This window comes from Salvelinus namaycush, chromosome 22 (assembly GCF_016432855.1).
Source record: "Salvelinus namaycush isolate Seneca chromosome 22, SaNama_1.0, whole genome shotgun sequence".
Classification (NCBI taxonomy): domain Eukaryota; kingdom Metazoa; phylum Chordata; class Actinopteri; order Salmoniformes; family Salmonidae; genus Salvelinus; species Salvelinus namaycush.
The window spans coordinates 8900493-9043153 of record NC_052328.1 but is presented as its reverse complement, the minus strand read 5'-3'; the positions used below and the strand labels follow the sequence as shown (position 1 = coordinate 9043153).

The 142661-nt window shown below is 41.8% G+C and overlaps 2 protein-coding genes and 1 long non-coding RNA gene across 6 annotated transcripts; 2 read left to right on the top strand and 1 right to left on the bottom strand.

Annotated features, from left to right (window-relative positions):
* Positions 1-40559: 40559 nt before the first annotated feature.
* On the bottom strand, positions 40560-76940 carry fam204a (family with sequence similarity 204 member A). Of its 2 annotated transcripts, XM_038960341.1 has the most exons (7): positions 76519-76938; positions 76013-76103; positions 75491-75533; positions 74975-75077; positions 56948-57037; positions 41149-41258; positions 40560-40699 (listed from the first exon to the last, which is right to left on the bottom strand). In XM_038960341.1, the coding sequence occupies exons 1-7, from the start codon at positions 76774-76776 to the stop codon at positions 40648-40650; spliced, it is 747 nt and encodes a 248-aa protein (XP_038816269.1). In that variant the 5' UTR covers positions 76777-76938; the 3' UTR covers positions 40560-40647. The 2 variants fall into 2 exon arrangements, with proteins under 2 accessions (XP_038816269.1, XP_038816270.1); XM_038960342.1 differs by lacking the exon at positions 56948-57037 and having other exon boundaries at positions 76519-76940.
* On the top strand, positions 53718-115282 carry LOC120017525. Its single transcript, XR_005472119.1, has 5 exons — positions 53718-53770; positions 85162-85345; positions 91159-91240; positions 103994-104063; positions 115244-115282. It is a non-coding gene; the product is annotated as an uncharacterized LOC120017525 (long non-coding RNA).
* Positions 115283-118813: 3531 nt separating this feature from the next.
* Positions 118814-135514, top strand: LOC120017523 (phosphoinositide 3-kinase adapter protein 1-like). Of its 3 annotated transcripts, none has more exons than XM_038960337.1 (17): positions 118814-119121; positions 121147-121572; positions 123613-123866; positions 124217-124361; positions 124579-124721; positions 125278-125410; positions 127391-127587; positions 127828-127981; positions 128089-128160; positions 128293-128541; positions 128648-128710; positions 128812-129011; positions 129160-129232; positions 131153-131320; positions 131804-131874; positions 132258-132349; positions 135222-135514. In XM_038960337.1, the coding sequence occupies exons 1-17, from the start codon at positions 119091-119093 to the stop codon at positions 135334-135336; spliced, it is 2586 nt and encodes an 861-aa protein (XP_038816265.1). In that variant the 5' UTR covers positions 118814-119090; the 3' UTR covers positions 135337-135514. The 3 variants fall into 3 exon arrangements, with proteins under 3 accessions (XP_038816265.1, XP_038816267.1, XP_038816266.1); XM_038960338.1 differs by lacking the exon at positions 118814-119121 and adding an exon at positions 120091-120300; XM_038960339.1 differs by lacking the exon at positions 121147-121572 and having other exon boundaries at positions 118817-119121.
* Positions 135515-142661: the final 7147 nt, after the last annotated feature.

The window sequence follows — 142661 nt, the reverse complement described above, 5'->3', positions numbered from 1 at the left end:
CACATTTGTCATTTAATTCACCACTGTGTTATTAGTTCCCCACTGGCGACCAACGTAATATACAGCTTTGATGCTTGTATATTTTAGTACCCATCATGCACAGAGAAGGTGGATAACGCCGAAGGTCTGCAGAGTTTTTTTTCTCATGTTCTCCACACACCCCATGCTCGATCCCAAAAGTTTGGGCCAGAGCTGGCCTGCTCTGCCTGCCGACCGACCACTCAGAGCCTGGGCACTGGATAATTGGAATCAGTTATTCAAAACATCTCTAAATGTGATTGAAATGGTGAGGATTTATGGTACGTAGAAGGAAACCATTAAAGCAGGAAGGCAAATTCCGATTTAGGAGCAGAAGACGACGAGGAACGAGGAACGAGAAAAGAGTTGAGGGGGGGGGAGGTGAAGTAAGCGGGAGAAAGCAATTACTCGATGTAAAGGCCACGAACAGAGCTCCTGCCGTCACTGAGAAATCAAATCTGTCAGCAATTAGGAGGATCTGAGGAGGCCAAGCTGCACTCGCCAGTGGACAATGGGGCAACGGGAGAGGGGGTTAGCAATTATGAGAGCTGATAGAATAGCTTTATTTATCTAAACAGCAGGTTAGTCGCCCAATCGCCTCTTTTGTCAGTTGCTGCACACATGGGAAAGGGGCACCACTTAATCCGAATGGTGTTCCTTGTCGCAGCCAATCGGTATTGTACGTGGGGGTAAGACCTGGAGAGGAGATGCTTTTTCCTTTCAACGCTGGGTCAGAGTAACCCATTGGGTTGATCTAATGCTCTTGCAATGCTTCCTTCACTCCCAAGAGCTGATCCGGGATCCTTTACATTTGAAGCTATTTATTAAAGGGTCGGGAAGAGGGGGCACACTCCTCTAAAACATGTACTCAGTATCAAAGACCGCTGCTCCTTGAAGAGGCCAAAAGCCTCACGTTGAGGACGAGTCTTGGGAGGGGTATTGAAGGTCTGCGGTGCTTACCTTGCACTTGAGACCCTACTGCAGACAGGGCACACTAATAACTACTCAGCACCTCGCAGTATATAGGATAAGCTCACAAGCTCGGGGAGATTTCCCTTTCTTTAGCACAACAAAGGCTTGCAAGAATCTTTGCACAAATGTAGCATCGTGCACGTAAAAGCATCAGCATAGCTATTTTAGGTCTAGATCATTTCCCCTCTTATGTTCTAATTTGGTAAGGAAGTCGGTGTCCATATATATACCAAGTTGTATTGGTATTGACAAAGGTAAAGGTCTAATAGTGTCAATAGTGGCAGATTCAATAGGACCCTCACTAGATTCCAAGATATTGGTATTTAAATACTAAATGCAGTGTACACTTCCTGACATTTACCATACACCATTGGTATGTTCAGTAAAGTATGGTCTTGTAATGAATAAAACGATTTCAAGTTATTTCTGGTAAGACGTACAGTATGCCTTTGGGTGTCATCTGTTGCTAATGGTTCAAAACTAAGAGGAGAACATCAGAATGATTGGGAAAAGTGAGAGGAGACCTACACCTGCACACATATGTCAAGGATCTTTTATAGTGACTCAAAATCAATGACACGTGCTTTCTTACAATGCCGGCTATCTGCTTTGACACAGGAGAAAAGAGAATGTGAGGGAACAAGTCTATAAAGTGTCCGGAGATTCGTTATGAAGTTTATGGAGAAAAAAAATTATTCTCTCAAATTAGTCCCAAAATGGAGAAATGTGTCATTTGCTGATGATGTGGGTTCATTTCAGTAATGACGTGCAATTGTAATTGAATCCAATTAATATTTCTCTGGTTTGAGCACGTCTGCATTGTCCAAAGAAAATGAAACATCTAGACTAATGCATACAATCGGGCGTCATGACTTCGTTATCCTGATGCTGACATAGGCACAATTCTAGAAATAGCCCCAGATAGAAGAAAATAAACTTTTCCTTTATGGAGCTCATATCAACATCATTCTTCAAGTGTTGCATTACACGAGGAGATTCATTAAAAGTCCAATTGGAATTCTATACATTTTAACTAAGTTTTATAAATATCAGGAATAATTAACATTTGTAACTTTGAAGTTTTAGTAAGGCGTTTCAGCTACTCGATTAATTTCTTAAAATTGGTCCAAATCAATCTATTCATTGATAATAACATCGTACTGCAATAAGTCCATGACAAATGCTTGACGCAGCACAGGCCTAATGCATTACATACAATCTATATTATTAAGTAAGTCTTCTGTGCCACGGATACTTACAAATACTTCACAAAGCAAACACATGTTCGACTGCTGCTTCTCCAGAGGAACCTGAACCTGCAAGTGAGGTCCGTTGAAAATAACTTCTTGATTACAGTACAAGACATTATCCTTTATTGCAATACCTAAAACAAACCAAATGGAAGAAGCATATGAACTCAACAGGGCCTCTTGGCAAGTGTGAATATCTCAAACGTACGTTTCTGGTTAAGTACATGCTTCACGGTGTATTTACCTAGTTGAAATTGACACCATATACTTCTTGAAGTTCACAACTGCATAAAACTTTATGATTTCACCATATACCAGCCTATTACTTCTGATATATTCAAGAAATCATTTTTATTACGTAATTACAAGGTACAATTTGTCATCCACGTGCTTGACTCTGCAGCACACCTTGCAATGATACAGTACAATTGTCAATAAAGTATATGGATGGTCCAGTACCGGAGCAGGCAATATCTTAAAATGGGATTCATAAATGGGAACCAGATGTCCAAAAATGAAATCCCATAAATTATCTAAGGTTGATTATCCTTCTTCATTTCTCAATTGAAAAATGTACCAGGACATCACTCATGGCTCTAAGCAGATTTCCAAAGATTACAGGGCTGCATATTTTCTAAATGGTGCAAGTTTTTACTGTGGTTTTAGAACAGAGAACTCCACGGAGCAGGCCTAATAAGCTGCAGAGACCAGTGTCCCATTCTTTAAGTAGACATTTAGGTATTTGCAAGTCTCTCACACATGCTCACATGTGTTCCCCAACTACACCGCTGTCATGGTGACATACAGGCCATCCGAGGGAGTATTCATTTGCGTTCGACCTTATGCATGATGGACTCCTTTTCTTATAAACAATATATTACAATGTTGTGTTGGTACACTGTTACGTGTTCTATTTATTTAGATATAGAATTGGAAAGAAAGAGTATCTATTCAGGCCTATTCAGAAACGTCATCATATGAAGTCATATGCTCCCTTTTCAAATGTACGCAAACAAAATACAATACTCTTTTCAGCATTTATGTCAAGAAAAATGTGTCTGATTGACAGGCTCGTCAGGGAGAAATAGTTGGGCAAGGAGAACACACAAAGAACGTTGTTACCTTTCTTCAACATGCTTTCACAGCTTAAACAAATTTAATAAGACTTTTGATTGACAGGAGCGAGGTCTCCCACAATGTCTTCTTTTTGCTCTCACATTCCTCCGCAGCAGCTGTGCCCTGTTGTGATCCGGCACAGCTCACGTACTAACGGAACCGTTAACTACGAACCATTTATTCATATGTGACTGTGCAGTTCAGTTGACTGCACGCTAGTCACGCCTTGTATTTGTGATGCAAGTGCTACTTGTACTGCATCAATTGTTTTTGGGGGTCTGCAATCTTTTATCAAAGTGCTCTTTTCTACAACAACGAAAGGAGTCCTCCAATTGAGAGGAAAAGATTTAGCGAATAAAAGTCCAAACCGAGTCATTTGCGTGTATCTTCGTGTTGATCAACATTTATCCAGGAGCTATCTAACCATGTATTTGGTGCTGTGTCAGACGGAGATTCCAGCTCTGTGCTGAAGCCAGGCTGAGTGAGTGTGAGTCAGAGGCACTGCGGAGGTCTGTGCAGGTGGCATAGCTGCAGAGCCCGCCGGGGCTTTCTCTGCTCCCTCTCCACAGGTGCTTATTAGCACATAGGAGCTGCCATATGTTCCTAGCCAAAACCTGAGGGGGCACAATCAGTCTTTGCCCATAACCTGACCAGGCTTTACTAACAGGGGCACATGGCGTAGCATTTATGTTAGCGAGGCAAAAATATAGCTCAAATATATATATATTTTTTTTTTTGAGGTACAGGACAACCTTTCTCTGCATCTCCCGTCTATTTCCATATTCACCCTGTTCGAGTTAAAAGTCAACTGTGTACCGAACAAACGAATAAAACAACACCTCACAGTACGCCTCGCCACTGTCTGACCTGAACAACTCTTAGGCGTATGTACTGTATATATACTGATGTGTGGGTAACTGTCAGTAATGTGGGTAACTTTTTTAGGTTCTATTCTTCTTATTTAAAATGTGTGTAGTTCAGCCCTTGAGCTCTTCTTGTCTATTGATGTCCTGTATTATGTCATGTTTTATGTTTTGTGTGGACCCCAGGAAGAGATCCGAATAAAATACTAAGAACATGTAAGAGATATCTATTCTCAGAGGCCAAAAATGATTCAGGTTCGGCACCAATCATTGCAAAATGTTCTTTTAACAGATATCAAACAGCTTTCGACTTGTCTCACACCTGGTCAGCATGACAGAAACCCATTGTCATCTTAACAGCCCCCCACTTTATGAAATGTGAATGGTTCCGCTGTTAATATGTGCGAGAGCAAGAGTGTGTGGGGAGGGGGTGTTGGGGAGGATGGGAGCTGTCCGTGTTTGAAGTGGGCATATGGTCGTCACATTTGCATTTAATGCCCTTCAGATTACTTGTTTTAACTCGTGCTAAACACCTCACTCGGTTGAGGCTAATTTGATGAGGTCATGGTGTGACCCGATGACCCCCCCCATCTCTCCATGTTCTCTAAGTGAAACCAGCTGAGCCAGAGAGAGAGAATTGAAGGCCTCTGCCCCACTGACCATGTGTGTATAGCCCAGGCTACCCCAATCCCCAACCCAACAATCTGGAGCTCTGTGCTCACTTAGCTGCACAGTGGACCGCTGTGCTGTGTCCCCATGGAGTAGACTTAGACCCTATTCCAACCCCCTAACAGCTATAGAGCTTCACAATCCTCTCGGCCAGCAAAAAAGAAAAGAGTAGTCAAGTGTAGTTAAAACACATACAATTGATTCTCGAAAAAAATCATAAAAGCCTCAGTTTCATATCACACACTTTCCACTTTGAAGATGTTTGCAAGAGAGGATTGAGGCTATATACTATATGAGGCTATATGAGAGGCTGAGAGGCTTGCAGACCTTGCGGAGGAAAATTAGTCATTTTGAATTGTTTCTAGTCGTAATTCTCAAAGCTGATAACTGTTTCAACAGTGACGTTGAAAATGAAAAGCAGTTAATGACTTGCTTGCTATTAGAAGTTGAGCGTGTTCAGGATGTAAAAAGTGTAGATTTTTGGGCATTTGTACAAAATGATTTGGCAGAACACTTGCATGACGTTTTGTTACAAAACACTAATGTCCTTTCAAAATAATAAATGCACTCATCAAGCAGAATTGACAATATAGTAATTATAATGTTAATTTAACTGTAGAAGTTAAAATAAACATGAATTACGATTTTCATTTTACTCTACTCGAAAGGTGTTTGACTGGTGCAGTATATCTAAAAAGAAACTTACAGTACAATAAAACTCTGCTTATGTATTTGCTTTAGATCACATCATCTAAAACGTCTCACATGTCATCTAAAACACAACACACACATACACTCGCATGAATGCACACGGACACACATACGAGTATGCACACTCACACACATACACGCCCACACGCGCGCGCGCCCGCGCACACACACACACACACACACACACACACACACACACACACACACACACACACACACACACACACACGCACACACACACACACGCCCGCAGGCACACACACGCGCACACCACAACATGAAAGTCCCCACATACAGTATAGACACATGAAAAGCCCTCTTATAGAATTTCAAGGTTGCTGAGGACACCGATATGCAGTGAGAGAGCGACTCCATGCTGCTGGAGAGTAGGCTCAACTGCTGTCCAGAGAACAGTCTGAGGGGCTACGTTTTCCTAACCTCCAAGGCCGCCGCCGCGAGGCCGCCTCAAGGGAGTCCCTCTCGTGTCAGAAGGGGAAAGCCGTGCAGTCTGAAGACGGCTTTAACCTTTTGATCAGTTCACAAGTTACAGGTTTGCTCAGACCTTTTTTTCATGCAAATGGGAGTTCATCAAACACAGTGCCGAAAAACATCTCTTTCTTCTGTGCCTTAATAGGACGTGCTCTTAACATGGGGAGTTTTCACAGCCAAGGACTTGCCTCAAGAGTGTACTCAGACTACTGAAAAATAGCCTCAACTTAGGCTACAGGTGTAGACTGGTCCCTTCTAAGAACTTTTTTTGGTCCAAAGTCCTCTCCAATCGTTTCCTTTGTGTCCTTAGCAGACCACATTGACTCTCAATTAAGGGATTAGGTCAGGATAAAGATGATTAGGACACACTGCGTTCAAAGACTTTCCCACAGTATCGATAATGATCATTAGGTCGAATTCTTTCCCTTTTGTAAACTTTTTTTTGTCAATGTTTAATAGTGCGGCTCTGTTACTGAGTATTCATTTTGTAACCAGTATTTCCTTCGTCTTTTTTTGTTGAATTTTTTACAATCAATTAATGTTATAGTTTGGGCAACAACTGCATTCTATTGGACGATCAGTTCCGGATTTTTATTGTGTGTGTATGTGTTTCATATCATGTGTTTCATTGGCTCTCCAAAGCTTTTAATTATGCCCCTCTTAAAGTTCATGGTGATGTAAATTGGGAAGGGGTGAGTCGAAACTCTTGTCAAGGTCATGTTCCGACGGAAAGCGCCAACAATGCCACAGCTAATCCCTCCCCCTCCAACGCGGTCTGACCCGGGTCCCTCCGCTTGGAGGACTCAGAGGCTGGTGACGCCTGGAGGACAAGAGACCCGGCTCGCTCCTAGTCATCTTCGCATTAGGCATCCGAGAGCCCCTGGATTATCTGACAATTAGCACCAATTGTGGTGGATGGTATTAACGTAATGTTCTATATTTTTTTATACTGTTTCATTTCTGCCCCTTTTTTCTTCCACTTCTTCTCTTCAGCACAATCGAGATTGTCAGCACTCTCCCTCTGTCTTTTCTCATTTAAAATAAAAGAGTTGGGCTTTAATTTGGTATTAAAGAGCGTAGAAAATGCCCTGCCAGTGCTTGTTGGAAAGAGAGAGAGAGAGTTTGCGTGGAAGGAGAGCGAGAGAAGGGAGTAAATCATTTTATGGGGGATACTGTGAAGGACTTGTTTGAACAGGCCCCAAGCCTACCAGTGTTCCCTAATATTGGTGGAAAAGCCTGCTTTGTGTTGGAAGAACGTGTTGCCTAACTATTGTGCCCCATATGGTGGTAGGGTTTGGTGAGTTTGGATTAGGAGACTCCATTAATTTACGCTAATAACTGGACCTCGTCTTGTGAAACTGATCCTCGCGTTTTAGTGCTCATGGCTCGTTAAGGCATTTCAGTAGTTGATCTGAGGACTGTTATTACAGAAAGGAAATGTTTGAAACCTACTGAGTTAGCTAGTCATTCTTTGTCTCTCTCTAATAGATGTTGACATATATTTTGTATTTTCCATATAAAGTTATGAGTCATATTTCGCCTTTACCCTTAACCTTTCATTTACAAAAAACGATGAATCTCAATATCTGTAACTTTTAACCTCCTCTGCATGCTAACACTCAAAACCACTATAAGAACACAATTCATGAACACACATGTACAGTAATTGTCATTTTCGAGACTACTGCAAGAGCATCTCAAGTCATTTTCAACATCCTAAAGTGAGATTGTGGTGCAAATTGACAGCCTTTTCCCCCACACACCTCCATGATTACTGTGGCAAAATGACAAGAATAGTCGGCTATGTGGGGATTTCCAGATGGGTTGGAACTCTATGTTGCAATTGACTTCATCCTAACTTTAGTGCTACCTCAGAGTATTTACAAAGGACATCACAGTCAAGTACCACCCTAATGCCTCGCTACCCAGATATTTTGGCAGCAGTGTGCTGTAAGAGGGAAAATCCCCATTATGTTTGCAAGTCTTTCTGTCTGAGTTTATGGGTCGTTACAGACAACTATAGTTTAGTCTAGTTAGCAAATATCCTTCTGTGTATACTTTTTGATTATGGAAAACTGTACATTTGTGCCACATTCATTCATTACCATATTAATGCTTGCACATTTAAATAGATCAGCGTATGATTTTTAAGCAGAATATATTTTTTCTATTTTAAATTAATATTTTAGTTTCTTGGATCACAATTGCATTTCCAGGACACAATACATAGGGAACTTAACAAGCTATGGTACATTTACAAAACTTATGCTATACACCATAGTGTTGTATCAAGCAAAATAGGTTTGGGTATCATTTAAATATGTCAAATCACATTTTATTGGTCACATACACATGGTTAGCAGATGTTAATGCGAGTGTAGCAAAATGCTTGTGCTTCTAGTTCCGACAGTGCAGTAATATCTAACAAGTGATCGATCAAATTCCCAACGACTACCTTATACACACAAATGTAAAGGGATGAATAAGAATATGTACATATATATATATATATATATATATATATATATATATATATATATATATATATATATATACTGTATATATATATATACTGTATATATATATATATATATATATATATATATATATATATATATATATATATGTACATATTCTTATTCATCCCTTTACATTTGTGTGTATAAGGTAGCATTTGTGTGTATAAGGTAGTATATACATATATAATACAGTATATACATATGAGATGAGTAATGTAGGATATGTAGACATTATTAAAGTGCCATTATTTAAAGTGAGTAGTAATAACTTAATTAAATCCATTTATTAAATGTCTTAAAGTGGCAAGAGATTTGAGTCGGTATGTTGGCAGCAGCCACTCTATGTTAGTGATGGATGTTTAACAGTCTGATGGCCTTGAGATAGAAGCTGTTTTTCAGTATCTCGGTCCCAGCTTTGATGCATCTGTGCTGACCTCACCTTCTGGATGATAGCGGGGTGAACAGGCAGTGGCTCAGGTGGTTGTTGTCCTTGATGATCTTTTTGGCCTTCCTGTGACATCGGGTGCTGTAGGTGTCCTGGAGGGCAAGTAGTTTGCCTACAGTGATGCGTTGTGCAGACCGCACTACCCTCTGGAGAGCCTTGCGGTTGTGGGCGGAGCAGTGGCCGTACCAGGCGGTGATACAACCTGACAGGATGCTCTCGATTGTGCATCTGTAAAGTTTGTGAGTGTTTTAGGTGACAAGCCAAATTTCTTCAGCCTCCTGAGGTTGAAGAGGCGCTGTTGCGCCTTCTCACCACACTGTCTGTGTGGGTGGACCATTTCAGTTTGTCCGTGATATGTACACCGAGGAACTTAAAACGTTCCACCTTCTCCACTACTGTCCCGTCGATGTGGATAGGGGGGTGCTCCCTCTGCTGTTTCCTGAAGTCCACGATCATCTCCTTTGTTTTGTTGACGTTGAGTGAGAGGTTATTTTCCTGACACCACACTCCGAGGGCCCTCACCTCCTCACTGTAGGCCGTCTCATTGTTGTTGGTAATCAAGCCTACCACTGTAGTGTCGTCTGCAAACTTGATGATTGAGTTGGAGGCGTGCATGGCCAAACAGTCATGGGTGAACAGGGACTACAGGAGAGGGCTGAGAATGCACCCTTGTGGGGCCCCAGTGTTGAGGATCAGCGGGGTGGAGATGTTGTTTCCTACCCTCACCACCTGGGGGCAGTCGGTCAGAAAGTCCAGGACCCAGTTGCACAGAACAGTCTCGAACTTAATGACGAGTTTGGAGGGTTCTATGGTGTTAAATGCTGAGCTGTAGTCAATGAACAGCTTTCCTACATAGGTATTCTTCTTGTCCAGATGGGATAGGGCATTGTGCAGTGTGATGGTGATTGCGTTGTCTGTGGACCTATTGGGGCGGTAGGCAAATTGGGTTGGGGGGGGGGGGGGCTATACACGGCTGTGACTATAATCGAAGAGAATTCTCTTTGGTAGATAATAGAGTCGGCATTTGATTGTAAGGAATTCTAGGTCATGTGAACAAAAGGACTTTAGTTCCTGTATGTTGTTATGATCACCCCATGAGTCGAATCATAAGGCATACACCCCCGCCCTTCTTCTTACCAGAGAGTAGTTTGTTTCTGTCGGCGCGATACGTGAAGAAACCAGGTGGCTGTACCAACTCTGACAACATATCCCGAGTGAGCCATGTTTCCGTGAAACAGAGAATGTTACAATCTCTGATGTCTCTCTGGAAGGCAACTCGTGCCCTAATTTCGTCCACCTTGTTGTCTAGAGATTCAACATTGGCAAGTAATATGCTCGGAAGCGGTGTATGGTGTGCTCGCCTTCTAAGTCCGACCAGTAGGCCGCTCCGTCTGCCTCTCATGCGGAGACCGTGTTGTTTTGGATCGGCCTCTGGGATAAGATCCCACGTCCAGGGCGGAGGTCCGAACGAAGGATCCGCTTCGGGAGAGTCGTATTCCTGGTCGTAATGTTGGTAATTTGACCTCACTTTTATATCCAATAGTTCTTTCCGGCTGTATGTAATAACACTTGAGATTTTGTTGGCTAACAATGTAAGAAATAATACATAAAAAAACAAATAACTGCATAGTTCCCTAAGGACCTGAAGCGAGGCGACCATCTCTGTCGGCACGATCTTGATGTCCTGGATATATGTAAAGTAATTGCTTTAGGGAAGGTCAAACGATTTGTTTCTATGCGTTATGGTGTTCTTCTAATGGTCCCAATTGCTTACAGTAGCAGTAATTCTACATAGCGTCAAATTAATATTTTCTGTGTGCACTGTATGTGTCTGTGTGTCTGTGTGTGGGGGTGGGTGGGTGTGGAGTAAAGGATTCTTATTAAAATGCTAAACTTAGTGCATCTACATCAAAGCAAATTGATGGAGAATGACCTTCATTACAATGTTTGAATATATATTTTTTAAATGGTCTGTATGAGAATGCGGTACAGGCATGCATGGATTACGTATAAGGCCCATCTCCTTTGATGTTAACTGTCCAGACCAATTAGGCCTGAGGACATCGGTGATTTCTGACTGTTTCAAGGTTTCAGGTTGCAGCGCGAGCTTTCACTGTGCGCATCTGCGCCGTAAAAACCAACCAATCTACTGAGGTTTGGCTGAAATCAAAGCAAATATCAATCACGTTTTTTTTTTATACAATTCACCTATTCAATGGAAATCTTGTAAAAGTTGCTATTACAGTAAATCAAATCAAATCACATTTTAATTGTCACATGCTTTGTAAACAACAGGTGTAGAGTAACAGTGAAATGCTTACTTACGGGCCTTTCCAAACAAAGCAGAATACAAAAAAAATAAAAAATAATAATAATTGAAAAAAATAAATGGAACACGAGGAATATGTACACAATGAGCAATGATAGCTTGACTATATACATGGGGTCAAAAAGAGTTAGTGAAAAAAGGGTAAATGCAGATAGTCTGGGTAGCTATTTGATTAACTATTTAGTGGTCTTGGGGGTAGAAGCTGTTTAGGAGCCTTTTGGTCACAGACATAGCGCTCCGGTACCGTTTGCAATGTGTCAGCAGAGAGATCAGTCTATGACTTGGGTGGCTGGAGTCTTTGACCCTTTTTAGGGGCTTCCTCTGACACCGCCTGGTATAGAGGTCCTGCATGTCAGGGAGTTCAACCCCAGTGATGTACTGGGCTGTACGCACTACCCTCTGTAGCATCTTGCGGTTAGGTGCCAAGCAGTTGCCATACCAAGCAGTGATGCAGACAGTCAAGATTCACTCAATGGTACAGGTGTAGAACTCTTTGAGGATGTGAGGGCCCATGATAAATCTTTTCAGCCTCTTGAGGTGGAAGAGGCATTGTTGTGCCCTCTTCACGACTGTTGGTGTGTTTGGACCATGATAGGTCCTTAGCGATGTGGACACCGAGGAACTTGAAGCTCTCGACCCCATCCACTACAGCCCCATAGATGTGAATGGGGGCATGAGCGGCCACGCAGTTGTGGGTGAACAGGGAGTACAGGAGGGGACTAAGCATGCACCCCTGAGGGGCCCCCATGTTTAGGGTCAGCATGGCTGATGTGTTGTTGCCTACCCTCACCACCTGGGTGGCGGTCCGTCAGGCAGTCCAGGATCCAGTTGCAGAGGGAGGTTTTCAGTCCCTGGGACATTAGCTTAGTGATGAGCTTGGATGGCACTATGGTGTTGAATGCTGAGCTGTAGTCTATGAACAGGATTCTCAATAGTGATTGCGTCATCTGTGGATCTGTTTGGGCGGTATACAAATTGGAGTGGGTCCAGGGTTTCTGGGATGATGGTGTGAGCCATGACCAGCATTTCATGGCTCAGATGTGAGTGCTATTTCGCGGTAGTCATTTAGACAGGTTACCTTCCCGTTCTTGGGCACAGGGACTATGGGGGTCTGCTTGAAACATGTAGGTATTGGTAGGATTAGTAGGATTAGTAGCTGTATTGACACTTTGCTGTTGGATGGTTCGTCAGCAGCCCATAAAACATTGGCTATGCATCCCAGTGCCTTTGTAACTTGTTTTCTGCTCCTATGTTTATGCAACAGATCATGTCTACAATGGAATAGCTCATAAATGTTCAAATAAAACTTGACTGTAAGCAGGTGTAAAGCAATAAAAACCTGACAATTAAGGGATATCACACTTTGCAAGTTGTACGGTCTAAAATGAATTGTACTATGTGCATCCACTTTACATCCCTGAGTTAAGTTTAAACTTTTGCTCTTTTTTTTGTGGCTCTTTCCCAAAGTTATTATTACCAACCTGTCGCTGTATGGCCGGGGTGTTTTGCTCAGGTGGGGCCAGAGGCTCATGGTGCTATGGGGCGGTAGTCATTTAGACAATCCAGCTTCCCTTTATAGTGTTAATATGGTGTCAGGCTGTGGGCTAAAAAGCCTTGACCACAGCTGGCACATGCAGTGTCTCCATGGCCGGTGTTTTCACTACGTGAGAGAAAACAATCCACCCGCTGTTCCCCCTGGTCCGCTGGTCGACCTTGCCCTTGGGCCACGCCACCATACCCAGCTGCTGTCGCTCTGTGGCAAGGGAAAACGGACCAGCGTGTCCCACTTGCAGGGACGTTCTCTTGTCTATGCTGTGGGCCCTTCCTGCAGGTGTGCTAGGGCCCTCTACCTCCCCTCTGTTTGATTACCTCGCAGGCCCAACGCTTAGGACATCTTAGGGCTTCCCTCCACCCCAATCCTCTGACTGATTCAGGACCTCCAAATACCTTTTAGAGCCCTAATCCCAAACACTTAAGCCCTTCCTGATGGGTTCGACTCCAGGCCCTGCTGGTTTAACCAATCCAAAGAAAGCACAGGGGATACGAGTTCTACCTACCTTAAACATTTTTGTATTATTATTTTCTCTCATAACTTAGTTCTGCTGGGAAACAACCTCTAGGTAGAGTTATTGTTATAGCACTTATAAAAGTGTGTGTGTGTGTGTGTGTGTGTGTGTGTGTGTGTGTGTGTGTGTGTGTGTGTGTGTGTGTGTGTGTGTGTGTGTGTGTGTGTGTGTGTGTGTGTGTGTGTGTGTGTGTGTGTGTGTGTGTGTGTGTGTGTGTGTGTATATATATATATGGGTGCACTTGTGTGTTTGTGTGTGTGTGTACAGAATGTGAATATACAGGTACATTCTGTACATGCTTGGACAGCACGGGTTTAAACATGCAAACATAAGAATACACACACAATACAAATGAACATTTGGCTACACCTGACATGTCTGCAGACAGGAACACCTCCCTGGAAATGTCAAGATGCCTTGGACTAAAAGTAAACCATATGTTTTGAACGAATAGTATGACAGTGTGGAGTTGCCGCATCTATACAAATGAAAATGTAATACAGCGTAACAGCTTTTATAACTTTTTTAAACATGCAAAGTAACCGTCATTTTTTTGGTTTCTTTACATATTTTCTTTACATGTGCATATTTTACCTGTAAGTGCTGCACTCACTGTTTCACACAAGAGATTCGAGAAATGTTACTGTTTCTTGTGTATACTTGTGTAAGGAGCACCCAAACTGCCACTATCTCATTGTTAAACACTATACAAGGGTGGTATTTCTTCAGCAGTGCTTCCACCTCCCTCATTTAGTTTGGGTAAATAGTGGTGTCCAGGCCTGCACCTGTTTTGGGCTGCTTGAGAAATTGACTTTCCTGAAAAGTCCCTCGACCTCTGATCTCTGAGGAGCAGGAAGGGGCTGCCAGCGAACCAGTGAGCCAGTGCCCTCCTGTGTGGCCAGCTGCCATTTAACCCCCTAATTGTTACAAGGCAGCTCCTGGCCCTCAAACTTGGTTTCCGGAAATCGCTCTTAAACAATCAAATAAACGCACATGCACGGAATTCGCTATGCCCAAGGCTTGAGAGAGAGAGAGAGTTTGTGTGGGCACATTTACTGATTTTCTCAGTGGTTTAACCAGAGAAACAACATATGACAAATTATGGGGGGATTTTCTAAAATCTCGAGGCCATTTTGGACAGAGTATACAAAATATATTTTGACAGATTAGTAAGCTTAGTATTGCCGTCCATTTGAAAAACAAATATACAGTTGTCGTGTTCACTAGGCATAGCAACCATCAAGAGTCAGGCTAAAAAAGATTAAGCATAGTTCAAGAATTCACTAGGTGGCACCCAATGTAATGGTCTACTCAGCGTTCAGTTGCCATTTCACACAAATCATGTCAAGGCTATGAAAACAGGGTCATTACAGTCCTAATGATACACAAATTCAAGGTCAAATAGGGTGCAGTAATATTAAGTTCAAACACGGTGCAGTAATAGAATTCCTACCTTAGGAAAGTGATCAGTTGAATGTTTATCTTCCTTTGTTTGCATTACACCGGAGAAGATGTCTCAAGATGTTGTTGTGCATTTAGTACTATTGACTCACACCAGGCATCAGAAAGTGTTGTCGATTTCCTCAGTACTTTTTATCATGCTATGTGCTGGGGCTCATCAGGCTCTCTATGTGGTTGGCTGCACTGGGCAATTTTTTTTCCATCCCTACACATTTGCTTTTTGCTTTGGCATTCACCTCCGGTGTCAGGCTTAGAGTGTTTCCCAGCAGCCTTTCTGATAGCAGTCCTCGTCGTGATTGCTTCCCAGGATCAGAGCAGCGAACGCCAAGAGCAGGCGGCTCAGCATACCACACATGCTGCGAGATCAAAGGTCATTCTTGGAAGCCTAGGATTATGGGGGAGGTAAAAAATTATTTTTTTATCCTTCTGCTTTGTTTTTGATCACCCTAACTGACCCACCTCAACCTGTACTCCCACGCCACCTCATCTTAGACCTTAGACTCAGGTGTTATTTCTCAAGAGGGGCTCCTGCGGGGCGTAGGGGTTGAGGTTCGGTAACGTAAACAACAGACAAATGCAACGCAACCTTGAGCACCGGCAAATGAGATTTGGAGAGAGTTCTAAAGAGACGCCAAGGTCAGTTGATGTGGGAACTGGTGTTCTGTCCCGAGTCTCCCGGAAATAGAGACCGAATCAAAGGCAGCTCATGACTGATACTTCCACGGAGGTCACATCTCTTCTATTACTGCAAGCAGAAAGTATCAAATATACATTACAGTAGCTAGCATATCCACATTGACAGATACTGTACATGATACCCTCCTCTTTATTTTGGTCTGTAAATTACTGGGTTATCATGCTAGTTACTGTGCAAGTAGCTACTAATGTTTCCACAATTGTTTCAGCAGAACGGTTATTGTAATGTAAAATGTTTCACTTTGTCCCACATTTTTTGATCCTAAAAAGTTTTAAAGAATTTACTGTGAAACGCTTGAATATAATGCAATAGCTTAAATCCTTCATAAAATCTATCCAGCCTTTAACTTTAAATGAAATGTTTGAAGCTAAAAACAGATACTGTTTTTATATTAAAACGCTATAAAGATAATTGCACGCTGGTAGGAACCCCAAAAGATAATACTTTTTTGTGCAAATTGCAAAATGACTTGTTCAAAATGATAAACAATACGATGAGACGTACTTACTGTAACTCAGCCTTTACATTTTTGCACATTAGAAATACCCATTATTACTTACAGTATTTACACTAACAATTACGTTGTAAAGTTGCATTATTATTATGAAGCCTGAATATTTATACAAAATACACTGTGAAAACAATGTCTGAAATGGTGGTGGATTAATGAAACGCCACAAACAACAGATCTAGTTGTTTTAACATATTAACACCCATCATATGACCTGCATTGATCAGTCATATAGGCTATCTTTAATTCAAAATGTGCAAGAAACTGTATTAAATGCATATGCAAATGGATGACATAGTATCGCCGTCATCACGATTTACAATTAATAACAATTATAAGTCATGAGCATGACAAGTGGTAAGTATAGAGTCACATTTTATGCTGACATAAGCCATTTTGAAATAGTTAGCCGTAGGTTTGGATAAGATTTTCTTTGTGTCTTCTTGATTAAAACAACCCTCACCAACCGACCACAACTGTCCGTAAATCTGTATTGACTAATATGTATTCAAACAGTATGATTGAGTTGTGAAAAGTTACATATGTGGTACATATCTTCATTTGCTGAATGAACATGTGCCGTTCAGTATGTACAGAGCATTCAGAAAGTATTTACACACCTTGACATTTTCCACATTTTGTTGTGTTACAGCCTGAATTTAAAATAGATTCAATTTAGATCTTTTTGCTCACTGGCCGACACACAATACCCCATAATGTCAAAGTGGAATGATGTTTTTCGGGATTTTTTACAAATTCATTGAAAATGAAAAGCTGAAAAGTATTGAGTCAGTAAGTATTCAACCCCTTTGTTATGGCAAGCCTAAATACATTCAGGAGTAAAAATGTGCTTAACAAGTCACATAATAAGTTGCATGGACTCACTCTGTGTGCAATAAGAATGTTTAACATGATTTCTGAATGACTACCTCATCTCTGTACCCCACACATACAACTATCTGTAAGGTCCCTCAGTTGAGCAGTGATTCAACCTCACAGATTCAACCTCAAAGACCAGGGAGGTTTTCCAATGCCTCACAAAGACGGGCACCTATTGGTAGATGGGTAAAAAAAAGCAGACATTGAATATCCCTTTGAGCATGGTGAAGTTATTCATTACAATGTGGATGGTGCATTAACACAACCAGTCACTACAAAGATACAGGCGTCCTTCCTAACTCAGTTTCCGGAGAGGAAGTAAACCGCTTAGGGATTTTACCATGAGGCCAATGGTGACTTTAAAACAGTTTGAGTTTAATGGCTGTGATAGGAGAAAACTGAGGATGGATGATCAACAACATTGCACTTACTCCACAGTACTAACCTAAATGACAGAGTGAAAAGAAGGAAGACTGTTCAGAATAAAAATATTCCAAAACATGCGTCCTGTTTGCAACAAGACACTAAAGTAAAAATACAAAACATTTGGGAAAACAATATACTTTTTGTCCTAAATAAAAAGTATTATGTTTGGGGGAAATCCAATACAACACATTACTGAGTACCACTCTATATTTTCAAGCATAGTGGTGGCTGCATTATGTTATGGGTATGCTTGTAATCATTAGGACTGGGGAGTTTTTCAGGATAAAAAAATAACGGAAAGGAGCCAAGCACAGGCAAAATCCTAGAGGAAAACCTTGTTCAGTCTGCTTTCCACCAGACACTGGGAGATTACTTCACCTTTCAGCAGGACAATAACCTAAAACACAAGGCCAAATCTACAGTGGAGTTGCTTACCAAGAAGACAGTGAATGTTCCTGAGTGGCCGAGTTAGAGTTTTGACTTAAATCTACTTGAAAATCTATGGCAAGACCTGAAAATGATTGTCTAGCAATTATCAACAACCTATTTGACAGAGTTGAATCATTTTTAAAAGAATAGTGGCAAATGTTGCACAATCCAGGTATGGAAAGCTCTTAGAGACTTACTCAGAAAGACTCAGAGCTGTAATCGTTGCCAAAGGTGTTTCTACAAAGTATTGACTCAGGGGTGTTAATACTTACAGTACCAGTCAACATTTTGGACACACCTACTCATTTTAGGGTTTTTCATTATTTTTACTATTTTCTACATTGTAGAATAATAGTGAAGACATCAAAACTATGCAATAACACATATGGAATCATGTAGTAACCAAAAAGGTGTTAAACAAATCTTCATATATTTTAGATTTTAGATTCTTCAAAGTAGCCACCCTTTGCCTTGATGACAGCTTTGTACACTCTTGGCATTCTCTCAACCAGCTTCATGAGGAATGCTTTTCCAACAGCCTTGAAGGAGTTCCCACTTGTTGGCTGCTTTTCCTTCACCCTGTGGTCCAACTTGAATCTCAAATATAAAATATATTTTGGTGTGTTTAACACTTTTTTGGTTACTACATGATTCCATATTTGTTATTTCATAGTTGTGATGTCTTCACTATTATCCTGCAATGTAGAAAATTAGGAAAATAAAGAAAACCCTTGAATGAGTAGGTATGTTCAAACGTTTGACTGGTACTGTATGTAGCAAGGCAGCAACACATGACAACACAGCATGGTAGCAACACAACATGACAACAACATGGTAGCAACACAACAAGGCACAAAACATGGTACAAACATTATTGGGCACAGACAACAGTGCAAAGGGCAAGAAGGTAGGAACAACAATACATCATGCAAAGCAGCCTCAACTGTCAGTAAGAGTGTCCATGATTGAGTCTTTGAATGAAGAGACTGAGATAAAACTGTCCAGTTTGAGTGTTTGTTGTAGCTCGTTCCAGTCGCTAGCTGCAGTGAACTGAAAACAGGAGTGAGAGTGTACTGTACTGGAGTGTACTGCACTAACTACATGTGTGCTACAGTGCTAAATCCGAATAGCTATGATGAGCCGGAGCGCAAAGTCATAAAAAGCTATTGTTTTAAAAGGTAAAAAATCCTCTTTGTACAGCTTTCAAAGTAACAAAGTAAAGTAAACATTTTCATGCCCATTTTATATTTCATAAGAAGATCATCTTCAATATTTCAAGAGAAGATAAGGAACCTTTCTGTCCTTTCTTCTCAAATTCATTGAAATAACAGTCTATATTTGAAAGACAAATAATGATTTTTCCTTATTGAAATTATTTTGACTATCACGCTGGTTAAGTCATCGCTGGTAACATATGATTTCCTGCTGTTTGTTAAGGTCAACAGGAGTAATGGTATAGAGAAGGGGAGGCTCTGGAGTCAGGACTGCGGTAGAAGACAGGCACTGTCCCAAAGAACGATGTGTTTCTCTCCCTCTCCTTCTCCATGGCCCCTGTGATTCCAATGCTATCTCAGCGTGCTAGAAGGGAGTTGTCAGGCCCGAGAGTGCTATTAAGTGGTGTGTTATTTACACATCATAAGCCATTCTATTACATTGACATCCAGAGGGCCCTTTTTACCACTGTTCTCAGTGTGCCAGGGCCTTGCTGCTCTCTGTTTGCTCTCGGCCCCGCATGCTGATTGGGTGATTTTGTGTTATGACATTCCAATACTGTGGACCATGCGTAAGGTCGTTCCTCTGATATAGTCTGAAAGCATTCATTATTTTTGGGAAAAAAATAGACAAAAGGTCAGTGATGGGGTGGGATGGGGTGGGGCGTTATGGAGTGGAGGTGGGATTTACAATTGGGTGGGGGATTAAGTTTTCTCTCTTATATCTCTTACTTACAATAAATCCACACGTTTCCATCCAAAAGATCTTGTTTAAACTGGGGAAGTGCATGAAGCAAATCTTTGACTTATTTCAAATGCATTGAGTCCAGCATAACATTGAGACTCTAAAGGTGACCAGTATAGGGAATATCTCTGATCCAAAATATTGGAATTGTCTTCTCATTGTTGTCCCCAAAAACCATCCTGCCGTTTACCGAAACGATCAAAATATTTGACGTCTTATAATAGGATCTGTAACTAGTGTTGACATAGGTGCACCCAGGAAAATAAATCTGGTTTAGCTATTGGTGTGAGTGACCCTTGACTGAACCCATAGAAAGCCTTAATGCAGGTGATGGGTTATTAAGTTCCCCCACTACATGTACTCTAGTTCCTGGCCACAGTTATATTAGTGTAGCACAAATCGGTATGACACAGTATGCAGCGGCGGCAGGTATCCTAGCGGTTAAAAGCGTTGGGCCAGTAACCAAAAGGTTGCTGGTTTGAATCCACAAACTGACCGGGTGACAAATCTGTCAATGTGCCCTTGAGCAAGGCACTTAACCCTAATTGCTCCTGTAAATTGTTCTGGAGGAGAACGTATGTAAAATGTATAACGAATGTCGATACATTCACGTTTATGTATGTGTTGAAAAGCTGCCGAATTTACTCAGCGACACAAGAAGCACGACAATACAAGAATGCACTCTCTCAATGAACTTGTACTGTATTACGCATTATGTATTTACCATTTAAAAAAATACTCCAGCATACACGGGACAGTATCTCCCAGCACCACCAAGGAGACACGCTTGGTAGTGTGCGTATTAACCCTCTTCTAAAGTACTATGTACGTATTTAGCCCATGTGATTTTGCATTATATTTTACAGGTTAATAATATTACTATTATTATTATTATTAATAATACAATTTCAACCTCAAAGCTTTGAGCATTCAGTGTAACTAAAAGTTACAGGTAATTAGAGGGTAATATGCTGTACAACATATGAGACAAAGCTGTCTATATAACTGTAAATGATACGTTTACAGTTCATTATGGGGAACACACAGTGGTCCCACAGAACCTTAACACCAAATGTGTCACTAGTGTGATGAAAGAGCTCACAGCTCAGACATAACGCAACAGTTGTGAGCCAAAATTAAAGGACGTGTCAAGTTCCTCTTCTACACCGAGAGTACAGTATGAGTCATTTGAAATCGATAGGCCACTCCAACAATCTGGTGTTAGGGACAGAAATGTGCACCAGCCATCATGTTGTTAAAGTAATTTACAACTGACTTTTATTGGTCCGTCCCTAACAATGACATTTCCCATCTGTAAAGACAGCCATAAAAATGATAACAGTGTACAGCAAGTGCAAAGTTTTCATTTGCGGGGAAAAAAAGAGACAATAAATCATGTACGGAACCATGTGAGAAGGGAGATTGGAATCTATCGTAAAGTCTCTAGATTGTTCTCCACTCCTGTCTCTCATCCCCAGGTCTCTCCTCTAGCGAGCAGTACCTCATCAGAGTCGGAGTCAGCCCCAGTGGGATGAGTCTCTGTGGTTATCATACACCATCTAGTGGCTACAGCGGGTTAAAGGAGATGCAGCAGGCCACTGTGACCAGCAACTCTCTGTCTTCACGTTGCAGTGTGGAGAGGAGCCTCCATTCATGGAAAAGGAATGAACAGAGCTGGTGAGGATGCACTGCCAAGCCCAACATTACAGCCAGTGCAGTGTTATGTTCTGTGTTCTAGTTCTACGTTAGTCAAGTGATAGCTAAGAAACAAGGTGGATGTGGTTGTAGAAAACAATTGTTTGGGAAATATTATAAATCACAATAATAGTTATTCACAATTAGGGTAAAAGTACAGTTAATCACCTAAACGATTCACAATTATTTATTCATTTTACAAATACATGATCAAATTTCTCATGCCATATGGCTATGCCATGCAGTACCATGTGCTATTGAGATTATGCTGAATTCCTTTAGGACTAAAATACAGACATGAAAGGCATAATTTGTTGCTATAGACAGAGTAATGATGTACATATAGGCACTCAGTGAGCATAACTCTCCTAACCCCTCAGCCTGATCACTGTAATCCTAATCTCAACATGGGTTTACAGAATCATAGGTCACCTTGAGTTCAAAGGGGCAAAGGTGATTGAGATACTGTATTAGTTGAGGAGACGAATACAACGATTCGGTATAGTGTAATGGCGTACGCAGAATGTTGCCCACAGGTTCAAGGGGAACGGTATAAACATGTCAAATGAATGTTATGTTTATCATTTTAGAGGTGTTGAGATATGAGATTCAGGTTGTCCCGTCTAGGTTGCTTTGAAGCATGATGTGTGAATTGAATGTGATCTCTAAAAAGGATACAGAGGAATTGAGATTTGAGCAGAATGTGGTTCACGTTACAGAGACACGTTACAGAGATATATAAGAATGTGTGAAAGCAATGCACTTGAAATCCCCTCATTTCACAAGCCTATTATCCAATTGAAAACTGATCCTCAGTGAACTCCCATTGTGTGCCTCTCTCAAAGAAGAAATGTACAAAATAGATCTCAGGTCTCAAAAGTGGAGGCTGTGGAGTTTGAGTTACAGATGTGACCATTTAAAAAAAGTTAAATTTACTAAGAGTTCTTGCACAGAGACCCTGTGAGCCAGAAGTGCTCCACCTGTTTCATAACCTTGTTGAAGCTGGAGCACCATTTTATCTGACTTCTCTGCCCTGATAGAAAATGTCTCAGTGTGACAATGTCAAACAGGGTATGCTAATGATTCATCCCTGTACAGTAAGCATGTCATGGTAAAAGAGCCCCCACGTGGTGGATCTCCTAATGGGTTGTGACTTCTGCTGTCAACGGCCCAGCTACGCGCTCTCTTCCTGTAATTTCCACCCATCTTCACTGTTCACTGATGTGCTTTCAAAAACGTGTTTACAATAGTGTATGTCAAACCAGGAAGGGGAAATCTACAGTGTTTGTAAAAGCAGCTTCATAGAGTTTATGGATACAATTTTATAGGAGAACCTCTGGCTGATAACTCAACAAACATATTCCCATTTTATGTCCCCATTTATGTCACATACTGGGAAGAGAAATAAAAAAGGTGTCACAGAACACCTCATTTTATAGCTGAGAAAAAGAAAACTCGGTTTAGGATTTATTTTAATCAGGCCGGAACCTCCATTCCATTTGTTCCTCTAACTGGTGATGCAATCCCTGCAGTCCAAAACCCTCCATTCATTAAATTGTTTTAATGTGACTGAAAGCACTTGTGCAAATAAACAGACAGTTACAGTGGATAGAAAGGTATCCCTGTGTCCACGCATGAACCAACAGTGACTAATTCCAAGTTGTGCCTTTTATCTTATTAATCCCATGCAACGCCGTTTGCAGGTCTTAGAAAATACTTGTGAATTACATCTAATAGGCTTCAAATCAAGTACTAATTAAAACTGCATTAACCTTAATGAATCTGAAAAATGGAGACCCCAATTTATTGGAGTTGTGTTTATACAACAGCTGGTTTCAATAATACATGACGCAACCTGCTCTTTGGGATGAACTCCTCTTCTTAATGTGAACCTCGTGTGTGTGTGTGTGTGTGTGTGTGTGTGTGTGTGTGTGTGTGTGTGTGTGTGTGTGTGTGTGTGTGTGTGTGTGTGTGTGTGTGTGTGTGTGCGTGTGCGTGTGTGCGTGTGTGTGTGTGACTACGGTGTGTTTGTCCCTCCTTGTTATTACAAGCCTCGTTAGAGGTTAACTTAGCAACATTAAGGCATCTTTAGAATCAGGAAAACAGACGAAGCAGCATTGTGCCAATCAGCGTCACAGGTGTTCATAATTGTCTGACTAATTGCTTCATTACTTATTTTAAGGCCTGAGCCCTGTCGAGCACCGTCTGTGGTTCCATCACATCTGCATTTTGTGAAGCCCACTTCAGCTTCCATGGGAAGTCTCTCCAGAGTTTTAACATGTATCTGCTTGTTACCTTGATTTCCCACGAGGACATCCTTTATTTATTCGCTGATTCCAACTCAAACGCCTTTAATGGAAATTCCCATGGTGGTATATGAGCTATGGGCAATGTGCTTATGACAATTTGTTGTCGGCTATCTCATTAGTAACTGAGAGAAGAGTGTTGTAAAAAGACCACGTAAATGACGCCATTCAAGTCATTGTTTTAGCCCTATTGTTTAGGGTGCAGTGTCCTAGCGGGCTGTAGGCTAATATTGGCAGATCTTCCATGACTGCTGTGAGTTACAGCCTCAGTCTGTTGCTGAGGGGACCCAGAAGAGACCTGCCATCCACTGAGACCTGCCATCCTAATGAATCAGGGACCACAAATGAGTGGAGGACCTGGGGAAACACTGATTTTCTATCACTGAGGCATCAGCATAACCGCCAGCTAATCAGGGATCTGATTTCAACCTATGATATTATATCGGTCATGTCAAGATGTGTGTAAATGACACAACAAAGCTACTAATTTGTCACCCTTTTGAACTAGAATGTCCATGGCCGTCAAAGTATGCTATTCCTTTATGGTCATTATATTTGGAAGTATGAACAGAGCAGAGGTCCTCAATATTAATGAGACACTGAACATACTATAAACAGGAAGTACAGTGAGAAATCCCATCTCCTAGACCAATAGGACCCCCCCCCCCTCCAGGCATATACTGTAGATACCCATGTGAAATTACTTGAAAAAAGACCCCTCCAACCCGAGCCACCTTTGCCCACCCACATAGGCAATGAGGTAGTTATGGATCCATGCTCATATCTTCAAGTCTGGACTTGTGCAGACCAATTATCTCCTAATCATCAATGGATGTGACATGTGGCTTATGGCAGATGTTTGTCAAAGCCCTCATGTATCTGTCTGTATTTCAAAGGGATTTGAAGTGATGGCGGGAATGTAAAATCTATACTACCCTCTGATGGATCAGTCTCTTCCCAGCATGAAATGCTTCTGGTCAAATGTCAATCATGTAATCTTTGTCTATGCTGGTTATCCCATTGAGATAACATCGATGTATCCCAAAATGGCAAAAATCTTCAAATTCAAAATGACAATAGCGGCACAATGGCAACGGGTACAATAATGTTCACTTGAAATTCAGTCCCATGAAATTACACAAATCACAATAAGTGTTCTTATATATCCTGCAAACCATCAAATAATGAACTACTGTGGATATTGCATATCTCTAGCCGTTTGCATGTCAATGTTACTATAGTATTAGACCTCTCATACAACAAGCCTCGTTCCTCTACGTATAGCCCCTTCTATCTATGGGTTATCAATAATAATGGCCTGTCATTTCTATGACTTTTTCTCAAGAGATTAAACTGGAAGTTCATGTTTCAAAAACAGGAAACACATTCATCAAGACCTGAACGCAACACTTGAAAAGTTATGCACATCGGGGCTCACAAAGACAGGCCCCGTCCATATTTACATAATCTACACCATCCTCTGAAATAGTCATTTCCAGAGGAAAGAGTTAATTCAATTACAAATCATTTTAAAGTAGAATATCTTTCTTCTCCTTGCCAGATGATGGTGGGCATGTCCAAACTTGATTCTCCCTGACAACACAGCTAATGGTTGTCTAGTCAGTCAGGCATGCTTAAGTCTTTAGAGAATTCAGGAGTGTCTCATGTAATGTCAACATTCTAGCCAAAACATGCTATACATGATTTAAATCAGGGATCAGATCATTACGATTATTGTTAGGTAGGGGATAAACGTTGGTAGAGTCGTAAAGGAACATCAGACAGATTAGACTGAGGCACTACGAAGTGGAGAGCAAGCGGATCGAAAAAAGAAAAAAAAAGTAGTTTGACTTTAAATATATTATATGAAATAATATGATGATCAGTGAGTCAAAGCATTGTCCGTGGTGCTCCTTCAACAATGGATATTTCAAAAACAAGTGGCGAAATATTTCATGTTCTTTGCAGCTTATGTGCAATAGACTTGGCATCAATACAATAGCTATGGGAAGTGATTTATTTTCTTCAAGCAATTAAATGCCTGCTTGATCATTTTTTGGGGAAAATATTATGAGAATGTGGCAAACAAATTAAAAGAGCACTCCATGACTAAACCTATCCCTAGGATTGGGTTGAAACATCGCATTTATATGGAAGCCAAACCTTTTCATCTACATTGGCGGGGGAGGGGGGGGGGGGGGGGGGGGTGAGAAAACAATTCTGAAATGTGCATTCTATTTATGTATGCAGACGATTATTAATTTCAATTTATGTAACCCCACTTACTCCCACAGTTTAATTAATGATGCTTGTTATCAGCTGTGTTTAAGAGGTAATGGACAATGTTGAATTTTGAGTGTTTACAGTGCTGGTGAAATATCCTGCTTTGCCTCCTTTGTAATGTATTGCCAGTGAGCAAGGAGATTAACAGTGTTTGTCATTCTTCCTGCAGCTATGTTATAATGCAAACCAAGGAGGGTGGGGGGGTGGGGGGGGGGGGGCAAGCGACGAGCGTACAACTTTGAAATGGTGACTAGAAATATCTACCATGGTCAGAAGAACAGGCATCCCACTCCATCACCTGATCCACACCGCAATTCCTGTTCTAATTGGAGGGAGGCTTTGCGCCAGATAGGGTCCCCGCAAAAACACAAGAGGAGGAATGGATTGTGAGAGGGGAGGAGGGAAAGAAGGAAGGGAAAGGAGAGGGTTTGAGGAAAACATGGCTGCGTCAAGGCCTTGCAAACAATCGCTGGGGACAAGCTCCGTGGCTGCTACATTGCTCTATCATCTTTACCATGGGAGATCCTCATGATTCATCTCATCTCACTGCAACTTCCACTCAGTGGACAGCTGGTGGACATGAAACCTGATTTCAATTGGCCTCTGTAGTACCACCATGTAGTCCCTTGACACCAACTTGCCTGTACCACTGCTATGGAGCTTATCATATACTGTACAAGTACATTTCAGAAGATTTCATCAGACAGCACAAAAGTTATGGAAGGCAAAGGAAATAGACAGACAACACAATAGTGTACATTTACCAAGCAATTTTATTCAACCATCATATACAGGAATGCAATAGATGCAGGATTGGAGGCCTATCAATCCGAGAATTAACATAATTCAAAGACAGTGCTGCTGGAATAAAGAGCAGCTGGCAAAACAGGATTATTGAATAATCATAAATCACTTCACCAGGGCATAATCATATTATGACCCACTTAGCTCTTGAGTCCTGTATTTTATGGGTACTTTACAAAGAATAACTAATCCTTTATATGACATTTTTCATTTATCCCGTCAAAAATGATTCTTTTAACATTAACATCAAACAGAGCAGACTATATCGATAACAACACGTCGTGAGAGTTGAGATCCTTTCAGTTTACGTCAGTTTACATCCTTTCAATTGACTGGATTGAGAGTATTTAGTCTATTTGGGGTTGAAAAGCATCTGAACAAAGGCAAAATAAGACAAACGTGCTTCCCCAATGATGCAACGACAAAACAATGGAACATTTTTATGACTGAATAAATCTGTAAGCAGTGTAACGTTTACATTGGATTTCTTCAGCAAAGAAAATCTAATCTAAAGTAATGTTCTTTAACAAATTAAATTAAGTAAGCAATTAGAATAATGTATTTTGATTTATACCCCCCTCCCCCCCTTATTCTTCAAAAAAGGCAAAAACACTACATATTAGAAGAGGTAAATGGAAGGTCTAAGAAGCTATGAATATAGATAGCTCTATTCTCATTTTTCATACTAAGAGATGGCAGTTTACCACTTTCATCCTTTCAGACCTATGTAAAACAAATACTATTACAAAGACTAGCCTTTCTTGGCTTCAAAGTGTCTGTCTACTAAAAAAGATCAGACAGGGGCACTTGCTGCAGGTGCTTTGTTAGAATGTGGATGCAACAAAGGACGAGGCTTGGTACATATCTATATAGAGGTATTTTCTAGCCATAACGTGTAGTCTAAGGAAGAAAGAGTCATAGGAACTTAGATTATAAGGTTAACAGTACACTCATTCATTAAAAATCAAAAGCAACAGTCAGTATATGGTGTGGCCACCAGCTGCATTAAGTACTGCAGTGCATCTCCTCCTCATGGACTGCACCAGATTTGCCAGTTCTTGCTGTGAGATGTTACCCCACTCTTTCACCAAGGCACCTGCAAGTTCCCGGACATTTCTGGGGGGATTGGCCCTAGCCCTCACCCTCCGATCCAACAGGTCCCAGACGTGCTCAATGAGATTGAGATCCGGGCTCTTCGCTGGCCATGGCAGAACACTGACATTCCTGTCTTGCAGGAAATCACTCACAGAACGAGCAGTATGGCTGGTGGCATTGTCATGCTGGAGGGTCGTGTCAGCATGAGCCTGCAGGAAGGGTACCACATGAGGGAGAAGGATGTCTTCCCTGTAACGCACAGCATTGAGATTGCCCGCAATGACAACAAGCTCAGTCCGATGATGCTGTGAAACACTGCCCCAGACCATGACGGACCCTCCACCTCTAAATCGATCCCGCTCCAGAGTACACGCCTCGGTGTAACGCTCATTCCTTCGGAGAAAAACGTGAATCTGACCATCACCCCTGGTGAGACAAAACCGCGACTCGTCAGTGAAGAGCAGTTTTTGCCAGTCCTGTCTGGTCCAGCAACGGTGGGTTTGTGCCCATAGGCAACGTTGTTGCCAGTGATGTCTGGTGAGGACCTACCTTACAACAGGCCTACAAGCCCTCAGTTCAGCCTCTCTCAGCCTATTGCGGACAGTCTGAGCACTGACGGAGGGATTGTGCATTCCTGGTGTAACTTGGGCAGTTGTTATTGCCATCCTGTACCTGTCCCGCAGGTGTGATGTTCGGATGTACTGATCCTGTGCAGGTGTTGTTACACGTGGTCTGCCACTGCGAGGACGATCAGCTGTCCGCCCTGTCTCCCTGTAGCGCTGTCTTTGGCGTCTCACAGTACGGATATTGCAATTTATTGCCCTGGCCACATCTGCAGTCCTCATGCCTCCTTGCAGCATGCCTAAGGCACATTCATGGAGATGAGCAGGGACCCTGGGCATCTTTTTTTGGGGTGTTTTTCAGAGTCAGTAGGAAGGCCTCTTTAGTGTCCTAAATTTTCATAACTGTGACCTTAATTGCCTACCATCTGTAAGCTGTTAGTGTCTTATCGACCGTTCCACAGGTGCATGTTCATTAATTGTTTATGGTTCATTGAACAAGCATAGGAAACAGTGTTTAAACTCTTTACAATGAAGATCTGTGAAGTTATTTGGATTTTTACAAATTATCTTGGAAAGACAGTGTCCTGAAAAAGGGACGTTTCTTTTTTTACTGAGTTTAGGTTGGCCAACCTTGTGCAAAATTCATCAATTCATCTAATCAGTTTTTTGTTTGTTTACTGAGTTACAATTCATACAAAATGTTTTTTCTTTCAAAGGAAGTTTATTACAATACTATTACGTATATATCATAAAAATAAAGGGCTATTTGCTAGTGGAATTGTTGCATAGAGCATTTTGATATATTGGACAGCTTATCATTTACAACAGGATCATTTGTGCATGCTAGCTGATCCTTTAAACTTCCAGTCATTGCGCTAAAGCTAGTTAGCAATGGCTCCAGAAACGACCTTCAACTTCTTTCAAACTGCATACAGAGACAAAAGGAGGGTATCAATGAAGTTATTGACAAAATGTCACACCATCCCTTTTATATAAACTAGAAATATTAGAGGTCCAAGAGTCAATCCCTGTGGAACATTTGATCTCGGAGGAAGTTTACTCTTTTGAAAGTGACAGCTTGCATTCTTCCTTTTAGATTGCTGGAGAACCACAACAAGGACACAGCAATAAATCACTTATGGTGTTAAGCTTTTGCAGTAAAATATCATAATAAATGGTGTCAAATTATATGGTAATACTATGTGTATTGTTAGTTATACAAATTTACACAAATTATTACATGGGACCTCCTCACTGGTTAGATCCAGTAAACTCCCTAGTGATAACTCCTTGCATTAACAATATAATACAGTACACTGATCCAGGAATAAGATAGACAATGCTTACCAAGGTCAAGGAAGCTCCCAAGCATAATTACTAATACGGCAAACACAAAGGCATTGTTATTGGACAAGTATAATGCCAGACATTACCAGAGCAAAACGGCAGTCTCTATCACGGAACAGCCTAGGAAGACATAGGGCGGGCATCAATTTAGCCTACTTATCTAAAGTCTCTAATTACTTGGTTTATTTGATAAACAGAACAAGAAAAATCCTTAAATGATTCCGCAAGATCCAAAGGGGATTAATTTCTCACTCCTTGAAAAAACAAATCACGGGTAGAATCCCTTATTTCACTCTTTAATCACGCATTAATTAGGAGCAATAGGGGCACCAGTTACACTTGGCATTTTGGAAGATTGGGGGAGAAAAAAAGCCTCTATTAGCCTCTCCAGAGGAAGAGGCAAACACATCAGGCTAAGACAAAGGCTCCACAATCATACAGAACAGCAGGAAGTGAGGCTTGGGGGAAAGAGGATCTGGGCTCATGAAAGTCCCACACAATGCTGATATTTCCTCAATGCAGAGACACAGTAGAAACCATCAATGACACGGTCTGTTCTATTAGAACACTGTTCTATTAAAAATGACGAGCCCAAACTCCAGCGGATTCTGCGCTGTCCAGCCATTATTAGAATGGTGAAGTTACGGCATGGCTTGGAATTTCATTTCCATGGCAATTTTCAACCGTCCACTAGGGTCAAAGTGAGTGCCTGGTACCATCCAGGGTGTTGGGGATGGGTTTGAGGATGAGCTTAAAACATGAACTACGGCTCTGGGCATTGCAGGTTCAATCCCAGTGCTAGGCATTGTTTTGTAAAAAAACTAAATAATGGTTTTAACCCTATCCCAAACCTCAACCCTAACCTCAACCCTAACCTCAACCCTAACCTCAACCCTAACCACTCCTAAACTTACGTTTCGGTTTCAGTTTGACTGACAGCTAACAGATAGCGAAACACTCCGTAGTTAAAGGGTCAACACACGCCGTAATCTCTTTTGCCTGCAGTTATGTCAAATGTCTCCATATGCCTTGAAGGTTGCGTTGAAAATATCTATTTGATTGTGTATATTATGGCCATTAAATTAAATGTATGAATTACTGACTTAATCAATTAATTGATTACCAAGTCACGGATTAGTGAAATGTCTACTCAAAACGTAATTTCTGGTGCAGGAAGGTACGTTATGTTTTCTTGTTCCCTTCACTGACTTCACCTTGTGCCTCAATCAGCAACATTTACTTCAATCATTGTAAATGTGCTCCTATTAGCAACTTGTACTGAAAAACCATGTGAGAGTCATCATCTACACCTCTGAAATTCACAAGAGCGTTACTAATATCTTCATTGTATATCGCGCTTGAATACCATATATCGTATACGATATATATGACTATCGTATAGTATATCGTGATATATTAATTTATCAACTGGGTGGTTCGAGCCCTGAATGCTGGCTGGCTGACAGCCGTGGTATATCAGACCGTATATCACGGGTATGACGTTTTTTAAAGTTTTTTTTTAATAATAGCAATAAGGCACCTCGGGGGTTTGTGGTATATGGCCAATATACCACGGCTAAGGGCTGTATCCAGGCACTCCGCGTTGCATCGTGCTTAAGAACAGTCCTTAGCCGTGGTATATTGGCCATATACCACACCTTCTTGTGCCTTATTGCTTCAGTATATCGCATTTAAGCACATATTGCACTAAACTAGTGTTGATAGAGTTTAGAATGGTGGCCACCCTTCTATTCAGCATTTACCCATCTTTTTTTTACCACCACATCCCTGAATATAGCGTTGTAGAGATGAATACCCAATCTAGACAGGGGAGAACAGTGGAACGCTTTCCCCCAACACCTGGCCAAGCTTCAAACGATAGATGGCTTAGTGATGTCTGTCGACTTGTCATTAGAATCTTTTAGTTTGTTCCTTTACAAAAGGAAAAATTGTAAGGGACAGAGCGAAAAAACAAGGCTCTTAAGTGTGTTTTGAAATCCTTATTTCACCAGCTTCAATAAAGAGGTAGCTTTACAAGCAATCGTGGCCTTGTTTGTTTAAGGTAATTACTACTTGTCTTCCCATCTTTCCAGCCCAGATGATGCAAGAAAATGACTATTCCTCTACTTCAATCAATGCCGAGAAAAGAAAAGGGAGAAAGGGGAACAGAAGCAGATGGGAGAGGGGTGTTACTGAGAGAGGGAAACTCTGTGAGACACACACAGCTCCCTCCCTGCATGACAAGAAAGGGCACTGTCTCTGATTAATTAGCTGGAGTTGGTAATCAATTTAATAAGTCTGAAGTTGATGGTGAGAGGTCCCGTTTGGCGGGGCCTGGCTAAGCTTAGCGCTCTGTTCGGGGCCCTCTCTTTCTTCCACTGAGTAAACAAACAGTCTCTATTTACCAAAAGAGTTGTTTCTTTTTGCCTGGGGTCTATTTTGCCAAAACTGCCCGAAAGCCTCACACCACTGCATAAGTCACTTCCAAACGAATTTAATTGCAGCCTTTTGAAATACGTATAGGGTGAAGGCACCTCTGGTCACTGGTCCTATAAAGGAAGTTTTAGCTTCTTAGTATTCAGTTCAGTTCTCTCCCAATCCAAACTCCAGATATGGTCAGTCTTTTTCACTCAGTCTGGATGGCAAATCTCATTAAAATACTTTTGTCAGCTGAACATTGTGGAAAGCATTACTTCAATGATCTGCCACAAAGTCTTACACTGCCGTGAGCATTGCATTACACTTGATAGAACATATTAGGACTGTTATTTTCTTGTTGTAAAAAAAATTGCCAATGTGTACTTTGGTATCTGCACTCATCATCATAGATGAGTGTGATGTGGGCATCAAACATGTTCAGAAAGTCTAAGACCACCCAGGACAGCATTATCTCGTCCTTTTGAAGATGATCCATCTTCTCTCACGCACGCTCGCTCTCTCCGTCTCTTTGTCTCTGCGCTGCATTTTCAAGCAGCAAACCTTGAAATGTCACAAAAGCAAGAGATGGGATGCAGGTCTCTACACCGTTTAAGGATGACAAATAAACAGTTTCTATAAATGTGACAACTTCTTCTAAATGAATGACTTTCAGATCAATCTTGTTCAGACAGGACATAATGCCGTAAATCTATCTTGCCTGCATACATTGAAATATTTTACAATCTAATTTGGGTTCTTGTCTTCATTTACAAAGTGTGTTGGTAGCGTACATTAACCCTACCAGGTCTACTATGCCATAGGCACTTGCCATAAACGGAAATCCGTTTAAATGACATGTTATGTCCTACCCCACGTGGTCTTATATGACAGTAATGTAGGCCTTATGATGGAGAGTTCAAACCATTTTATATTTTGAATTAAAAACATCCAAGAAAATCTAACAAAAAAGGATCAAGTGAAAGATATACTTATATTACTTGTACTACTTTGTGTTCGTTTGAAAAAGTTGTTTATGACATGGTACAGCAGTTGGTTCCAAATCAAACTCACAGCCCCTGATAAGGGACTGCCACATAACCCATGCAGTTAATGATAGTCCGTTGTTACAACACAAAGCCAGTCGAGTAGCTGATAGTGCACCGAAATTATTTAAGCAGTGTTAAGTGGCCTATTGTCATTCAAATGATAAATATGCTTGGCAGAGGTTTTAGAATGGCTTTTACAAAGCATGGCTATTGTTTGTGTCGAGACAAGGTTTTAGGAAGTCCGAATTGAGGGAATTACTTTGGAGAGTTTCACGAAGTTCCTTGGGGTTTGAAGACAAATTGGTTCCGCGCTCATTAGGCCTTCGCTAACAGTCAGATGAGCCTTAAACATCACAACCTCCTGCCTTGACTACAACAGCGAGGACAGGAGTGTCACAAAGCTGCAGACGAGAGTGACGAATGGTTCAATGAAACACTACATTTTGCACACATGTATTTTCTCCAAGCAGTTCAAGACTACCATAATAGGAACATTTACTTGTGTGCACATTACATCAATGCTAAGCTAACGTTTTAAGGTACACATGTTAGCCTCTAATTTGTAGGTTATACGTATGTATATGAGCAGCTTATAAGGCCTTTATGATGTCTTATTAACCATATATTAGGCCTTAACTAAGTAATTTGTTCGTCAAACATTAGTAGTCATGTAGTACTGGCCAATCCTTAATAACCTCATCATTAGCTATAATAAAAGGTATATTTATAGTTAATAAAGAGCTACTTAAACAAGAAACAGACTCTTAGTAAGCTTTTCTCAATGTGGGACTAATACGTAGGACCTCAATATGTGTTCCCTATTCTGAAGTGTGATCATATTTTTGCTTGCAGAAAAATTGTCCAGAAATGACCTCATTGGACAGAAAGGGGCACACCTCCCCTCATATATGCCTTTCAGACAACATTTAATAACAACATTTCATTACAACATTTGATGTGAACAACAAAAGTTCCATATATACTGTACTTCCATATGAATGTCGGCTGTGTAAGATTATATTATGAATAGCAAAGAGGCACACCTGCCCACCCCTTGAGCAACAGCAAATTATTGGCTGAAACTGAGGATGTGTGTAGTTTGATAAAATGATAAATGGATTCATACAGTATATACGTCATATAGCCAGCACTCAAATCTGATGTAAACAATTGATGCAAACACATAGAAGTAATACGCCCTTATTAGTTCCACATTGAGACAGCTTACGAAGAGTCTGTTTCTTGTGTAACTTGCTCTTTATTAATTATACACAAAGTGTACAAAACATTAAGAACACCTGCTCTTTCCATGACCTAGACTGACTAGGTGCACCAGGGGGTTGCAACTGAATATTAGGAAGGTGTTCCTAATGTTTTGTACACTCAGTGTAAATATACCTTTATTGTAGCTAATAATGAGTTTGTTAAGGATTGTCCAGCACTACATGACTTCTAATGTTTGACTAACAAATCACTTAATTAAGACCTAATATATGGTTAATAAGACATCATAAAGGCCTTATTATATACATACTTACAAACTACAAATTAGTGGCCAACATGTGTACCTTAAAATAAAGTGTTACCCAAATATTTGTCCATCCTTTTTGGTGATAATCTGCTTCATCCAATGTTACATTTTTTTCCAACGAAACAGTGAAAGACAATGCATAGTATTCTTTCAGCAGTGCTTGGACAACTCTTGACTATAGCTGGTTGTTTTCAATCAAGCAAAGTTCTATAATTACGCAGCTTGATGTAGGTGGTGATTCTTTCTTTAGGAAGTAGACAGACTCACTGTGCTCATTCACGAGACAAATCAAGGTAACGTTAATTGCGTCACTTACGTTAATTTGAGCAAATCCCCCTGGAGCGATTTCGGATCCCTTTTTGTTCATTTGTAAGACAAAAGAATACTTTTTGCTCTGTCAGTTGCTGCATTGACCTCAAGGTTAGGGTGACGCAGGTGTGTTTTTACTGTAAATGGCTCTTTCTAAAGCAATTTATTCTACTCAGCAACTCTGGCCCAATTTCCTGTATGCGTGGTCACTTTACTCTCCCGTTTCTAGTCACAGCATTTCACAGTAAAAGTCATGTTACATGTTTTTGGAGAACAGTTTTTCTAAAAGTGGCATATTAAAGTACATGGTTTCAGTAGAGGTACTAAACAGAACCAATGGGTAAAACATACACATGCATACACATTGCATTATGTTGCATACTACTGACTGTAAAACAAAGCGGGCAGGGAGATACATGTTTTTTTTTAAGCAGGTATTGCTCTGGTGTTGCTTATGACGTCATTACCTTTGTGTGCATTGTTAAATAGTTATTTAAAGAAAAATACAATATCCATACAGATAAAACGCAATATGCCGTTTGCTTAGTGAAGATGAATGCATAATGGCTGCGTGCTCAGCATATTTGTTCTTGAGCGTATTTTATTCCACTTCCAGATAGCAGAAAAAATTAATTGAAAGTTCATTTTTCATTTTGTGTTCTTCAAGTTATGTAAAATGATAATACATGATCTCAAATGCTTTTGCAATTTGCAGCTCATATAATGTACTAACTAACCCACATAATAACTAACCCACAGTCTTATTTTTAATTATTGTGAAATTGTATTTGTAAGCATTCCTTTTTTTAAATCAGATTATAAAACGTTATGTCGACTTGACCTCATTCCCATAGCTTGAAAAAGTTGCAGTTTGAAAAAAAAAACTTAGGAAAGTGTTAAATACAGCTAATCGAAGTATGATACAGTGGGCATATTTCTTGCTTGGTACTTGGCAGCTTGGGTATTGGAATTTATCCTGAGTTCCAAACTTCAATTAGTGAAAGAAATAACATGCCTTCATAATTTGATGTGAAGCTTTGTGGTCACCCAAGAGATCCATTTTTCTTGCTCTGGATTTGATTTGAAAACAGTCATATGAATCTGAGGTCCTCAATAATTACTCTGAGTGAGACAGATAGCATTAAAAAGATAACAGTTTGTATATTTGCAATGTTGTTGCAAGGTATGTACTGGTTTTCTCCATGTTACGTCCACCTCCTTATTATATAGACAGTAGACACAGTAAGTGCTAATATGGTCTATATAGACACTGTATAGACCATATTAACACTTACTAATTCCATTGTCTCTCTGATACAACCTGCAATGGTGTTAAATTCTTCGAGAATGATCTTGATTCTTCGAAAGTAAGCCATTGATTGCTGTTCAATACAGTTCTTTATAGCAGTTTTGAGATTACTATTCTCATGCAGTGAATGAGACATAATAACCTTATTGTAACATAGGTTAAAAGCTCATACAGACTAATAACACGTTAAAAAGCATTATACCTAGTCTTTAAATAAGACCACTCCATTGGACTGAAAAAGTATGAACAGTCAAACACAGTCAAACAAATCTTTTCAAAGGAAAAGGGGCTAATTTGGCTCAAAGACAAATCTATTTTGGTGTGATTATTAATTGTGACAGATCCATAATCATTTAATGATTGTTGCATTAGAATAAACGGCATGTCTTTTGTGTTATAATTCTGCGCATCTTGACAAACAAGACCCATTAAACAGCCCTATGGCCTTTTTCAAGAGTGATGATTACGCTAATTAAAACTGCAAAACATCTGTGAGGTGCCGTGGACGTGCCAGAATTAAACAGGTCATTAAATCAGCCGGGGGAAATGTCAACATCCACACCGCCTGTCGCTCCGAGACTAGTTTACATTCATCAGGAATGAACGTACTGAATATAAAACACAACCAAACTCCTTCAATAAGGAAGGGGCAGCATTGACACAAAACGCAACTAAATGTTTTTATTTGACTACAATTTGAGATTGTAGTCCAATTCAAAGCCAATGTTCTGTACATCCATCTATCTACGGATGTGCGTGAGCCTACGAGAGATTCTTCTGTTCTTAGAGACCAGTCTATGGTCAAGATATTTTGAATATTTCCCCTTATCTGTAGCATCTCAGTTGAGACACGGAGATATTTTCCTGGGGTTATATCCCGGAGCTTCTGGAGTTACGTCTGTTTTTGATATTTGTTTGTTTTTAATCTAGTGATACACCAGCTAGTGATCCCATTGATATGCTATTACAAGGTACACGTGTCCCTGTTCACGGCAGAACCTTCACAACAGTGCACGACGACTACTTTTCAACCATTTAATAGGATTGTTGTTGTTGTTATTCCACTCCTGACAACAACTGCTTTCCCCCCGTAAGTGTTTCAACATGTGCCCGAGGAATTTGTCGATGCATTTCACAACAAATCAACATAGGTCAGAGGCCAAGCTTGGCCTGCAGTAAAAACCCATTGAAAATGACTCCTTAACATGGAGAGAAGGAAACAGGATTTTCCTGCTTAAAAAACAGTATCTTCTCCGCTCAAGGCATTATGTTCAAAGAGATTAATAAACGGAGATGCTATTGATACGAGGCTGCGCCGCTCTAGGCTGTACGCTGGTCATGTTCAATGAAAACACTCGTCTTGCTAACATTTAAATGGCTATATGCAGGCTAAATATTATTTTTATTTTTTTTACATATAGCAAAAGCATTTTCACAGATGCGAATTGCTTCTAGCCATTGTTTTGAGTCCACTGGTTCAACAGCATTATGCCAAGGACACAGGATGAGATGATGTACATATAAAAGGGTCTTTCCAAGAGAAGTTAAACATAATCTGAGAACAGGCCAAATGGAATATCACCCTCATAAAAAGCAGTCATTTTCTCTGAGCGTTGGGGGGGGGGGTGCAACGTTTCAGAAATGATCCACAATTACCACATTGCTAGCAGTGCAAGTTCATTGTGAAACCATTTAAAATGACAGGAAGTAGTTTAAATTATGATCATCCAGAGTGTTTCGATGCTACTCCTGTGGAAACACTGGGTTGTCATGTCACCAACGCCCAGTGTCAGGCGAAAAACACTTATCTTGATTGAATGACTTGCTTTTAATAATGTATTTCCAACACCCACAGTGTTGTGAGCTCAACACTGCCAAGTGTTCTTGATTGAATGACTGTTAGTTTTAAAATACCAGTTTCCAAAAAACACAGTGTTGGAAGCCTAACACTGTAAAAAAAAGGGGTCAATTTAAGGGTCAACTTAAAATCATTTTTTGTTAAAGTGGGTGTTAAAATGCTAAGGAGATTTTGCTTAGTTTGCATCCAGACTTTTGAAACAGCTAGGCTTCAGTATTATTGGAAATCAACATAATTAACCATAGTAAATACTGCTTGATAAATTACAAATGTGACATGTTAAAGCAATGTTTTTAGAAGGATTTGTCCAATTTGATCTTAGTTTTAGGCACCAGAAATGAACGGTCTAATGTTTTGTGTATGAAAACCATTCCAATCTTTTGCTCTGTTCTCAATTAATATGCATTTTTGAAATAATCGCAATCAAAGTGAGGACAAAAACCCATATAGAGCACTTTGACGTGATTAACATTGTTAAACTCTGTCTCACTAAAGGACTGTTAAATAAATAAATTAGATCATCTTCATATCTGACAGCCTTTCACACACACAGAGTCCTATACTGTAGGCTCCAGCGTGGAAATTATTAGTAAGTCTTCGCTCATTCAGACAATCGTCATCTGATGGTCTCAGAAACTCAATGAAAACATATACTGTGAGCAAATGTATTTTTTTCCACAGCGAAATGTCCACCCACAAATAAACAATAGTATCATGTAAAAGTGATCCCCGAAAACTATTGCCAATGATAATGACACTTATACACTTAACACTAAAAGGCCCAGTGCAGTCAAAAACATGCATTTCCTGAGTTTTGTATATATTTCCACACTATGAGGTTGGAATAATACTGTGAAATTGTGAAAAGATGATGCCCTTTTAGTGTAAGAGCTGATTGAAAAGATCACCTGAAATGTCTGCTTGTTTTGTGGGACGGAGTTTAAGCCTGACATCACCAGGCGGTGAATTAGTTAATATACCATAAGAGACTTCCAAACCTCTCTGCCACTAACACTTTGTTTTCAGACCACTCCCAGACAGTCCAAGCTAAATTGTTGCTTGAGACATTTCTCTTTGCTATGAAGCTATTTTTGTTTCTTTCAGACAATTTTTGATGAAAAATAATCACAGTAAGGTAATTAATTGTTACTCAGAAATGAAAAACAGCTGCTTCTCTTGTCTGTGGAATTCATTGTAGTTCTCAACTTTTTAAGCTGCTTCGGTCAAGTAAGCTTTTTATGCTGATGTTCTGCCCATGTCGTCTTGCAGTGAGTGACTGATTCAGCAAGACTACGAGAATAGGATACAGCATTTGGGAGTGGGTGCACAAATGGGTGAAAAGCAAACAACTGAGGTGGATAAATCCAGATTGCCTTGGAGCAAAGCAATCATTTTGCATTGTTAACAAAATAATGTAAGGTTATGAATAACGGCAATTAACAGACTTGCTATTTTTCCCGCATGAAATCTGAAATGTCAATTATCGCAATCGGCATGGGGGGGGGGGGGGGGGGGCATTTGGGTTGGACCAGTTGGGAGAGGTCATTGCAGATCAAAATATGATCAAGGTGCAAAGAAACTATAAAAGACTGGCATCAAATCTACTGGGTACAACAACAACATTGTTAATCATCGCTCAGACTCTTCACAGCCGTAGAGTAGGCTTCTCAGAAATACCCTGTGCTTCTTGTTTAAGCCGAGGAACAATGGCATCTTTCTCAGCATGGGTGAAGGCCAACACCAAAGCCTCCGTTTCATGTCTCATACCCTCTCTGTTGACACAATTTACAGTTTATGACTGCTCAGAACAGTTTACAGCAGCCAAATTTCATTTTGCACTGGCAAATCCTATCGCACATTATCCTGTACATTGCATTAGGACCCTAATCTCTTCTTTCTCTACCTCCTCAGAAGAAAGGAGCGCCTTCATGATTAACCCACTTTACAGCAATAAATAAACGCATCATCCAGTAATGTACACCAGATTTAATTGGAAGGAAAAAGGCCCAGAAATGCTCAAATCACAGAAATGGAAATGGAAAATAGCACACACAGCAGCCACCATGGAGTGCTCAGAGAATTCATTTGAACATTCCATAATTCTCATCTTATACGGGCTTTGTTTTTTTATTGTTATTGTTTTGTAGAGTATCCTGACATTTCCTCTCAAAATTGCACTGGTACAAACATCTTTTCGAACAAACTTTATTAAATTAACAGAGAAATTACACAAATCTTGACAATTTTTTTTAATTTTATTTCTCTTCTGGGTTTATGTCACATATATCCCATGTTGCTTTTGGTTTCCCATCTTTGCTTGGCTTCAAACCTGAAACAATAATAAAATACTGATTTAGCAAAAACCTATTTTGAGTACTTGGAATAAAAATCCTGCAAAATGTATTCTCTTTTACAGAAAAGACAACAATTAATTTCTGTATGAAATATACATATTTCCAAGTTCTTGAGAGCTTGAAATGACAGTAAGTTGAGTGTAGTTCTTAAACATTGGCATAACACATTTTACACATATTCTAACCATGACATCCACTGTGACAGTTCAAAATGGCGTCTATCTAATTTTACGAGACGGCTACAGAACACGCTTTCTCTGTATAGGCGAAACTTAGCATGTACGCATACCTGTGCATGAAATAAGTGGGAAATAAGCTGGCAAGCTAGGCAAATATGCATAATAAAATGTATGTCACTAACAAACTGTGATGTAATGTAAATTAAGGCGATAATTGTGGGGAGGAGAGCAAAAAGACAACACACCCCCAAGCGATTTGCGTCTTCCTTTTCTGGGCTGCCCGAGAAGCCTCCGCTTCCTGTTTGCTTTGCACAAAGTCACGGCAATCGGCGGCTTGAGCGATTTTCACGGCCAGCTATTGAGAGGGAGACAAAGACAAGGCCCATTAGAGGATGTAAATCAGTCTCTCTGGCAAGCAGAGCTCTTCCAACTGATGTGTCAGGGTGGCTTCCCATGAGTGCCTCCGGTCCCCGTTTTGTCTCACCCCGACCATGATGCAATGACAGTCATGATGGCATAAAGATCCCTGGGTTGGTGAAGAAGAAAAACAAACATGGTACATACACACAGACAACTGCTTAACAGTAATAAGACAGTCAACCATTTACCACGAACGTGCAAAAATAAATGTCATGACCTTTCCTAAATGGTTTGAATGTACACTAAAGGAGACCGAAAAGTTAAAAGGAATGACTGTGACTGCAAGTGGCAAACACATTTTGTTCAAATCCCAGGGAGGAAGTGCATGTATTGTAGAGCAGAATAATCCCAATAACCCCAGCACGAGAAACAAAAGGAAAAATCCTGTCACTCCCGAGATAGGTTTATTATTCGACCGAATGAAAAGTTTGATAAACACTTGGAACAAATTACCCTTTCTAAAAATGCAGAGTACAATCAGGGGAAAGAGAAAAAAAGTCTTAAGGTAATGAAGAAATGGGCCGCCATTTCTTAACTGGAAGAAAAAAAACCTGCTGGTGATTTTTTTCCTTTCAATTATAATTAAGTGGGATAAACTTTATTAGAAAGACTAAAACTAAAATATCTCCTAATGCATGCTGGGATTAAGCAGGTCAGAGCGAGCAGCCAGGACAAATGTAACTCTAAAGGCTTTTTATCACCATATTTCAGGAACCAAGGGTGTAAAATGTTCTAATTTGGGATACATTAAAAGCCATAAAGGTCTTTCAAAAAGATTAATGGTACTTTGCTTGGATTTAAGATAAGGGCTTCAGCTGGCTGCAAGTACTGGGCTCTGGCTGGGCCCTCGAGGCATTAATCTATACAGTCACTTGGAAGATTTGTAAAAGCGTCTGCATAACCTGAAGCTAACATACTATGACAGTTTTCTAATTCCTTGCCATTTTTTATAGGTTTTATAGCCAATAAATTATGTTTTGTAGTCGGAATGCAGGAGAAAGGGAAAGTTACAATGGGTGTTCATTCTCATGTCGGGAGTAGATTTGCCAGCAGATAATTCTCATCAGGGCGTTTTGAGCACCATGTTTAAGTGGTGTAAGTACTAAATGCATTTGCGTGGCTGTGGCACACGCTGGGATTGTACATCTGAAGGTTTATTAAATTATTGACAAATCTCAGAAAGGCTCCTGTGTTCACACATTTTCCAAAAATAAAGTAAATTGGGTAAAAGGCATAGTTTTGAGAGAAAATAAATTGAAATCGGAGGATGCTAAATGGCTCCTTTTGAATTTTACACCCAGAGATGTATATTCTTTACAACACAAGGATTACCCACATTAACCTGCTCTCCTGTGTGGATCATTTGAAATGCAAAGGTCTAGAAACCACGCCTTCCTAAACATTCTTCCAAAACCAAAATTAAAACCCCTCACATTCCCCCCTATTCTCTTTCAAATGAAGCCACGGAGCGGTTATTATATTTAAAGCGTTAAAGGTCTTTAATTTTTTTATCAGTTCAGTCTACAATCCCTGATTGTCTTTACTGGGGCTCAACATTAATGTCAACCAAGTTACCTAGGCGACAGAACAGATCAAAGAGACAAAAAAAGCCCTCAAATGTCTGATTAATCAAGCCTGCAAACAGCTTATTTCTTTTAGCCTGCATGCAAGTATGAAAATGAGATTCCGAGAGCAGTACATTGTGCAGATTTGTTCATTCTTATCTGAACAAAGCCAGCGGCAGCTTATTTCATGGATCACTGGCACTGTCAGCGCTGTGGCGCCGAGCAGGTGACGGCTCCTCTTTCTGTGGCGAGAACAAAATTAGCAAAAAGTCGGCACAAATTAGCCTCTCATATTTTCAGTAATATGACATTATTTTTCATTTACTTTTTTGATCCACTTTTCAGGATTTTTTCCTCCCCCTCCTTCTTGCGTCTTAGTGCCAAATCCTTTCACATCACAAGCCGGCAGAAATGAAAAAAATGTGCTGCCAGAATAAAAAATACAAAGCTAGAAAAAAAGAGACATGAGCCTACACAACAGGAAAAAAAAACCCTCATGTGTTCTTTGTTTAAGGCAGTCACACAAGCCAATCCATGTTTCCTTAAAACCCATATTAAAAGAAGATTTAGTGTCCGATACCATCAGCCCCCCCCCCCCCAAAACCATTGTCTTTCCTTTAAAGTCCGTCCTGAGCACAGCCTCTGTTTAACACAAGGTTTATTCAAAGGATTAATACTGTGACCTTTGGAAGGTTTGCAGGCAGAATATTCATGGTGCATTATACCGCAGCAGCATCAGCAGCAGCAGCAGCACCTTAGGACCTAGGAGGGTTAAGACAATAGTAACGCTTTCTGTTGTCACTCATGTTTGGCTCATCGTAGACATTCAAGTGGACCTCCAAATATGGGGCCTTGTTATATTACATGTCACTTCAGCACAGACCATGTTAAAGATAAGGCTGTGATAAGACATGTCCATTGTATGGACACAAAATAGTACTGAGTAACACGAGGTATTGTCATAGTCGTCCCCCCCCTTCCAAACATCCCTTCCAAAAGAATCAAGACATTGGGGATCATGCCGGTAGTGCTACCAGTTTACCAACACGACTGCATACAGTCTTCAGAATGCGTCGTTGTCAGTAACTTCTGGATGCCTGGATATCCCAAGGTACACATTACAAACAACAGCAGCTTCAAAAGACAATGGTAGGGGAGAGACGATTCAACTTGAAAACGTGAGCGCTTTTCTATATGGATAAAATGTTCAAGCTGGTATTAAGAATATGAAATAAATGATGGCTTTAAGGGAGAAATGGCCTTAAACCCATTCATAAATGTCCTATCCAGGGAAGCCTCTTCCAATTAAAACGTGTGAGAGGTGGATTAACAGGGGCTAGGTGGCTTTGCCTCGCTAAATCACCACCCCGAGCTGCTCCGCTGCATTTGACGTGTAAACGATTAATGACCAGCCTAATTCCCTTATCACACTACCTTAATGCCTAAATAATGTGCCCTTAGTCAACTTTGGGAAGCAGGGCTATAGAAGAATGGAATGAATATCAGATTAGCAGCTCATATGTCATTTCAATCTAATTTCGAGGAATCGAGGTAGGGAGGAAAAATGGATTTCTAGTCTGAAAAGTCAGATTGTTTTACCTCAAATTGATCTTGTTTATGCCACGTAAAAGCATTACTGCGGCAATGAAGCACAAAGCAGTTTGTCCACTAAATTGCTTTGATGTCATTCAATCTATTTCCAATTATTGGTTGTCCTATCTGTGCAGGTTAAACAAAGAAATGCCTATGCTGATAAGAAGAATTAGGTCGAGTTCAACCCCCTGAAAAAGCCAGGGAGGAAACATGAAAGTTAATATTCTGTGTATCTGTGGAAAATATAACATTTGTGATCAAAGAGATAATGGATAACCGAAAGTCTTGACAATGATTTGAGTGAAGTCTTGCTCAAATGGAATGCCTAGGCCTAAAGCTTCACCTCTACGAGTGTTAGATTATGCTGACGTGCTCTTATTTCACTGTGAGCCCAATGGTGTGTAGGGCCATGCAATAGAATGTAGCTAGAAGCTACCTTAACCCAACACCTAGCTACGGTACACCATCAAGAGGTTCAGAGTTTTTCTCTCTCTGCATAACGGCTACAAAGGGTTGGGATGACAATCTCATGACCCAAGTCTGAGACCAGGTCAAGGCAACACATGAATTTGTGAATTGGTGTCAGAAGTGTGACGGCGCTACCGTGAGACCATCGAAAGTGTGCCCAGGCATTAGGAACTTGAGACGGAGAAGGAAAGGGTAGAAGAAGGGTAAGTGTAGCAACTTTAACCCAACACCTATTAACTTCGTCAAGAGGTTTGGATCCCTTGGTAAGCTACGGTGTTGGCCGCTGGAACCGTTTGAGTCCTGGACGGGGGTGAAACTTGGTCAATAGGAATGTAACGATTCACCGATACGCATCGGTCCCCGGTTCAAATGTTTACGATATGAGTGCATCATTTATTTAGTTATTTAACTAGGCAAGTCAGTTAAGAACAAATTCTTACTTACAATGACGGCCTACCAAAAGGCAAAAGACCTCCTGCGGGGACGGGGATTAAAAATACGAATAAATTAAATAAAAATATAGGACAAAACACACATCACGACAAGAGAGACAACACAACAGAGAGACCTAAGACAACAACATAGCATGGCAGCAACACATGAAAACACAGCATGGCAGCAACACAACATGACAACATGGTAGCAGCACAAAACAGGGTACAGACATCATTGGGCACAGACAACAGGGCAAGAAGGTAGAGACAACAATAAATCAAGCAAAGCAGCCAGAGCAAAAACAGCCATGTTTGTGAAATGGCTTGCACAATATTAGGCTTTATTAGTGGAGTCACAGCCAATGTAATTTGCTAGGTATTTTTTTTAATCAAATGCGCTGTTGAAAAATATGTTTTACCAGAAAGAAATGGCCTAAGCTACCGCCGGAGACACAACTCTCATCTGGCTATAGGTAGGATACATGCTGATCGGGGTCTAGCCTATATCCGTTTTATTTCGATTGTTCAGGTTCACCATCAGTAATAGTTTTGCTTGACATAATCAGTATATATGGTAATATTTTTGATATAAAGGGTAATCATTTCATAATGAGGACAACAATCACTTTTGCTACCCCGCACTGCATGGTCCAAACGCGGGAGAAGAAGAGTCCATCAAAAAAGGTCTAAACCACTTGATTATGAGATGGGGTGAAATTCAAAGTTGTGCTATACACTCAGGTCATTTTATTAGGTACACCCATCTAGTACCGGTTCGGATCCCCCCTTTGCCTCCAAAACAGCTTGAATTCCTAGGGGCATGGAAACATTGCTCAATTGGTATCAATGGACCTAAGGTGTTCCAGGAAAACAATCCCCACACCAACACACCACCAGCCTGTACCATTGACACCAGGAAGGATGGGGCCATGGACTCATGCTGCATACGCCAAATCCTGACTCTGCATGACACAATGTCCGGACCAGGCAATGTTCTTCCACTCCTCAATTGTTCAGTCTTGGTGATCTCGGTGCCCACTGAAGCCACTTCTTCTTGTTTTTAGCTAATAGAAATGGACCCCGAGGTGGTCGTCTGCTACAATAGCCCATCCGTGACAAGAACCGACAAGTTGTTGGTTCCCGAGATGCCGTTCTGCACACCACTGTTTTCAAGTAATCCTTGACCTAAAGCGGAAATTCTTGCTACGGTTCCAGCTCGAAGACTGACGCAGTCTGCTAATACATATTCAGGACTTGGGGGTGGGAACATTTTAGTGATTTCCACATGTAGCAGCGAAATAACAAATAGGGCACTGACTGAGCGCTCCAAGTGTAACTAGCTAGCATGCTAACCTTAGCTAGCTAATGAAAGTTTATGTGAAGGCATTTCAGTTAAGACAGGCAATACTGTAAGTCAGGTGAAAATAATTATTTCAGAAAAATAAATACCCGTCAAGAGATGAGTCTCAGCTAAACCGTGCCTAAACGAGCTATGGACATGTTTTCGGGTTGATGTTTGTCTGACTTTCCGTTTGATAACTCCAGTGCAACGGTGTCGGATTAACATAAACCTCTTACACGACTGCCCCCTGAACGACAATAATGATCATCTTTATTGAGAGAATATGACTCAGGAAATCCTTTTACTGAGGAGTGGCTTCTGTCTGGCCACTACCATAAAGGTCTGATTGGTGAAGTGCTGCAGAGATGGTTGTTCTTCTGGAAGGTTCTCCCATCTCCACAGAGGAATTCTGGCGCTCTGTCAGAGTGACCATCGGGTCCTTGGTCACCTTCCTGACCAAGGCCCTTCTCCCCTGATTGTTCAGTTTGGCCCGGCGACCAGCTCTAGGAAGAGTCTTGGTGGATCCAAACTTCTTCCATTTAAGAATGATGGAGGCCACTGTGTTCTTGGGGACTTTCAATGCTGCATAAATGTTTTGGTACCCTTCCCCAGATCTGTGCCTCGACACAATCCTGTTTCGGAGCACTACGGACAATTTCTTCGACCTCATGGCTTGGTTTTTGCTCTGACCTTATATAAAACAGGTGTGTGCCTTTCCAAATCATGTCCAATCAATTGAATTTACCACAAGTGGACTCCAATGAAGTTGTAGAAACATCTCAAGGATGATCAATGGAAACAGGATGCACCTGAGCTTGATTTCACACCGAATCGTTTCAAACTAAAAACGTATCGTTCCCGCATCGTATCGGAGCCCATGCATCTAGATATGTATCAAATCGTCTTGATAGGAAAAGATGCACATCTCTATTGGTCAATATACAATTTCAGTCAAATGTTTTGTGATGACGAATAGTCTTTATTCTGTAGGTGTAAAAAAAATAAAAATAAGTCCAAGTACATGAAAGCATTACTGGCATTGGTTGTCTGGCGAGACCATTTGACTGCTTATCTAATCAAATCCATGAGCTGTATATCCTCCCCATATTATTTTCTATTCAAGATGCATTGTCATATTCTCTCAGTAAAGAAGGGCAGTCGTGTAAGAGGTTTATGTAATCTTGCTGCCAATTTGACAAACAGCATTACATGACATGCAAAAAGAGAGCCACTCCTGGGAAGATGCTGCCGAACAGCCAGTGGTATAACACATGTCTCGATTTTTCTGTGCCCTAATAATCTGATGCTAGATACTGTCATCTTTAGGGACTGAAAAAGAGTCTGAAAGTTTGCCCGCTTTGTACATATTCCATTATCTTGCCTCTTCTGAGTAGGGAAGGCTTATTAGCAAGCTTTGAACTCACACTTACAATAATGTACCATCAACAGTTTTATAAGCTAATTAGAAAAACAGTTTAATTAATGACTGACTGGCAATAAAATGGCAATCATGAAAAAAGAAACCGAGGGTGCTAAGCTTCCACTACCACCAATTAAGGCCTAATTACAAACAAATTATATATGTGTTTTGCTGTGGGCTTTAATTTAAAAAATGGCTTTAATTAAAAGAGAAAACATGCTAATTAATTAAACAGCACAAAAAATCTACATTGAAAAGTATGCTTTGTCTATCAAGTAATTAATGAAATACAATAATCCAAATGAGATTCCCAAGCATTTGATAAAAGCTTAGTACCCATTTCAAAATTAATGGGTGAGAATTTAATGTGAGTCATACAGAGATACAATAAAAGTTCATTCTGTGATAAATTGCTTATGGTGCAGGGAAAACGAACAAAGAAAATACTTTCCTTAACTGTTTCTCAGTCGCCCGGGGACCTAGCATGGGTAGGCGAAGAGAGCCTCGTGTTCTGATGTGGGGCGGGGACAGCGGAAATCTGATAACGAGTGTTTTCCACAAAAGCCATGCTCATTACATTTTTTATTACAAACACGTGGCATCTTAGGCGAAGGCACTGAAAAGGGAGAACACACAAATAACATAAATAACATGAAAACACTGTGTTCAGCTCTTTGTCTCGCCTAACAAAGCCCGTTTGAGCCACTTTTGTTTCACAATACTTAAAGCAGTGCTTTCTAAAGGGATGCATGTCAAGGGTGGTTTGGCATTCTTTCGTATAGCTCTAGTTTCATTGAAATGGTAGAAGTAATGAGGGTTATAATAATCTCAAACCATTTTGAGTGGTATAAGAAGTAGTGATAACCCTATGCAAGTAAGCAACCACCATTTACATGGCTCTAGATCTATATCTCAGACCAACAATGATCTAATGTCAAGTGACTATTAAGTTGGTCCTTTACACCATATTTAGATATCCAGAGTTACTGTAAGAATCTGGATTGCCACGAGCCGCACCTGTAGATAATTTGGCTTGGATTCCTGTGTTCAACTATCTATGGTATATGTTTCAGAGTGTCATTTCTCTGGGATCTGTACATTAGTCTACCAGCGGTTAGCCAAGGGGTTATGATGAACCATGCAGGTGTTTTCTTTCCAGAATTGTCATATTCTTCCGCTTCTGGAATTCATGAAAAGGACATGCGCCTCCCCCCATTGTGTCAGACTAGAGAGTTTCTGTTTCGAAGTGGTAATGCTACGCTAATAGCTGTGATCAGTGCTAGGGGGAAACTGGAAGCACTAACATGGTGTGACATTTTTTTGTCTTGTATTATTCTCTCGTACTCTATAAAGTACTGCCGCGGAGTATTTCAAAGGGGAGCTTATTGCTTGGTTTGTACAGGAGAGGGAAATGAGCAAGTGTTGCAGGATGGATGTTCGCTGAAGAGGCAGTGATTTACAATAGGCATTGGATTAAGTAGCGCGTAGCTATTTAACCTACCTACATCTATGGTTGGGGGTAATCTGTTAAACTCTTTACACCACGTGTGTAACGCATTGTGAATGAATCATAGGCATTTATGAACTTGTGCAGGCCGTTATAAGGAGCCACGAGCTGTTATGAGCAGTTGCTGTACTACTGAATTACAGTCTTAACCCGAATACAGCCTTCGTTTCATTTTCAGGAATGCTTTCTGGAATTCATCTTTCAAATAGAGCTGCTGGATCCTATTAACTCTCTTGACAAAAGGGTGTGCGAGTTATATATAGCACTTAATATTATGCTAATTGCGGAAATTAATTACACTATATGTAACCTACAGCTGGGTAAAATAATGTTCAATAATCAAAGGATGGAGTCGCAAGTGCCCTTATTGGAAGACATGCACCACTTAATATACTATATTAATATTAAGAAGTACTTTAGGGACCAGAAGCTATTCCTAGTATTTTGTGACTTCTATGGCGGCCTTTGAGAAACAAGAAAAGAACGGCTCGGCAAAAGATCAACAAACAAAACTGCACGTGAGAAAAGAAGAAACACTGCCAATCCTATCTGCAAACAATGGTTTTCTAAAATGTAAAAGGTATTAGGGATGAAAACTGAATGCTTCCTTCAAAACAGTCTCAGTAAGGTACCAGTTAATAGTATGAACAGATACCTCTGAAGGAAAGTGATTGCTTTGTATCACCTTTTTTTTGGACTTAATACTTAACTTCCAACTTTAAAGAAGAACATAGCTTTAAAAAAAAAAGTGCTAAAAACAAAGAATTGCAGCCTCTGGAGAATATATTTAAATATATACTTTAATGAGAACACAATCTCAAAGTAACCGGACAGATGAAAGCGCATGTATCAGAGAATTTTGTAAGGAGCCTTAAAAAAAAAAAAAAAAAAAGGTTTTACCAAATTGTTTTCATATTCAGATTAAAAAGAAGAAAGCAAAGGCAACAAAAAAAAACATTAATTGATTGCGCAAGCTCAAAACACAGCAGAAACAAACATTTCCTTTATTGGGAGGAACCTTATGACAGGCTTTCTTTCAATCTTCAGCCATTTCACTGTGGTTCAAAGAGATACGTGCAATGCTGGTAGATTGAGTATGAAAATGCTGTGATACATAGTTGTTCACAGTGTACTAGGTTCTTTACAAATAATGCCTTGGGGGACAGACACACCCTCTTGAGTACTTCACAGCTGTCTATTCCTTTTCCGTTCTTTCCGTGTTAAAGACCTATTCCTGCACTGAAAAGCCTGCCATAATGTCTCTCAAGTGTTATGACCGTAAACAAATTAAACATATAAGCCATTACATACAGTATCAAATGAGACTCTTCAATAATAACCTTGAAATTGATTCTGGCCCCAGTTGAGAATATTGACGCTCTAAATGTTTTTCACCCTAGGACTGTCCTGAATCAACGCTTGTGACTCAAACGTCATTGCAATGATGTTGAACTCAAAACAGATTAGACATGTGGGTGTAGAATTCTCCACTTAGATGCACTTTTCTCCAGAGCATGTTTCATACACCACATGCCATTACTTATCAATAATAAGGCCACGTAGCCACCACTTTTAGCCAAAGTGATTTACATTTAGACTTTCGATTCGAATGCAGGAATTTAAGCTGCAACCTAGGTGCTTCCAGCAGCCACTTGAGCCATTTGTAGCAAACTACACTACTCTCAAGTTTATCCACTCTTTAGATACAGTATATTTGGTCCAACATCCACTACTGAGACTGAGCAAAACATCTTTGAAAAGGGACATTGCAGCATTAACACATAAGTAGGGTTGGAAAACTACCGGTAATTAACAGGTAATCTATGGCAACTTTGGTCATTTATACTTGAATAACTTCAATATATTCATAAATAGTACTTTTTTTTTTTTTATATCGGTGTCCATATTGTCCATGAGTTTCTAGTGGATAGATCATATGGTTCAAGAGAAAATATCCTAATGAATTAAAAACATCTAGACAACACTGGCATTATTTTGAATTAACTCCGCAACTCTTCCAACTATTGACTTTTTTTCACAACTGCCACCAGCTTGGCACCAAAACAACAAAAATATCCTTCACATAAAAAAAATATATAAAATATATTTTATGCTGAAAGTCATATTAAACACCGGTGGTATTCATTAAGTTGATGGTTTACATTTAGGACAATGTTTTACAGCTTTGTTTTTCTATTTTTATTTCTTTATTATTTCATATATTTGACATGTGATAAGGCCACACAAATGGCCAGAAATAATTATAGACACCTGTGATAATTTGAAGTACCCAAAAAGGACACTGTGCTAAAATTCCCTCCAAAACTTGAAAGTTACAACAATTCTGGTAGTTTACTGGTAAAAGTTACCAGTAATATACCCTCCCTTTGCCACCATGAAAAACATCAGTAGGCTTGGGTGGTATACCGTATATGGAGGTATTTGGAAATAGCCACATTTTTCAATACCGTCTAATACATTTGAATTTTTTTAGCTACTTTTTAAGTAAATACCTGCAGTGAACTTGTGCAATATGTTAGGGGACAAAGATCGCGTTCTCCATTTCACCTGTCACATAATCATTTATTATGAAGCTTACCAGTAGTACCCAGTCACGTGGTGTTTGTTTACAAGCACACGACGACGATAGACTGGAGCCTTGTGAGTCACTCACTGCTGTGCAGCACGCCCAGTTGATCAAGTTCGAGTATGGAATTCACATCTGTGTTTGTGAATTCCATGTTTGCCAGCTAGATATCTTATAACTATTAAGTGAACTGTCTAAAATGTGCTAAATGCTCTGCAATTGTGCATTTGGTTCGCTAATTTAGTAGCTAGTTCGCTAGATAGCTACGGTTAGCTTTTTCAAAAATCGAGTTTTGCTTGCCGCTAACGCTGAGAATCCCCTCCCGGATCAAGAGTCTTGCTGTGTAATATTTGCTTTGTACGTGCGGCAAACTGTGCGTAGCATGTTTGAGTTACGTGTATAACTTTATGACCTGGGTTGTCTGTCCTGAAAATAGTTTAGGTCAGAGACTGCATAAAATGTTCATAATGCGATTGTTAGCATTCAATATGGGATTTTACATGTACCTGTGCCGGTATTACCGAATGTCCCGGTATGGCACAAGGTCGGTATGAAGGTATGATAATCTGGATACCGCCCAAGCCTACACATCCGTATCCACTTCTGTACAACATAGTTAACATACTACAGTAGAATTAATGGTGAAATCTCTATCAATGTCCTACTCATTCACGGCACTGTATGCTGCTTTATTTTCACAAGAAGTACGGTGGAATTTGTAGGTCTGTCGTCATCAACTCTCATTATCATGTAGAAAACATTTCCGTCGGGCTAATAAATGGCCCAAAAAAAAGCAAGTGACACAGAACAATGAACGCAGTCTCTTGTCTCACCAATTCTGTTGTACGTGATAGTTCCTTCTGATACTTTGCCCCCCCCAAAACGTCAGTCAATTCACTGTTCTCATCATGAAGTAAACACAGCTACAGAGTGAGCTATGGCTGCCAGACTGCTGTCAAGCCCATCCTTCATGTTCCTGGCAAGCCACAAGGGAGGTGACAGATAGGTCGAAGAACCTCCGCTAAGTCTGCCCAAATCCACTAGTGCTCTAAGAGGCTTTCTGGAACTACAGGTGCCACTTTGTCATCAACAAAGCAAGTCATTCAATTTTTCTAATCTTTCCTTTGGCCACTTGCATTATCGTATTTTATGGTCCGTTTTATATTATGCTGGGTACAAGAATCAGCCTTCAACAAACAGTCTGCTTGCATGTAAAATCAAATCCCTTACTGCGCGTGTCCCTCTTCAACACTTTTAATAAGACAACCAGGTTGATGTTTGACAGAGTACGAAAAGCATCACGATTTGCGTGCATGGCCTAACTTTAGTTGAAGTTCAAATGTTCATCTGAACGAAGGTTTAGGTACAGTGCCTTCAGCAAGTATTCACACCCCTTTAAAGTTTAGATGCCAATCACCATATAAGTTCAAAGATGAAAAAGCCTGGAAGGAGGAGAGATGACTAGAAATTATTCGGTTGGCCGTTTTATGTGTGGATTTATTGGCGGAATAGAGGAGCTTGTGCATTTCAGGTAAAATAACAACTCAATGTTTATATCCCAGGACAAATTAGCTAGCAAGTGCAAGCTAACTAGCTAAATTGCCATACATGTTTAATGCTTTTCGACCTGTCCCCAAATTAATGTCATTGGTTCAGAGTTGGTTTTGCTATTTTAACCTGCGTGTCGTGATCGCGTTTGGTGTAGGGGGACAAAAGGAATTTATGCACGATAGCGCACGCGCGCAGCCGGTTTGGGTTCCGTGTTAGTCAAGGGATATGAATACTTTCTGAAGACACTGTACATAGCTGACAGACTGAAAAGTGTATGCTGTAATGATCAGCGTTGGGTAGGTTACTTTCTAAATGTAATCCGTTACAGTTAATAGTTACCTGTCCAAAATTGTAATCAGTAACGTAACGTTTGGATTACCCAAACTCAGTAACGTAATCTGATTACATTCCGTTACTTTTAGATTACTTTCCACTTAAGAGGCATTAGACGACAGAAATGTTACCAATTGAACAACATCTATTGCAGGATAAATCAATGTTAAAGATTACATAGCTGGCCATATGATGTTAAATTTTACTTTATGTAGGCTTCTTCTAACCCATCTCTCTCTACTACATATAATAATAAGATTCAATTATATCTTTACATTAAAAACCAACGTTAACAGAATTCTAGTCATTCCAATCAATGTTATAACCCTTGATCTTCAAGAACAGGACTTGGAAATATGGAAGTATAGATTAGCTAAATTGTTTTACCTGAACATGACCCTAAATCTAAGGACTTATTAGCCAGTCCTACTCTGTTGTTTATGATTTTGTTGTCATGGAGGACTGATTGAGCTCATTGATTCGAGTTGAAAAATAAATGCTGCGCTCACGGAATGGCATGCTTTGAGCACTACTGAAAAGTGCTATTTACATGTGAAAAATGTATGCCATATGCTGCATTTGCTATAGGCCTAATGTTTACCTCTTTGTTGGTGACACTTTGGGCAAATCCACAAATGAAACATTAACAAAACGGTCACCCCTTCTCTGTTTTGGTAAAACGCTGAGGGATGGGCCTGGAGAAATGTAACTACTCTCAGAATAATAGACAGAGCTGTGGACGCAAGGACTGACCATCCATTATATATATATTTTGTTTTAACCATGTTAAAATATATATATACAGTGTTTATAACATTGGAGTAAAACAAGCTTATATTTTGGGTTCTCATGGAGTGTGACAGTTGAACTAAGCACATGAGGAATGTATAAGTTATATTAGTCAAGAATCAATGGATATATACACTACCAGTCAAAAGTTTGGACACCTACTCATTCAAGGGTTTTTCTTTATTTTTTACTATTTTCTGCACTGTAGAATAATAGTGAAGACATCAAAACTATGACATAACACATATAGAATCATGTAGTAACCATGATGAAGGGAGTAGTACCCAGCGTTGTACGAGATCTTCAGTTTCTTGGAAATTTCTCGCATGGAATAGCCTTCATTTCTCAGAAGAAGAGTAGACTGATGAGTTTCAGAAGAAAGGTCTTTATTTCTGGCTATTTTGAGCCTGTAATCGAACCCACAAATGCTGATGCTCCAGATACTCAACTAGTCTAAAGAAGGCCCGTTTTATTGCTTCTTTAATCAGTACTACAGTTTCAGCTGTGCTAACACAATTGCAAAAGGGTTTTCTAATGATCAGTTCACCTTTTAAAATGATAAACTTGGATTAGCTAACACAACGTGCCATTGGAACACATGAGTGATGGTTCCTGATAATGGGCCTCTGTACGCCTATGTAGATATTCCATTTAAAAAAAATCAGCCGTTTTAAGCTACCATAGTCATTTACAACATTAACAATGTCTACACTGTATTTCTGATCAATGTGATGTTCTTTTAATGGACAATTTTTTTTGCTTTTCTTTCAAAAACAAGGACATTTTTAAGTGATCCCAAACTTTTGAACAGTAGTATATATTATTATATATAAATTTATAAATCCAAAAATAGATGTAGCAACTACAGATTGTCCCTTTAAATCTATCAAACTTGTGCAAGTTTGAGCATGTTTCCATTAGGCCTATGGATTTTTTTTTATCAGTATCAAATTAGATTGAGCAATAAAAGCCCCACTTTTATTCCATTGGCTGGGATCCACACTATATAGCTGTTGCAAGAGCACATTTTTCACTGGCTGTCCATTGGTTACAAAAACAATGATTGATAGGCAGCTTAAACTTCTTGAATTCAACCATTATTGTGTTCAAATACACATTTAGATTTGTGAACAGCCATCCACAACAACCACAATCTGTAAGGCGCAAATAGCTAAATGAGAGAGCAGCAGTGTGATTCACATCAATGTGCTATGTAGATACCAATAATAAGTGATATCCGTAGACTACACCACTGCTGTCATCCTTACCTCTAAGCGTTTATTAAAACTGGATAATCTTTGGATGCCGACAACAGTCACACTATTGGCTTGGACTGTAGCCTACAAAAGCCTATTCCTGCTCTTTCCCTGCAATCCATCAAACACATTTGGTGTGTCATCATAGTGGTCTGACTTGTGGTCAGATTCGCTCAGCCGGAACAAACTTAAACTTGCGCCTTTTTTCAACGCCAATTTAAATGTCATTGAGAAAACAGAGAAGTGTCAACAACAACAAAAAAATCCCCAAACATCCTTTCCGAATTCAAAAGTAATCATCTAGTTTTGACAATTGAACATACTGTAATCACCAACTATGAAAAGTAGTAGCGGTGTCTTCTTAAGCGCAATTATGGGTGTGTGGGCAACTTTTTCTGCTAAATTAGCTTCAAACCGCTTGATCCCCGATGCCTGCCGAGACGAGTCGTTTCGAAACTGCAGGCAGTGCATTTAGGGAAGTGTGCACTTCAAAGGTATGAAACTCGCACCTTGAGAATGTTTTAACAGTTGGCTTGAAAGCAATGTAGACCTTCATTAAAAAGCTGAGCCAAAAGTGCTTTTGACACTGCCGAACTCCAAAACTAAGGGGGAGGGCTTTCCATTAAGTCAATGGGAAAGGGCTGCAGGACTTCTCAATTGCGGGTGCCTGTGTGTGTTTTTGTTCCCCTATGTCTTGGAAGGAAGAAATGGCCACGGATCCATTAGTTCAATTTGTCACAGCAGGAGCACCCCAAAGATCTCTTATCGGTACAACATACCTCTCGAGTGGCGAGTCTGTCGCTCATCTCCTCCGCCTTCCCAAAGTCCCCTTCAGCGATGGCGCTCTCTATGCTCTTGTCTAAGCTGGACTGGAGAGAAGGGGAAAATGTAGTGATTTTAGAAATAGAAAAAGGGGGGGAGGGGGGGGAATCAAAGAGTAACTTCAAAAGTCCCCTGGGCCTTATTTTTAATATGATTGCTATTACTACAAATATGTAGATTTTCCTTCACAAATGAAAACCTTTTTGATTGGATATTAGTGGGGAAATCTTCAAAAATGCTACTGGAGATTACCAAACATTATGTGACTCTTTAATTACACATTTCCATTACAGGCTGGAGCAGAGGGAGCAAAGATGCCCCTGGTTACTGATGGCAGGGGTGGTTCTTCAAAAAATAGGAGACTATCTGAAGAAGTAGAGTTAAGATCATTTCTTCAATAATTTCACAGAACGCATGAAAGTGAGATGTTGTCATTTTAAATTAGGGGAACCCTCTCGGAAGCATCTTCAAACGAATGATTCAAGGACTCAGGTTGTTTATAGACGCACACTCATCCCTCAAATTAATTTGGACAAAGACAGCAAGCTGAGCCTAATAATGATGTGGCAATATAGTAATAATTACAGAAAAACAAATAAGAAATCTACCTCTATTACTACCACAACTTTACAGTGGTCTATTTGCTGGCAAAGTGGCAATGTTCATGTTCCAAATGAAATATTTTGTAAATGGGATTTCAATGTGTCACATTGGGATCAACATTTCAAAATGGTTAAAACATTTTTTTTAAATGCAGTTCCACATGTGTCCTTACATACCTTAAGGGAAGTCTGGGACGGGAGCCGTATGGTTAGTGAAGAAAGTCCCATTGCAAATGTACGGTCCCTTACCTGACGTCTTAATACGTCGCAGAAAATCGCGGACGGCGTCGGGCCGTGGGCGGCGGAGAGCTCTTTCAGGAAGTCACTCAAAAAAACGTTTCGGAATTTCGGTTTCCGTTTTATAAAAATGACAAATTTTTGACTTTTTTCTGCATTCTCGAAAATTCCCACAAGAGGGAAAATAAATCATATTGCAGGCGCACGAACACGTGGCAAACGAGCGCGGCCTTTTCTCCTAAACTGAAAATATTTCGAAGACGAAACTCGGCGAGCGTAGGTTAGGAGTAATGGGCAGTTGGCCCCGAACGAGATGGCGTCGAGACCTCGGCGCTTTTTGAGTTATGGCCATTTTTCTGGGATTAAAGGGTTAAAACGCAAGTAGGGTGCTAATTTGACCGCTTCATGTCAAAGTACATAAGCATATGGTGTCAGGAAAAAAAGAACCAGCCATTTATCTATCGTAATTTAAGAGAAATCGTACATTGACCGTTTGGTGATGTTCACAAAGAGGATTTTTTTTTTCAAAAAAATCACAGATCCAGTTGCAGTGTGTTCAGACGTACATTTTTAAAGTGGGTCTCGAAGCTCTGCGAGAATCCTGTGATTTTATATGATTTTATGAAATAACACACACTCCTTTAACCCTCTTTAAATAAGTCCGCTCTTAACATAAAGACTTAAAACTCAATATTATATAAGAGTCTACACAGAGGAGGGTATGTGTTCACTCTCAGCTTCCTATGTCAACTGGAAGTACCTTAAATGGTGCCATAGGGTCAGGTTTGAAGGGTAATAAAGGTCAGATCTTTTCAAAACTTCACTTGTGTGATTAGACAACCCTCATGAACTGTAATATGTCATTTTTCCAAACAGATGTCAAAGAAAAGCTCTCTCACACAAACGCACAGACACAAAAAGGAAGGATGGAGTGAAAAAGTACGGTGCTTAAAGAAACACAAAGCCCACAATGGCATTAGTATTATCTCTAGGCCGTGCCGAGTTCAACGAGATGCCCCGCTTGACCGTAGCTCGCTCGATCTGAGCGCAGCGACCGTTACAAGAGAACGGACACAAATGACCTTTTGACCTCAATGCCAATTTCATTTGCTTTTGGGACACAGAGAGAGAACCGTTAAGGTTAGAAACACAATTTCACCTCAGGAGTGTTCTTAAGGTCCTCCCGATCTGTGCAAGCCTAACCCTGACCTTGTGGCATTAACCCTTCACAGTTAAAAGAAGGTGTTTACATCAAATAGTTTAAAATGAAATGTCTCCCCATTGGAATACATTGACTGCACCTCTAAATTCAACCTAAAGCCTATGTGGGTTATGATTGTCTTATGGACCTGTCTTTGATGTCAGTCCATCAGGCCACCATGAGGTCTACCTGTGTCGATTCTAAGCTTCCTGGAGCAACCGGAAGTGGTTAAATCACCCTAAAAGTGTTTGCCATACCCAACATGCAGTTTGAGAGAAATAGTGCATTCAACCCTATGTAAATCAGTCAATTTTTAACATACAGACTTAAAACTCAGGATTCTGTAACAACATACTCCAGTGATGATATGTGTTTTTTTTCAGCTTCCTGTGCCAACCGGAAGTGCCATAATTCGTTTCAAATGGGCTGTTTCAAAGGGTTAAAAATGTCAAATCTTTCCAAAACTTCATATATGTGAATAGACAACCTTCCTGAACTGTAAATCAGTCATTCATCCCATCAGATTTCAAAAAAATAAAAATACACACCCACACAGAAATGATGGAGGGACACTCTGAGGGGCTAAGAGGCAGACAGTGCCTGCAGTAGTTACTTTTGTTCCAACTTTTAAAGAACCGTCAGACCTAGAGTTCTGAAAATTTACAAACCTGTTCTAGACCTCAGGTCGATTGTGCACGGTGAATTATATGGCTCTAGAAGGTTCTCGGATCGATAAAAAGCCTCGTGTATTTGCCATGTTTTCAATTCATTTTGACCTCAACGAAACGGACGACATTTAGAAAAGTCCCAGAGTCTCAAGACTAGGTGCGTTGAAACCGGCTCGGCCCATAGAGACAGACCCCAACGAGCCTGTTTGATTGCTCATTCAAGGACCCCGTAGCAAGGCAATGAAAAAAGTGGAATTTCAGCACCAATTAGGGTTTTGCTCGGGCACCGAATGACCTATCGAGCCGAAACTTGGGATTCGAGGTCGCTTCACATAGGGCTAAACATAATGTGTGAACTGGACCCGCAGCTAGAACATAACTACGTATTATTTGTTTTATTATGGTTTAAATGGAAGGCGCTGTGAATTTTGGGCCTGCTCTGAAATATGTTATAGTTGGCTTCTAAAGGAGTTGGAAAAAGTGAGTTTGGAGTCAGATGGTATCAGTTTGGTGTCTGAAAATATCTATTTGACTGATGGACACTGACTTGCTCGTTGACTTTTGTACATTTGCAATATGTTTCAACGGGGAGGTACCATGAGGAAAAAGCGACATGATGAAATTTCACGAAACGAGCGATGGAGAGGAACCACTATCACTGCCCGGCCATCCTGAGGTCATCAGACCGTTGACTTTTGCATTTCTAAAGTATTTAAGAGAATGTACGTTACATTTGCAATATGATTCAACATCACATCATATTGCAAATGCACGTTAGATTTGCAATATGATGTGATGTTGAATCATATTGCAAATGTAACGTGCATTCTTTAAATACTTTAGAAATACAAAAGTCAACGTCCTGATGACCTCAGGATGGCCGGGCAGTGATAGTGGTTCCTCTCCAACGCTCGTTGCGTGAAATTTCATCATGTCGCTTTTTCCTCATGGTACCTCCCCGTTGAAACATATTGCAAATGTACAAAAGTCGACTAGCAAGTCAACTAGCAAGTGTCAACAAAAGTCAACTAGCAAGTGTCCATCAGTCAATTGGATATTTTCAGACACCAAACTGATACCATCTGACTCCAAACTCACTTTTTACAACTCCTTTAGAAGCCAACTATCACATATTTCAGAGCAGGCCCAAAATTCACAGCGCCTTCCATGAATGCACCAAAATAGCATTCTGAAATCACCACTAAAATGACAATGCCATATTCTCCAGGCCGTGCCGAGTTCAACGGGATGCCCCGCTTGACCGTAGCTCGCTCGGTCTGAGCGCAGCGACCGTTACAAGAGAACGGACACGAATGACCTTTTGACCTCAATGTCAATTTCATTTGCTTTTGGGAGACAGAGAGAGAACCGTTAAGGTTAGAAGCACAATTTCACCTCAGGAACAATCCTAAGGTCCTCCCGATTTGTGCAAGCCTAACCTTGACCTTGTGGCATTAACCCTTCACAGTTAAAAGAAGGCGTTTACATCAAACATTTTACAATGACATTTCGCCCCATAGGAATACATTGACTGCTCCTCTAAATTCAACCTGAAGCCTATGTGGGTTATGAATGTCTTATGAACCTGTCTTTGATACCAATCCATCAGGCTACTATGAGGTCTACCTGTGTTGATTTTAAGCTACCTGGAGCAACCGGAAGTGGTTAAAATCACCCTAAAAAGTGTCCAGATATACATGACTTGCAATTTTGAAAATCACTGCATTCAACCCTATGTAGATCAGTCAATTCTTAACGTATAGACTTAAAACTCAGGATTCTGTAACAGCATACCCCAGTCAAGATATGTGTTTACCTATAGCTTCCTGTGCCAACCGGAAGTGCCTTAAAATGGTGTCATGGTGCTGTTTCGAAGGGTTAAAAAGGTCAGAACTTTTCAAAACTTCATTTGTGTGATTAGACAACCCTCATGAACTGTAAATCAGTCATTTCTCTAAGCAGATGTCAAAGGAAAGCTCTCTCTCACACACAAACACATACACAAAGCAATGATGGAGTGAAAAAGTACGGTGCTTAACGACACACAAAGCCTGCAATGGCATGACTATTATCTCCAGGCCGTGCCGAGTTCAACGAGATGCCCCGCTTGACCGTAGCTCGTTCGGTCTGAGCGCAGCGACCGTTACAAGAAGACAGAGCAAAATGACCTTTTGACCTCAATGTCAATTTTATTTGCTTTTGGGAGACAGAGAGAGAACCGTTAAGGTTAGAAGCATAATTTCACCTCAGGAACAATCCTAAGGTCCTCCCGATCTGTGCAAGCCCAACCTTGACCTTGTGGCATTAACCCTTAACAGTTAAAAGAAGGTATTTACATCAAATAGTTTACAATGAAATGTCTCCCCATTGGAATACATTGACTGCACCTCTAAATTCAACCTGAATCCTATGTGGGTTATGAATGTCTTATGAACCTGTCTTTGATGTCAGTCCATCAAGCCACCATGAGGTCTACCTGTGTCGATTCTAAGCTTCCTGGAACAACCGGAAGTGGTTAAATCACCCTAAAAGTGTTTGCCATACCCAACCTGCAGTTTGAGAGAAATAGTGCATTCAACCCTATGTAAATCAGTCAATTTTTAACATACAGACATAAAACTCAGGATTCTGTAAAAGCATACTCCAGTGATGATAAGTGTTTACTTTTAGCTTCCTGTGCCAACCGGAAGTGCCATAATTGGTGTCAAATGGGCTGTTTTGAAGGGTTAAAAATGTCAAATCTTTCCAAAACTTCATAATTGTGATTAGGCTACCCTCCTGAACTGTAAATCAGTCATTAGTCCCATCAGATTTCAAAGAAAAATTTACACACCCAAACAGAAATGATGGAGGGACACACTGAGGGGCTAAGAGGCAGACAGTGCCTGTGGTAGTTACTTTTGTTCCAACTTTTAAAGAACCGTCAGACCTAGAGTTCTGAAAATTTACAAACCTGTTCTAGACCTCAGGTTGATTGTGCACGGTGAGTTATGTGGCTCTAGAAGGTTCTCAGACCGATAAACAGCCTCGTGTATTTGCTATGTTTTCAATTCATTTTCAGCTCAACGAAACGGACGACATTTAGAAAAGTCCCAGAGTCTCAAGACTAGGTGCATTGAAACCGGCTCGGTCCATAGAGACAGACCCCAACGAGCCTGTTTGATTGCTCATTCAAGGACCCCGTAGCAAGGCAATGAAAAAAGTGGATTTTCAGCACCAATTAAGGTATTGCTCGGGCACCGAATGACCTATCGAGCCGAAACTTGGGATTCGAGGTCGCCTCACATAGGGCTAAACATAATGTGAGAACTGGACCCGCAGCTAGAACATAACTACGTATTATTTGTTTTATTATGGTTTAAATGGAAGGCGCTGTGAATTTTGGGCCTGCTCTGAAATATGTTATAGTTGGCTTCTAAAGGAGTTGGAAAAAGTGAGTTTGGTGTCAGATGGTATCAGTTTGGTGTCTGACAATATCCAATTGACTGATGGACACTGACTTGCTAGTTGACTTTTGTGCATTTGCAATATGTTTCAACGGGGGGGTACCATCACCAAAATCGACATGATGAAATTTCCACGCAACGAGCGATGGAGAGGAACCACTAACACTGCCCGGCCATCCTGAGGTCATCAGGACGTTCAATTTTGTATTTCTAAAGTATTTAAAGAATGCACGTTACATTTGCAATATGATTCAACACATCATATTGCAAATGTAACACTGTGTGTTATGTTTGCAATATGATTCAACACATCATATTACAAATGTAACACTGTGTGTTATGTTTGCAATATGATTCAACACATCATATTACAAATGTAACACTGTGTGTTATGTTTGCAATATGATTCAACACATCATATTGCAAATGTAACACTGTGTGTTATGTTTGCAATATGATTCAACACATCATATTGCAAATATAACAGTGTGTGTTTGCAATATGATTCAACAGTGTGTTATGTTTGCAATATGATGTGATGTTTTTCACTGTTGAATCATATGCAAATGTAACGTGCATTCTTTAAATAAACCCTATGTGGGTTATGAATGTCTTATGAACCTGTCTTCAATGACAATCCATCAAGCCACTATGAGGTCTACCTGTGTTGATTCTAAGCTTCCTGGAGCAACCGGAAGTGATAAAATCACCCTAAAAGTGTTTTACCCAACCAGCAGTTTGTGATATATAGTGCATTCAACCCTGTGTAAATCAGTCAGTTCTTAACGTATAGACTTAAAACTCAGGATTCTGTAAAAGCATACCCCGATCAGGATAGGTGTTTACTTATAGCTTCCTGTGCCAACCGGAAGTGCCTTAAAATGGGGTCATAGGTGCTGTTTCAAAGGGTTAAAAAAGTCAGATCTTTCCAAAACTTTAAGTGTGTGATTAGGCAACCCTCATGAAGTGTAAATCAGTCATTTCTCTAATCAGATGTCAAAGAAAAGCTCACACACACACACACAGACACACACAGCAAGGATGGAATGAAAAAGTATGGTGCTTAAAGACACACAGAGCCTTAAATGCTTTTAGGGGGGATCCAGACTTCCATACCCGCTCTGGGAGCACTATACTACGGGCAAAAATCAATGGGTGCTGGCCTGAGTGATTTATGGAGGTTTTCAAAAAAAGTCAAAAAATATTCTGTTTCATGTTTTGGGTTACCACACACGATTTTCAATACAGTTTTAAATGCTTCATTTTGGCCTTTAAAAAAAAAAAGTTATTTTCGACTATGAAGGGGGTGATACGTTTTTTCCAAATTTTTGACATTTTTTACTTCCTATGAAATCACATTCCAAATGCACAAAACATATTCCTTAAGTCCAAATAAAAATGTCCTAAAAATTATGTTAATAAAATTTGACAAAAGTATTTTCATACAGTTCTTACACATGTGTAATTGACATAAAACTCGAAAGAATTTCGAAAAAAGGTCCAGAAAGCACTTTTTTAAGGGGGTTATAAATTTTTGCCAAAACTTTCAAAATCTCAAAATTTTACTCTTGGGTCTTGACTTGCGTTACAAAAGGCCTATGAAAAATTTAGATAGAAAACACTCGCCCACTATAGGATTTTTGGGGTGTTACACAGCTCATTTACAATATGGCATTTGCCATCAACTTTGGACGAAACAGCGCCGGATGTAATATGAAATCCCACACAATCCCATCGTGTATATGGTCCGCTCGGTGCCAATAAGTTGCCATGTTATTTTGTACAATTGAGGGGGGACTTCCCTTACAGGAATAAAAGTGAATATGCCAAATTGGCAAATCACTTTGCCTAACAACAGCATAGACCTAGGACTAGCAGTTATATCTTTAAAATTGCAGAAGTAGTGTAATATGGACACCAAAAATGTATTTGTCATGTAATTTCATAACCAGTTCATGTTGTGAAAAATGGCCTCTAGGCTACTATCTTGTCATTCTAGGTAACACTTCACTTGACACCCAGCGCCATGACACGTTACGACACGGTCAAAACCATGTCATAATGCGTCATAACACCTGCCATAACATGGTCATAACACTGTCAGGACACATATTTAGACCTGTTGTGAAAAATATGGCTGGTTATGACAGTGTCAAAACCCACAAAACCTACCACACAAGGCAAAACATTCCATTACACCATAAACACACTGTTGACAAGTAGTCCATGTTATATGAAACTGTCTGAAATGTACCATATTAAATGATCACTGTAATTGCGCACACATTGATGTCAGACATGCAACTAGCCCAATCAAATCAAACTTTATTTGTCACATGCGGCGAATACAACAAGTGTAGACTTTACCGTGAAATGCTTACTTACAAGCCCTTAACTATTCTTGAACTGCATTGTTGGTTAAGAAAGTATTTACCAAGTAGACTAAAATAAAAAGTAATAATAAAAAAGTAACACAATAAGAACAACAATAATGAGGTTATATACAGGGGGCACCTGTACCGAGCCAGTGTGTGGGGGTACAGGTTAGTTGAGGTAATTTGTACATGTAGGTGGGGGTGAAATGACTATGCATAGATAATAAACAGCGAGTAGCAGCAGTGTACAAAAGGAAGGGGGGGGGGGGTCAATGTAAATTGTCTGGTGGCAATTTAATTAATTGTTCAGCAGTCTTATGGCTAAGGGGTAAAAGCTGTTGAGGAGCCTGTTGGTCCTAGACTTGGCGCTCTGGTACCGCTTGCTGTGCGGTAGCAGAGAAAACAGTCTATGACTTGGGTGACTGGAGTCTCTGACAATTTTATGGGCTTTCCTCTGACACCGCCTATTATATAGGTCCTGGATGGCAGGAAGCTATGCCCCAGTGATGTACTGGGCCGTTCACAGTACCCTCTTTAGCGCCATATCAGGCGGTGATGCAACCGGTCAGAATGCTCTCGATAGTGCAGCTGTAGAACCTTTTGAGGATCTGGGGACCCATGCCAAATCTTTTCAGTCTCCGGAGGGGGGAAAGGTTTTGTCGTGCCCTCTTCACGACTGTCTTGGTACGTTGGGACCATGATAGTTCGTTGGTGATGTGGACACCAAGGAACTTGAAACTCTCGACCCGCTCCACTACAGCCCCGTCGATGTTAATGGGGGCCTGTTCGGCCCGCCTTTTCCCGTAGTCCACGATCAGCTCCTTAGTCTTGCTCACATTGAGGGAGCGGTTGTAGTCCTGGCACCACACGGCCAGGTCTCTGACCTCCTCCCTATAGGCCGTCTCATCGCTGTAGGTGATCAGGCCTACCACTGTTGTGTCGTCAGCAAACTTAATGATGGTGTTTGAGTCTACAAGTTATTTAAAATATGATGAAAAAACATGACTGTAAAGAATTCATTAAAACAACAAACGAAAGGAAACTTCTTGGCACGGAAAAAACACGTTTGAATCCATGCGGGTATTGACACTCCTGTGTAAGTGTCATAACCAGCCATAAAATAACATAATATATGTCACAACAGGTGTAAATATTTGGGTCCTGACAGTGATGACCATATTATGATAGGTTATGACAAATTATGTCAGCTGTTATGATATATTATGACATGGTTATGACGCTGGATGTCAAGTAATGTGTTACCTCATTCTAATGTCAGATGCATATTGCCATCACACTGCCCTATCCCATCTGGACAAGAGGAATACCTATGTAAGAATGCTGTTCATCAACTATAGCTCAGCATTCAACACCATAGTACCCTCCAAGCTCATCATTAAGCTTGGGGCCCTGGGTTGAAACCCGCCCTGTGCAACTGGGTCCTGGACTTCCTGACGGGTCGCCCCCAGATGGTGAAGATAGTAAACAACACCGGCACTTCGCTGATCCTCAATACAGGGGCCCCACAAGGGTGCGTGCTCAGCCCCCTCCTGTACTCCCCTGTTCACCCATGACTGCGTGGCCACACACGCCTCCAACTCAATCATCAAGTTTGCAGGCGAAAACAGTAGTAGACCTGATTACCAACAATGACGAGACAGCCTACAGGGAGTAGGTGAGAGCCCTGGTGGAGTGGTGCCAGGAAAATAACAAAGGAGTTGATCGTAGACTTCGGGAAACAGCAGAGGGAGCACCCCCCTATCCACATCGACGGGCCCGCAGAGGAGAAGGTGGAAAGCTTCAAGTTCCTCGGCGTACACATCACTGACATTTCTGTGTGGACCTCTAGTTTTGCAAGGGGACATTGCCATGCTGAAACAGGAAAGGGCCTTCTCCAAACTGTTGCCACAAAGTTGGAAGCACAGAATCGTCTAGAATGTCATTGCATGTTGCAGTGTTAAGATTTTCCTTCACTGGAACTAAGGGGCCTAACCCGAACCATGAAAAACAGACCTAGACCATTATTCCTCCTCCACCACCAAACTTTACAGTTGGCACTATGCATTGGGGCAGGTAGCGTTCTCCTGGCATCCGTCAAACCTAGATTAGTCCGTCGGACAGCCAGATGGTGAAGCGTGATTCATCACTCCAGAGAACGCATTTCCACTGCTCCAGAGTCCACTACTGAGACGAGCTTAACATCACTCCAGCCAACGCTTGGCATTGCGCATGGTGATCTTAGGCTTGAGCGCGGCTGCTCGGCCTTGGAAACCCATTTCATGAAGCTCCCGACGAACAGTTCTCGTGCTGACGTTGCGTCTAGAGGCAGTTTGGAACTCGGTAGTGAGTGTTGCAACCGAGGACAGACAAATTGTACGCACTACACACTGCAGCACTCGGCCGTCCCGTTCTGTGAGCTTGTGTGGCCTACCACTTTGCGGATGAGCCATTGTTGCTCCTAGATGTTTCCACTTCACAATAACAGCACTTACAGTTGACTGGGGCAGCTCTAGCAGGGCAGAAATGTTATCAACTGACTTGTTGGAAAGGTGTCATCCTATGACGGTGCCACGTTGAAAGTCACTGAGCTCTTCAGTAAGGCCTTTCTACTGACAATGTTTGTCTATGGAGATTGCATGGCCGTGTGCTCGATTTTATACTGTCAGCAACGGGTGTGGTTGAAATACCCGAATACACTAATTTGAAGGTGTCCTCATACTTTTGAATATATAGTGTATGACCACTAAGCACTTCTGGACATAAGATCGACAAATACTAACGTCGATTTCGACTTCAACTCGACTCAGCTGTTCATACCGGACCCTATTCCTTTGTTCCATGGGCTACCAAAACGACGTAGGCATAGACGCGGGAGACGAGGAGGAGTCCTGGTGAAATTGAGGCAAAGAGTAAAGCGAACAGCGCTCCTGTCTGTTCCATTGGCAAATGTCCAGTCACTCGAGAATAAGATGGATGAGCTTCTTTTCAGAGTCTCCTGCTGCTTTAAGTGTGAGGGAAATCTCAAGCTTTCATTCACCTGATATAGATTCCCTCATGGTAAGCTGCAGACCCTTCTATCTACCAAGAGAGTTCTCATCCATAATTATCACAGCTGTCTACATCCCGCCCCAAGCCAACACCACTCTGGCACTCAACGAACTGTATGGGGCCATAAACAAACAAGAAATTGCTCACCCAGAGGCAGTGTTTTTGGTAGGCGGAGAATTGAACATGGGAAGACTTTAAACCGTCCTACCTCACTTCTACCAACATGTCTCATGAGCCACTAGGGGCGCTGAAACTCTAGACCACTTGTATGCATTTCTGTGGGTAGAATAAAAGGCCTTCCAAGCAAATCTTACCCATGACTCCATTCTCCTGCTTACTGTTTACAAACAAAAGCTCAAACAGAAAGTACTAGTGATGCGCTCAATACGGAAGTGGTCAGATGAAGCAGACACGAGGCTACAAGATGGTTTTGCTAGTACATACTGGGATGTGTTCTAGGCAGGGAATAAAACTAACACCCGCCACCTGCGGGTAGATTTAGGTATTGGCGGGTAAGAATGTCTATTTTATCAGCCACGTTGGCGGGTGGTCAATTTGCAGTGCTCTACAGTGCAAGCGTTACATTTGCGACTAAAAATAGCAAAAAGTCAAGTATGTGCAATTGTGCGCCGCCCTATGGGACTCCCAATCACGGCCGGATGTGATGCAGCCTGGAATCGAACCAGGGACCGCAGTGACGCCTCTTGCACCGAGATGTAGAGCCTTAGACCGCTGCGCCACTCGGGAGCCCCAATAGCATTGAGGAGTTTACCACAACAGTCACGGGCTTCATCAATAAGTGCATAGACGATGTCGTCCCCACAGTGACTACAAGAACGTATCTAAACCAAAAACCATGGATTACAGGCAATATCCGCGCTGGACTAAAGAACAAACGGCTTACAAGGAACGGGACATGGACACATACAAGAAAGCCCAATACAACCTCCGACGAGACATTAAACATTCGAAAGGACAATATAGGAAGAAGGTGGGATCCTATTACACCAGTTCCGATGCTCGTCGTATGTGGCAGGGCTTGCAGACGATAACGTATTACATAGGGAAACCCAGCCATGAGTTGCCCTGCGATGCAGAACTACCAAACGAGCAAAATGCCTTATGCTCGATTCAAAGAATTTAACACTGTGACTTGAGTGAAAGCCGCTGTTGTTAAGGATGACTGTGTGATCTAGCTCTCCGTGGCCGATGTGAGCAAAACATTTAGACAGGTTAACAAATCACAAGGCTGCCGGGCTAGATGGAACAACAGGGCACATTCTCAAAGCATGCGCAGACCAGCTGGCAAGTGTCTTCACAGACATTTTCAATCTATCCTTGACCCACTCTGTAACCCCAACATGTTTCAAGCTGACCACGATTGTCCCTCTTCCCAAGAGCTCCAAGGTAACCTGCCTAAATGGCTAGCTCCATTTACTATGAAGTGTGAAGTGCTTTGAAAGGCTGGTCACGACACACATCAATACCATCGTTCAAGACCCCCTAAACCCACTCCAATTCGCATTCTGCCCCAACAGATCCACAGATGACGCAATCTAATTGCACTTCACACTACCCTCTCCCACCTGGACAAGAGGGTAAATAACTGAGAATATTGTTCACAGACTACTGCTCAGCGATCAACACCATAGTACCCTCCAAGCTCGAGACCCTGGGACTGAACCCCTCCATCTGCAACTGGATCCTGGACTTTCTGACGGGACGGCCCCAGGTGGTGAGGGTAGGCAACAACACCTCCGCCACGCTGACCCTCAAGATGGGGGCCCCTCTGGGGTGTGTGCTTAGTCCCCTCCTGTACAACCTGTTCACCCACGACTCCAACACCACCATCAAGTCTGCTGACGACACGACGGCGGTAGGCCTGAGGGAGTTGGTCTTAGCAGTGTGGTGACAGGACAACAACCTCTGCATCAACGTCAGTAAGACCAAGGAGCTGATTGTGGACTATAGGAGAAAAGAGGGGAGAGCACGACCCCATCCAGATCGACGGGGCTGTTATTAAGCGGGTCGAGAGCTTCAATTCCTTGGCGTCCACATGACTAAATACCTAACATAGTCCACACACACCCACACAGAGGGTTGTAAAGAGGGTACGTCTCTTCCCCCTGAGGAGGCTGAAAAGATTTGGCATGGGCTCTCGTATCCTCAAAAAGTTATACAGCTGCACCATTGAGAGCATCTTGACTGGCTACATCACCGCTTGGTATGGCAAATATATCGCCCTTGACCACAAAATGCTACGGAGGGTGGTGCAGACAGCCCAGTACATCACTGGGGCCGAGCTCCCAGCCATCCCGGACCTCTATATCAGGCGGTGTCAGACACTCCAGCCACCAAAGCCATAGACTGTTCACTCTTTTACCGTCCAGTAAACGGTACCGGAGCATCGGCTCTCGACCCAACAGGCCCAGGGACAGCTTCTACCCACAAGCCATAAGACTACTAAAACGCCAGACTGATAAATAGTCAATTAATGGTACCTGAACGATCTGCACTGACCCTACAAACACTCACTATTTGACCTAGACAGTTTGTGTGTATGTATTGATGTGTAGGCTACATGTGCCTTTTTTAAATATGACGTAGTTATGTTCTTGTCTATTAATGTTCTGTATTATGTAATGTTTCATGTTCTGTGTGGACCCCAGGAAGAGTAGCTGCTGCTTTTGCAACAACTAATGGGGATCCCAATAAAATAACACTAGACTATATAAACCAACCATATACACACTCACACTACATTGACACATACACACACACACAATCAAATCAAAGTTTATTTGCCGCATACAACAGGTGTAGACCTTACAGTGAAATGTTTACTTACGAGCCCTAACCAACAGTGGAATTTAAGTAAAAAAATAGGTATTAGGTGAACAATAGATAAGTAAATAAATTAAAAACAACAGTAAAAAGACAGTGAGAAATAACAGTAGTAAGGCTATATACAGTAGCGAGGCTATATACAGGCTAGGTTAGTCGGGCTAATTGAGGTAGTATGTACATGTAGATAAGGTTAAAGTGACTATGCATATATGATAAACAGAAAGTAACAGTAGCGTAAAAGAGGGGTTGGCGTGTGGTGGGACACAATGCAGATAGTCCGGGTAGGCAATGTGCGGGGGCACCGGTTAGTCGGGCTAATTGAGGTAGTATGTGCATGAATGTATAATTAAAGTGACTATGCATATATGATAAACAGAGAGTAGCAACAGCGTAAAACGGGTTGTGGGGGGTGGGACAATGCAAATAGTCCGGGTAGCCATTTGATTACCTGTTCAGGAGTCTTATGGCTTGGGGGTAAAAGCTGTTGAGAAGCCTTTTGGTCCTAGATTTGGTATTCCGGTACCGCTTGCCATGCGGTAGTAGAGAGAACAGTCTATGATTGGGGTGGCTGGGGTCTTTGACAATTTTTAGGACCTTCCTCTGACACCACCTGGTGTAGAGGTCCTTGATGGCAGGCAGCTTAGCCCCAGTGATGTACTGGGCCGTACGTACTACCCTCTGTAGTGCCTTGCAGTCGGAGGCCGAGACGTTTCCGTACCAGGCAGTGATGCAACCAGTCAGGTTGCTTTCGATGTTGCAGCTGTAGAACCTTATGAGGATCTGAGGACCCATGCCAAATCTTTTTAGTTTCCTGAGGGGGAATAGGCTTTGTCGTGCCCTCTTCACGACTGTCTTGGTGTGTTTGGACCATTCTAGTTTGTTGGTGATGTGGATACCAAGGAACTTGAAGCTCTCAACCTGCTCCACTACAGCCCCATCGATGAGAATAGGGGCGTACTCCACAATCATTTCCTTTGTCTTGATAATGTTGAGGGATAGGTTGTTATTCTGGCACCACTCCACCAGGGCTCTCACCTCCTCCCTGTAGGCTGTCTCACCGTTGTTGGTAATCAGGCCTACCACTGTTGTATCATCAGAAAACTTGATGATTGAGTTGGAGACGTGCGTAGCCACGCAGTCATGGGTGAACAGGGAGTACAGGAGGGAGCTGAGCACGCACCACTGTGGGGCCCCCGTGTTGAGGATAAGCGTGGCAGAGGTGTTATTATTGCCTACCCTTCCCACCTGGGGTCAGCCCATCAGGAAGTCAAGGACCCAGTTGCACAGGGAGGGGCTCAGACCCAGGGCCCTAAGCTTAATGATGAGCTTGGAGGGCACTATGGTGTTGAACGCTGAAGTATTCCTCTTGTCCAGGTGGGATAGGGAAGTGTGCAGTGTAATGTTGACTGGATAGGGAAGTGTGCAGTGTAATGGTGATTGCGTCATCCGTGGATCTGTTGGGGCAGTATGCAAATTGTAGTGAGTCTAGGGTTTCGGGTAAGGTGATATGGTCCTTAACTATCCTCTCAAAGTAATTCATGACGACAGAAGTGAGTGCTACGCGGCACTGCTCATTAAGTTCAGTTACCTTCGCTTTCTTGGGTGCAGGAACAATGGTGGGCATATAAGCAAGTGGGGACAACAGACTGGCATAAAGAGAGATTGAATATGTCCGTAAACACTACAGCCAGCTGGTCTGCACACGTCAGAGGACGCGGCTTGGGATGCGGTCTGGGTCGGCAGCCTTGTGAAGGTTAAGACGCTTGAAAGTCTTACATCGGTCACGGAGATCGGGAGCACACAGTCCTCGTGAGCGGCGGGGGCCCACGTCAGCGGCTAAAGTGTTGTTTTCCTCTTAGCGGGCGAAGAAGATGCTTAGCTTGTTCAGTAGTGAGGCATTGGTGTCCGCGACATGGCTGGCTTTCCCTTTATTTATTTACCCCTTTTTCGTGGTATCCAATTGGTAGTTACAGTCTTGTCCCATCGCTGCAACTCCCGTACGGACTCGGGAGAGGCGAAGGTTGAGAGCCGTACGCCCTCCAAAACACAACCGAGCCAAGGCGCACTGCTTCTTGACACAATGCTGGAGGAAACCCCATACACCTGGCGACCATGTCAGAGTGCACTGAGCCCGGGCCCGCCACAGGAGTCGCTAGTGCGCGATGGGACAAGTAAATCCCTGCCGGCCAAACCCTCCCCTAACCCGGACGACGCTGGGCCAATTGTGCACCGCCCCATGGGTCTCCCGGTCGCATCCGGCTGCGACAGAGCCTGGACTTCTAGTGGCACAGCTAGCACTGCGATGCAGTGCCTTAGACCACTGCGCCACTCGGGAGGCCTCGCTTTCCCTTTTAATCCATGATTGTCTGGAGTCTCTGCCACATGCGTCTTGTGTCTGAGCCGTTGAATTGCGACTCCACTTTGTCCCTGTACTGTCGTTTTGGCTCTTTGATTGCCTTACGTTGGTTGGATTAGTTTTAATCATCACAGTAGGAACAACATCCTCTATGGACTTTCTGATGAACCAAGTCAGAGTCAGTGTGTCGACACTATTCACAGAGGCAACCCGGAACATTTCCCAGTCCACGTGATCAAAACAGTCCTGAAGCATAGATTCCGATTGGTCAGACCAGCATGAATTTGATTGAACATAGCTATGTTCCCCCCTATATCTTAATATAATCACATGAAATTGTTTTGCAGATTATTATCAATGACTTATTAACAGCTGTAACAAGTTGTCCACCGCAGGGATTTCTCACTGGTGCCGTAGTTTATAGAAAGACCCAAATAGATTTTAATTGTCTAGCACTTTAATTGACTTAGGCCTAACATTTTTTTATGTCATGTCAATATGTAAATGACATTGATCACTAATGAGAATGTTTGAAAATGGAGGAGCAAGGCCTTTTCGTTATGTTGACTTCACAAGTTCTGTTTAATTTAGCTTCTTGTTAAATATATCTTATCCATTCAAAGTAGGCCGTTTTTGCTGCAAAAACAGAGCAAAAACTAAATTTGATGGTACTTTCAGATAAACGGAATTTTCTATACACCTTTTTCTATACACCTTTTCATCAAAATGTAGGCTAGTGCTATGTAGGCTAGAGTCATATCCATGTAGGCTAGATCCATGGGCCTGACAATTAGGCTATTCAAAGTGTGAGAGGCTATGTTATTGTGCATGTACTGAGTGCACTCTGAGCTTTCCACATACAGTAACACGGTGAGCAGGAGCTGTTGGGTTTCTGTATAGACATTCAGTACAGACACTTCTCTCTAGAGCAAATCTACATTTTACTTTAATCTCAACCCAAAAAAAGTGGAATGGAGAATCATCCCAATGTCAAGATTAAGGTAATCTCATCATTAGAATGTAACACAATCGTTTATATTTTACACAATGTCAGGTTTGAGTCTAGAAACCTCTTAAGCCGCCTGTCATATTTAATAAAACAATGAGAAGTTACACAGGTATGGATACAGAAAGACAGAACATGTTCAATGCTTTTGCCATAACTTGATGGCATTAGACACATGCAGACTATTTTTTTTTTTACCTTGGGAGCAGGCTTGTAACAGGCAGGGGGTTGAAATCTATCATTGATGCCAAAGTACTGCGTCAGCCCATCCCAATGCTTGTCATGCTCTGCTCGAGGCTCTCTGGTGAAGAAGAAAAATTAGTGTTCATGTTTATTATCGGTTCAGGACAAGACTACAGCATATGTTAAGGCTATAAACGGGTGCTAAGTACCAATCAAATTTTTGGAATGCCCGGGTAGAATAGGCTTTCAGTTAGGCCTACACCAACAACAAGGCTATATCCCGATTCTCCACCCTTTTCCATAAGTGTGCACGTGGACACTCCTTGTCATGGATTTAAAGCATAGGATTGGTGTAGCCTAAGCATTGGCTGGAGGGAGTTTCCATGCATGGAAGTGTGCAAGCTCTAATGCGCACTTTGGGAGAATGGTGGAAAATTGGGACAAAGCCTTTGAAGACTCTTTAGTAGTTAGTGGAATACTGTATAGAACTATGTTTGAACAGATTTTGTGATACATTTAGGCCTACGTTACCTTTCATTGTTTGATTCCATGTTCTTAGTCCCTGATTCATCATCTGTTTAGTGACATGAAACACAAAGAAATGAATCTTGTCAACTCCAAAATCACCCAATTTTACAGTCCGTCGTATTGTGTCATAACTCATGGCCTCAGAAATATTAACGTACACTGTGATCATATCCAAAACATTGAAAAGAGGTAGACCGGCTGACTATTTCTTTCAGTGACTTTCAATGGAATAGTATATTATTTAATTATGTTCCACTCAGATCCATTCCAGTTCAGCTTTTATAGGCAAAAGACTAACTCAATTATAATACCATTTTGAATTTAACAAAGGAACACAGCACTTTAACAAAAACACTAACGTTGGGGTCATGAGACACTTAGAATTTGGACACAGGATGAACCCTCTTCTTTCCACATTTCCATTATTTCTGGGATAAGTCAAGTAGGTTACATCTGACCAGGGCAAAGACGTCCTGGATCGTTATCTTTTCAGTGGCTGTGTGGTTAAAAAGAAGTGCAATTGACCTTTCTTATGTCGTCGTCTTCCCCGCTGTCTTTTTTTGGGGAGCTTCATTGTCTTGATCTCGTCTTTTTTCTTCTGTAGCTCTTTAAATCTCTAAAGAACATGAAGTGTAACCATTCATTTTAGCAACAACAATGTACGCAACAAAAGCATTTACCCGACTCATGAAAATCTCCCTTTCAACAGTTGATGAATTGTGTGTAATGTGTATATGGTAGAAAAACATAAAATGTAGCTTTACAAAGATGAGTAGCTTATCCACATTTGACTTGCTTTTGAAAGTGGCGCTGATCCTGGGAAACGGGAATAAGTGGTATAGCCAAGCAATGCAGCCATTTTGTTATAACACGTTAATGTTTTCCATGCAGGTTTCATCATTCATGGACTGCCTATCCAAAAGTAGTAGGGGATGCTATAGAGTATATAGGCAACATCGCTAACTAGCTAGCTAGCTAACGTTAGCTTGATATGCAACACCTGACTAGCAAGCATAACATGTGTGACATACTTGCCACTTCTCCTCGGAAATCCCGGGTAAGCAGTCCAACGACTTGTCATGTTCTATGACGGGCTGTGTATGAGAAGAACTTGTGTCTACAAGTGTCCCACAGTTTTCCTTAAGACCACGCGGAAGTCCAACTGCACGACATTTGTTTGAGGCTAACGTTTTTTCTTGATCTGCAACTACACTTTGTCCTTGGTCGTCCTCATAATCTGAACTAATTTCAGCATCGCTCAGACCTTTCGGTAAAAGTCCGCTATACATCTTGAGAATGGCAAATCAACAGCAACTCTGTTTATAACATGTTAGTCACAATCCAAAACAAACTGAAATTTAAAAAATGCATCGAAAACTACTTGAAGCGTTGTAAACATTTTCACTTCCTGGTGGACATTGTGACTCTTGCAAAACAACTGCGCCGATTGGGAAAAACAATATAGTCTCTACCAATGAAAACTGTTCTATCGCTGCACTAAAGCCGATGGTTGCGTTTCAGGTCGTCTTTATTACAGTCGCGCTGCGCATCTCAGATTATTGCTGAGATGTTGAACGATTGTCCCTCTCAGAATTAACCTAATTATAGAGAGATAACCACCATAAATGTGTTGGTATTCCATGGTTAGTTTAAAATACATATCCTATTGCTGCTATTGTATTTTTCAAAAGGTCAGCACATTTTTTTAAAGTAGTTTAGCAGACGCTCATATCCAAAGTGACTTACAGTTAGTGAATTCAAATTAAGATAGCAAGGTGGGACAATCACATATCACAGTCATAGTAAGTAATTTTTTTCCTCGATAAAGTATCTGTCAGCAAAGTCAGAGCTAGTAAGGTGGAGAAAAGGAAAGTGCAAGTATTAGTTCACAAAAGGCCTCATTTATTTATGGGGGGGGGGGGGGGGGTCAGATGATAGGGTGAAGAGGTAGGGTTTCAGATGTTTTCTGAAGATGGGTAGGGACTCTGCTGTCCTAGATTTAGGGTAAGCTGGTTCCACCATTGGGGTGCCAGGACAGAGAAGAGCTTCGACTGGGCTGAGAGACCAGAGGTGGCAGAAAGGAGTGCTCGGGTTGGAGCGTAGGGTTTGACCATAGCCTGAAAGGAGGAAGGGACAGTTCCTCTTGATGCTCTGTAGACAAGTACCATGGTCTTGTAGTGGATGCGAGCTTCGACTGGAAGCCAGTGGAGTGTGCTGAAGAGCAGGGTGACATGGGAGAACTTGGGAAGGTTGAACACAGGCGGGCTGCAGCGTTCTGGATAAGTTGTAGGGGTTTGATGGCACAAGCGATGTGCCCAGCCAACAGCGAGTTGCAGGAGCCTACACTATGTTTAATAGACTAGGTTTATTCTATTCAGATTTTTGACTGTTTAACAAAAGCATAGGCTATTTCACTGGTTTGCCAATAAGGGTAATAACTATTTGGCTTTCTCGATCTAGAAATTCAGGTAAAAAATAATTTAGATTCAGCCAACAGTATCGCCAAGGAAGTTATACAGTGTTAGTAATTGTAGATAAGTGGTTTGTTATAACTGGCAAGTAAATCTGTTATTTATGCCATGTTCTCAGGAAGATAAGTATTCTATTTTGTGACCAATGGTTCACAATTTATTCAAACAGCTGAAGGCATTGCATTATCATTAGAATGATTAGCATGCAAATCTTGTATAGCCCTTGGCATTGGCAAAGGAACATCTACCCTTAAATTGCTAATTCAGTAAATCACATCAGTCTTTTTTAGTTGCAAGTGATTGCCAAACCAATAATCTACATGAATTATGTCTATATGAAAAATGTTGCCTACGATGGAGTGTATATGCCTGTTTGTTTCAATTGTATGGAAGGATGTGGCTGACAACAATAAATGTGTGCATATTCTCTCTGGACTATATTGATTGGTAGACAGCGAACATTATTGTTTACAGATGTCAAAATATGCATAACAGGGTGAAAGTCACAACTAATGACCCAGATCTTCCTTAAAGGTGACCCTCAATCAAAACAAAGGTGAATGACCAAGTAATCTCCTTGACCTCCCTGCACCCTTTGTGGGAAATATTCTCTACTCTACTTTAAATAGAAATGTAATATGCTAAATAAACCAGGGTGATAGGGCTTATGCTATCCTAGTATATTAAAATGTCATTCTGAAAATGTGAAATCTCTATGTTATCCCCTTAAATATGCTACCATTAGCTGCTATCACTCACTCAGAATTATTACCCATTAAATTACTTATGTGATGGAAAAAAGCAGGGTGAACTCTGAAGGTAAACGAGGAACCACAAAGTCCGGGTAAATATTATTTAATAACATGGTGGCAGTAGAAGCTTGAATTATTTTGTATTGATTACCAGACTTTGTGTTCTATTTCACAGTTGAATTATTGTCTCTCTGAGCTGTCTCTCTCTCTCCTTGGCATGTACTCCAGCTCATTATTTCCATAATTTCTTGGTAATTTGGAGTTGGCTGTTTTAAACTTGGAGTCTCTTATTAAGTTTTGGCCATGGTGGATAAGAGGCAGCAGTACTGTAAGTGCAGAGAGATAAACTAATCATCTTAAACCCTTAATTATTAGTATCTTAGTGTGACAGACTGTTTTTGCGAGCTCACCAAATTGAGCCTCAAATGAGGAAAGGCATATCTGTGGAAGTGGTAATAATTTTAAGTAATCTCGATCTGGCTTGGGGTGGCAGAATTCATTAGTGCAGATTAGCACTGTGTGTACAAAGTAAATGAGATATCTAATAGCAAACGTGGAGGTCCAGGGATTCATCATTTCCTGACAAAGATGAGGGATGATGTTAAGAGGCGATTGTATATATTTTAATATTCTGACTTACCCTATATGGATCCGTGTGTGCCGTTAGCCAGTCAGTTATACTTTTTCACCTAGCCTTTGACCTTCCACACATGGCAGTCAGCCACTTTGAACGTTGTATCTAAAACGGAAAAATATGAGGCGCAAATCAGATTATGCAGTGTTATCCGACAGGGTATTAAGAAGAATTGTTTTCTGCAAGGATACGGAGGAAGCTAATTTTGTGTGTAAGGAGAAGGTTGTGGGAAAATTATAAGATTACAAAGAATAATTTGCTGATATAATTACACCAAAATTGGGTACACACAATCATCAAATACATGTATTGCTTGACCTGGGTTAGCCAGTGAAATAAATCTTCCTTCTATAGCCTTTGTTAATTTGTTTTTATCATCTCCAAGTGGTGTTTGTGCAGGCAGTTCAATTTGCATGTGTAATTCCACTGTGCAAATTGACAACAAGTAGATAATTCTAGGAAATAGGCTGGTTGCTGGCCCCAGCTATCTTCCCAAGCCTATTCATTTTGAGGAACCGCTGAGGCATGAAACTCATACATCAACTATTTCCTGACAACGCTCAGGCTTATTGTCCCCTAAAATGTCATTACAGACATTATTTATGAAGCTAATTCATTTATTAAACCATATTTACTCTGACGGAATTTGTCACATTTTATCCATATACCACGCATAGCTTTTGAACAATGGTGTTTTTATGAGTAAAGTCAAATTTCACAAAGTTTTAATTCACCTTAATGGGTTTCACACATGGCATTGTTAAAATATATAAACATGTAAATGGATCATGGTTTTCGAGAGTCTGTTGATGAAAAGTGAGTGCAATCTAACGTCATCCTCAGAAAATATAATTGTGTTAGTTCTCTGTTACTGTAGTCTGGTCTCAGATCTGTATGTGCTGTAGCAAACTCCTCTGACTATCATCGACAATGATATAGTTGAACAAGCTGGATAAAAGCACATACCGATAAGGCCACCACATGCAAACTTGAGGCCACCATTGAATATAACATTGTTATGTTCGATATGTAGCCCCTGGGAGTTATTGTTGTGTTCCTTTTGACTCACCGTAGATGTTCTACGGGAGCCACTGTACCTTGGCTAAACAGCTGTTGTTATGCTAGATCACGAATGTGAGGATCTTAGAGTTGTGGCTAATAAATCTGAGCTGTTTCTAGAGAACTATGTCTCATTCTTCATCCACCTGTCATTCCCACCCTCTCTCTGCCTCCTCCAGACTCGTTTCTGCTTCACCCAGGCGATCCTGTCATTCCCTGGGAGCAATGGAAAGGCTTGCTTGAAACGTACCTCACAGTTATAGGACTGTTTTGCAACTTGCGGTAACTCTCCATGGTTCTAAATCAATAGTTGTTTAGTAGTCCGAAAATGTCAGAAACAATTTTTTATTTTTTATTTAGGGGGTAGATCAGCTTTAATTTTGCAGATAGATTGTAGCTTCCATCAATGTAATTGTCTGCATCACTTCCAATCCCCCATACATTTGTTTGCAAATATATACACTACCGGTCAAAAGTTTTAGAACACCTACTCATTCAAGGGTTTTTCTTTATTTTTACTATTATTCTACATTGTAGAATAATAGTGAAGACATCAAAACTATGAAATAACACTTGTCGAATCATGTAGTAACCAAAAAAGTTTTAACATATCAAAATATATTTTATATTTGAGATTCTTCAAAGTAGCCACCCTTTGACTTGATGACAGCTTTGCACACTTTGTGTAACGTAGACGCTGGGAGTTGAGAAGCAAGTGGTAAGTTTAATATAACAAAGAACATGGAACGATACATAGGACATAGGAGTAGCGTCTTGACATGAAACACAGGAACAATACTGCCTGGGGAAAGAACCTAAGGGAGCGCTGGAGAAAGGGGAGGTAATGAGTGAGGTAATGGAGTCCAGGTGTGCCTCATGATGAAGCACAGGTGCGCGTAATGATTGTTGCCAGGTGCGCATAATAATGATTGCCAGGACCGGTGGTTACTAAACCGGCAACGTCGATTGATGGAGCTAAAGTTCTTGATGAAACGGTGGTAGAAGTTGGTAAACCTCAAAAACCATTGTAACCCCTTTATGGTGGTTGGGACTAGCCATGACCTGACCACATCTACCTTCTTGACGTCCATCTTCACTCCTTGTGGGCTGATTTGGTAGCGTAGGAAGGAGACAGCTTCCAGATGAAACTGGTACTTCTCAGCCTTGACAAACAGTTGGTTAGTCAGGAGGCATTCCAGGACTACTTGGACGTGAGTGATGTGATCCTCCAAGGTAGCCGAGTAGACCAGGATGTCGTCGATATACTTCGTTGAAGAATGCCTGGGACACTGACAGAGCATTGGCTAAGCCAGTGATGAAGAGGGGATGCTCACACCTGCCCCAGAGGTGGAAGATCACGTGACTGTCCCTCGGCTCTCGTGGATCCTGACTTAGGACATACCGGATACTGCTGGAGTTGGTGCCATCCTTGACTAGGGTTAGGGTTTGGCCGGGGTAGGCCGTCATTGTAAATGAGAATTTGTTCTTAACTGACTTGCCTAGTAAAATAAAAGATTAATTAAAAAAAACTACAATAGAGAGCCCCAGCTGTGTCTGTCTGCGTCGCTCCGCCGCGGGGAAGCATATGACTCCTACCTCCATGGGTTCAGGCTCTAATCCAAAGTGTTCACTGAGGGAGGGAGAGAAGCGATGAGAGTGCCGACGCTCCCGAAGTAGGTTATCCAGACAGATGGCCATCGCGATGAGTGCGTCCAAGGAGAGCTTGTTGTCTCGACAGGCCAGTTCCGTCTGGACCTCCTCGCGCAGTCCTCTTCTGAATAACGTACGAAGCGCCGGCTCATTCCATCCGCTAGATGCTTATCATAATTTGGTTGTAATCCAGAGAGGCTAGAAAAAGTATCTAGATCCTCTATGAAGCTGTGGAGGGATCCAAATGGTTGATTTAAAATAAAACATAAATCATCAGTGTACAAGGACACCTTTGTTTTTAAACCCTGGATTTCTAACCCCTTGATATGATTGTTGGATCTGATGTTAATAGCTAACATATCGATGGCAATAATAAAAAGATATGCCGATAGTGGACAACCTTGTTTTACTCCTCTTGACAGTTTAAAACTTTCTGAGAAATAGCCATTATTTACAATTCTACACAAGGTTACTATACATGATGTTAACCCACTTTTCTGGAGGAGCTTTCCTCCTCCAGAGCGATATTCGGGGAATCCTGGTACCTGCCTGGGTTTTCTTTCTCAGTGCTTGCTTATTTTTGAGCTACAGCCATCTTCGTTTTCTTCAGACCGATCGAAGATAGCGTATATAATTATGCTAATGTCGGAAAGGGTGCTCTCCTGGGCTACGGCAGTTTGGGAACAACAATCTGCCATTTGCGGTCATTTGAAGGAATTCATGGCAGAGGTGAAGTTTTTGAGCCTCCGGTATCCAGGAGAAAGGCGGCCAGCAAACTGCTTGACTTACATCAAAACTCCTGTATTGTGGCAGACTACGTTGTGGACTTTCGCACGTTGGCTGCCGAGAGTGCCTGGAATCCAGAGTCTCTTTTCAATACTTTTCTGCACGGATTATCTGAGGAGGTTAAGGATGAGCTAGCTGCTCGGGAACTGCCGGTGGACCTCGACTCTCTTATCGTCTTAACCATTAAAATTGATGGACGCCTAAGGAAACGCAAGAGTGAGAGGAGGTCTGGACTCGGGCTCACTCGCGCACCCGATATGGCGCCTTCACTTTCTATGGAATCTGGAAGTTTCCGAAGGCAGCTCTTCCGAGAGGAGTCGAAGCCACCCGAGCTCTCTCGTGAATCTATGAGGGGTGAGTTGGATACTCCTGAGCCTATGCAGTTGGGAAGAATCAGTTTGGGAGCGCTCACGGAGAATGAACAGTAACTGTTGTCTGTACTATGGAGGGGCAGGACATTTTATAGCTACCTCCCCTATTAGGAAACCCCTGTCTTTAGTGGGTACCAGTACCAAAGTGAGTCAGACTGAGAGTTCCCTAATTCCCATAATGTTTGCTCTTGTGCTGTGGGGAGACCAATCTAAGCCTCTCCGAGTGCTCATTGACTCTGGGGCTGATGAAACTCTTATGGATGCCACGATAGCTTCGGAGCTTGGTATTACCACTCAGCCTCTCTCTGTGCCCATGTATGCTAGAGCACTGGACGGCCGCTCTATAGGGGAAGTCACCCATAGTACTGTGCCCGTTCAATTACGGGTTTCTGGTAACCACAGTGAGACAATACAGTTCCTCCTCATTACATCTCCCCATGTTCCGGTTATTTTGGGGATTTTCCTGGCTCCAAAAACACAATCCTGTGATTGACTGGAACACAAGCTCCATCCTGGGTTGGAGCCCATTTTGCCATTCCCACTGCCTTCAAGCAGCACAGCCTTCATCAAGTCATCTTCCTCAGGATGTTAGCAAGACTGTGGATGTCTATGCTATCCCCACAGAATACTTTGACCTCCTAGAAGTGTTCAGTAAAGCACGTGCTACTTCCCTTCCCCTGCACCGTCCTTATGATTGTGCCATCGATCTTCTCCCAGGCACTACACCACCATGGGGTCGATTGTATTCTCTGTCTGGTACAGAGACCAAAGCTATGGCAGAGTACACAAACCTGGAATATCTCCGTACAGCCAAGGGCCTCAACTCCAGGCAGGCCCGGTGGGCCCTCCTGTTCACCAGATTTAACTTCACCATCTCCTACTGCCCAGGGTCAAAATGTGAAGCCTGACGCCCTCTCCCACCTATACAGTTCCTCGAGGCTCAATTCCTCCAGGCTGACCTGTCATCCAGGGTCCAGTCGTACACTAGCCTTCCTTCGACAACGTTTCTGGTTGCCCACTGGTTCCTGACATCTTTCTTCGTCACTGCATACACTATGTGTGCTCAAAACAAGACTCCACGGCAAGCTCCTTCTGGCCTCCTGCAGCCACTACCGGTTTCTCATCGTCCCTGGTCTCATATCTCTGGACTTTGTTACTGGGCTCCCTCCGTCTGATGGCAACACTGTCATTCTGATGGTAGTCGATCGGTTCTCCAAGGCCGCCCATTTCATCCTTCTCCCCAAACTACCTTCTACCAAGGAGACGGACCAGCTTATTGTGCAGCATGTCTTCTGGATCCATGGTCTCCGATCGGGGTTCTCGTCTCAGTTCTGGAAGGCATTCTGCACCCTTATTGAGTCGTCGGCCAAGCTGTCATCCGGATTCCATCCCCAAACTAACAGTCAGTCGGAGCAAGCCAGCCAAGACCTGGAGACCACCTTAAGGTGCCTGGTCTCAACCAACCCCCACTACCTGGAGCCGTCAACTGGTCTGGGTGGAGTATGCCCGGAACACACTTCCCAGTTCTGCCACGTGACTCACCCCATGGAGCACTCGAAAGGGGACTCAGCCTCCACTCTTCCCTGAACAAGAGCAGGAGGTCAGCGTACCCTCGGCCCAGATGTTTGTCCGCCGCTGTCGACGTACCTGGAGAAGAGCCAGGGCGGCTATTCTCAAGACCAACTCCAGGTATGGTTGACAAGCGGACCGTCGCCGGACCCCAGCTCCCCGCTACCGCATTGGGCAGAGGGTATGGCTGTCCACATGGGACCTGCCCCTTCAGGTAGAGTCCCGGAAACTGTTCCCCCGTTTTTTTGGTCCTTTTGCCATCTCCAGAGTCCTGAGTTCCACTGCTGTCCGTCTCTTGTTACCCCGTACCCTCCGTATTCACCCTACGTTCCATGTGTCTAGAATTAAACCCATGTCTCAGTTCTTTGTCTTCTGTCCCCAGGCCCACCCCCACTCCCCGTGTCATTGATGATGTCTCCTGGGTGTTCGACCACGGGGCAGGGGTTTCCAGTACCTGGTTGACTGGGAGGGTTATGGCCCAGAGGAGAGGTGCTGGGTTCCTGCTAGAGACATCCTGGATCCAGCCCTCATCGCCGACTTCCACCGCTGACACTCCGGTCAACCAGGTATGCACCCAGGTAGGACACCAGGTGGCACCCCTAGGGGGGGATCTGTTTCTCCCGGTTTTGACCCTTGCCTGTTCTGGACTCATTACCCACCTGCCTGTCCATTCTGCCTGCCCTGACCTTGAGCCCGCCTACCACTCTGTACCTCCTGGACTCTGATCTGGTGATGACCTTTGGTTGTGGACAGGCAATTCTCTTGCCTATTCCCTTTGGATTTATTAAACATCTTAAACTCCAAACATCTGCCTCCTGTGTCTGCATTTGGGTCTCGCCTAGTGTCATGATAAAAAATCCCAGTGGCTAGATGTGCCAAGCTTATAGAGACATACCCAAAGAGACTTGCATTTGTAATTGCTGCAAAAGGTGGCTCTAAATATTTATGCATGCTCAAGTTCAGTATTTATTTTGTCTTATTTGACAAAAAAAAATATTTAGCATCTTCAAAGTGCTAGGCATGTTGTGTAAATCAAATGATACAACCCCCCCCCCCCCCCCCAATTAATTCCAGGTTGTAAGGCAACAAAATAGGAAACATGCCAAGGGTGGTGAATACTTTCGCAATTCACTGTATGGTGAGCAATATGTTTGCAACATCGAATCGCAATAAAATCACAGTATTGAATCGCATTACATATAGAATCGTGAGAATCGCTATACATACTGTGTCGTATTGGCACCTAAGTATAATGATAATATCGTATCGTGAGGTCCCTGGCAATTCCCAGTCTGTAACGGGTGTCCTCCTCCTCTTCGGAAGAAGAGGAGGAGTAGGGATTGGACCAAAGCGCAGCGTGGAATTTGGACATAATGAAGTTTATTAAAGTAAAGACGAAAACCGTAAACACTTCAACAAACTACAAAATAACCAAACGACGTAGACAGACCTGAACATGGAACTTACATAAATACACGAAGAACTCACGAACAGGAACAGACTACATCAAACGAACGAACAAACCGAAACAGTCCCGTGTGGTGCAACATACACAGACACGGAAGACAATCACCCACAAACAAACAGTGTGAACAGCCTACCTTTATATGGTTCTCAATCAGAGGAAACGTCAAACACCTGTCCCTGATTGAGAACCATATAAGGCTAATTACACCTGACCTAAACATAGAAACACAAAACATAGAATGCCCACCCCAACTCACGCCCTGACCAACTAAACACATACAAAAATAACAGAAAACAGGTCAGGAACGTGACACAGTCCTAAGAGGTATACTTAGATATGCAGGAAAATATATATATTTGTTTACATAGAATGAAGTATAATGATTGTCTCTAGACTGCAAGAAAAAGCTGTTTCAAGTGTTTGAAAAAGTCAAAATTCTCCAACTTTTGGCATAGCCCCCTACAGACCATCCCCCCAGCCATTCTTGCTTACTTTGTGCCCCCTCGGATTTTTCGGGTGCATGACGCCCCTGGCAGTATACCATCTAGACAAAACTGTTTCATACAAAATTGTGGTACATTTCCTGGAGCCAGAGATGGAAGGACAGGGGAAAGAAGCATTGACGTGGTGAGGGTTGAGCTCGGCATATGGGAACTGTTGGTGCTGTGTTTTTTTTATTCTCAGGGTTTAGGGCATGGATGGGCAACTGGCTGCCTGGGATCAATTTCCAAAAACGGGGCCCCCGACCCCCAAAAATATACTTTTAATTTAGTTTCGAAAAAAATGTAATCCAGTTGAATTCACTAACTCTCAACTTACTGTTGAAATGTAGAGTACACAAGGGGCAATTTCAAAAATTGGTTGTGCATCAGCAGTGTTTCTCTTATGTCAGTCACTGACAGTCAATTAGCCATGTCAGCTAACAACTTTTTATTGGTAATTAAGGCAGCCGGATTGGTAAATGAGTTAGCCAGCTATCTAAACTTGTAGTTGTCAAGGCTCAGGAGAAGACCCAGATGCAGACAGTTTTGAAGTAACAAAAGTGTATTACAAAAACAGGGAGGCAGGCAAACGACACGTCAAAAGCAGGCAGAGTTCAGTAGTCCAGAGCAGAGTCCAAAAGGTACAGAACTGCAGGCAGGCTCAGGGTCAGGGCAGGCAGAGGTCAGTAATCCAGGGTGGTGTGACAAGGTACAGAACTACAAGCAGGCTCAGGGTCAGGGCAGGCAGAATGGTCAAAAACCGGGAAAGCAAGAAAACAGGAACTAGAGACAGAAAGGAGCATGGGGGGAAATGCTGGTAGGCTTGACGAAACAAAACAACTGGCAACAGACAGAACACAGGTATAAATACACTGGTGAACACTCGAAAGGTGAGAGCCAAGAGATTCCCAATACCACTGGAACCTGAGGAGACTTAATTAGCAAGAATTGGATAGCCTCGCTGTGGTTCCATGAGACTTGTAGGTTGATGGGAGTGGTATTGTGGGTAACCCAGCCTATAGAGTGCCCATTCAGCACTCTAACGTCCATGGGAATGGAGAGTGGCTGAGTGGTGATGCCCAGCTCGGACACCAGGGTAGCATCCATAAAACTCATCTGCCCCAGAGTCGATGAGTATCCGGAGAGATTTCGACTGGTTCCCCCACAGCAGGATGGCATGGAAAGGGGTGTGAGTAATGGGAGAGGAAAAGTTCTCCGTATGGAGAGTACTCACCCCTACTGGTTAGCCTGGTATTTTAGTGGACACAAGCATTTCACTACACTCACAATAACATCTGCTAACCATGTGTATGTGACCAATACCATTTGATTTGATAAGAGGACACAAAATTACCAGTAGTCCCGCAATACAGGCAACTCTTTGTGTGAAGCCGGTGTAGACGCTCAGCTGGGGACAGCCTAGCTCTGCCTAGTTGCATCGGCTGAGGAAGAGGTGATTCGGCAGACTTCTGAGACTCTTGGGGGAACAGATACATCGGGGACTACCGGGATGCCACGGAGGCAAGGTGGAATCGTTGGGCGGGTGAGTGGAATCGGACCCCTCTCCTTCCTGCGTTCCCGTAGCCACCCATTGATTCGGATGGTCAAGGCAATGAGCGAGTCGAGATCCGTTGGTAGTTCCCAGGCTGCTAGTTCGTCCGTAACCACCTCCGATTGCGATTCCGGGTTCCAGGAATTCTCAGCTGCAAACGTGCGGAAATCCACTGCATAGTCTGCCACACTGCCAGAGTCTTGCCAAAGCTAGAGTAACTTCCGGACAGCCACTCTCCCGGACAATGGAGAATCAAAAACCTTCTTTACCTCTGCACAAACTCCTCCAGACTGAAGCATACGGCCAACTGTTGTAGCCCAGGCAAGAGCCCTCGCGGACATCAGCATGATGAGGTACACTAACTTCTAGCGGTCCGAGGGGAAGGAGGAGGGCTGCAGCTCGATGATGAGAGGACACTGTGTGAGAAACGCCTGACAGTTTCCCAACTGTCCAGCGAAGCGTTACGGGGAGGTAAGCGTGGCTCTCAGGAAACCGGGGTGGTCGGGGAGGCCGCGCTGCTAACAGCCGGGTTACTAAGGGGCTGGGAGGTTACCGTCGTGGTAGGCTGCCTGACAGACAACCCGCGGAATTGCTCCAGCAAAGTGTTCAACGAGCAGTCATGGTGTTCGGTTGAGGTCTGGAACCCTTCCATAAGACCACGAAGCAACTCCTTGTGCCTTCCAATGGTGACTCCTCGGGAGGAGACAGTGTTGCGGAGCTGGTCCGAGTCTGCTGGGTCCGTCATGGCCAGTTCGTACTGTCAAGGCTCAGGAAAAGACCCAGATGCAGACAGTTTCGAAGTGAAGTTTGTTACAAAAACAGGGGGGCAGGCAAACGACAGGTCAAGGGCAGGCAGAGGTCAGTAGTCCAGAGCAGAGTCCGAAAGGTACAGAACTGCAGGCAGGCTCAGGGTCAGGGCAGGCAGAGGTCAGTAATCCAGGGTGGTGTGACAAGGTACAGAACTACAAGCAGGCTCAGGGTCAGGGCAGGCAGAATGGTCAAAAACCGGGAAAGCAAGAAAACAGGAACTAGAGACAGAAAAGAGCATGGGGAAAAATGCTGGTAGGCTTGACGAAACAAAACGAACTGGCAACAGACAAACATAGAACACAGATATAAATACACGGGGGATAATGAGGAAGATGGGTGAGACCTTGAAGGGGTTGGAGACAAGCACAAAGACAGGTAAAACGGATCAGGGTGTGACAGTAGTAATCATGGCTGAATACTGACCAGGAAACACATGGCATGTGCCCAGGGGCCCTGACCTCCAGGGGGCCCCCATTTGATTTTGTTGGTCTCCCTCAGATATCATATTAAGATGGCAGAAGTCATAGCAAAAAAAAATGAATTTCAAGAAATTAGCTTTAAAACTGCAAATATTTCTCTCCACCGCGTAGAAAAAAATTATATAATTGCAGGAAATCAGCCACTAAACGACCAAAACATTTACTTTTGCCCCGTGGTAAAATAAGTAGAATTTCATGAAATGTTTTAGAAAATTGAACAATTATTTCTCTGCCCCGTGGCAAAATGTTTAGAATTGCACAAAACATGTCTTAAACCTGCAACATTTTCTCTACGCCCCATGGCAAAATGTTTAGAATTGCAGGAAATTAACTTTAAAACTTAAAATGTTCTCTCTGCTGTCAAAAAGAGTGTAGGTGGGGGGGCTCCCAACCAATTCTAGCTTAGGGCCCCCAAAAGGCTAGGGCCGGCCCTGGCTACTGGTATAAGGAATTTAATTAAGTAGTGCAACTGCACAAATTGATTGATTACACAAATCAGTTGACTGCATGTGTGGGTATGGATGTAGGTACGCAGACCCGCGAGCCACTGCAGATTCTTTGTGGTCCCAAGCTCCATCAAAGTTGCCCATCCCTGGTTTAGAGTTCAATATGTCTAATGTTATGAACCCAGGAATAGACTAGTGGTTAGGCAGGTAGATTAGTGGTTAGAGACTTGGGCCAGTAACAGAATGGTTGCTGGATCGAATCCCAGAGCTGACACGGTAAGAATCTGTCGTTCTGCCCCTGAACAAAGCAGGTAACCCACTGTTCCCTGGTAGGCCGTCATTGCAAATAAGAATTTGTTCTTAACTGACTTGCCTAGTAAAATAAAGATTGCTTACTACTGTAGAAATAGCATGGCCTTCACACTGACAACATGAATAAATATATAAACACAAATGGGTAAATCCTATTTTAATAAGGACTCTGATCTATTCCGCTCCGTCAGCCACCTTTCCAAATGAGTGTCTAGTCAATGTTACACACAGACAGCAGTTAAATAAGTGAAGCTAGACGTTTCTTGCACCTAGCTCCGTGGCCTGTTTCTGCTGACTTGTGGATATGTCAGTTTAGCAGAGTACATGGCAGTGTGAATAATTTGCAACTGTGAGAGATGAAGTAACACATAAGGGGTCACACATTTTTTTGTTACATGTTCTCTGGATAATGCCATCACGCCATTCTCCTATACTTCCTTCTTTCAACTCACCTGTCACCCAAAAGCACTTATCACAGCAGCTATGTTGAGTTGTGTCTGAACTGTTTTACAATATTGATTTGGAGGCATGACATTTTAATTAATACTGGGTCTTAGCTGCTGGCTGTGCTATTGGTATGCGTATGAGGGAGATGAGGGGAGCAATGGAGATAAGAATAAAGAACGTACTGTGAAAAGTTAGTGAAAGGGACGATGTAGATGGGAAAGACACATTGATTAACTGTATTTAAGGTGTAAAAAATGTATATTGCTATCTGTCTGTGTCCATCTGTCTGTCCATCCATCAGTATGTCTGTCAGTCAAAGTTTATTCTGTGATGCACAAAAGTCATTGAGACTTAACCAATCAATCTGTGTTTTCTCTCCACAGGTTGCATAGAATGTCTGTTTAAGCAGGGAACTTGGCTTGCCAAGAGAGGGAGAGGAGAGAGAGAGGGCTACGGGGAGATGAGGTAACTTTGCAGCACTCCACTGAACAGCAATAAGCTTTGAGGGCTTAGCCAGCATAAACACATTAAACAGATGAGATTCATCAGCACTCTAGTGTCAAATCCATAATGCCCACAGGCAAATCTCAACAACAGCCAACTGCAGATACAGGGCTCTCCTCAACACACAGGAAAGCTGCTATCAATTCTGCAGGAAGCAAGAAATAAATATTTTTTAAGAAATCATAAGTAAAGATAGGCCTAGGATATTTGGTCTCCAATTGACAGCTTTCTGACCAAAAACATATAAGCTAGTTTAGACATTGCATGCATTTGAAGGAAAGTTACATGGCATCATTATTTAACAACACGTTGTGAATGTTTTGTCACAGAAATATTAATTCAGTGTAAATTACACAGGATTGAAACGCAATCTTTTAGCAGATCATGATACTAAGTCTATTAAACAAAGGCTGGAATTCAAACTAAACTAGGCACAGTGATGTTTATGCAGTATCTTTATTTACCAACTACAGTAGCTACTATACTTATTACAGGAAAATGCGATAAGTTAGACATGCATGCTAGCAACTGGTTAGGGGTAAGGTTAAGTTTAGGCATGATAGGGAGTGGTTAGGGTTAGGTTTCAAGGTTAAGGTTAGGTACTGGTATTCCCTGTATGTAGCTCCATTCTTGTGTATTTTATTTTATTCCTATTGTGTGACTATTTTATAATTATTTTTAAACTCTGCATCTTTGGGAAGTGCTCGTAAGCAAGCATTTCACAGTAAAGTCTACACCAGTTGACGAGTAGCCGCATGTGACACACAGATTTTACTTGATTTGAAGGTAAAACCTTGGCAAAACAAAAACGCCATTGGATTACATCCCCGTATTCCTGTTCCCAGACACTTCAGCCCAAATGAGCGAAGAGTCTAGTGGACCAACGAGTCGAACTTGGCCATCGTTAGCCTATACAGAGGGCCAATAGAATTGGCTTAACCTTCCAACCAATCATCTCCCACAACACCTTCCCCCTAAACTTCCCTCGTATGATAGCAGAGCCACGCACAGAGCCACTCCTCGCAGCAGTGTGATTCGCTAAAATTGAATTATGACAAATACTTTACTCAGTATGTTCCTGCCTTACAATTCTGTGGTCACTCCCACTAAGGCCAACTTTGAGTGGTTGATATCCCAGGTTTATATGCGTAGTGCGCAATAGCCTGGGGATGAGGATATATCCCCCGCCACCCCCAATTTGCTTGAAAATGCAAGCCACGTACATTAAAACACATGTTTGTCGATTTGCTGAAAGTTCAACACATTTCATCTTTAATTAGTTTAATCGCCGAGCTGCACAGCTGGAGCAGTATATCATAGCCTGATAAAATTATACATTTAAATTGAAATATTTATCCTCTGAGGTACTGTAAGGGGGGCCCTTCAACTTTATTTCACCATTTATCTGTTGTCTCATTTTTTCCCAAGTCATTATAGCCCTTTTGGATCGTTTCACTGGAGGCAGCCAGATCAGCATAAAATGAAGCTCAGTTTGAATCTTTACATGCTCCTATAAGATGGGCTGAGATTCAATCATCAGCTGTCTGCCCTACCGGAGTGAGTCCCCTCTGATGAAATGGACAACATATTCCTAGGTTCACTTACATGGTTGATTATAGCAGCAGAGATAGGAGGTACAACCTTCCTTACATGTATACATTCTTTCAATTTCCTTATGTGAAAATGAAGATTTATAATGGCCCTCATTGATTGAGTCTGGAAGTGTTGCGAACGAAAGGGAGGAGAACTCATCTCACGTGGTGGATAAATACAATATGAACAAAGCATCTTGTCTTCAGTTAGTTTACTCCTATACTCTCTGATGTGTTAATGCATAAAACAGCCCTGTTCATTCATTTCCAGTTGCTTAATGTATCATTTACAGCAGAGAGAACGTTGTGTTTTGCTGCTAATTTGTGTTCATGCCCTTGCTATCATTCCATTGCCTTGCCTGACATAAAATAATGCCTTTGAATAATGGGAAATATTACCTGATGAATTAATTTACACGATAGCATCTGGGGTAAGAAGCTTAAATGCCATCTTAAATTACATGCAGGCATTGGAAAACTTTCAACTTGTCTCATTTGCATAAGAGGAGCACTAAGTGGAGCCTTGCTTCTCAGAGAGGCCGGCACACTCCCGGTGAAGGCTAATTGATGAAATAATTGTAATAAATTATAAATCATACAATTAGTGAGCAGAAAATATTATCCACTAATTTTTTGGGGTATTTGGTCTAGGCCTTTGGTCATACTTAAATATACTGCCAACAATTAAGCTATTACTCATTAGCACCAAACTGTTAGCATCGAACTGTGTCACTGGTCCACATCACATGGAGTGCATCATTGCGTACCAACCATCATAAATGGTTAGGTTTGTCATGTCTTTTTTTCTGTATAACCTCTGACAGGGGAAAATACTCCTTTCAAAAGTGGATTATACAGTATGTGCAACAAGTCACTTTAAGACTTCATAGAGGCATACGAGTGTAAAAAGAGTTGGGTAGTTGTTTGGAAAGTGTTTCAGAAATATATCCAGAATCAATTGGGCCTTGTCGTAATACTAACAAAACAAAACATGTCTAGTATGGCTAGAATCTTTTCACACAATCAAGTTGAACCTTACCAAACTGGATGATTTTACAGCTTGGCTAGGCTTCATAGTGTGAAAAGAGTAGAAGTTGGTACCAGTCTTGATAGTGATTCTCATACATCGGTCACCAAATCACAATGTAAAGCACACAGCACTGAAATTGTATTCCTGCAATAGATAACTGGAAACAAGGTCATTATTAGTAAACACATTTACAATGTTCTACTAAATAGCATAAGTGTTATAATGAAATAACTCCTGCCCAGTTTACACCAAATATAACATCGAAGGCTTCACCCTATTCCTTTAAACCTAATTTATTTTCCCAATGAAAGTAGTGGTACAACAACTTGTTCCATTTTCATTTCATTTTAATGTCTGAGATGACATTCTGTTTGAAAATTACTCTCTACAGTCATTTTAATTGACTAAAATGAGGGAGGGAATGTCAATTTAGAGAGTGGAAATAAAAAATGCTCAGCTGACTGATATCCTCTTTTTAATTTTGGTCAGTGGAAATGTTCATGTCATTCAAATGCCTTACTGATGGAAGAAGCAGCTGTGACAACAATGCTTCTGAGTCTAGGCGTCCTCTTCGTTTTAAACTAGGAAATCACAAACAGTTTATGGGGTTGGGAGCCAGAATGTCACTCAGGTGTGTCCATCTTGAAAATGGCAAAACCTGCTGAAGTGTATTGATGTTCAAAAGTATTGTTCCACTGGGAAAATATTTCAGTGATACGTTTAGTTTTGATTTACATTTGATTGAGTTGTCAACTAACATTAATTCAATGTGAAATCAACAGAAATTTGAGCCACGTCATTGGATTTAGGTTTAAATTACTTTATGTTGACTTTTGTAAATCCAATCAGTTTCCACGTTAATTCAATGTCATGACATTATTTATGATTTTGAAATGGATTCAACCAGTTTGTGCCCAGTGGGGTTGTAACGGCTTTCTTCCTGGGATGAAGGAGAGGACCAAAATGCAGCGCAGTTAGTGTTCAACATGTTTAATTAAATAATAAACGATGAACATTAACAAATAACAAAATAACAAACGTGAAAGCCGAGACAGTCCTATCTGGTGCAGAACACAAACACAGAGACAGGAAACAACCACCCACAATCCCCAACACAAAACAAGCCACCTATATATGATTCTCAATCAGAGACAACGATTGACAGCTGTCTCTGATTGAGAACCATATTAGGCTGAACACAGAAACAGACGAACTAGACACACAACATAGAATACCCACCCCAACTCACGCCCTGACCAACTAAACACATACAAAACAACAGAAAACAGGTCAGGAACGTGACAGAACCCCTAAAACTCAAGGGGAGGGTCTGGGTGGGCATCTGTCCGCGGTGGCGGCTCCGGCGGTGGACGAGGACACCACTCCACCACTGTCTTTGTCCCCCTCCTTAGCGTCCTTTGAGTGGCGACCCTCGCCCACGACCTTGGCCTGAGAATCCTCCCCAAGGCCCCCACATGATTTAGGAGGTAGCTCAGGACAGAGAGGTAGCTCAGGACAGAGAGGTAGCTCAGGACAGAGAGGCAGCTCAGGACAGAGAGGCAGCTCAGGACAGAGAGGTAGCTCAGGACAGAGAGGTAGCTCCGGACTGAATGGCAGCTCCGGACCGAATGGCAGCTCCGGACCGAATGGCAGCTCCGGACCGGAGGGCAGCTCATGACGGGAGGGCAGCTCATGACTGGAGGGCAGCTCATGACTGGAGGGCAGCTCATGACTGGAGGGCAGCTTATGACTGGAGGGCAGCTCATGACTGGAGGGCAGCTCATGACTGGAGGGCAGCTCATGACTGGAAGGCAGCTCATGACTGGAAGGCAGCTCATGACTGGAAGGCAGCTCATGACTGGAAGGCAGCTCATGACTGTAGGGCAGCTCATGACTGTAGGGCAGCTCATGACTGTAGGGCAGCTCATGACTGGCTGGCGGCTCCTGACTGGCTGGCGGCTCTGGCAGCTCCTGACTGGCTGGCGGCTCTGGCAGCTCCTGACTGGCTGGCGGCTCTGGCAGCTCCTGACTGGCTGGCGGCTCTGGCAGCTCCTGACTGGCTGGCGGCTCTGGCAGCTCCTGACTGGCTGGCGGCTCTGGCAGCTCCTGACTGACAGACGGCTCTAGCGGCTCCTGACTGGTGGACGGCTCTAATGGCTCGGGACAGACGGGCGGCTCTGAAGGCGCTGGGCAGACGGATGGCTCAGATGGCGCTGGGCAGACGGATGGCTCAGACGGTGCTGGGCAGACGGATGGCTCAGACGGCGCTGGGCAGACGGATGGCTCAGACGGCGCTGGGCAGGCAGGCAGCTCAGACGGCGCTGGGCAGGCAGGCAGCTCAGACGGCGCTGGGCAGGCAGGCAGCTCAGACGGCGCTGGACAGACGAGCAGTGCAGGCGGCGTTGGGCAGACGAGCAGTGCAGGCAGTTCAGACGGCGCTGGGCAGGCAGGCAGCTCAGACGGCGTTGGACAGACGAGCAGTGCAGGCGGCGTTGGGCAGACAGCCGACTCTGACCTGCTGAAGCGCACAGTAGGCCTGGTGCGTGGTGCCGGAACTGGTGGTACCGGACTGGAGACACGCACCTCAAGGCTAGTGCGGGGAGCAGGAACAGGGCACACTGGACTCTCAAAGCGCACTATAGGCCTGGTGCGTGGTACCGGCACTGGTGGTACCGGGCTGAGGGCACGCACCTCAGGGCGAGTGCGGGGAGCAGGAACAGGGCACACTGGACTCTCGAGGCGCACTATAGGCCTGGTGCGTGGTACCGGAACTGGAGGTACCGGGCTGAGGGCACGCACCTCAGGGCGAGTGCGGGGAGAAGGAACAGTGCGTACAGGGCTCTGGAGACGCACAGGAGGCTTGGTGCGTGGTGCCGGAACTGGTGGTACTGGGCTGGAGACACGCACCACAGGGAGAGTGCGTGGAGGAGGAACAGGGCTCTGGAGACGCACTGGAAGCCTGGTGCGTGGTGTAGGCACTGGTGGTACTGGGCTGGGGCGGGAAGGTGGCGCCGGATATACCGGACCGTGCAGGCGTACTGGCTCCCTTGAGCACTGAGCCTGCCCAACCTTACCTGGTTGCATGCTCCCCGTAGCCCGTCCAGTGCGGGGAGGTGGAATAACCCGCACTGGGCTGTGTTGGCGAACCAGGGACACCATGCGTAAGGCTGGTGCCATGTACACCGGCCCGAGGAGACGTACTGGAGGCCAGATATGTAGAGCCGGCTTCATGGCACTTGGCTCAATGCTCACTCTAGCCCGCCCAGTGCGGGGAGGTGGAATAACCCGCACCGGGCTATGCACCCTTACAGGAGACACCATGCGCTCTACTGCGTAACACGGTGTCTGCCCGTACTCTCGCTCTCCACGGTAAGCCCGGGAAGTTGGCGCAGGTCTCCTACCTGACTTCGCCACACTCCCCTTTAGCCCCCCCCCCCCCCCCCCCCCCCCCCCCAAGAAATTTTTGGGTGAGCCTCTCGGGCTTCCAGCCGCTCTGCCTTGCTAGCGCCTCATAATGCCGCCTCTCCGCTTTAGATGCCTCCAGCTCCACTTTTGGGCGGCGACACTCCTCTGGCTCTGCCCAGGGTCCTTCTCCGTCCAGAATCTCCTCCCATGTCCATTCCTCCTTGAACCACTGCTGCTGTCCGTTAACCCGCTCTTGATCCGGGTTTGGTGGGTGGTTCTGTAACGGCTTTCTTCCTGGGATGAAGGAGAGGACCAAAATGCAGCGCAGTTAGTGTTAAACATGTTTAATTAAATAATAAACGATGAACATTAACAAATAACAAAATAACAAACGTGAAAGCCGAGACAGTCCTATCTGGTGCAGAACACAAACACAGAGACAGGAAACAACCACCCACAATCCCCAACACAAAACAAGCCACCTATATATGATTCTCAATCAGGGACAACGATTGACAGCTGTCTCTGATTGAGAACCATATTAGGCTGAACACAGAAACAGACGAACTAGACACACAACATAGAATACCCACCCCAACTCACGCCCTGACCAACTAAACACATACAAAACAACAGAAAACAGGTCAGGAACGTGACAGGGGTACCAATTGTTACTGTATTATCCCTATGGTATGGTATAATAGCAGCATCCTCAAATGCCTTTCCCTGAGCATTTCCTATTTATAAATTCAAGTTTTCTATTTGCCATTTGCTATTCTCAAGTTTTTCTTTTGAAGTCCATCCACAAAAGGCAGCCATTCATTCTGTACTCAGAGATGGCCAGTTTGGTCAGAGTTTAGGGATCCTACATTTCCCCATTACAACTCGTATGTGTAACAAATGTTATACATGTACTATATGTCTTTAGTGATCAACAACAGATCCACAATTGATCCCCGACATTGTTATAGCAACATCCTTTGTTCATGAATTATTTCTCTACTGGGGATTCATATTGTAGCTGTTAGATCCATTGTTGTCGTTTTGAATGGAAACAGAACCTCAGAAGTAGTATCATAGTTTTCAAATGTTTTGTCATTGGGAACACTTTCAGGAGTTTTTTTTATTTTTTTGCTTGTGATCCATTGAAGGATTTTTCCTTTCATTTTTTGTTTAAAAGATCCCTCTGCTAATTTTTTTCACCTGTAGCAAAGTGCTCAGGTAAGCTCTCCGTCATAGCACAGGGAGACAGAGGAAAAAAAGCCCCCAGATTGTGAAAATCTCCTGCCTTTAGAGGAAGAGAGGGAGAGGAATGCCTTGCCTTCCTCATTACACTGCTGTCATTTACTCTTCATCCCCCGTACTCTTTAGTGGCATTAAGACGGGATGTAAATTTGACAGTTAACGCTGTTAGAAAATGGCTGGTTCAAGAAGGGCAGGAATTAGAGATGGGCATTAGGCACTGATAAGCTCCTTTCCTCCGCTGTGGCGGCTGCTTAACATTCATGGGAAAGTCATCATCAAACAACGTTATCGCAGCTCTGTTGACGGCCGAGGAACATCATCACTATGATAATTTTTTTTATAGCTGTGAGCCAAAAAAAGCACTCTTTTATTTCAGCGGTTTGTTAATGAGATAGGAGCTTGTTGGTATGGGCAATGCAAACTTGCCACTCTCCAGCATTTGTTTGAGTCCCCCAGTCTCCCGTCCCCCACTCCTGCATCCCCACTCCTCCCCCTCCACGCTGTTTAATGTGGCAGGGAGACGTTTTTATGTACTCCAATAGAAGTGTTCTGTGTACATTGCCGAAGGAGGGCCTTTATGTGTACCTTCACAGATCAGTTGCTCAAAGTGATATCAGCAAACACTCTAAGCAGCAAGGTACCTGGCATGTGGCACCTGTCAATCACTTACTAGCATATACGGTCACGGGTGCAAGGATGTGTTGTACTATAGGTAACAAGATATACACTGAGTGTACAACACATTAGGAACACTGACCAGGTGATTCCAGGTGAAAGCTATGATCCCTTATTGATGCCACTTGTTAAATCCACTTCAGTCAGAGTAGATGAAGGGGAGGAGACAATTTAAAGAAGGATTTTTAAGCCTTGAGAAAATTGAGACATGGATTGTGTATGTGTGCCGTTCAGAGGGTGAATGGGTGAGACAAAAGACTTAAGTGCCTTTTGAATGGAGTATGGTAGTAGGTGCCAGCCGCACCGGTTTGTGTCAAGAACTGCAACACTGCTGAATTTTTGACGCACAGCAGTTTCCCGTGTGTATCAAGGGGAGGGGGGGTGCAATTCAATATTAGGAAGGTGTTCCTAATGTTTGGTATACTCAGTGTACTTGGTTGGCCTATAGATATTTTATTTATGGTATATGTCTGGTATGACCATCATAAAGCTTCATTCCCATGTCCCTCACCAACAAAAGTGGTTATTATGATATCTCAGGCCTTTGTTCTGTAGTTAATGCTCCTTTGCTGGATTTCAAAGAGTAAAATGTTATTTAGTTGATATTTTGTTTGTTTAGTGCTGATGTAATTTGACTAGGATCATATCACCTCCGCCTTACCTGCCACCCTAGACCCATTTCAATTTGCATACCACCCCAATAGATCCACAGACGATGAAATCGCCATCACACTGCACACTGCCCTATCCCATCTGGACAAGAGGAATACCTATGTAAGAATGCTGTTCATCGATTACAGCTCAGCATTCAACACCATAGTAGCCTCAAAATTATCATTAAGCTTGAGGCCCTGGGTCTCAACCCCGCCCTGTGCAATTGGGTCCTGGACTTCCTGACGGGCCGCCCCCAGGTGGTGAAGGTAGGACACAACATCTCCACTTTGCTGATCCTCAACACTGGGGCCCCACAAGGGTGTGTGCTCAGCCCCCTCCTGTACTCCCTGTTCACCCATGACTGCGTGGCCATGCATGCCTCCAACTCAATCATCAAGTTTGCAGACAACACAACAGTTGTGGGCTTGATTACCAACAACGATGAGACAGCCTACAGGGCAGAGGTGAGGGCATTCAGAGTGTTGTGTCAGGAAAACAACCTCTCACTCAACGTCAACAAAACAAAGGAGATGATCGTGGACTTCAGGAAACAGCAGAGGGAGCACCCCCCTATCCACATCAACGGGACAGCAGTAGAGAACGTGGAACGTTTTAAGTTCCTCAGAGTACACATCACGGACAAGCTGAAATGTTCCACCCACACAGTGTTGGGAAGAAGGTGCAACAGTGCCTCTTCAACCTCAGGAGGCTGTAGAAATGTGTCTTGTCACCTAAAACTCTCACCAACTTTTACAGATGCACAATTGAGAGCATCCTGTCGGGCTGTATCACTGCCTGGTACGGCAACTGCACCGCCCACAACCGCAAGACTCTCCAGAGGGTGGTGTGGTCTGCACAACGCATCACCAGGGGCAAACTACCTGCCCTACAGAACACCTACAGCACCCAATGTCACAGGGAGGCCAAAAAGATCATCAAGGACAACAACCACCCGAGCCACTGCCTGTTTACCCCGCTACCATCCAGAAAGCGAGGTCAGTACAGGTGCATCAAAGCTGGAAAACAGATTCTATCTCAAGGCCATCAGACTGTTAAACAGCCATCACTGACACAGAGAGGCTGCTGCCTACACACAGACTTGAAATCATTGGCCACTTTAATAAATGGATCGCTAGTCACTTCAATAATGCCACTTTAATAATGTTTTAATATGTTTTAATAATGCCACTTTAATAATGTTTACATATCTTGCATTACTCATCTCATATGTTGATGGAAATTATGTAAAAATGTACCACTAGCCACTTTAAACAATGCCACTTAATATAATGTTTACATACCCTACATTACTCATCTCATATGTATATGTATATACTGTACTCTATATCATCTACTGCATCTTGCCATCTTTATGTAATACATGTATCACTAGCCACTTTAAACTATGCCACTTTATGTTTACATACCCTACATTAATCATCTCATATGTATATACTGTACTCTATACCATCTACTGCATCTTGCCTATGCCGTTCTGTACCATCACTCATTCATATATCTTTATGTACATATTCTTTATCCCTTTACACTTGTGTGTATAAGGTAGTAGTTGTGGAATTGTTAGGTTAGATTACTTGTTGGTTATTACTGCATTGTCGGAACTAGAAGCACAAGCATTTCGCTACACTCGCATTAACATCTGCTAACCATGTGTATGTGACAAATAAATTTTGATTTGATTTGATTTGTATATACTGTATTCTATACCATCTATTGCATCTTGCCTATGCCGCTCGATCATCGCTCGTCCTTATATTTATATGTACATACTCTTTATTCTATCCCTTTACTTAGATTCGTGTGTATTAGGTATTTGTTGTGGAATTGTTAGATTACTTGTTAGATATTACTGCACTGTCGGAACTAGAAGCACAAGCATTTCGCTACACTCGCATTAACATCTGCTAACCATGTGTATGTGTCCAATACAATTTGATTTGATTAATGGTGGAATTGCAGAATAGACCTTCTTATGTAGCCCATTATTTGTATTCACTTTCACTTGCTAGGCCAACCAGATGAGTAACCCACTGGGCACAGACGTAAATTCAACGTCTATTCCACGTTGGTTGAACGTAACTTCTTTTGAAATGACGTGGAAACAATGTTGATTCAGCCGGTGCCCAGTGGGATGCGAGTGATTTCTGCCGCACATCACTATTGGATTGTCATCCTTGATGCATCAGATCCTGTATTTTGCCCTATAATGGCCCAGAGCAGAGTTTTTACAGCATTGGAAACCATTACAAGTTGAGCGACGCATAGAGTGTTGTCGCTGCCAGCACAAAGAAGCTCTGTTTTGGATGGGGACGCATACACTGTGGACTGTAGATACCCCAAATCAGATTTTGGATTTATGACTTAGCTTTTGTTTGTTGAGTGGTTTAGCAGATATTTGATCTTTTGAGATCCCTACCAAGGGAGCCTACCAAGCATATCTAACTTGCTTTAATTAGTTCAAACATTTTCTGAATGTGAACTGTACTGAAAATTGTGATGTGCTATTCGTTCATGCTCATTTCAGATATTCCATAAATCATAAACAATGGACTTCTTTTTCGGGTATACAGTGATACACCCTAGTATATACTTTTCACTGTCTGGAACATTACTTCGCAACATTTCCTGCTTTGAACTCAGACTAACAGAGCAGTTATAGCCTAACTGAATGTTCTGTTGGCTAGAGTTGTTTGTTTTTATACCCATCCCCATGACCTGTTCATTTCCCACCGTAAGGTCATTCTATTGCTTTCAGAATAAAAGCATTTCCTCGTGGCCTCCAAGTCCACGGCACAAAGCGGCGGGTTTGTAAATTCTCTATTGGTTTTTAGTGCTTCCATGCGCTTCCATTTATTGAACAGAGAAAGGGCAACTTTGTAAATCAATCAATGTTTATTTCTTACCAGTTTGTACCCTAGGCATATTTCATAAGGATACTATTGAGTGCACCCATGACAAAAGTAGGCTACAGTATTTATAATGTTGCTATTCATTTTCTTAAAAATGTGCTACATGGCGTTTGTGTCTCATTGCCTTGAAAACATTGACAAAAAGCAGCCAAGAAGAGATTACAAACACAATTCAATTGGCATTCCCTCTTTAGCGTATCTTAATCTATATATTGAGTCGAGACTTTTAAACAGAAGACAACTGTTTTAGTACCAGGTTGTATTAGTGTCTGGCATGCCTACTGTAGTTAGGTTCCTTCAATACATGTAAACCAACAGTCTTTATGCCCAACTCTCCCAATAAGGAAATATTTCAGTAATGCCCTTCTGTTTACAGAGAGCTTGTATTAGAGACCAAGCAGGGTGTTTGGGGGGGGGGGGTTAATGTTGCTTCCACATGTCCTGACACCAATAGGGGAGTGTTTGCCTGGGTTGGGGGTGGGAAAACAAAGCTTTGTTCCACTTGTGTAAAGTCATAAATACCTACCAAAGTGGACTGATCGAGTAATGTAGAGGGTTATGATGGGGTTTAAAATGGTTATTTAATGGAAAGTGGAAATGAAGTGTTCATAAACCCTTTGTGAAGCCTAAATAGATGGTAAATACATCATTCATAGTTCAGTAAATGTTGTGCTATACAAAACGGGACAAAGAGATAATGACACGTTTCGAGACGTATCAGATCTGAGGGCCTTTAATGCCCTTTATGCTGTGTGCTTATAAATGATTTGTGATGCATCTATGTAGTGCTTATGAAGACTCTAAGCTTTATAAGTTGTTTGCTTAAAGAGGGTCCAGTCAACCTTTTCTGAGTACATTTACTTCATTTAATTACTGTTTCTCTACAGTACCCGTATGTTTCAGTAGCCCATTACTTAGTAATCACATTGTCAAAAATCCTCTGTGCCTTTCATCCGTCCCACACCCTGCTGCTGTATTTGTGGTCCCTTCTTTCACTCTCTCCCTCTCCCCTGTTCACTCTCGCTGTTTCCCTCTTTCACTTCCCTTGCGTTGGTGTTCAAATTCCGAGGGAATGAATGGATTACACTTACTGAAATAGCTGTAACTCACATTTGAGGTCAACAGCAAATCCATTTCGGAAAAAAACCACACAAATAACCCCACTTTTCTCTCTCGTCCACAGTGACCTGCTTTTCAACAGTTCCTCGTCGTGTATGAGCTGAGCCAAGAGCTTAGTGCCACATTGATAGGAGGTAATCTGCAACACTTTTTCTTCCCTAATATATTTACATTATAGTATTAGACTAAAATAAGCGCCGTATGAGGGTGAGAGGTTGAGTGTTGTTGAATGATTACCTACAAGACTGACAAACAAACAGACCCCAAATGAAAGGGGAAGCAATGGGTAACGGTGGGAACATACTGTGATGCAATTCTTCACATTCTGGATTCTAAAGAAAGGCTTGGTTTTGTGACTTCACAAGAATGTGTCTCAACCCTTTCATCAAAAAGCATGCTACAATGCTTTAATTAACTTACAGCAAAACTACAACTTACAACTCACAATTAATGTGTAATTAGCAGGTAATACTTCTTAATTGATACTGATACTGTTTTAATAGTTTTTAGGAGTACAGTTTCAACAGAAACAAATCCACTCATTCAATACAATCAAACTGGTTGCATGAAAGAAAGAAAGTGAAAAAGCAAAGAGCTTGGAAGTCAACGAAGTGTATTACACACATATTAAAGTAATTTCCTCTTTGCCTCCCAGACCTGGCCAAAACACTTTTAAGTTCCCATTGTACTCCAAGGTATGTCATTTTTTTTATTTTTTTTACTTGTTAACTTTGAAGTAAGCTGGAAACCGCATATAGGTAGAGAGGGGATGGCATCAAATAATCAGCAACTTCAAAAAGCATGCTGCCACTTAGCTCTCCCAAAGCTAATGTCCTCGAGACATTCCGAATGGAAATTATTCAAACTCATTTAGTGGCAGCAAATTGGTCTAAGTTCAATCAGAAAACAGACTGACACTGAACAAGAAGTGCAGCCTAATTATACTTGTTTGTCAAATGAAAATTTCATTTGGGCAGAAATGAAACCTCCCAGCAACTTCTTTTAAGGTGAGCTCCTAGTTGTATTATCAGCTCAATGCAGTAAAATCCATAATCATATGGTGATAATGAAAATGAAGCCAATGTTAACATTCAGGCTTCCATTGCTCCAGGCACACGGCGATAAAAATTAAGTACCATAGTCCTCTGGCAGGCACGTTGACACCCGGGCTGGTCTTTAGCCGCTTAGATGCGTTTTTTTGCATTTTAAAAACTTTATCAAAGCACTGTTGCCTTGTGGAAAATGTCAATGTGAAATGCACTGAAGGCAAATTGGAATTTCATTAATTGTAAAATTATTGCTTTTGACTGATGTATTACTATGCTTGTTAAGAGCTCGAGAGTGGAACGCTCGTCTGTCTGCTCGGCAGTCTCGCCTCCTCTTGTTCCGTGTCATTTGCTGAAAGCTAGAGATCTACTTTCTGCCCAAAATGGAAACGAAAAGTAGTTGTAGTGACGGGCAAGTAAGGCAGATCTAGTCGGGGGACATTCATTTCTGACATATTAGCATTATCTTTGTCTATTTGGATCTGAAGGTTGACACACAGAGAACAATTATGTGGAAAGAGGAAAGACAATGGACACATGATCAGATATATTGTCTATTTGGATAGAAATGATGCCATACAGAGAACAATTATGTGGAAAGACAATGGACACATGATCAGATATATTGTCTATTTGGATAGAAACGATGCCATACAGAGAACAATTATGTGGAAAGAGGAAAGACAATGGACACATGATCAGATATATTGTCTATTTGGATAGAAATGATGCCATACGGAGAACAATTATGGGGAAAGAGGAAAGACAATGGACACATGATCAGAGATTTGTAGAGACTGACTTACATTAGAAATGTACTGTTGGGAGTGTGTTTTCCTAAATCTTAAACTCTTGTGCAGTCAGTTACAGCGTGAGCTACAACACATCACATACATATGGCATTAGACACAAGGGTTGGTCCTAGATGAACCAATGTTATTATACAGAGAGGTGACCTTCCATGGTCTAGTTGGTAATGACCCATATGGTTCACCATGAAGATAGGAGCTCTCTGAATACAGTTTATCAACCAGTGCTACAAAGAGTGTTGAGCTGCAATTACAACAAGGCTTAAGAGATGCCCTTGTGTGCAGGTATCAGAGAGTCCACAGAGTGTAGGTATCAGCTGATGTACCTGCCCTCACAGAGCTTGTGTGTATTGATTTACCTCTTAATCCTCTGTATTTCAATGTCGTCAATGGTGTAGAAGTGAAGGAGTCAATGAGTTGACTGATCAAGTCCATGCGATTTATCAACAGCAAATGGAGACTAAATATTTTCAGTAAATTGGGTGTAAAATAATGTTTTGTATGACCCTTTGACTCCTGATGGATTCGAAACCCGACTCTCTATAAAGTAGTTACAGTACCATGACACAAGTTTGGAAGCCGCATTTATCTTTCATTTGTTCTTCCACAAATTTCCACAAACTTCTTCTTCTCTCACCTCAAGTTTGCTATTTACCATACACTAGCACAATTGCAAAAGCAATATGCTGCATAGAATATCAACTAAACATAATTTAAAATATATATATATATAATATATATATATGTGTATATATGTTTAAACTATACATACAGAATTGTCACACGGCTCATCTCGATTATTCACATCCTTAATTGGATTTGTAATGACATTTTATGCCAACTTATTTCAATATTCAATTTTTTCAAGCATTGGCCTTTAGGATAGACAGAGAGCTGCACACAATTCATTTCTTGCAACGATGAGAACAGTTGCAAATGTATTTGCAGTGGAGCTCTGACCTCTTGTGAACCAACCAGGTAGTGCACTAGTGTGCTACTTAATCGAGAAATACAGAATGAATTATGAATAATTTTGCCACTGTGAAAACCAGCAAAACTCTTTTGGGCAAATTTTTATGCATCTAGACTTTGTGTGAATGCAAAGTATGATAGAATATATTTTACTGTATGTGGCAAGATCATTTAACCCATGACTACCCATGTGAAACATTGAAGTCACTTTAGGACTTCACATTATGTGCAATTGGATAGTTTGAGTTTGCTGTTTGACCATGTTATATATAAAAAAAACTGCTTATGTATGTAAAATCTTCCGTTTTCTACCTATTATCCAGCATTGAGAGCTGAGATTCTGTTTCATGAGATGTCTACAGTACACAAAATACTATTATTCAACACCAACAAATGTTGCTGACAACTACAACATATTCCATATGACAGTGGGGATAATCAATGGATGAAAAGCATACCGTATGCCATAGACGGTTTTATTTTCTCACCTCTGTGGTGCAGTTTGGTATTTTTACATTGTCCCATGTCAATCTGTTACTCCTTGACATCATTTAATTAGATACTGGATTAAGCAAAAAAAATAAGGCCGTACATTTAATCATACACCTGCCATGGGTGGCACCTTGCTAAACATCTTTTCACTATATACCCTATTTATAAAAAAATATACCTCTGATGTTCCACATTGTCAAGGATTGCACAAAACGTCAGTACGTATGCAGAATATTATGTAGCATTAGTCCATTTTCTGCCATAAACTCTGTACTTGTGGACTACCTGTCCACAGTATTCTGCCATCTTTCTATATTGAGACAATATAAACACTGTTACCTTTACAATGAGGCCACCCTACAAACGTTCTGTTCAAAATGAAACAATTATCTCCAACTAGACGCGCACCGTGCCCAATATAAACAAATAAAGCAGGAATAATCTGCTGGACAGCATGATTAGTGTAGGCCAAGGCTGACATCCAAATTGGCTGTCTTATCATGTCCAAGTGATTCCAGCGGAGCAGAAACAGTAGATGAAAGCAAAATGATCTTTAAATAGTAGTTTAAGATGGTGGCTCGATAAGTTGTTCCACAACAGTTTTGATCAATGAAGCATACATTCGGTATATTGCCTATTTAGATACTCCAGATTAGGCTAACTGGTCCTTGTAATGGTTCACAAATAATATTTTTTTGTCAGTGGTAATCTCTTCACAACTTCATTGTATTATCAATGTTACTGACAATAGCATGCAGCAGCAGTGGTGGGAAATATAAAAATTGTAAACTTATTGGTTTTCATAGTCTTTATTTTTCTGCTGTTACAAGACCAAAATATACAATATTAGCAGTAACAATTTGTCATAAATTACTGTCAATAGCAGCAACAACTCGTTTGTTTTAGTAAAAAAGGTAGTAGAATTGATAGTTTACTTTTCTTTAGGTTTAAGTTTATTTTTAATTTACCTAGGGGTGTATTCATTTCATCCAAACTGTTTTCTAGTTAGTTTGCAGGTTATTACTAAGCAACATCCAGAATCTCCTGGCTAGCCAAATCTGTCTAGGAAAGGCACAGAGATACTAAAAACTTGAACTGAAAAGTGAACTGTGCCTTTAAGGAAGACTTTTGAAATCTAGCTAATTATAATAGCGCAAAATGACTTGGCTAAAACGTAAAACGACGACAACAGTCAAACGACAACAGTTTAGGAACCACCCCCATGTATTTTGACAATGACAAATTGAAATTGGACCCTTCAGTGGCACACATATCTTCGTATGACTCTGCCAATGACTACCTAATGTCTAAAAGTCCATGAATAGGATTTGTTGTGGTCTCTTATGAGTAAGCCTCTCAATAGAATGTCCCTGCTGAGGGAAATGTCAATGCTATCCTCCGTGCTAGACAATGCAATGTTTGTTTAAATAATAATTGGAATCTTATCCTGCTGTTTGCTCATCATTTCCCGTGTGTGGTTATTCTCAACCTAAACTCCATTTAAGTTTATAATAACATTTTAGAATAGTTCCAGTTCACGTAAACAGAAGGTCTGACGGAGGTAAATTTGATTTATTTCTGGGCTACAAATGGAGCAGTTTTATCGAGGGAAACAAAACTTTGCTCAGGTACTCCAGCACAGCATACGGTATAATCTACCTATACGCATGAAAACACTGGGGGAATATAGGAGTGACATACACTGAGTGTACAAAACATTATGAACACCTTCCCTTTCCATGACATAGACGCATGAAAACACTGGGGGAATATAGGAGTGACATACACTGAGTGTACAAAACATTATGAACACCTTCCCTTTCCATGACATAGACGCATGAAAACACTGGGGGAATATAGGAGTGACATACACTGAGTGTACAAAACATTATGAACACCTTCCCTTTCCATGACATAGACGCATGAAAACACTGGGGGATATATAGGAGTGACATACACTGAGTGTACAAAACATTATGAATACCTGCCCTTTCCATGACGTAGACTGACCAGGTGAATCCAGGGGAACGCTATGATCCCTTATTGATGTCACTTGTTAAATCCACTTCAATCCATGTAGATGAGGGGAGGAGACGGGTTAAAGAAGAACTTTTAAGCCTTGAGACAACTGAGACATGGATTGTGTTTGTGTGCCATTCAGAGGGTGAATGGGCAAGACAAAAGATGTACGGGTTATGGTAGTAGCAACGCTAATGGGTTTTTCACGCTCAACAGTTTGCGTGTGCATCAAGAATAGTCCACCCCCCAAAGAACATGCAGCCAACTTGACAACTGTGGGAAGCGTTGGAGTCAACATGGACCAGGATCCCTGTGCAATGCTTCTGACACCTTGCTTATACTTACACTACCGTTCAAAAGTTTAGGGTCACTTGGAAAATCCCTTGTTTTTGAAAGAAAAGCAAATGTTTTGTCCATTTAAAAGAACATCACATTGATCAGAAATACAGTGTAGACATTGTTAATGTTGTAAATGACTATGGTAGCTGGAAACGGCAGATTTTAATGGAATATCTACAGTACATAGGCGTACAGAGGCCCATTATCAGCAACCATCACTCCTGTGTTCTAATGGCATGTTGTGTAAGTTAATCCAAGTTTACCATTTTAAAAGGCTAATTGATCATTAAAAAAAACTTTTGCAATTATGTTAGCACAGCTGAAAACTGTTGTACTAATTAAAGAAGCAATAAAACTGGCCTTCTTTAGACTAGTTGAGTATCTGGAGCATCAGCATTTGCGGGTTCGATTACAGGCTCATCCCAGAGTCGCCTCTTCACTGTTGACGTTGAGTCTGGTGTTTTGCGGGTGCTATTTAATGAAGCTGCCAGTTGAGGACTTGTAAGGCGTCTGTTTCTCAAACTAGACACTCTAATGTACTTGTCTTCTTGCTCCGTTGTGCACAGGGGCCTCCCACTCCTCTTTCTATTCTGGTTAGAGCCAGTTTGCGCTGTTCTGTGAAGGGAGTAGTACCAAGCATTGAATGAGATCTTCAGTTTCTTGGCAATTTCTCGCATGGAATAGCCTTCATTTCTCAGAACAAGAATAGACTGACAAGTTTCAGAAGAAAGTACTTTGTTTCTGGCCGTTTTGAGCCTGTAATGGAACCCACAAATGCTGATCCTCCAGATACTCAACTAGTCTAAAGAAGGCCAGTTTTATTGCTTATTTTCCAGCTACAATAGTCATTTACAACATTAACAATGTCTACGCTGTATTTCTGATCAATTGTATGTTATTTTAATGTACAAAAAAATGGCATTTCTTTCAAAAACAAGGACATTTCTAAGTGACCCCAAACTTTTGAACGATAGTGTATGTTGATAGTTTGTCATCATTTGTATTACTGTGTTGTATCTAATGATTTATGGAAAACTAGAACAAATAACTGGTATGTCTTATAATGACATATACCTAATATCTCGCTGCAAATTACATATTACTAATATGTCACTTTTGGTTAAATATCACTATTTTTACATTTTCTAATGAGACCATATTGGGAAATCCTAATTTCCACTCTCCCACCCTGATTGGGTTAAAGAAGTGCAATACTGATCTCAAACTTGAAAAACAATTTTCTGTTCTCGACTCGTTGAAGAGTTTATTGTTAGTCGGCACAGAAACATACAGTGTGATCATCCAAATTTAACTACCAATTAAAATAATTTCAAATATGTTATCATATTTTGTACAGCAACCTCTGACGGCAAAACAAATCTCAAAGACAGAAGTTAATTTCTGAAGATGTATCTGTGTGGCCTAATGTGAGTGTGTAAATACAATTACCTGAATATATTTTCATTAGATATAAGACTCCATATGCAGTGCCTAAAACTATTCTCAGATCGTTTTAGATTTCTTTCCATTAGCGTCTCATTGTGTCTGAGGGACTGCTTTCCACAAGTGCTGGCTAGCTGCTTACCAAATGAGGTTATAGTGTTTCCCCTACCAACTGTACATTTCAATAATTTGTTGGAGAGGCCTCTCACTGTCACTTTTTATCATATTATCAATGACGACTCAATTTCGCTCTGGCCACTCCAAATGGAGTGCTGACCCCGGCCCTATTACAGTCCTGTAATGAAGTGCAATGGAGTGGTAATTGGTCCACATTATACCAGATCAGGTAACATTAGACGTATTTCCTTATCACAATGAGCCCTGCTGCTGACTCTCAATGAGAAACGAAACACAGTGCCTTTCTTATGCAGGCTATCATCCAAATAACATTTTAGCTACTAGGCTATACCACCCCTTCCTATTTCAGTTTTGCATTTCAAGATTGCACTCCACATACTTAGGTTGCAACTTGTTTCTGGTTTCCCTCTGCTCTAAAACTCCTGAAAAACTCCCTTATTACTAATGCAGATATGTGGGAGATGTCTCCAAGGATGGGGAAGTACAGTGAGTGAGCTGGTAACATGAACGTCTTCCTGTAATGTGAGATGTACAGTCCTGGTCTGGCCCATTGTGCCTCTGTGGCTCCATCCATGTCTCCACGCCATGCATTGCAATATTGTTCTCTTATGTCCTGGTGTAAGTAAAATGAATCGGCATAGTCATACTCCACCTTTTTTTAAATGATATCTCACTCTACTCTAAGAAGTGTTTTTCGAACAGAAAAATGGCACATTTCTGAAAAAGTTAATTAATTTCAGGATATTTCAAGATAGCACTTCAAATCCCAATCATATCTTTGAGATGAGAACATATCCCAGGGAAATTCTAGTAATAGTGAACATGCAGATATTGCTCTACATTTGTTGAGAATGACAGTGGCCTGGGTTATAATTCTATGAGTCATACATATGTTTAACTTTTCTACTATTTTGTCAAATTGTGAATTATGCAATTTCCAAGTTTCCGTCTGCTGGAAAAACTGAGCTGAATAACCCATTTCCCTAGCGTTACAGTACATGAAACAAGTTTTCCAAATCTCAAACGTTCAACCTTTAGATTATTTATCCTCTCAATAGTGGTAGGCGGTAGGTAGCCTAGTGGTTAGAGCGTTGGACTAGTAACCTGAAGGTTGCAAGATTGAATCCCCGAGCTGACAAGGTCAAAATCTGTCGTTCTGCCCCTGAACAAGGAAGTTAACCCACTGTTCCTAGCCCGTCATTGAAAATAAGAATTTGTTCTTAACTGACTTGCCTGGTAAAAAAAAGAGAAACGTGACACTGCAGGGTCAGTTTTACTGCATATCATGTATAGTAGGGTTGAGATCAATACAGTGGAAGGGACAAGATAAATGGAAAGCAATGACAATGTCTAGTATTGTTTCATATACTGTAACGCTAGTGTGTACAAAGTGAGCATAGAATTGACAGAACAATGGTCCAGAAGAACAATGAACTTGCCATTCTGAAACACTGCACTGCAGCCCCTGCTCTGAACTGAGTCAGGTTCTCTGGTAAGGTCAAAGCCATGGGTTGAACACTCACCGAGGAATAAAATACAGGATATTGGATAACAAGGTTAAAATATAGGAGCAAAATATGCTCTTATTAATCTCAGGCTGCAGGGATTTGACTTGAGCCACTTATTAATAGACAGTGGTTTTGAGGGAGTCCAAACAAAAGATGAAGGTACAGTCGTGCTAATGGCAGAGTTAAAAGAAATAAGGATATTTCCACAGGAAATTGAACTTGGAGACAGGTCATGGATCACCAGACTTCAGAGAGAGTTACAGAAGTCAGAGGTGAGCGTTTCTTAGAACTATTAAAAAGACAACCGAAGGGGATCAAAACAAAACAAATGGCTTAGCTGTCCTGGATCTGCACAGCTCTGCCAGGGCCTGGGATCGGGAGAGACACTTAAGTGTTTTAGTACTATATCTCTTGACACAATGATGAAAATGATCATGGCCTCTAAACCTTCAAGCTGCATACTGGATCCTATTCCTACTAAACTGCTGAAGGAGCTGCTTCCTGTGCTTGGCCCTCCTATGTTGAACATAATAAACAGCTCTCTATCCACCGGATGTGTACCAAACTCACTAAAAGTGGCAGTGATAAAGCCTCTCTTGAAAAAGCCAAACCTTGACCCCGAAAATATAAAAAACTAATCGGCCTATATCGAATCTTCCATTCCTCTCAAAAATTTTAGAAAAAGCTGTTGCGCAGCAACTCACTGCCTTTCTGAAGACAAACAATGTATACGAAATGCTTCAGTCTGGTTTTAGACCCCATCATAGCACTGAGACTGCACTTGTGAAGGTGGTAAATGACCTTTTAATGGCGTCAGACCGAGGCTCTGCATCTGTCCTCGTGCTACTAGACCTTAGTGCTGCCTTTGACACCATCGATCACCACATTCTTTTGGAGAGACTGGAAACCCAAATTGGTCTACACGGACAAGTTCTGGCCTGGTTTAGATCTTACCTGTCGGAAAGATATCAGTTTGTCTCTGTGAATGGTCTGTCCTCTGACAAATCAACTGTACATTTCGGTGTTCCTCAAGGTTCCGTTTTAGGACCACTATTGTTTTCACTATATATTTTGCCTCTTGGGGATGTTATTCGAAAACATAATGTTAACTTTCACTGCTATGCGGATGACACACAGCTGTACATTTCAATGAAACATGGTGAAGCCCCAAAATTGCCCTCGCTAGAAGCCTGTGTTTCAGACATAAGGAAGTGGATGGCTGAAAACTTTCTACTTTTAAACTCGGACAAAACAGAGATGCTTGTTCTAGGTCCCAAGAAACAAAGAGATCTTCTGTTAAATCTGACAATTCATCTTGATGGTTGTAAAATCGTCTCAAATAAAACTGTGAAGGACCTCGGCGTTACTCTTGACCCTGATCTCTCTTTTGACGAACATATCAAGACTGTTTCAAGGACAGCTTTTTTCCATCTACGTAACATTGCAAAAATCAGAAATTTTCTGTCCAAAAACGATGCAGAAAAATTAATCCATGCATTTGTTACTTCTAGGTTAGACTACTGCAATGCTCTACTTTCCGGCTACCCGGATAAAGCACTAAATAAACTTCAGTTAGTGCTAAATACGGCTGCTAGAATCCTGACTAGAACCAAGAAATTTGATCATATTACTCCAGTGCTAGCTTCCCTACACTGGCTTCCTGTTAAGGCAAGGGCTGATTTCAAGGTTTTACTGTTAACCTATAAAGCGTTACATGGGCTTGCTCCTACCTATCTTTCCGAGTTGGTCCTGCCGTACATACCAATACGTACGCTACGGTCACAAGACGCAGGCCTCCTAATTGTCCCTAGAATTTCTAAGCAAACAGCGGGAGGCAGGGCTTTCTCCTATAGATCTCCATTTTTATGGAACAGTCTGCCTACCCATGTGAGAGACGCAGACTCGGTCTCAACCTTTAAGTCTTTACTGAAGACTTATCTCTTCAGTAGGTCATATGATTGAGTGTAGTCTGGCCCAGGAGTGTGAAGGTGAACGGAAAGGCTCTGGAGCAACGAACCGCCCTTGCTGTCTCTGCCAGGCCGGTTCCCCTCTCTCCACTGGGATTCTCTGCCTCTAACCCTATTACAGGGGCTGAGTCACTGGCTTACTGGTGCTCTTTCATGCCGTCCCTAGGAGGGGTGCGTCACTTGAGTGGGTTGAGTTACTGACGTGATCTTCCTGTCTGGGTTGGCGCCCCCCCTTGGTTTGTGCTGTGGTGGAGACCTTTGTGGGCTATACTCGGCCTTGTCTCAGGATTGTAAGTTGGTGGTTGAAGATATCCCTCTAGTGGTGCGGGGGCTGTGCTTTGGCAAAGTGGGTGGGGTTATATCCTTCCTGTTTGGCCCTGTCCGGGGGTTTCTTCGGATGGGGCCACAGTGTCTCCTGACCGCTCCTGTCTCAGCCTCCAGTATTTATGCTGCAGTAGTTTATGTGTCGGGGGGCTAGGGTCAGTTGGTTATACCTGGAGTACTTCTCCTGTCTTATCCAGTGTCCTGTGTGAATTTAAGTATGCTCTCTCTAATTCTCTCGTTCTCTCTTTCTCTCTGAGAACCTGAGCCCTAGGACCATACGTCAGGACTACCGGGCATGATGACTCCTTGCTGTCCCCAGTCCGCCTGGCCTTGCTGCTATTCCAGTTTCAACTGTTCTGCCTGCGGTTACGGAACCCCTACCTGTCCCAGACCTGCTGTTTTCAACTCTTAATGATCGGCTATGAAAAGCCAACTGAGATTTATTCCTGATTATTATTTGACCATGCTTGTCATTTATGAACATTTTGAAAATCTTGGCTCTCTCTAATTTTCTCCCTCTCTCTTTCTTTCTCTCGGAGGACCTGAGCCCTAGGACCATACGTCGGGACTACCGGCCGTGGTGACTCCTTGCTGTCCCCAGTCCGCCTGGCCTTGCTGCTATTCCAGTTTCAACTGTTCTGCCTGCGGTTATGGAACCCCTACCTGTCCCAGACCTGCTGTTTTCAACTCTTAATGATCGGCTATGAAAAGCCAACTGAGATTTATTCCTGATTATTATTTGACCATGCTTGTCATTTATGAACATTTTGAAAATCTTGGCTCTCTCTAATTTTCTCCTTCTCTCTTTCTTTCTCTCGGAGGACCTGGGCCCTAGGACCATGCGTCGGGACTGCCGGCCGTGGTGACTCCTTGCTGTCCCCAGTCCGCCTGGCCTTGCTGCTATTCCAGTTTCAGCTGTTCTGCCTGCGGTTATGGAACCGCCACCTGTCCCAGACCTGTTGTTTTTCAACTCTTAATGATCGGCTATGAAAAGCCAACTGAAAATTATTCATGATTATTATTTGACCATGCTTGTCACTTATGAACATTTTTGAACATCTTGGCATAGTTCTGTTATAATCTCCACCCGGCACAGCCAGAAGAGGACTGGCCACCCCTCATAGCCTGGTTCCTCTCTAGGTTTCTTCCTAGGTTTTGGCCTTTCTAGGGAGTTTTTCCTAGCCACCGTGCTTCTACACCTGCATTACTAGCTGTTTGGGGTTTTAGGCTGGGTTTCTGTACAGCACTTCGAGATATTAGCTGATGTACGAAGGGCTATATAAAATAAAATTGATTGATTGATTGAAATGCAATCTGTTATTAAGCCCCAAGAGTCGATTAGCGCACCGTTGCGTCAATCTAAGTAACATGATTCAAAATCCATCAGTTTAAACTAGTGATATCTGTTTTTTGTTTTTTTTGCATTGGATGCGTCTCATTCCACCGCATCCGCCGATGTCGCACATCTGAGGTGAAAGGTGGCAGAGCTAAAGCGATTTTGGTGTTTGTCAGACCATGAGAAATCTCGAAAATCGGTCTACTCAGAGCTATTTTCACGAACACGATGATGGTCTTCGTTTTGCTCTACAACCCCCACAAGTGTCAGGAGACTTGTCTGAAGTCGATTCAGTCGATGTGCCAACTTCTGTTTGTAGCATCCGAAACGTTTGTGCTTCAAACTAATGTGACCCAACCGTGAAAAGGGGAGATTCTCACAAACACAATGACCCCACAAGTGTCACGGAACTCATCTGAAGGTAACTGGTACCGGTAAAAGGAAAATGGAAGTATTAAGTATATTTCCTGAGCTTTCTTATATCTCCTAGATATAGGACAAGCACTTAAAAACCTTGTTTCTTATGATAATTTTTTTTACTGTCTTTTTTGCCATTTATGAATATGTTATTCAATGTGTTTCTCTGGGCTATAGTAGTAAAGGCCAAATTCAATATTTTATCAAATACAATTATCCATAGTATGACCATCTTAAAACAATTCCATATGTCAGCTTAGAAACCCCCCAATGGCTTAGAGTTTTACGAATTTAAGAGAAAAGAGAAGTGCACAGTGATTCCATGCCTGGGGGCACCAACATTATTTCATATTTAGATCATTCAATAATATGTATCAGTCTCATATAGCTCTAGAATTGTAATTGTGGAAACGTCCAATATTAGGTAATAGAGTAAACCTTTAGAATCGATGATTGGTATGTGTACACTAGATGGCCAGAAGTATGTGGACACCTGCTCGTCACACATCTCATTCCAAAATCATGGGCACTAATATGGAGTTGGTCCCCCTTTACTGCTATAGCAGCCTCCACTATTCTGGGAAGGCTTTCTACTAGATGTTGGAACTTTGCTGTGGGGACTTGCTTCCATTCAGCCACAAGAGCATTTGGGAGGTCAGGCACTGATGTTGGGTGATTAGGCCTGGCTCGCGGTTGACGTTCCAATTCATCCCAAAGGTGTTCGATGGGGTTGAGGTCAGGGCTCTGTGCCGGCCAGTCAAGTTCTTCTAGACCGATCTCGACAAACCATTTCTGTATGGACCTCGCTTTGTGCATGGGGGCATTGTCACTGTTGCCTCAAAGTTTGGTGCACAGAATCGTCTAGAATGTCATTGTATGCTGTAGCGTTAAGATTTCCCTTCACTGGAACTAAGGGGCCTAGCCAAAACCATGAAAAACAGCCCCAGACCATTATTCCTGCTCCACCAAACTTTACAGTTGGCACTATGCATTCGGGCAGGTAGCGTTCTCCTGGCATCCGCCAAACCAGATTCGTCCGTCGGACTGCCAGATGGTGAAGCGTGATTCATCACTCCAGAGAACGCGTTTCCACTGCTCCAGAGTCCAATGGCGGCCAGCTTTACACTACTCCTGCGAACGCTTGGCATTGCACATGGTGATCTCAGGCTTGTGTGCGGCTGCTTGGCCATTGAAACCCATTTTATGAAACTCCAGACAAACAGTTATTGTGCTTACGTTGCTTCCAGAGGCAGTTTGTAGTGTATGTAGATTTGGAGCTGGAGTTTGTCTTTGCATTCAGTGATAACATGCTGCCCTCTGGTGGGCCTGTGTTACTGGACTGCAAGGGTAGGCAACCCTGGTCCTGGAGTGCTGCAGGCACATCATGTTTTTGATTTAACTGACCTGGAAGACCAGGTGTGTTGAATTTAGGCAAACACTGAACTGATCAATTAGCTCAGTTGGTCAGGTGTGGTGCCTAGTTGGAACAAAATCCTGCCTTAACTGCGGCACTCCAGGAACAGGGTTGCCTACCCCCGCCGTACAGCCTATACGGTTCTGGAATACCTCTCAGATGTGCTTATGATGGTTGTAATGTGGGTTTGGTATGAGTACTTGATGCCGATACAGTCCCATCCATAGAAATTTCTAGCAACACAAACTGGTTTTGAAATATATGCTGCACTGAATAGGCTATTTGAAGCTATGAGATGAGTTGTATGTAAGTGATGTGTGAACGCAAGATGCCTATGACAATATGTAAACTCACACGTCCCCTCGGTCTCTGACATGCTTTTTGTGATGTTTTCAGGTTGACATTGAAAATCACACACACACACTGTGTAAGGAAGTGAAAAAAGGATAATGTGACAACTATCAGGTGTGTGGGTGGGTGGGTGGAAAATACAAGATACAATGACTGCTTTGTTGTCTTGGTATGTTTGCTCTGTCATTATTGGTTTGACTTGAGGTTTGTTTTAGTTTTAGTTGTCAGACCAAACTTTGTGAGAAGAGAGAACTCATGTGAAACGTGTCACAAGCACTAGATCATGTCGACACAAGTGATAACACGATACAATAAACTGCATTTCCCTCACACTTATCGCAGGGGCAGGTCTCACATGTCACATCTGTTTTAGGAAGTGACAGAGTGTCACCCAATAGCAGGAAACAACCCGTTTCTATTAATATGACAGTACAAGGGGAGTTATTGGGTGAAAGCTGCTCATGAGAAGAGTCTAAATTCTGTAAAAAGAAAGGCTTAAGTCCAAAAAGTAAGACGAGCCATTCACAAGGGCAGATGTTTTGTGCTGTGGGGTGAGTTGATGCACCTGTTCTGAAACTTCACAATTATGGATGGAGTTGTCTCACCCTCAGAATCAGGTAAGAGGTGGTCTTGTTTGACTTCTTCTTACACTTCTTTATTTTTTTTGTCTGACCTTAGCCTGACAATAAAATACAAACGCTTCAAATTCTATAAACTAAAGCAATACTATAAGCGCTCACTGCACACTCATGGTTTTAAAGAATTGAACGTTTTCATTAAGAAACTTCAATATGATATCTACCTAAAACGGCAATGTTTTTTTGTTTGTTTGACTGACGTATAATGTAAGACCATTGACAGATTTGGTTTAGAAATAAGGAAGTTAGTGTTTTACTCTTCCTGTAGTTATAGTTGACAGCTGCATTGGTGACAAGTTTTTGCATGTCCACTCAGCAATATCTTTGCAAAAAAATGTCTGTACAGTATGATTGAAGCACATTTAGGATTGGGGTTAACCCACGTTTAAAAAAAAAAAAAGACTACATTTTACTATAGAATACTGTAGTACATACTATACAATTCTATAGAATTCTGTAGAAAACTGTAATATACTATAGAATCCTATACTCCACAATGTAGTATCCCTTGATCATGTAGTGCTTACTATAGACTTTTGTAGTGTACTGTAGAATACCACACTACACACTGTAATATTCCTTGATCATATAGTGCTTACTTTAGAATTGCGTAGTATACTGTAGAAGACTGTACTACACACTGTAGTATCGCCCTCCTTTTAGGTTTTACAAGGGTGAACTTGGCTTGATTAAGTAAAGTAATGAGTTACAACAAATTACCCGGACCAATGTTGACTCTGGTCAGTGTTTGCTCAGCTACTTATTGACTGTACTCGGTGTTGACATCTCAAACAGCACGCCTATTCATTCTTTAACCCCAGCAACCTTGAAATCGCATAGCTCGGGCTGTTTTGGACACCTGGTATCGTGTACAGTTTCTGTGCAACATTAAGCATAATCCCAGCATTAATACCTTGACTTTTCTTTTTCTCAAATCATTTCAGAGAGAAACAAATATATCTATGAATATCATTTGATATATGAATTTAGGTGTTAAGTACAGTTATACACTGTTCTAAGATTATTGACACCCTTGATAAAGATAGGCGCAGACTAAGGATATCGAGGATCTGGAAGGATTCTGTACGGAGAAATGGTCTAAGCTCCTTCCCAATGTGTTCTCCAACTCATAAAACATGTGTGACTGAATTCAGGAAGGTGAGCTTATGTCAAATTTTCAAGGTTGGCTTTTTAATTTTGTTATTTTATAAAAGTACAGACTCTGAGCTTCAAAATGGTATATGATACACAGTTGGGAGGACTGCATGAGGAAATTATGCTTATTTGAAATAAACTTGTTATGCTTATTTGAAATAAACTTGTTATCCCACTTTGGGAACAAGTAGCAGAAAAATGACCATGAATGACTTTCACACTTTCTGGAGAAATTGTCTTTGTTTACTCCCATTCATCAACGTTCACACCGTCTTAAGCCCTAGCATTTTCCATCTCTTTAAGAATTCACACGTAAACACATGAGTCGGCATGGCATTGTCCTCCAGAATGTAGTCCCTCTATTACCACCCTCCATTGTCTCCGCCAATCACGGATCCTGCCTTTCTCCCTACATAGCTCGTGCTTTCTCCTTGGCTAAACTAGGCTCATAATTGAACATTTGTATTCATATTTGTAATTAAGGCATATGAAAGTTCACATGTTCAAGAAGGTATTTCTGCAAAATGTTCAGCAAAAAAGGCCCTATAACGGCCTTTCTGTGAAATAGGAAATGGCGTCAACGCTTACATTTTAAGAAAAGGCTTGGTGCCAAAAATGTATTACTGTATCTCTTTCTCTGAGCAATTGTATTAGTATAAAATAATTACATTTAAAAAAACAAAATGCATACAATAAAGCTCAGTATTTGAAATATTTATCTTATAGTAATTTTTGCTCATCTTTATCAAGGGTGTCAATAATTTCAGACTGCACTGTACGTAAATAATTCAATTGTTTTTTGATAATTAATTGATAAGATATTAAATCCCATAATTTTCTGTCTTCCAGCAATGTCTGGATTCCACAACACGTGTGAGCTGTTGATTGTACATTCTTGCGAGGCTCAGGAATGGGCTACATATCTGCAGAACATCTTGAAGTCTTCACGCAAGTTTCCCAAGAGGTCTATCGTATTGTATGCAGTTGACCGTGCTGAACAGCTACATGAATGCGAATTTAACATTTTCTATAATAGTAAATGCATCGTGCTGCTGCTGACAACAGCAATCCTGGACATTCTAAATGACCCTGAAGTCCTAGGAACTTTTCAGAGACTCCTTCATCCTCCACACAGAGTGGTGGCGCTGTTGTGTGGGATGTCGGAGGATGACATACCCACTGAATGGTTTGAAAACTGGCAGCGCTGGAGAAAACTGTATGCTGAAGACGAACCTGCTCTTTACATCTCCACCATTCTGGAATCCATCGCTGACTGTATGTTCGCTTTATAATACCCATGTCGTTTTTCTGCCTGACTTTGTTTCAAGTTTTAATGTCACGTGCACAAGTACAGTGAAATCCCTTTCTTGCCAACTCAAAACCCAACAATGCAATAATCAATAACAATCTATTACGAGAAGAAGAAAAAACACACGATAAATAAGAATATGATAAGTAAATTAGCATACTATATACTGGAAATATTTAAAAAGTCAGTGTCTATACCATTTTTACATGTGCAGGGATACTGGAGTGATGGAGGTAGATATACGTATATAGGGGTAAGGTGAATAGGCAACAGGATATAAGATGAACAGAGTAGCAGCAGCTTGTATGTGAGTGGGTGTGCGGGTGTGTAGCGTCCGTATAAATGTATGTGCATATTATTTGTAAGTGAGCAAATTATAGAGTTTGTTTGTGTTGGAGTGACAGTGTGTGTGAGTGTGTAGGGCTCTGTGGGTGTGCATACTGAAATAAAAGATTGATAAAGACACGAGGTAAACTCGGTCCGTGTAGCTATTTTATTAGCTATTTATCAGTCGTATTACTTGGGGATACCTCTTGCCGTGTGGCAGAAAATAAAATAGTCTATGGCTTTGGTGGTTGGTGTCTTTGAAGATTTTACAGGACTTCTTTTCCCACCGCCTGATATAGAGGTCCTGGATGGCAGAGAGCTCAGCCCCAGTGATGTACTGGGCTGTCCGCACAACCCTCTGTAGCACCATGCGATCGAGGGCGGTGCTATTGCCATACCAAGCAGTGACGCAGCCAGTCAATATTCTCTCAATGGTACAGCTGTAGAACCATTACAGGATTTGAGGGCTCATATGCCAAACTTTTTCAACCTCTAGAGGGGCAAGAGGAGCTGTTGTGCCTTCTTTGTGACTGTGTGTGTATTTGGACCATTTTAAGTCTTTAGTGATTTGGAAACCGAGGAACTTGAAGCTGTCTACATGCTGCACTGCCACCACGTCGATGTGGATGGGGTCGTCCCCCCCCCCTGTTTCCTGTAGTTCACGATCAGCTCATTGGTCTTGCTGACGTTGAGGGAGATGTTGTTGCTCCGGCACCACACTGTCAGGTCACTGACCTCCTCCCTGTAGGCTGACTCATCTTCGCCGGTGATCAGGCTTACCACCGTCGTGTCGTCACCGAACTTAATAATGGTGTTGGAGTTGTGCGTGGCCACACAGTCGTGGGTGAACAGGGAGTACAGGAGCGGACTAAACACACACCCCTGTGAGGCCCCTGTGTTAAGGGTCAGCGTGGTGGAGGTGATGTTGCCTACTCTCACCACCTGGGGTCGGTCCGTCAGGAAGTCCAGGATCCAGTTGCAGAGGGAGGTGTTCAGACCCAGAGTCTTTGTGACGAGCTTGGAGGGGATAATGGTGTTGATTGCTGAGCAGTAGTCAATGAACAGCATTCTCACATAGGTATTCCTCTTATCTAGGTGGGTGAGGGTAGTGTGGAGAGACATTGAGATTGCAGGTCACGGTTGGGTCTTCCTCTGTAATCCGTAATAGACTTTAGCCCCTGCCACATGCCGCGGGCGTCAGAACCTGTGTAATATGATTCCACCTTATTCCTATATTCTCCTTTTGTTTGTTTGATGACTCTGCGGAGGTCATAGCAGGCCTTCTTGTGCTTATTCCCGTCTTCGGCCGTAGCATCAGGGTTTTCTACGATAGCCCTGTGTGCAGTAGCCCTGCTCTTTAGTTTAGCGCCAACCTCCGTGCTAATCCAGGGCTTTTGATTGGGGAAGCAGCAAACCTTCAGCGTGGGTACAACGTGAAAGTATATAGCCAGATTCTCATAACATTCAGAGATACAATAACTGGACGAGTTTATGTTCGTGAGTTTTTGTGTCTTTGTTTAAGGTGCATGAGTAATTTACCATTAGTGTATTATATTCACAAAGGATCACATACCCTCTAGTTGTGAACTTACAGTCTTGTTAATTCAATTCACACATTTACCCATATTCAACTGAGAACAAGTGATGATAGGCTTTTATTTTGACTTTTGTATTCAAAGGTAACGCAGAAGAGGCTGAACATGAGGCGGAAGCTACAGCAAAACCAGAACCAAAACCAGAAGCAAAAACAGAGTGTGAAATCCCTGTGGTTATGAACCCCAAAGCTGAGGGGACAGAGGAAGAGTCCGTGACACAACCAGAGTGTGTCCAGGACGACAAGGACGATGTGAGAACAGAGATCCACCCAAACCAGGCAACGAGCCCCACACATCCCATCTGTCTCACCGTTCAACCAAACAGAGTTTTATGCGGGGTAAGAATTGCTTAAACATACATATAGACCACTCTGAAATGGTCCTGAACAATGTTCAAATATTTAATCTGGAAAGCACCACATAAGGAAAGATTAATGTTACATAACAGGTACATGATACTGTCGTAAGTATAAAAGTTTGTGGAGTGTATAGTGTCGGACAACCATGCCTCTTGGTTCCTTCATATATTTTGTGTTCATTTTTTTAAATGATTCATTGATTAATATCAAGGCACAACTCCAAATCACCCTCAAATTGTAATCAGGCCAGGACAACTTTATTTGCAATGGCAGTTTTTTGAGGAAACAACTATTAAGCATAGAATGCAATTGTCTGACCTGTTTTACAGGACCATGCAACTATTTTTATAATCTTTTCTAATAAACTGGACAACCAGTTGAAAATGGAGGTGGTGTTTGCCTCTGATGATTCAACTGCAAAACGGGTTCTAGGGACTTTGGAGAATGAATACACTATCAGTATTAATGCGCCTGGTAAGTAAACTACCTTTAGAGTCCTTCGATCACAAATCTAAAGAGGAACTTTTAGACCACTTACCCCAGTCTTCTATTTCACTTTTACTTATTATTCTATTTCATTTTCACATTCCTATTGTGGACATTTTTTTCCACCAATGTGAATAATTTGAAGTAATTTGATAAGCCAGTATAAATACAGGACGCTAACTCAGATAACATTTGTCTTTCCCAGATATGCCAGCAGGAGAGGTGTCACTCACTCTGTATAGCAACGACTCACCAGTCTGTTTGAGGCCTGTAACATACTACACAGCCATGGGAGAAATCAGCAGTTACCTTGAACATGCAGCTGCTCCCCTGAACTTTATGTGTCAGGTGAGTCAGCTCAGTATAGAGTAAAAATAGGTCACACTTTATTTGGATAGTCCGGATAGTCCATCTGTAGATGCTCTACAGATGGTCATACTATCAACAAACTATCTGTTGATAAGCAACTGCTTGCTAAGGTTATGGTTAGGGTTAGTTTTAGAATAAGGATTAGGGTAAGGGTTAAGGTTAGAGCTATGGTTAAGGTAAGGGTTAAGTTTAGGGTTAACATAAGGGTTAAGGTTAGGGTTAGGGCTAGGGTAGGGTTAGGGTTCGTAGGGAGTTGAACTGTTGAACTGTTACTGCATATAGTCTGTTAAGCATCTACAGATGGACTGTCCAGATAAAGTGTTACCTAAAAACATAATACTGAATAATGACAAATTCACTTTTCATCAACTCTAAATACATTTATTTTTATTAAGACATTGTTCAATGACATTGAAGGTGTGATCTCACACAGACCAAAGCCTCAAGAAAGCCCCAAAAAAGATTTGATTAAATTCTTTAGGCTGGACGTATAATATTTTCTTTAATAGTGTGTTATTCATTTCTGTGTTTCTAGGCATTCAATTTTACATCCAATACCACAGAGTCACTTGACAATTTGCTGACAGACTCATTACAATGCAGGATCCCTGCAAGTGGACTTCATGTATTTGGAATCAGACAGCTAGAGGAAGACAATATGGCTGCATGTAAGTGTTAACATTTTTTACAGAAATTATAACGGAATGATACATTTGCTTGTCTACACATCAACAGTTCTACAGCGATGGGACAAGATTGTAACTACCAATTGGATATCACGAAATTGGGGAGAAAAAGGGAGTAAAAAAATAAGTAAATAAATGTCATATTTACATAAGTATTCAGACCCTTTACTCAGTACTTTGTTTAAGCACCTTTGGAAGTGATTACAGCCTCGAGTCTTCTTGGGTATCATGCTACAAGCACACCTGTATTTGGGGAGTTTCTCCCATTCGTCTCTGCAGATCATCTCAAGCTCTGTCAGGTTGGATGGGAAGCGTCGCTGCATAGAAATGTTCAGGTCTCTCAAGATGTTCGATCGGGTTCAAGTCCGGGCTCTGGCCGGGCCACTCAAGGACATTCAGAGACTTGTCCTGAAGCCACTCCTGCGTTCTCTTGGTTGTGTGCTTAGGGTCGTTGTCCTGTTGGAAGGTGAACCTTCACCCCAGTCTGAGATCCTGAGCACTCTGGAGCAGGTTTTCATCAAGGATCTCTCTGTACTTTGCTCCGTTCATCTTTCCCTCGATCCTTACTAGTCTCCCACTCCCTGCTGCTGAAAAACATCCCCACAGCATGATGGTGCCACAACCATTCTTCACCTTTGGGATGGTATTGGCCAGGTGATGAGCAGTGCCTTGTTTCTTCCAGACGTGACACTTGGCATCCATGCCAAAGAGTTCAATCTTGATTTCATCAGACTAGAGAATCTTGTTTCTCATCGTCTGAGAGTCCTTTAGGTGTCTTTTGGCAAACTCCCAGTGAGCTATCATTTGCCTTTTACTGAGGAGTGGCTTCCGTCTGGCCACTCAACCATAAAGGCCTGATTGGTGGAGTGCTGCATAGATGCTTGTCCTTCTGGAAGGTTTTCCCATCTCGACAGAGGAACTCTGGAGCTCTGTGACCATCGGGTTCTTGGTCACCTTCCTGAACCCTTTAACTGAACCGAACTCTCGTTTTAATATGGTAAAACTAGTCTTTTCTAAGTTTCTAAAGAAACATTGAACATCTAAAAGTCAAGTAATAGTGTATTGTTTCTGGCCGTTTCCTGGTGTTTTGTGGACGAAAACTAAGCATTTCGAGCATAACACGTCAACCCTGTCACCCATAGATAGGCTCGGAATGTTTTAACAAGTTCAAATGTTTTGTTAAGCTTGCATTCAATTGCCCCTCCTTATTGCACACAACAAGCTTCCATTCCCCCGGTCACAAGGGGATTTACGGCTGATTTAAGATGAAATCGTCAACCCTGTTACGGTCAACCCTGCTACTTTAATTGTCAGCTTTTCTAGTCATCTTATTTATTTTTTTACCTCTGGAGATGGGAAAACATGGTTATTATGAAGTTGAACATGTGCTTTTTATGACAGCGACATTTTTTGGGGACAAAATTACACTATCCAAAAGGCACTCGATTAGTGCAAAATTAAGTTATATCTAGTACCTAAAAGGGTTCTTCGGCTCTCCCCATAGGATAACCCTTTGACGAACCCTTTTTGGTTCCAGGTAGAACCGTTTATGGTTCTTGATAGAACCCTTTCAGGTTCCAATGTAGAACCTTTCCACAGAGGGTTCTAAAATGGAACCCCAAAAAGTTCTACCTGGAACCAAAAAGGGTTTTCCCATGGGGACAGCCGAATAGCCCCTATGGAACCATTTTTTTATAAGAGTGTGGAACGACCCATCTAATCATGTACACAAATCTTATCTGGAGGTCCAAAAATGTTGTCCACACCCATTGACATATGTTGACATCCAGGGATGTGATCCAAGTTCCAAAAGATCAATTAATGATGTGTACTAGATGAACTGGCAACGTTTCACTTTTTTTGCAAGTTCAACTTATATCCTGATAGTTTTCAAGTCGTCAAGAACGTTCAGAAAAGTGGCATGGATTACATTGATTAATTCGACTTTTTCGTGTCACTCAGATCAGCGAAAGGAGGAGCTTCCCACTCTGCTTCATTTTGCCGCAAAGTATGGGCTGAAGAAGCTGACAACAGTCCTGCTCCAGTGTCCAGGTGCCTTACAGGCCTACAGCGTGATGAATAAGAATGGAGACTACCCAAATACACTGGCAGAGAGGAGCGGCTTCTCTGAACTGAGACAGTTCATAGATGACTTTGTGGTAAGTCCATTGTTAGTATTTTCATTCCGTGATGTATTTATCTTTTATCTCTGAAGTGTGATCTCAATTATGTCAATGGCCACAGCCAGCTCACTGTCACCTATACCAAATGGAAATGCATTATGCTTATACTATGAATTGCACAAGAAGGAATGAAAAGCTACTGGTAAATGTTATTGTTGTAGCTTTCTGAAAAACATATATTTCGTGAAGACTATATTCACAATATCTACTCTGTAGGACACAGCTGCCACGGCTGAAGAAGATGAGGAGGTGTACGAGTCCATGTCCAACTCCTCTCAAGACGTCACGAACGACTCCCTGAACCCTGGGTGTCAAGAAGACATCTATGAGACCATGATCGGGTTAAACCCCGACTCCATGGAAGACCTATGTATGACTAACTATGACTAATCACATGAAGTACCATTTATCTTTGATGATGAGGATGTTAATGATAATGATGATGTTGAAGATCTTTGACTATTTTATTTCCCTCAGATGAGGACATGGAGAAGGCATTAGAAGAGTCTCATAACCCGGAGGAAGTCATACTTAGAACATTTTTTCAAGGTAAATTTGCAAAATACTGCATTGTACTGTACTGTAATTGGACTTGTGGACTTAAGTATGGTTTATAGTCTACATATTCAGATCCTAAAATGCCTTTCTCTTTTTTACAAATGATGTGGCTTTTCTTTTTAGGTAAACCTGATGCAGGTGTGCCCCAAGTTGGGGAGCATACAACTAATGAAGAGGCGGGAGACCAGGTGGAAGAACCAGAGGAGTTTGAGGAAGAAGAACTTTACAATATGTGTATTTCTGATCAAATCTATGACACGGTGGACGAGAATGCAAGCTATCTCCCGGAAATTGTCAACCGTCCACCAGCCCCCGTTCCGAGACCTGTAACATTTTCAGAGCCTGAGGAGTCCAAGACCTACATCTCAAGAGGTAGATGGTTAAACTGTTCTCCAAAGGTATTAGCTAGTGCATGAGTTGTCAAACCAGTGTAAAGTATTTTAGGTTGAGGTGAATAACAATGATTTTTGATTCACAGTGTTTTCAGCAAAAGAAGAATCAAATCCACAGATGGACCTCAGAGAAACAGAGTCATCCAATGGTATGTATCAAATTGAAAAGCAGATTAGATGATTTTATTTGTCCTGAATCACATCTTCTCCACTAATTAGTAAACAATGTATGTGCCTCCAAAACCTCCAGTGAGGCCTGTGAGAGATGGAGCCTCCACCTCCTCTTCCCACGACCCCTATGCTGAGGTGAGGACCCAAGGCCAGAGGCAGCTCATAGCCTTGCAGGAGAAGGTGAAGGTGGGGGTCCTGACTGTGGATGATGCTGTCAAGGAATTCAAGACCTGGCAGTTTGATGAGAATAGGAGATCTCAGTCTCTGCGTAATCAACAGGTACAGTAGTAGATTATAGTTCATACTCAAATCTCTTGGCAGAACACAAGAAACATGTATTTTCTGTGGCCCAAGCCTAGCCTCTGGGGGGTACAATGATAACCTGAAACACTACTTCATTGAATAAAGAACAACTTTTTTGTTACAGGAAAATTTGAAGAGATTACGAGGCAGCATTACCAGACGCCACAAAGAGAGGGAGAAGATTGGGAAGGAGATCGGTAAGAATATTTGGAGACTACTAGCTATACTTTGTCTCTACATGTGATGAGCATAGTTTGTACTTCAATTGCAATCACATTTCATTTGTCAGGGTTACTGAAAAGTGTTTGTTTTGATATTTGACTATGCCTAGTTTCTGTAGGTCACAAGACAGCATCAAAGGTCATATTTGATACAAAACATGATAATATCTTAGCAGTTGCTGTTAAACACTGAAATGGATATACATTATCTATACAAAAGTACGTGGACACCCCTTCAAATTTGTGGATTTGGCTATTTCAGCCACACACGTTGCTGACAGGTGTATACAATCAAGCACACAGCCATGCAATCTCCATAGACAAACATTGGCAGTAGAATGGCCTTACTGAAGAGCTCAGTGACTTTCAACGTGGCAACGTCATAGGATGACACTTTCAGTTTGTCAAATTCGTCAAATTTCGGCCCTGCTAGAGCTGCCTTGGTCAACTGTAAGCTGTTATTGTGAAGTAGAAACATCTAGGAGCAACAACGGCTCAGCCGAGAAGTGCTAGGCCACACAAGCTCACAGAATGGGACCGCCAAGTGCTGAAGCGCGTGGTCGAATCATGACGTCAATGATCTTCAGATCGGAACTCTAGAAAGAGGCCCGAGTACCCGACTTGGAATTCCGAGTTGGATGACGTAATTTCCCAGTCGGGGCTTGTTTTTTTCCGAGTTCCCAGCTGTCTTGAACTCACTGAAGTCTGAGAACGTGGCAGAAATCATGCTGGATTGACAGTATGGCCAATGTATTCAACCTTTTATTGCCCATGGTGTTGAATGTTTATCCTTTTAAGCTTGGAAAAGAGACCTTTATACCCAGACTTGGACCACAAACCCACTCCACTGAATAGCATGCTAGTGATTGCTTTGCAAAGCTTGCAGTTAGCCACTGATTCCTTCCAAACCACTCATTATTGAATTTGCGATTTCCAACTTGTTGTGTAATGTTTTTGTCCAATGGCCGATGAGCACCGATACGTTTCATCTATAATTTCTCTTTATAATACAAGGATTGAAAAGAATTTGCCAGTAGATTATTAACTTCATTCATGATGATGACTGCTAGCTTGCTAGCTAAGATTTTGAAAGTATGATGTTGAATTTAGTTTTTTTAAATTGAACCTTTATTTAAGTAAAGTCAGTTAAGAACAAATTCTTATTTACAATGACAGCCTACCCAGGCCAAACCCTAACCCGGATGACCCTGGGCCAATTGTGCGCCGCCTTATGGGACTCCCAATCACGGCCGGTTGTGATACAGCCTGGAATTGAACCAGGGTCTGTAGTGATGCCTCTAGCTCTGAGATGCCATGCCTTAGACCGCTGCGCCACTCGGGAGCCCAATCACACATGATCAGTCCAATCAAAGCTACGGTAGATATAACATGATTTGACGTCATTTTATCTGTAGCCAATGACCTTTAGGCTTCTTGGATGGGCACTAATGTAACTCTATGGCAGCACCCAAGGGGCTGGAAATTTCGAGCTCTACCCGTAGATTTTGCAGTGACGTAGTGTCTCCATGAGTGACATGGGCGCAACTAGAGAACATTACCAACACCTACGCTCCATATTATCCGCTGGCTGCCCCACCACTAAGAAAGCACTGAGCTAGGCTGAAACACTTGCATTTTGGTGCTGCCTTACTCAAGAAAGCAAAAAAGAGACCATGTTTGCAAACTGATATGTGACACGTATTAATGCCAAAAGAACATGCAAAACAGGCAACAACAATATATATATATTTTTTTATAGCTAAACAGTTGGGGCTCAGAACCACCTGCCCTGAATGACAGGCCACTACTGGTACTTTGTAACACCAATGAAGGTATGATATTTAGCTTATTGTTGATGAGTGATGCTTATTGTTGATCTGGCCTCTACCCTGTGAGGTCTGGAGATAACCGCCCCACTGCAGAGGAACCTTCCCTGGAGCTCCAACACGGCTGTGGAGTGTTCTGTGTACGAGCCCACCCCACGGGTCATTGCCCTACCCCCTCCTGTGACACGGTCAAGCCAGAGAAGCACCTGGAAGACTGGCAGTACCTCCAGCACATCCAGTGAGTACAATCTTTGTCGTTTGAATGTCACCATGAGCCTAAATGGTAGTACAAAATGACAACTGATGTAATTATTAAGTTGGTCTTTTTCTGTCGTTTTGATGCTGTTTATATTATTGTTATTATCAAAAATCTGTATTAGTACCAAGATAGTGCTTTTGGAAATATCATTTTCATTTGGAGAAGTGATGAAATCTGAAACGCAATTGGCCGTTTGTTTGGCTGATCAACTCTGATTATTTCCATATCCCGTATGGTCATTATGTCTAAAAGATGAAAACCTGTAGCACAATTACTCTCCCCATTTATTGTTGCTCTATTCAGCTCCTCTCTCTAAGTGGCTTTCATCTCTAGCATTTAATGTGCACTCTTGGCTATTCGTAGCAACCCACCACAAGCTCTTGTTGAAGAAACTGTTTCATAATCACTTGTAGTGTTTCTTCCTTTACTGACCTTACCATTATTTACTTTTACTTTCCCCAGGTAGTGGCAGTAACAGACTCAGCACACATAGTACGATTAGCTACAGCAGCGGAACTGAGCCTGACTTTGAGGTGAGACCAAACTGCTCTTTAAAGTCTCTTCAAGGCCCAGTTCACACAAAACACTTTTAGTATATGTCTTTGTGAATCCACGGTTCAGTAAACAAGGCTAAATAGCTTATTTGTATTCATACATGTTGTTGCTGGAGAGATATTCAATCCGATGGAATCAATTCACCGCAAAAAAAACCATTTAAGTTACATTTAAGTTACATTTAAGTACATTTGTGATGGACATATTGCGAGAGAAAAAAACAAGCATACTTATGAAGGCACAATGTACTTATTTACCATGTACTCCAGTCAATGTATTTACAATCTGTCAACTGCGACAGTGCCTTTGTTAGATTCTCTCATGATTTCTTATGCTGTGTATTGATTTGATCCATGGAAAGGACACAGCAGACTTCTTCCCTCTACCCCCACGGCCCGCTGAGGCCGCACCTCTACCTCCTCCCCCCAGAATCCCACCACGACTCCCAGACAGGTAAGCCCTCTCTCTGGATAAGAGAGACCCTTTGATACGTTCCTGTGTCAGGATCACTGAAACTAGCTGTAACTTGATTACAGAACGTTATATTACATGTAATGCAATATGGAATTCCAGAAAGGCAACATTAATCAGTAATATGACATCTTCATAGATAGCAAGGTGACTTCCTCCTCATGGAAATCAACAACAAAAATGCAACTTAAACATGCAATTCATAGTATGACAGCAATATGACGATTGTAAAAATGAAGGACCACAGAGGGTCTAATACTGCAGTATAACGACCAATGTTACACTATTACAATGTGATTTAGTAACGCTGTAGATAACAGCTCAACGAAGAGTAATATGCAAACCGACAGTTTCATTTCAGAGTATACGACATATTGAAAAGGCAAGCACACTTGAGAAACATATCAGTGAGTATTCTACACTGTAGGCTACACGCAGTGGTAAAGGTCAGATGACAGAAGCGATAAGGAGGAAATATTGGCCCACCACTGTCTGTGCGTGCAGAGAGGAAACCTGAAGTGTGAAGATAGGCTATATACAAGTTCAACATTTTCTCCATGTGGTCGAGAGAGGGATAGATGTTGAGTAAGAGTTTAACATGACAACGCGTATATTATTCTACTCGTAGAGAATTTCAAATGTCTAGTTTCATGTTCACCGTATTCATATGAACATTTGCATTGTAGAGCCTTGGTCAAAATGCAGTGTGAATGTAGTCATAGATGTCTATAAGCAGTTATTAGCACCTAAGTTGTCCATTATTATACATGATGCACTGCTCATGAGGAGTTAAACAGGCATTTTGAAGAGGGTATTCAAAAGCAGTGTTACCATTTATTCTTCCTAATTGTAATGAAACTGCCCAGAATATATTTATGTTGATAGTTATGTGCCACTTGCTTCTCAAATAAAAAAGTAAACCGAGTTGATAAGCATCACAAATTGCCGACCACAAAACCAACCCCAACCCTAATGATTACATTAAACACTCATGATTCTTTACCCTAGAAGTTGAGGCTATATTTTGAAATGTAAAAATAATATATGCATATCCAGCTGAAACTTACTGGACTAACCGTGAGAAAGACAATCAGCTACACTACATGACCAAAAGTATGTGGAAACCTTCTCGTTGAACATCTCATTCCTAAATCATGGGCATTAATATGGAGTTGGTCCCGGCTTTGCTGCTGTAACAGCCTCCATTCTTCTGGGAGGGCTTTCGACTAGATGTTGGAACATTTCTCCTGGGACTTGTTTCCATTCAACCACTAGTGAGGTCGGGCATTTTTGTCGGACGATTAGGCCTGACTCGCAGTCTGCGTTCCAATTCATCCCAAAGGTGTTTGATGGGTTTGAGGTTAGGGCTGTGAGCAGGCCAGTCTAGTTCTTCCACACCGATCTCGACAAACCATTTCTGTATGTACCTCACTTTGTGCACGGTGGCATTGTCATGCTGAAACAGGAAAGGGCCTTCCCCAAAATGTTGCCACAAAGTTGTAAGCACAGAATCATCTAGAATGTCATTGTATGCTGTGGCGTTAAGATTTCCTTTCCCTGGTACTAATGTGCCTAGCCCCAAACATTAAAAACAGCCCTAGACCATTATTCCTCCTCCACCAAACTTTACAGTTGGCACTATGCATCCGGGCAGGTAGTGTTCTCCTGGCATCCCCCAAACCCAGATTCGTCCATCGGACTGCCAGATGGTGAAGTGTGATTAATCACTCCAGAGAACATGTTTCCACTGCTCCAGAGTCCAATGGCGGCGAGGTTTACACCACTCCAGCCGAAGCTTGGCATTGCGCATGGTGATCTTAGGCTTGTGTGCGGCTGCTCGGCCATGGAAACCCATTTCATGAAGCTGACAACGAACAGTTCTTGCGCTGACGTTGCTTCCATAGGCAGTTTGGCACTCTGTAGTGAGTGTTGCAACCGAGGACAGACAATTTGTACGCACTACACACTGCAGCATTCGGCCGTCCCGTTCTGTGAGCTTGTGTGGCCTGCCACTTTGCGGATGAGCCATTGTTGCTCCTAGATGTTTCCACTTCACAATAACAGCACTTACAGTTGACTAAGTTGACGCTCTTTTGAAATGACTTGAAATACTGTTTGTCTCACATGAACATATGGAATTGTTTTAAGAAGGTCATACCAAGGATAATTTAGCTATTTGATTTTGAATGATAACAAGAAATATGTACAAAATTATTTTATGAAAATGTGTATTTGGCTATTAGCCCATACAAACGCATTGAATAACATTCACTACATTGAACAACAGAAGTTTGTTCTGAAGTGTCGGCCCTATAGCTAAACAGTGTCCATATATACTTCCATTCATTTGTCAACTGGTACCTTCAGACGAGTGTGGTGAGGCCTGTTGGAGTCCTAGAGCAAAACAATCGACATGTAAGTGTTTGTGAGTGTATCACCTTTCCACAGTTAGTTCGGATGCTCCAGACAGAAGTTGGCAGATCAGCTGTTCAGACTTCAGACGAGTCCCAAGACAAAACGTAATTGTGTTTTGTGAGAGTCTCATCTTTCCATAGAGGGGTCATAATAGGTTTGTAAGCCAAACCGTTCGGACGCTACAGACGATTTTGTGAGAAGACCCATTTTCGAGATGTCTCATGGTCACCTCTCTAGCTCTGTCACCTTCCGCCGCAGATAAGGAAGGGGGACGTAGACGGATGCGGTGGAAGGAGACGCATCCAATGAAGAAAAACAGATATCTAGTTTAAACTGACGTATTGTTATGTTTTGTATTATTATGCTAATTCGGGGGTATCATCTCTGTTTAATTTGTCATGCCAAGTGTAACTATGTGGTTATCTGTTATACATTTTAGGGCTGCGGAGAGTTTGCTGGAGGAGCGTTACGTATCATACCCCTCTCGAGCTCTCCCTCAGAGACCACCTCAGAGGACCACCTCTCCCCCTCTCATACCCCGGAGAACACGATGACACACAGCTCCGCTGTTATAGCATTTTAAATGACTGCCCTCCAAAATATCTATCAAGAACAAATCAGGCAGTGTTACTTACAGTATTCATACCCCTGGGCTTATTCCACATGTTGTTGTGTTACAGCCTGAATTCAAAGTGGATTAAATATTTTTTTAACCATCTACATACAATACCCCATAATGACAAAGTGAAAACATGTTTTTCGAAATGTTTGAAAATTTATTGAAACGGAAATACAGAAATATCTCATTCACATAAGTATTTTTTACCCATCTACCAATAGGTGCCCTTCTTTGAGAGGCATTGGAAAACCTCCCTGGTCTTTGTGGTTGAATCTGTGTTTGAAATTCACTGCTTGACTGAGGGTCCTTACAGATCATTGTATGTGTGAGGTACAGGGATGAGGTAGTCATTTAGAAATCATGTTAACCACTATTATTGCACACAGAGTGGGTCCATGCAACTTATTATGTGACTTGTTAAGCACATTCTTACTCCTGAACTTATTTAGGCTTGCCATAACAAGGGGGTTGAATACTTATTGACTCAAGACATTTCAGCTTTTAATTGATCTAAAAACCTAATTCCACCTTGACATTATGTGGTATTGTGTTTAGGCTGTATATGAACATCATGCATGAAGGTTTGCGTGTGTAGAACAGAACCACATAGAACACCATCCTCAAGTCAATTCAGTAAGTAAACTGAAATTCATATTTAAAAGGGAATTATTGGATTCAAACAACAACAAAGCGTCACCCTGTCACTTTTTTTGGTGAACAGTTGAGGGATGGGACTGTATAAGCATAATAAAAAACGGCATCTATTTTCAATTACTTATAAATAAGCTGAAATGGAGAAGCTATTCATTTCAAACGTTTTTTAATTTTAAAATGTTAAATTCAAATCACTTTCTGAATTGACTGACTTGAATTCTAATGACTCCAACCCTACAATAGACGCAGTGGTAGTGTAAATGATTTCGTAATAACTTCATGCATTAGAATTGTAAAGGGGTTTCAACAAATTGATCAAGTAAGGATTGTGTTTGTTTGTCACGCTTGTTCGTGGATTGTGTACTACTGTATTATTATACAACCGATCACACAATGAACTTTGATTTTACAAATGCAAAGATGAACCATTTATGTAATCTGTTTTAAAATAAATGTTTTGAGTTCCTGTTTGGCACGCACCACAAGACATGGTCATGAGCATTCATTTCCTTGAAAGGAGTGTCATCAGCAGACACGCATTTTACACCGCACACTACATAGTGTATGTAACGTACAATATGAGCCACTTGATGGCGCTCTGTACATGATTTACACCGTTTTTTGTATGAAATGAGAGTGACGTTTGGCATGTTCTTTCTTTCTTTCTTTTGTAACACTATCAATGATCTATTGTCTGATGCTTTGATGTATATTTCATTGTCAACCTGCACAACACAACACACTATTGTTTGCTTACATTTGAGTGTATTTCATGCACTTCCATATAGCTTAATTGACAAGTGAGCCCAAGATGGATCCAATAAGCTAAACTTATGGTGTATTAATTTATCACATTTGCACCTGTTCCTGAGTCACTATGCATAGTGGTCCACAGTGGTCCTTCAACCAGAAATACACTTTAAAAAACACCAACTTTACCAAACCTACTACCACCTCATAGGCTACAATTAATCAAATGCATTCAATTAATCTTACATGAATTTCGCATTTTACACGAGTTAACTTAATCAAATGATCCGTCAACATTCTAATGTTGATACATGTGTAAGAAGCCTGTAATGTAAAAGCGATGAAGATATCCCATAATACGACATAATGAGTCCTGACGCCACCTCCATCCTTTCGCCTGTCCTCAAGGAGGGAAATGTGAGCAAGGAGTGAGATTGCAAACAGTGTCGGGGATATTGGTGGGTGTGTGTGTGTGCCTGTGTGCTCGCTGTGTAGTGTAGCTCGCTGTGGCGACTGTACATTGTAGTAGAGACGTCACTGCCGCGTGTGGCAGCGATATTGATAAGGAACACTGGATTGCCACTCTACAAAGGTAAACATTTGTCATTTTATTGTCTGCCTTTCTCATATGCTTAATTTTGCTCGTCAGATAAATATCGTACATAAGACAATTTGGATTGCCACTCTACAAAGGTAAACATTTGTCATTGTATTGTCTGCCTTTCTCATATGCTTAATTTTGCTCGACAGATAAATATCGTACATAAGACCATTTGCATCATGCCCACGTTGGATAATTTCGCTCCCCTGACAACATAAACGCTGACAAATGTGTCTTTCATTTGATGGCTCGAGTGACATGCGTTAATATCACGAGTGTTTGATTGTAATTCTAGCATTTACCTATTACCTGCATTGATGCGCTAAATACCGCAGTAGAGACACATCCATCTGATATCTGCTGCTCATCCTTGTGTCGAGACACTATAGGGTTGTAAAATAGAGTATGCTAAATCTTGGAACTAAGAAATAAAACCTTTATTTTTTCCAGTGAACGCTACAAGCCGCGTGCACATAGTTGAACACCGTCACTTGAACTCTATCCAAAATATTTTCCTCTTGATTAGTTCACAATATCGAGGATTTTTTTCCATAATAGCAGAAATAACACATGGCAACATGGTATGTAGGTAAATACATGAATGGCATCATTGGTATGTATGGGCTGTAATGCACATAATGCGGCACTGATAGGTAACCCCATTCAACTTTAGTAGGCACAGTACAAAAGGCACAGTACAGTATAATGACGTGTGGATGGTTGTCTACTTACAAACTAGCGTCTCAAAATGTGAGTGTGGAAAATGAGTCCAGAGCTCCTAAACTCCCGTTGTTATTATCTTCTCTTTGCGTTGCATTCCCTGTACAGTGTAGGCCTACCTGGTTCTCTGTGTAATCTGTGTGGAGGTGTAAAAAATGACACAATGAATAACATAAGGCTGTCTGGAACTCCATACTGTGCTCTGCAGTTGGACTTAATATGATTACTGCATAACTCCGTGAATGAGCTGCAGTATTAAACAGGCAAACCAAGAAACAAACAATAGACTATTCATGGTCACCTAGTGGGAGATGAGAACCTCAACCCCTGGAAGCCGTTCCTTGGTAATAGCTTTTTTGCATGTTTAAAAAAAAAAAAAAATGAAGATTCTGGATTATGATATTTTTGATTATCTTCACAAACCCACACTTCACCCATAGAGACGAAAGCAACTGAATGCCCCATAGGGACTGAATGTACAATAGTGATTGGCACACTGAATGGCTGCCTCCATGTTCAGACAGTTTCTTTGACAAACAGGCAGGCTTCCTGATTAAGTGCATGTGACATGTACTTTCACACAACGGGGAGGGGCACGGAGGCGTTCAGTAACCACTGAATGACTGACCTCAGGGTTGACCTGTGATCTCTCCCTGGATGGAGAGCATGACAACACTGCCTCATTCACGTGTCTACACGATAGTGTTTTCGTGTAGACATCTACACCCATTCAGCCCATGTGTACCATGACTCTGCCCTGTCCTGCAAGACCAATTTGAGTACTCCTGTGAACCAGCAAAACCTCGAATCCAGGGGGGTAGATTCCGCTCAGGACTGTTGCTGTAAACCGTGCTACCATGTGAGCCAGCACACCTTTCAGGCAACCCGAGCATAAATCAACACTATATACAATGAAGGACTGTAGTCTATTGTCTAAGGAAATCTCTCTTTTACCAGAAACATTTAACATGAACATGACATAGTGATCAACATGCTGAATGGGTGACACATTCTTTATCAGTTGGCGAAGGATCAGTAGTGCTAAGTAACCCTATGTGCTTTGTCATTTAGAACAAACGTGTCCCCCACAGACCGTATTAATGCACTCCTTTTAAACCTTCACGTCAGACTTGTCCTCTTTATCAGGCATCGCTCAAATGTTGGAGCTAACTTTTATCCATCCAAAACATTTCCTCATGTGTGGCCATATTCTGCATCAGTGTTCCTATGCTGACATGTCCAATGGCACAGGTGCATTGCAAACACAAATGTCACCCCATGACATGTGAACAGCACGAAATTGTACGGGCCAACTGCGGTAAGTCGCTCTGGATAAGAGCATCTGATAAATGACTAAAAAGGAAAATGTAAGTACTCTGAATAGTTATTTTTTGAGAGAATTGTCTATGGCTTGTTGTTTCTGTCTTCCCAGGCGGATGATTAATGTCTTCTCAGGCTGATGATTAATTATTTGTGTTGAGTGGTAAATATTTGATAAATCCTTTAGAATCATGTTACTTGGACCGCTTTGAAGTGAGAAGAACAACCACGAGACACGAATCAAAACTGAATTTCAGATTTGTCTCAAGAGGTGCTTTATATGCCCATTATAAGGTTATTTTACATCTTTAGGATCTTAGTCAGAAGGGAGAATTTTCTATCGAAACCAAAGCCAGTTTATGGTAGGCTATAGCTAGACAGATTTTCTTAGACTCTAAATGCATTTATCCAACTTCTCTAAATGCATTTATCCAACTTGCATGTATTTTTTCAGTGCAAATGGAAACCAAGGCAGGTTTAAAGCCAGCATATTCATCTAGGAGTTGTTGTCAATTATTATACATCAAATACCCAAATCAAGAGCTTTTGTTATGTCATATTGCTTGATGGCATATGATTTGTTTACAGATCCTAGACAGTACCAGATTGTGAGTGCATTTGAAAACAACATTCTCTTTATTCTAAATAACTGATGGTTCTCTGGGCAGGCCGGATGTTTCTGCCAGACACACCAGAAAGGTTTCTGTTTCCATTCTGTGTTAATGTTACTGCATGTTGCTTAGCAACCTCCCTTCCCCCTTTTCTCCATCTGCTCCCATTGGCCAAAGTGGATAGTGCTACATGAAGTGTTATGCTTTGGCTTTTCGAGGTCTGAGCACACAAAGAGAAGCCCACCAATGGAAGTGAGTAAACAAGAAAGTGAATAGAGAATTTATGGTTTGGTGATTGATTTCTTGTCACCCTCTCGCTGGCACTGCAAGCTCTGGTGGAAAAACAAGGGAAAACAAAACACTTGTTGACAGCTGTTTCGACAAAAGCATCCAGGCTTGCCATATGCCCCACTCTGCACCATGCAGGCACGGTAGAATATCAAATTAAAATGTAAAAGCCAAGCATTTATTTATTTTTATTTTTTATTTTACCGTTATTTCACCAGGTAAGTTGACTGAGAACACATTCTCATTTACAGCAACGACCTGGGGAATAGTTACAGGGGAGAGAAGGGGGATGAATGAGCCAGTTGTAAGCTGTACACTGAGTGTACAAAACATTAGGAACACCTGCTCTTTCCATGCCAGACTGACCAGGGGAATCCAGGTAACAATTCTGATCCCTTATTGATGTCACTTGTTAAATCCACGTCAATCAGTGTAGATGAAGGGGAGGAAACAGGTTAAGAAGGATTTTTAAGCCTTGAGACGTGGATTGTGTACGTGTGTAACGGATGTGAAATGGCTAGCTAGTTAGCGGGTACGCGCTAGTAGCGTTTCAATCAGTTACGTCACTTGCTCTGAAACCTATTAGTAGTGTTGCCCCTTGCTCTGCAAGGGCCGTGGCTTTTGTGGAGCGATGGGTAACGACGCTTCGTGGGTGTCAGTTGTTGATGTGTGCAGAGGGTCCCTGGTTCGCGCCCGTGTCGGGGCGAGGGGACGGTTTAAAGTTATACTGTTACACGTGTGCCACTCAGAAGATGAATGGGCAAGACAAAAGATTTAAGTTCCTTTGAACGGGGTATGGTAGTAGGTGCCAGGTACACTGGTTTGAGCGTGTCAAGAACTGCAACACTGCTGGGTTTTTCACACTCAACAGTTTCCTGTGTGTATCAAGAATGGTCTACCACCCTTTTGACAGCTTGTGGAGTCCATACCCCGATGAATTGAGGTTGTTCTGAGGGCATTTCACACCGGTTGACCTCCTCCTTCTCTGCAGCAACCCCAGCAGCTGTGCAGAGCCCATCTGAGTGATCCGGGACAACAGCATCAATGTAACAGTCTTGCTTCCGTCGCTCTCCTTGTCCCAACCTGGGCTTGAACCAGGGACCCTCTGAACAAGCATCGTTAGCTATCGCTCGAAGAAAGCCGGGGTTCTTGCAGGGCAAGGGAAACAACTGCTTCAAGGTCTCAGAGCGAGTGATGTCACCGATTGAAATGCTACCAGCGCGCACAGCTAACTAGCTAGCCATTTCACACCAGTTACATCACCACACTGTCGTGATGAAGCTGAGTGCCTGCTTATCCAAATGAAAGATAAAGCTATCATTCTTGGAGCTACCAGATAATAGGCTATTAGTGCCCTGTAGTGCTTGTGTCACGGTAAGAGGATAGACAGACATGGGGTGGCACACTTAAAATCGGCAGATATTGAGACATTTTTAGAGACCTACGTTGTTACTTTTGTCTAAGTACTTGAAATGACTGGATTGTCGCATTGCTCTTTTTTTAGATATGTGTAGCTACTGTATCCTATGACAAAAGAATCAAGTAGTCAGGTCACACAACCACTCAGGGAGTTATAACATGGGGAAAACTCAACAGTAAGCCTGCATTCCATGTCTGAGTCAAAACACCACCCCGAAATAATGTGAAACTTTCAACACTCTCTCAGGAAATAACCTGAAAATTAATCATGCTCACATAAACACGTTAGGGTTCCCGATTGTCTAAGCCGACAGGAATCCACATCTTAGGTCGTGGCTTGTCCTTTGGCGGTGACAGTGTAGATGAGGTCTTCCAGTTACAGAATGATCAAATCTTATACTCTATGTCAGTCAAATGGCATCTGATCTATATCTATATTGTATGTTTAAAAAAAGAATAATCCCAGTTTCATCTTTGTATTGTTCTGTACTTTTGGCCAGGTGCCTAACAATAAGTATAATTGTTTATCCTCTCTCTATCTGTGATTCTTTGTGTATTCTCTACCAAGAGATCTTGGAGGGCAGTCTAGAGTCCTTGTGAGGCAACCGTATCGTCCCTGGTAAACTTTCAGCTCAGTGACATTCTCATTACACTGGCTCTAAAAGCTGAGCTGTCAGGTTGTGCCCAGACTGGCTCTCTAAAAATGTCCATGTGAGACATTGTGTCCATGTGGTGAGCCAGCGCCTTCCCCAGGACCTTCACACGTGCCAAGCCCACTCTGTCCTCAGGATCTGGTCATTGTCAATGCCCAATAACTGTCAGGGCTTTTCATGGCCATGCTAGCTAGCCGCAGCACCAACAACAACTACCCTCCAATCTCAGAAGCACTAACCTTTC

Coding starts and splice junctions, on each gene's coding strand:
- fam204a (XM_038960341.1), bottom strand. CDS start 76,776: ATGTATAGCGGACTTTTACCGAAAGGTCTGAGCGATGCTGAAATTAGT. Junction 76,104..76,518: donor TTTCCGAGGAGAAGTGGCAA/GTATGTCACACA, acceptor CATGTTCTTTAG/AGATTTAAAGAGCTACAGAA. Junction 57,038..74,974: donor GTTACAAGCCTGCTCCCAAG/GTAAAAAAAAAA, acceptor CCTTCTCTCCAG/TCCAGCTTAGACAAGAGCAT.
- LOC120017523 (XM_038960337.1), top strand. CDS start 119,091: ATGGATGGAGTTGTCTCACCCTCAGAATCAG. Junction 128,711..128,811: donor AGAAACAGAGTCATCCAATG/GTATGTATCAAA, acceptor CAAAACCTCCAG/TGAGGCCTGTGAGAGATGGA. Junction 132,350..135,221: donor CCACCACGACTCCCAGACAG/GTAAGCCCTCTC, acceptor TATACATTTTAG/GGCTGCGGAGAGTTTGCTGG.